We start from the raw sequence: 120,812 nt of genomic DNA, 5'->3' as shown, positions 1-120,812 counted from the left end.
GTGTAATAAAAGTATGTAATAAGAGTCAGAAACCTAAAAAAGCGTCAATAAGGTGAATCTTCAGAGGTAAGACTAACTTCTACATTAGTAAACATGGGCAAACAACTAAAATATTTCTCTTAATCCAGTCCTGGGGGGTGATGTCTACAAACCACTTGAGGCATACCTCAGAAAAGTCATAAAAATTGTCTATGGTGGTCATGACTACAGCCTGCTGACAGCTTTCCCTCTGCTCTACCACTGCATCTGCGTTCCATCCCAAGCCTCATTGTGGTGAGTCGGTCCAACATTGTTCTGTTGGTGACATCACATCCAGCACGCCACCCAACTACACCAACTGCACCATCCAGTTTTGGAATCCTCTGCCCGGTCCATTGGGGGCCTCTCCACATCACTGACTCCTACGGGTTTAACCAGTGGTCTGTCATCCCTTTCAGGTCGGGAAAGGGAGGGGACGAGCAAGCGCCCCCCCCTCCTGAACTATACCAGACCGCATCCCCTCAACATGGGGGAATGGGTATTTTGGGATGAGGGGGCTGTGCCCCAACCCCAAAGCACCTTGCCCCCATGTTGCTAGGGACAAGGGCATCTTCCCAACAACCCTGGATGGTGGTTGTGGGGGTCTGTGGACAGGGGGCTTATCGGAATCCCCGGATCCCTCCCCCCATGAGTATTGGGCACATTGTACTCCAATGTGTCTTCTTTCTCCAGTAGCGATGTCTTCTTCCTCCAGTAGTTTCTTTACCCTCCGGTGCAGTCTTCTCCCCCTGGTGCCATCTTCTCCTTGAGCTGTCTTCTCCTTGTGCTTTCTTCTCCTTGAGCTGTCTTCTTCCTCGTCGCCGCTTACCCACTAAAGACAAAAAAAGCCGAACTTCCTCCATTGTGTTGTCTCCCGGTGTCTGCCTTTTCTTATATAGCCATGGGGCGTGGCCATCCGATGATGTCACCTAGAGAACCCGCCACTTGTGACTCACTCGTACCCACCCCTTCCTGACCTGCTGGGCTGCATGCTCGGATAAGGGTCTGGCATGGGGGGTCCCCTCCGAAACCATACTAGACCTGAAGGGCCTAGTATGGACCTGGGGGGGGGGGGCCCACACCTGTTTTTTTGCACATTTTTTTTTTTCGCTGGAAATTTTTTTTTTTTACAGCTGATGACTCATCGTTTGTTAAGGACGCGGCGGCTGGCTTCCCAGCCCGCTTCTTAGCAACCAGCTATATACAGTGTTTAAATGAAAAAATAAAAACCACAAAACACATCAAAAATCACATTACAAACACAACACACAACACTTACATTTCTGGTGCGATTCCATTGAAGTTTATTACACTTAAAATGCGAAACAAAAGTCCCTGACACTTTCCAAAAACCCACCAGCTGCAAAACGCATAGATGTGAATGTGTACCATAAGAAACCATGTTAAATAGACTGTCGCTGCGTTTCTGTAAACTGCAAAATGTATAGGTGTGAACCTAGGTTTAAGGAAACGTAACTAATCAGCAGAAAGGAGAATGTACATTGGTGGGCTTGGACACCAAAACACATGTAAATAAGAGTGAGAGGAGATAATAACTAGAAAGGTGCCTTAGCAGTAGGCAAAGGGTACACAGAGAGATGAGCAGCAAAAGACCAAGCAGCAATTGACCATCAGACAACAGAAATTCTAGACCTAGAAGTACAGAGAAATCTTTCAATATAGTTTTAGAGATCAGGAAGGCTAAATGGTTTGCCTTGTTGGAAATTTCCCCTTACTTTCTGTCAGTGTAAAAATGTTATCACTGGACATTGGTGAAATTTTCCCAATGGGCCACAGACAGCAATAAAACCCAACAGGATACCATGGTATTTTCTTTTGGTATGTGTTTGGCACACTATTTGTGAGACTTATTGGCACCAACAAAATGTATACCCAAAACACCAGGTTATCACACCAAAAAGTAATTAAACACAACCCGAACTCTAGGCAGATATAAAAAGGCATGCATGAATGAAGCTCTATAATTGTTAATATATCTTTACATGTATTAAATGCAGGCACTGTAAGTAGCTGAATTTGAACCGATATCAGCTTCTTGCAGTCGCTTACAGCAGGGCTGGAGTGTGAGAGGAAAAAGCAGTTTAAGGAGCCAAACAGTTCACGTGCTGAGAAGTAGGGTGATGATAATGGGGAAAAAAGCAGAGTGACAAAGGGATAAGCTCATCACTGTGCTGCTTCTCTTTTCACTGTCCAGTCAAAGCCTGTTGCAGGTCCAGGATAATCTGAGCTCAGAAGAAGTGGGATGAATGAGGTTGCCCGTAAGGCTGAGGACATTTAGAAGCAGAAAAAAATTGCAAGGGCAATTTCTACCCTGAAGCTGAATACTGCAGTAACAGTTGTTACTTCATCAATTATAGTTTCATCTTGTTATCTTTGTTAAATTCTAAACCCCCATATCACTAAAATTACACTATATTACCAAAAATATTGGGACGCCTTCCTTTACATGCACATGAACTTTATTGGCTTCCCAGTCTTAGTCCGTAGTATTAAGTTGGCCCATCCTTTGCAGCTTTAACAGCTTTAACTCTTCTGGGAAGGCTGTCCACAAGGTTTAGGAGTGTGTCTATGGGAATGTTTGACCATTCTTCCAGAAGCCCATTTGCGAGATAAGGCACTGATGTTGGACGAGAAGGCCTTGCTCGCAGTCTCCGTGCTGATTCATCCCTATGGTGTTTGTTCGGGTTGAAGTCAGGACTAGTTAAGTTCCTCCACCCCAAACTCGGTCATCCATGTCTTAATGGACCTTGCTTTGTGCACTGGTGCTCAGTCATGTTGAAACAGGAAGGGGCCATCCCCAAACTGTTCCCACAAAGTTAGGAGCATAACACTGTTGAAAATGTCTTGATATGTTGTTGCCTTAAGTGTTCCCTTTACTGGAACTAAAGGGCCAAGCCCAACCCCTGAAAAACAACCCCACACCAAAATCCCCCTCCACCAAATGATTTACACCAGTGCACAAAGCAAGGTCCATAAAGACACGGATGAGCTAGTTTAGGGTGAAGGAACTTCACTGGCCTGCACAGAGTCCTGACCTCAGCCAGATAGAACACCTTTGGGATGAATTAGAGCAGAAACTGCAAGCCAGGCGTTCTCTTTCACATCAGTGCCTGACCTCACAAAGGTGCTTCTGGAATAATGGTCAAACATTCCCATAGACACTCCTAAACCTTGTGGACAGCCTTCTCAGAAGAGTTGAAGCTATCATAGCTGCAAAGAGTGGGCCAACTCAGTATTGAACCCAGAGAATAAAGGCCTGTACACATGATAAGAAAACTGAAAGTAAAATTTCATCCGACGAACGATCTTCCAATTTTCGGATTGTTAGTATGGTGCTTTCAACGGCGATTATGAATTTTCGGATGACAAAAGCTGAATGTGCAGGCTATAAAACTTTTATCGTACATGAACACAATGTCCGATTTTTGTTTAATTAGTACAGTTTTCATCCGAAAAAAATCATAAGAGCAAGACTACGCATGCTCGGAAACGAAAGAATACATACAAAACAATTCAACACATGACATCACTTCTGAAGTTGAATTTTCTCGTACGAGAATTTTCATATGAAAGTAACCTCTTCACTCTCGATATGAGACTAACATGCAACAAAAATCTGATCGTGTGTACGAGGCTTAAGACTGGGATGCTGTTAAAGTTCATGTATGTGGAAAGGCAGGCGTCCCAATACTTTTAATATATTGTATATAATTGATTTTATCCCTAGAGCAAAATATTCTCTACACCCAAAACTCTAATGCACTGACAACTTCTGATGCATAAAAATAGGTCCAAAAGGCACAAAAAATATGAACAGCAAGAAAAGATCACCCGGGAAAGTTCACAGACATAATAACCTCTCACCAACAGTAAATTCCTTACTTTGGGTGGGTTCCTTAAAGTTGCAAGGAGTCCAAAGCTGTGGTTTCAGATTCTGGCAGATGCTAAGTTGTAATATACGTACATCAGTTTCTTTTATCTAAGATTTCAGTGGCATCATTTATTGTTGCTTCTCACTTCTCCAGATGCAATTTTCATAACAAAAAAAAACAAAGCAGAATTTTTATAATAAGTGAAAACCTATATTAGCTGTGACAGGTTGAGAAATATTGGCACTAGACCTTTAAAACTTAGATATGGCTTAGATCAGGGGTGTCAAAATCAATTTCATTGCGGGCCGCATCAGCATTATGGTCGCCCTCAGAGGGCCGGTTGTATCTGTAGCCCCCCACTATCAGAAATCAGGAGCCCTCCCACCCTCCCTTACATCACAGTGCATCCCCTTTACCATGTGCTGCTGCTGGGAAGAAGCTGGAGGCAGAGCTGGGAAGCAGCAACTACAGAGTCTGGAGGAGGGCTGGAGTCAGCTGAATGCTGAGACCAGTGGAGACGAAGAGGAGGGGGTGCTGCGGCTGCACAAAGAGGCGCAGGATCTGTAGGAGGAGTTGTGTCCTCCTCTCTGCTGCCAACTGCTGAGTTGGGGAGGGGAATGGTCCTCTCTGCAGCTGCAGGGGGAAGCACAGGATCTGGCAGAGGAGTTCTGTCCCCTCTGCTGAGACAAGGTGGGGGCAGACATGAAGGAGATGCAGCAGCTGCAGGAGATGTGCAAGGGCCACATAAAATGGCCTGGAGGGCCGGGTTCGGCCCACGGGCCTTGTGTTTGACACCTGTGGCCTAGATAATTTTGAATTATCTTCTGCATAGCTTGAGGTCATTGTGACGTCCAGAACAGTAAAAAAAAAAAAAAAAGGAAAAGTTCTTGTATTTTGTTAATGTCTTTCTGTCTCACAATGTCAGTACCTTAATTCAGGGAAAAGCTCTTCAGTATATCAACATCCTTAGCAGATCATTATTATGTTGCAGTTATGTTAAGCTTTACAAGGAGTATTAGGATAATAAATCTCATGTCTTTTATGACCTTTTATCCCTCAGCCTTATTTGGTAAAAATCAATTCGAACATCTGTAGTTAAAAAGCGACTATTTTTAGGATTCCCTATCAAGCAATTCTAAAAAGAAAGAACCAATTTCTGAGGATCTGCCAAGATTTAACTGGATCCGATCTCTCCCTTCATAATATAGACTATGTTTTATTATTTCACACGCTCTGTTAAAATAACCATGTTGCCAGTTTATTTATTCATCAATGTAAATGGTTTCAAACCGACTCTCCTGTGTTTTATATCCATGTCTCAAGCAGCATTAAAAGCTAGGCTGGCATGGCACAGAGTGAGACCTCTCTATGTTAAATACCATTAAATAGTATACATTTACTTGCAGGGTAAAAGCTATATGCTGTCTAGCTTAAACATTGTGACCATCCCAGAAAAAGAATGGAATATTGGAATATGTTCCCATGGAAATATTTTTCTCTGTTTACGGGAATGCTTACCATCAGTTGCCATGATTTCTTACATTTTCCATGCCTTTCATTTGTTGCGGATTTAAAATAATATAAGTGTTTCTGTAAATGTTCCCTAACCCCTTTCTAGCTGGAGACCTAAACAGACCAGAAACTGAGCTAATTTAACCCAATTAAACTATAATCAGTAAGAATGCGTTATTGAATACTTAAAATTGTCTTGTCTTAGATGAGTACTGTGAAACGCTTTCAACAGTAAATATTCTTATACACAACAAATACTGCATTCTACATGGGATCCAAAGCAGTTCTTGTATGACCCAAAATAGACTTTAATCGTGTTTGTCAGGCATCAGAAATAGTCCAATTCCCAAATACAGAGCTCTCAAAGTATATGTATAACTTTTTTTTTCTGTTTTAAAAAGTAAGGGGAAAAGTTAGAACCTCTGGCAGTTTTTTTTTATTGCTGTCTGTGACCCCACAAGAGAGATTTATTCTCACAAGTGGTCCTGGTGACCCATGATTCACAGAAGGTGATGGGAAATCCAACATTTTTGAGTTGTCACAGGAATAGGAGGGGAAGGGAAATCCTCCAATGATGAAACTTGTTCTGGTGGCAATTGGCCAAAAGGACATATCATCTCGCTTTGAAGGGATCTTATCTTACTTCCTACAGTGTCTATGGGGCAGGGAATTAGGACAAATCTCCCAGACAGCAAAAAAAAAAAAAAAACGGAAAGGGGTCTTAGACCCCGTTCACACTGGGGCGATGCTACTTCCCGGGGCGACCTGTGAAGTCGCGGTGAAGTCCGGCACGGACTTCATATCATTGAAGTCTATGCAGCTCGCTCCGGGTTGCCCCAAAGAAGCTCCGGACCCTTTTTCTAAGTCGGAGCGACTTGTGTCGCTCCTATTAGAACGGGTCCACAGCTTCTCTGTGTCGCCTGACAGGTCGCCCCAGTGTGAACGGGCTCTTAACCATTCCCTCAAAAGAAAGTTTTGACTTTACACTGAATTTCAATAAATATTGAGCCAAAGGGTTAGTGAAGCATCTGCTAAGTGTTTCAAGAAATGGGGATCCGAGCATAGGTAAGCAGACATTCACATTATGGCCCTTGGTCCTGTCTTTGACTTTTTCTGATCAAATCTGACTCATGTACAAGAATAACATTTTCTCTGAAAACACTGTTTTTCAAGTCTGTAAAAAGTCATAACTCCAATGTTAGATGACAACATTTCACAAGAAAAAAAAATAAAACACACACACACTGACACCAAGAACAAAAATCCTTTGATATAAATTAATACAAGACCTGCCCATCAATTTAAAAAAAAGTTTACTTATTAAATTGAGTTCCTAGCCTAAACACACCCCAACCCCCCCCCCCCCGTCCTCTTCCTTTATTACCTATATTTCTCAATTGACCAGCAAGGCTACCCATTTCAGTACTAGGCCAACAGTGATGGAAAGGGGCAGGGAAAGGATCACAACATGACTAAAGGCCTGTACACACAATACGAAAATCGGAAGTGAAATTTCATCCGACGAACGATCTGCCAATTTTCAGATCGTTAGCATAGTGCTTTTGACAGCCGATTTTCGAACGACAAAAACTGGATGTGCAGGCTATAAAATTTTTATCGTATGTCAACACCACGTCCGATTTTCGTTTAATTAGTACAGTTTTTGTCCAAAAAAAATCGTAAGAGCAAGACTAGGCATGCTCAGACACGAAAGAACACATACAAAACAATTCAACACATGACATCACTTCTGAAGTTGAATTCTGTCATACGGGAATTTTCGTATGAAAGTAATCTCTTCACTTTCGATATGAGACTTGCATGCAACAAAAAACGGACGAAAGATCGTTCGATAATCTGATCGTGTGTACGAGGCTTAAGAAAGCAAGTGCTTATGAGAGCCCCCGGGAGTTCTGAAGACTTTGGGAATCTACAATGAGAAAAAAAACATGAATTTGGCCCCCTAGTAGTGCCTGTTGCGTGCTGACACAGCTGAATGTTTTGCATAGAACTACAAGGAGGCCATGCCTTTAAAATTTCCTTATGGAGTTTACCCTACATTTAAATTGGACCTCTACTTCAACATTAGGAGTGGCAAAATCAATAGTTTGGTACATTCTGAGGAAAGAAGAAGGCACTGGTGAGCTCAGCACCATAAAAAGGCCTGGACATCCACAGAAGACAACAGTGGTGAATGATCACAGGATCCTCTCTATGGTAAATTGTGAAAGTCTACAATCAAGAGACTTAACAAGAGCAAATACAGAGGGTTCACCACAAGGTGCAAACCATTCATAAGCCTGAAGAATAGAAAAGCAAGGTAAGATTTTGCCAAAAAACATCTAAATAAGCCAGACCAGTTTTGAGAAAGCATTCTTTGAACGGATGAAACTAAGATTAATCTGTACCAGAATAATGGGAAGAAAAAAGTATGGCGAAAGCTTGGAACAGCTCATGATCCAAAGCACACAACGTCATCTGTAAAACCTGATGTAGGCAATGTGATGGCATGGGCATGCATAGCTTCCAGTGGCACTGAGTCATTGGTGTTTATTGATGATGTGACAGAAGACAGAAGCAGTAGTGTTTGGAGATATACTGTCAGCCCAGATTCAGCCAGATGCAGCAAAGTTAATTGGACGGCGCTTCAAAGTACAAATGGAAAATGATCCAAAACACACTGCAAAAACAAACCAAGAGCTTTTGAAGAAAAAGAAGTGGAATATTCTGCAATGACTGAGTCAATCACCTGATCTCAATCCAATTGAGCATGCATTTCACTTGCTGAAAGCAAAACTAAATACCCACAAAGAACAACTGGAAGCAGCTGCAGTTAGAGCCTGGAAAAGCATCATAAAGGAGGAAACCCATTTTTTGGTAATGTTCATGGGTTCTAGACTTTAGGCAGTCATTGGCAGTAAAGGATTCTTAACAAAATATTAAAAATGAACATTTTATTTATCATTATATTCATCTGTCCAAATATATTTGAGCCCCCGAAAATGGGGGGACTGTGTATAAAAAATGGTTGCAGTTCCTAAAATTTGTACTTGATATTTATGTTCAACCCCTTGAATTAAAGCTGATTGTTTCATTTTAATTTTATTCTGGTGGCATACAAAGCCAAAGGTATGAAAATTGTGCCTGTGTCGATATATATATGGACCTAACTGTAAAACTAGCCTGTTGCTAGCTCACAAACAAATAAAAAAATAAAAAAAAAAAGCTTAGGTACTTAAAGTATAAATAAAGACAAAACCTTTCTTTTTAGTTTTGGGCAGAGAGGAGATGAATTAGAACACATATTGGGATTGTATTGCTGTCTGTTCCTCCATTAGAGAGATTTACTCTATTTGTCCTCTATTATCAAAGAAAATAAAATGAAATAAAATCCCACATTTTGGGTTGTCCTCAAAAAAGTAATAGAGGGGAAATCTTCCAATGGGGATACTTGTTCCGGTGACCTGGAAAGCCCCAAGAGATTCCCTTAATTTAAAGGGATTTCCTTTTACTTCTTGTTTTGGCTATGGGACATCAAGGAAAAGGACATCTCCCCAGTGGGACAAAGATGGCGAAAAAAAACAACTAACGGGGGTTTTGCCTACAGTTCTACTTTAACCGCTTCCATACAGAGCAGTTAGACACCCTTCCTGCCCAGACCAATTTTCAGCTTTCAGCACTCTCACACTTTGAATGACAATTGCTCAGTCATGCTACACTATAACCAAACAAAATTTTTATCATTTTTTTCACACAAATAGAGCTTTCTTTTGGTGGTATTTGATCACAACTGGGGTTTTTTTTTTTTTCGTGATATATGCAAAAAAAGAGCAAAAATTTTGAAAAAAAACCACTTTTTTTTAGTTTCAATTATGAAATTTTGCAAAAAATAAATTTTTCTTCATACATTTGGGCCAAAATGTTTACTGCTACATGTCTCTGGTAAAATTAACCCAAATTAGTGTATATTATTTAGTCTGTGTGAAAGTTATTGAGTCTAGAAGCTATGGTACCAATTACTGAAAATTGATCACACCAGATGTACTGACTGCCTATCTCCTTTCTTGAGGCCCTGAAATGTCAGGACAGTACAAATACCGACCAAATGACCCCTTTTTGTAAAGTAGACAGTCCAAGGTATTTAGTAAGAGGCATGGTGAGTTTTTTGAAGTTGTAATTTTTTCCCACAATTCTTGGGAAAATGAAGAAAAATTTTTTTTTCTTTTTTTTTCCCACAAAGTTGTCAATTTATAAGCTATTTCTAACACATAGCATGTACACAGCAAAAATTACACCCAAAAATACATTCTGCTACTCCTTCCGAGTATGGCGATACCACATGTGTGAGACTTTTACACAGCCTGGCCACAAAAAGAGACTCCACGTCCAAGAAGCACATTCAGGCGTTCTAGGAGCATAAATACACATAAAACTTTCTTACTACCTATCACACTTTTCAAGGCCCTAGAGCACCAATACAATGGAAAAGTCCACAAAATGACCCCATTTTGGAAAGCAAACACTCCAACGTATATTCTATGAGGCATTATGGGTCGTTTGAACATATCATTTTTTTCCACAGGTTTTTGGAAAATGTGGGAAAAAAATGAAAACTTTTTTTTTTTACACAAAGTTGTCAACTTATAGGATATTCCTAACACATAGCATGTACACAGCAAAAATGACACCCCAAAATACATTCTTCCACTCCTCCTGAGTATGGCAATACCACATGTGTGAGACTTTTTCACAGCCTAGCCATATAGAGGGGCCTAACATCCAAGGAGCATCATCATGCATCCTAGCCACTTGCCTAGGCCTATTTTTGACATTTGGTGTTTACAAGCTAAAATCAGTTGTTTTGCTAGAAAACTGCTTAGAACCCCCAAACATTATATATTTTTTTTTAGCAGAGACCCTAGAGAATAAAATGGAGATTATTGCACTATTTTTTATCACACCGTATTTGCGTAGCGGTCTTCCAAACGCAATTTTTTTGGAAAAAATTCACTTTTTTTAATTTAAAAATAATAAACCAGTAAAGTTAGCCCAATTTTTTTCCATAATGTGAAAGATAATGTTACGCCGAGTAAATAGATACCCAACATGTCATGTTTCAAAATTGCGCACGCTCACGGAATGGTGACAAACTTTGGTACTTAAAAATCCCCATAGGCGACAATTTAAAAATTTCTACAGGTTGCCATCTTTGAGTTACAGAGGAGGTCTAGGGCTCAAATTATTCCCCTTGCTCTAACGATCGCGGCGATACCTCACATGTGTGGTTTGAACACCGTTTACATATGTGGGCGGGGTTTCTGTATGCATTCGCTTCTGCGCGCGAGCTAACGGGGACAGGGCGCTTTAATTTTTTTTTTTTTTTTTTTTACTGTTTATTTTATTTATTATTTTTTTTTTTTACACCGTTTAAAAAAAAAAAAAAAAATTGATCATTTTTATTTCTATTAAAAGAAATGTAAATATTCCTCGTAATAGAAATAGGCACGACAGGACCTCTTTTTTGTGAGATCTGGGGTCAAAAAGTCCTCAGATCTCACAAGTACACTAAAAGATAGAAAAAAAAAAAATAATAATAATTATAATATAAAATGAAAAAAAAAAAAAAAAAGGACCTTTAAACCGGTTGCTAGGCAACAACATTTTCCGTAGCTCCGGTCCTCCAAGACCATAGAGTCAAGTGAGGGCAAGCTTGCCCTCACTCGACATCCTGTCTGTGAGGATTCGGGACCGGATCGTTTTCCCCGCTGCCGGCGGGTCCGGTAAGCGGGGAAAGGGACCGGAACGCGTCGGGAGGGGGGGGCGCCTCTTCCGCCATCCCGGAAGGGTGATCCCACGGCGAATCCGCCGCTGGGACCACCCTTATCGGAAAGCCAACCGTCCACCGTTTAAAAAAATACCAGGGTTATGGCAGCTATCTGCTACCATAACACCGGTATTTAGGTTTAAACGGACGACGTATATAAACCTTTTTGGACTTGGACATGGTGGCTGTATGAAGGGTGACAGGTACTCGGGTACTTTGTTGGGCAGGTGACAGGTACTCTGGTACTGATGAGCAGGTGGCAGGTACTCGGGTACTCCGATAGGCAGGTGACAGGTACTCGGGTACTCTGATGGGCAGGTGACAGGCAGGTGATAGGTACTGATGAGTAGTACTCACTGACTGATAGGTGATAGGTGATACTGTACTGATGGGTACTGATGATCAGTACTGATACGTGATAGGTACTGATGAGTACTGATGAGTAGTGATGGGTACTGATGAGCAGGCGGCAAGTACTTGGGTACTTCAGGCGTCAGGTACTCTGATGAGCAGGTGGAAGGTACTCGGGTACTCTGATGGGTAGGTGACAGGTACTCAGGTACTCTGATGACGGGTACTCCGTTGACAGGTACTCAAAGTACCCGAGTACCTGTCATCAGAGTACCCGAGTACCTGTCATCAGAGTACCCGAGTACCCGTCATCAGAGTACCCGAGTACCCGTCATCAGAGTACCCGAGTACCTGTCATCAGAGTACCCGAGTACCCGTCATCAGAGTACCCGAGTACCTGTCATCAGAGTACCCGAGTACCTGTCAGAGTACCCGAGTACCCGTCATCAGAGTACCCGAGTACCCGTCATCAGAGTACTCGAGTACCTGTCATCAGAGTAACCGAGTACCTGTCATCAGAGTACCCGAGTACCCGTCATCAGAGTACCCGAGTACCTGTCATCAGAGTACCCGAGTACCCGTCATCAGAGTACCCGAGTACCCGTCAGAGTACCCGAGTACCTGTCATCAGAGTATCCGTCATCAGAGTACCCGAGTACCTGTCATCAGAGTACCCGAATACCTGTCACCAGCCCATCAGAGTACCCGAGTACCTGTCATCTGAGTACCTGATGACAGGTACTCGGGTACTTTGATGGGCTAGTGACAGGTGCTCTTTATTGGGGGGGGGGCAATCAGTGTGTTTGGGGTGCACTGTACTTGGTAACTAGCTGTTACCACAATCTCCTCCTCACACAGGATCAGTGTGTGAGGAGGAGAACACGGTGACAGCTAGTTACCGTGTTCTCTGTTGACATTTGTGACCGGCTGTGATTGGACACAGCCGGTCACGTGGTAAAGAGCCAATTTCATTGGCTCTTTACCTAGATCGGGGATCGACTCTGTCCGAGGGACGAGCCTCGTCCCCGATCGCTGCTCTGCGCGCCCCCGGGGGCGCGCATTGCAGAGAGAACGAGCGGCTCGTGCTGGAGCCGCTCATGTGATCGGCTGTGATTGACACAGCCGATCACGTGGTAAACAGCCAATTTCTATTGGCTGTTTACCTTGATCAGTGATGGGCTATGTCCGAGGGACGAGCCTCATCCCTGATCGCGCCGCTGCGCGCCGCCGGGGGCGCGCAGTAGCAGCTAGAACGGGCCGACGTCATATGACGGCGGCCCGGATCTAGACAACCACTTTGCCGACGTCATTTTACATGACTCGGTAAGGAAGTGGTTAAAAGATGCCTAGTTACCTGTCAACTTTATTCTTCACACTCTTCAAAGCTACAGCCACCACTGTTATGTGACACTTCCGTGTCTGTCAAATAACTGGAAATTATGGATGAACCTTCTGCACATTGCTATACACCCATTCCAGCAAACTATGCAAAGAAAAACAGGGATTTTTAGTTCACAAATATTGCAATACATGTATAAACTGGCTAACTGTGTCAAGGTAATCCCTCTTATGTCCAGTCCTACACTGCTCTGCCACTGCAAATGCTATGGTGGACAACATGCCAACCTGGGGCATGCAGACACAAAGGGGGGGGGAGCTACTGGGTTCAGGTCTAGTCACTGACTTGCATTACAACAGAGGCAAGATATACCTGGGCTCAGATCCCAATAGCTTGTACATGTATTTAAACTTTCAGGTGCTAAAGGGGTGTGACCACATATTAACACTACAAATTCTGGATGAACCCTCTGCCCACTGCTATACAGGTATTGGTATTTGAGCACAGGTATATGTTTTCTCTGTTGCCACACAGGTCATTGACAAGATCTGAACCTAGTAGCTTTCCACCACTTTGTGTCTCTATGCCCCATGATGGCATGATGTCCACTGTCACATTTGCAGTGGCAGAGCAGTGTAGGATTGGCCGTAAGAGGGATTACTTTGACGTAGTTGGCCAGCTTAAACATGTATTGTAATATATGTGAACTAAAAATCCCTGTTTTTCATTGCATAGTTTGCTGGAAAGGGTGGATAGCAGTGTGCAGAGGGTTCATCTAGAATTTGTTGTGTGACCATATGGTCACACCACTTTAGTGCCTGAGTTTAAATACATGTACAAGCTTTTGGGCTTTGAACACAGGTATATCTTGTCTCTGTCAAATAACTGGTTCACATCATGCACTGTAGTTCTGCACATCTAGGAAAAGGTATTCAACACAGCCATGTCCCATTCCAGTTTTGGCTGCAGTTCTGCAAGAGAGCAAAGTTTGGGGTCTATGCCTGTAGGACAAATAAAAAATGTATTGTGGTTGATTTACAACAGTCTAGGTTCACTTTGCAAGGGAAGTTTCATTTTGCAAAGGAATGTTTTTTTTCCCAGTGAATGAGATGAATCTCAGTTGACTTCCATTATCCAATCATGTGTAAACAAAGTGCTGTTTTTTCCAGTTTCCATACACAAAATGTTGGTGTTCCTTGCAAAGTTATACTTCATCACAGTCATTAAGCAACTTTGCTTGCAAAGTGACCAGTTGACTTGCCTTGCCTTTAGTAAATCAACCCCGCTGTCTTCTTTACAGGGTGCCTTTGTGATTTTGGAGAAGTAGCAACAAGATTGCTTCAGAAGACATTGGGATAGATAATCAAAAGAAATAAAAAAAACTGCAATACTAATTTATCTTCTTAGGGAAAATTCTGTGTTTTTCAATGTTGCCTTTCCAGTATTTGTGATGATATAGGCACCTGGCTATATGATCTCGGTTGACAGGCAGGAAAAGCAAATCTGGGCTCTTGTTCTTCATTTCAGCAGCAATCACATCATTAAAGTTTTTTTCATCTTAATACTGTAAATTCTAGCTACCACAGCCCAGTCATTCTCAATCCACCTCATCTACTGCAGCTTTTCTTCCTGGTCCAACAAGAGACTTTGACAGAAACGGGAGCCATCGCCTCTAAATCAGTAAGAAGAGATCAGGGGGCGGAGCCGAACAGAGCTGTGTGTGTCAATGGGCACACTCAGCCCGACTCAGGAGCATGCCCAGAAAAGGAGTTCCAGGGCGACTCTGTGCAAAACCATTGCACAGAGCAGGCAAGTATAACATGTTTGTTATTTTAAACAAAACAATAAAAATACCTTCACAAACACTTGAGTAAGCCCCCGTCCACACTAAGGCGACCTGGTCGCCTCACAGGTCGCCGTAGGTCGCCTTCCATAGGGAAGCTGCGAACCCGTTCTAATTGGAGCGACACAAGTCGCTCCGACTTAGAAAAAGGGTCCGGAGCTTCTTTGGGGCGACCCGGAGCGACCGTCATAGACTTCAATGTTATGAAGTCCGTGCCGGCCGCTCCGAGGTCGCCCCCCCAAGTCGGATCGCCCCAGTGTGAACGGGGCCTATAGGTCCAATTTAATAATCCAAAAAAATTGTTAATTCATTATTTTTTTTAATTATTTTATTCATAAACTTTTCTAATTATGGTAAAAACTGCATCTGATGACTCTTAGCTCTTCCAATTTTATATAATGGAAATGTAACTGCTCAACGGCACCTCAATAGTAAAAAAATATAAATAACATACCTAACACGCCGGCTCCGTGAATCTGAGAAACATCATACATTCAAGCTTACTGATGCCATCAGTTATGTTAGCAGACAAGCTTGTAACAAAGAAAATACTTCTAATTTGTCAGTTCTATTTGTTATTTAATCCTATGTGTTGTCTCTTGAGTTAGAGAAGTGTTTGAAGTTGTATCTTGTATCTCACCTCACCCGTACTTCTTATCCTTTAGTAAAAACTGTCCTCTTTATAACCCATGATCTTATACCACATTCAGTAATCCTCTAACTGCTCAATACCGTGCTTTATTCAAATAGCTCTTATATGCTTAGAGCACCTGAAAATGTGGGGAAAATGCACAATGGCATCTATTCTGTTGAAGCAATCCAATACTAACAAGAGAATAGTAATGTACAGGTAAAGCAAAGTTTTACTTTGGAGGAAAAGTTTTGTGGATCACAGCACCTTATTTTGTTCTGATGTTTTACGAGCCCTGGGGATGTGTCTGAGCTCAACGGGGCTGTCATCTATGCCAAAACCAAGCAGAACAAACATTGGAAGTGGGCCAGCAACAATCATGCTCGCAGCCACCTCCTTCCCCTCCTTTCCTAGCTGTTCCTTTACACAATGCTGTATCTTCCTCCCTCAGATCCCTTAAATCATACCTCCCTCAAATCTCATTCAGAGCTCCTGGCAACTGAAGGACAGCATGTCTGGTGGCAAATACATAGATGAAGAGGTAGGAGTGCTCAGAGTGGTCTCTTTCTTCTAGCTCAGGCAGTAAGCTCATATAGTAATATACTTTGTAAAACGTTAAGAATCTATATTTAATACATGTGTACCTGCAACATGTTAAAAAGTACAGTGGGTCACGTGATGAGATGATTTACAGACTGTCAAAGTAGAAGCGAGAGATAGAGGAATTCTAAGGGACACTACCCTGTGCAAACCATTTTGAGCTGATAGCCTTGACATGGGCATGTTAACTCCTTAAAAATATGTTTATGCAATAAAATGTTTGCTCTGGGGGGGGGGGGGGGGTGAGTAGAGAATGGAATGTAACTTGGCTTCCCTAGCAAAGGATTTATTCTTCATGAGCTCTGTTTGGCACTCCTGTGCTTGCTGATGTGTAGTCGAAAAAGGGAGTTTAGGAAATGGCATTTGTTTTGCACAGGTGTGTTCATACCCACATGGTGAGGTCACTTCTGTTTTCCGTAAAATGCACATCTAGCCTAACCTCAGGATTCTTTGAATAGGAGAATTGTAAGTGAAGCTTCCACAGAAAGTCAAAATTACAGACTTGTGCTGGAAAAGCTGTTCTGCACTGCAAAACCTTCAAAGTGCATTTTTGAAGAATCCTGTGTTGCCTCTCCCTTTTCCACACGGAGAAAATTTGACTAATGCGAGTCGTTTCATAGTATGCAGACACAAATTGAAATAATACTGCTGAGCTGCAATAAAATTATAAACCGGCTTTTTTATACAATTACTAATTCATTTACTGGCTTTTAATAATGTAGATGTGCTAAATTACAGTATTACGATAATTGGGCTGCACACTTAGGATTCCTTGTGAATGCTCATAGCAAGTTGGCCATAAATGGCTAGTTGAGGGGATAACTAACAAGAAAAAAAAAAGCTTGGTGCAAGCAAAGTCTGAGGTTTTTCACAATGTTCAAACATATTTTGCTTATTCTCCAAAAATAAAAAAAAGAGTATGATCCTTTAATTGTGCATATATTCGAGACAAATCTCTATCAAGTTCTGATGCAAAGTAGAGGTTTTTAAGGTTGGGCGGGTCTATAACATATTTTTGAAGTAAATAAGAGGGATCATTAGTTGTACCTTATATATCGTTAGTTGTATCTTGTAACAGACCGATTCATTTTTATTACAGTGTATGCAAAGTTTTATTGGTATTTGATTATATTTATATAAGGTCTAAATCCCAACCATGGCACTACCTGCCTGGGGTTTGCATGTTCTCCCTGTGCCTGCATAAGTTTCCTCTAATGAGTTTTCCTCTGAATTGGTATTTGATTATATTTATATAAGGTTTGAATCCCAACCATGGAACTACCTGCCTGGGTTTGCATGTTCTCTCTGTGCCTGCATGAGTTTCCTCTAATGAGTTTTCCTCTGAATTGGTATTTGATTATATTTATATAAGGTCTAGATCCCAACCATGGCACTACCTGCCTGGGGTTTGCATGTTCTCCCTGTGCCTGCATGGGTTTCCTCTAATGAGTTTTCCTCTGAATTGGTATTTGATTATATTTTCACATACGGTTTGAATCCTAACCATGGCATTACCTGCCTGGGGTTTGCATGTTCTCCCTGTGCCTGCATAAGTTTCCACTAATGAGTTTTCCTCTGAATTGGTATTTGATTATATTTATATAAGGTTTGAATCCCAACTATGGAACTACCTGCCTGGGTTTGCATGTTCTCTCTGTGCCTGCATGAGTTTCCTCTAATGAGTTTTCCTCTGAATTGGTATTTGATTATATTTATATAAGGTTTGAATCCCAACCATGGCACTACCTGCCTGGAGTTTGCATGTTCTCCTTGTGCCTGCATGAGTTTCCTCTAAGTACTTTGGTTTCCTCCTACACTCTGAGGCCTGGTTCACACCTATGCAGGTTGCCGTTTGCATACTCCAGGTGCATTTTGCACTTTTCAATACACGTTTTTGATCCATTGAAGCCTATGGAACCAAAAACCAGAAAAAAGTCCCTGACCCTTTCCATAAAATGCACAGAGGTAAACGTGAACCATAGGAAACCATGTTAAATGGACTGTAGTGTGTTTCTGCAAAACTGAAAACGCACTAAAAAATGCATAGGTATGAAGCAGGTCTTAAGACATGCTGGTAGGTTTATTGGCTCCTGTCTAAATTGGCCCTAGTATGTATATGAAGGAATGTGAGTTAGAGACCTTAATTGTAAGGTCTTTGAGGGTAGGGACTGATGTGATTGTACAATATATATATATATATATATATATATATATATATATATATACACGTTAAACACTGCATAAATTGACATCGCTATATAAGTACCTGTAATCAATAAAGATAAATAAAAAATAAGACTTCTTAAGTGGGATAACAAAGGAAATCATTCCAAAGACAAATTTATTAATACAATATTTTAAACAGTAATAGGCCATATACCAATTATAATTATGGCATTTATGAGTTTAAAGTAGTCAGTTTAGAAAACTGTGAATCCAGATTGGTTGCTCTGGGTTGCTAAATTTTAACATTGTTTTTTTCCTTATTAAAGTCTAGCATGTAACCATAGACAACCTAACGACTGATCATGTGTGACCTTTCTGTGTCAGGCATTGGTATCGCTTATCAATAGGTGCTGAACATAGATCTAGAGCTTTATTGGTAACACAAGGCTTGGCCTAACCTATGGTAGGATGGATACCAGTTATTTTTATGGGTGTGTATACATTTTTCTGATTGGTTAACTTTTTAATTGGTAGTTCCCATGCTATGTCTCATAAAATTCCAGATGCTAGTATGCTAGTGAGTTTGTGGTCTTCATGCAGGGCTTGTTCCAACATTGTAAATCCTATATCATATTTCTCAACACCACAGTACTATGAATGAATTCTTATTATGCTGTTTTGTGATCCTGAGCTAGCTATGTTAGTTTGGATGAATTCTAATGATAGTTATTGCATTTTTAATATAAAAATAAGGATGATATAGCTTTTATGTTACATCACGCAGAGTTCAAGTTAAACACTGCCTGCATTATCATTTACAGAGGGCATTTAACCTAAACTATGAGTTAGAAAGATGCCCATCACATTTCTATGGGCTAAAAAGGCAGAGAAACAAATATGCATTTTAATAGATACCCATAATAATATTTTATTGATATTGAGTTGGCTTCTTCCTTCTGTTTCGAAATTCATACATGCTATATCTATATAACTCAATAGTTATATAGATGCTATAATAATAATATAATAATATATAATATATAATAATAATATAATGCTATAAAACATAGCATAGCATAAAACTAAACTCTAGATAATCGGTTGCCCAATTGAATTACATGTAGGAGAACTGTTTAGCTTACTAAAAACATTGTGCAGCCAGTTTTATGGGCACTACTGCCAGATCCTTAGGCCACACTCCAACAATAGAAGCACAGCTGGGTCGGGGATACAGGTCAAAACACACCCAGCAGAGCCCAACTGACTCTTAGGAGATATGAGTTGATTTACTAAAGGAAAATAGGAGGCTCACTTTGTAAGGCAATTTTCTTTTAGCTTAGTAAATTGGGTGAAACTTTACTTTTTAAAAATAATCTGATCACATGCAAAGAAAATAAAAAAACAGTATCTTTGCTTGCAAACGATTGGATGACGACCATCACCAGAGTTTCTTTTCACTCACTATACTAAGAGAAAATTCCCTTACAAAGGGAACAGCTTTATTGTCTTTAGTAAATCAAACCTTAATTGGTCTTCCCTTTCCTAGTCTCAGTGTTGCAATACAGAAAACTACAGTGGGCTAATATCAAGAAATATATAAATACTTAAAGTAGTTACACTGAAAAAGATTCACCTGAAATAATTTGCTTTTTATAGCTGCCTGAATCCCATCTTTGAAGTGACCCTGTTATTACTTAAAAATATCCTAAAACTTGCATACCTGGAAAAAAAGCTGCGAATACCTTTCTGGCTGAATACAGTAGTGACGTAAAAGGTGGAAGGAGGAATCAGTGAGGTGCGGCTACCCGGGGAGATTGACACTCCCAGAAGTGTCGGTTTCCAAACAGACTTCAGCTGAGGTTTCTTGCAAAAGGAGTGTTCTGGCAGAGTGGACAGCAGGAAAGGTAAGTAGTCACCATCTTATTTTTCGGGTAAGCCTCTTTGGGGACGTCTCATGCATACCTTCATTATTCCTTCACTCCAACAGTCCCCAGGGTCATCTTTGGGGATGTTTTTAGTTAGTGACATGGTCACTGTAACATAAAATGTAAGTCTCGAGCATACCTTCATTATTCCTTCACTCCAACAGTCCCCAGGGTCAGTATAACAATATCTTCACACTAACATTAAAGTACTTAGAGATCACTGGAATCTTCTAAAATAGAGGTCCCCCAACCCCTGGGCTACGGACAGGTACCGGTCCATGGCCTGTTAGGAACCAGGCTGCACAGCAAGAATTCACATGGGAACGGAGAGCTGCCAGAGCCGACAGCGGTAGGGTCTGTGTGGTGCGGGATTCAGCTCACCACAAATCTGGTCCCTAGTGTGTTTGGGACTGCAGTTCTAAAAACACTTAGTAAACAACGGGCTATGGATTAGGTGTTCCTAGAAGACCTGATTACTGATTACCAATGAACTGGGTGACCCAGTACATGTTTTAGAATCTGACTGAAGTGTATGTTTAATTATACATTTTTCGATTAATGCACCAGCATCAACATAAATGTAATATTTGCAGAGGAATACCCAATAACCAAGTACTTTTCAGGACAATGTCCTTTAACACAACGGCCAGCCCTGAACCTACTTGAAGTCTACCAAGTGACAACTTGATCATCCACTGTTATGTGCTAAATATTGTTCACCTTCCTATTGGAATGAGTTTCTTGAATAATATAGGCCACTGCCATCTTCCTACAAGGAAAAGAGTTTCATGAGAAATAACAATGTATACTGTTCAGTTGCTTTGGGAGTCAGGTCAGTTTTTATTGTTTCTTGTTGTTCTTCCTTTCTCACTTTTCCACTGTGAATAGCTTTCCTGCACATGAGGAAATGTATTACACCATATTTTGATGGAATTTTTTGTTCATATCACTAAAGAGTTACAGTGGTCTAAAAAAAAAAAAAATTCACAGGTTCTCGATTAAAGCAGTATTACACTAAAAAGAACAAAAACATTATTATTTGTTTTAGGATTTTTTCTTTATTTTCACCTTTTGAACCTACCAGATAGTCTCTTACTTTTTTACTTCCTTTAACAACCTAAACTGTTTAGCAAAAGTGGCAGTTAGAGGACTGAGGCAAACCCTTTAACGCTGACAGGGGAGCAATTATCAGCTACTATTTTTCCCATAAGGAAAACAACTATTGATATAATTGCTTAAAGTTGAACTCCAGGGACAAAAGCTGTCATTGAAATCTATTCCTAAATAGCTATAAAGGATAAATATAAAATCAAGGTGTAAAATACACCTTGTGTGCCCAAAATATATATTATCAAGTAAAAATAGCATTGACCTCAGCACTGCCCTGTACATTGCCTGTGGAGCTACCCTCTCTCTAGAATGGCAATGGTGCTGCCTATGGGTGTCTCCATTGCTCTTTCAGTGGACTGGAGACACCCTAAGAAAATAAGTATGTTACTGGCTGGATAACCTGGCTGGATAAAGGGGAAAGGGGAAAAAATAAAAAATAAAACAAATGCAACCAATTTTCAACTCCTAAGGGTCCTTTCACACCTGTCCGTTACGCCGACGGACTCCGTTCTGCTCAGCGGGGGATTGATCCGCCGATCCCCGCTGAGCAGGCGGATGACAGCTCCGTCTCCGCTCTTTGTGCAGAGACGGAGCTGTCAGATCCCTGCTGTCCTCTATGGGGGAATCAGATGAGAATGGACCGCCTGTCCGTTCTCATCCGATCCCATCCGATCCGATCTGCCAGACGGATGGAAAATAGGGTTTCCATCCGTCCGGATTTGGCGGACAGGATCAGATCGGATGGCAGTGGGTGTCAGTGGAGATGTCTCCGCTGACATCCGCTGCCCCATAGGGATGCATAGGGCATCCGATCAGGTCCGTCTGAAAAACTGACAGGCGGATCTGATCGGACCGTATGTGTGAAAGGGGCCTAAGGCCCCTTTCACACTTGCCGCTCCGTCGGCGGACTCCGTTTATTCTCAGCAGGGGATCGATCTGCCGATCCCCCGCTGAGCAGGAGGATGGCAGCTCTGTCTCCGCGCTGTGTGCGAAGAGAGAGCTGTCAGGTCCCACTGTTCTCTATGAGGGAATCGGATAAAAACGGACCGCCTGTCTGTTCTCATCCACTGACATCCGATGCCCCATAGAGATGCATGGGGCATCCGTTCAGATCCGCCTGAAAAACTGACAGGCGGATCTGAACAGTCCGCACGTGTGAAAGAGGCCTAAGGCTGTCTCTAATGAGAAGCCATTGAGATCTGTTTTAATTGTAAAGGAGTGGGACACTAACGAAACAGCAGCTCAATTCTGCCAAAGCCTGAAAGCCTCCACCAGGAGCCAACCAGGTGGCCAATTAAGTCAGTTTGCTCCAGTTCCCAGCAGAAAACAGATTACCTTATGTGGTGTGAGTCTCTTACCAGTCCCAGGGCATCCTCTTCAAGGTCTCTGGGCACATGCTCTGATTCCGTAAAAGTCCAGTTCAAGTCAGACAGGGTTAGAGGTTGCTGATGATCTCTAACTTTCAATCCTGCTGAGATAGTGTCATAATTGTCAGAAAGAATGAAAAACCCATAAGAATGAAAATCCAAAAGAACAAAAACACAAAAATCCGAAAGAACGAAAAACGATTCAACCTACGAGTTTAACGAATCGATTACATCCGGATAATTAAATTTTTGTATTTTCGTTCTTTCCGACTATTCATTATCGCTGAATATAAAGAAATAATTGATGAATGCATTCGTATTTGTATTTCTTTTGGATATATTCGGATTAATTCCATTTTTGGATGGGCAGTGTTAGTGTGTTATCTCTGGCCAATGAGCTTATCCCTTATTACCTTGTGTGTTTTTCTGTGTCAGACTGCATTCCATCCAGAGTCTGGACAGGATGTGGTGGGCTGGTCACACTGTTCTGTTGGATTTGTTGATTACGAATACAACCACCAATGTCCGAATAATCAAAAGGTCAGAGCCCAAAGTAACAAATGTCATATCTAAACGAATGGAACGTAACAAATACGAATGCATCCGAAGTACCTGAAGTGACGAATGCTGCATCTAAACAAATGGAACTGAATGAATACGAATGCATCCGAAGTTCTGAATTACCTGAAGTAACGAATGCTGCATCTAAACTAATCGAACGGAACGAATATGAATGCATCCGAAGTTCTGAATTACTTAAAGTAACGAATGCCACATCTAAACAAATGGAATGGAGTAAATACGAATCCATCCGAAGTTCAGAATTACCTGAAGTAACGAATGGTGCATCTAAATGAATGGAACGGAATGAATACGAATGCATCTGAAGTTCCGAATTACCTGAAGTAACGAATGCTGCATCTAAATGAATGGAACGGAATGAATACAAATGCATCCGAAGTTCCGAATTACCTGAAGTAATGAATGCCACATCTAAATGAATGGAACGGAATGAATACTAATGCATCCGAAGTTCCGAATTACCTGAAGTAACGAATGCTGCATCTAAATGAATGGAACGGAATGAATACAAATGCATCCGAAGTTCCGAATTACCTGAAGTAACGAATGCCGCATCTAAACGAATGGAATGTAATAAATACGAATCCATCTGAAGTTCAGAATTACCTGAAGTAATGAATGCCACATCTAAATGAATGGAACGGAATGAATACTAATGCATCCGAAGTTCCGAATTACCTGAAGTAACGAATGCCACATCTAAATGAATGGAACGGAATGAATACGAATGCATCCGAAGTTACGAATTACCTGAAGTAACGAATGTCGCATCTAAACAAATTGAACATAACAAATACGAATGCATCTGAAGTTACAAATTGCCTAAAGTAATGAAGGCCCTATCTAAACGTATGGAACGTAGTGAATATGAATGCATCTGGAGTTATGAATTGCCTGAAGTAATGAAGGCCATATCTAATCAAATTGAACATAGCGAATACAAATGCATCTGAAGTTACGAATTACCTGAAGTAATGAATGCCCTATCTAAACGAATGGAACGGAACAAAGTAACGAATGCTGCATCTACACATATGGAATTAATACAAATGCATCTGAAGTTACGAATGATCCAAAGTAACGAATGCCGATCATAAGGCATGATCCGTTAAACGAAAAAAAGAAACTACACAAAACTAATTTTTCAACTTTTTTTGCTTCAGAGACCATCCTCTCTCCTTTCCTCTCACCAGGCCGCAGTGCACACTTCTCTTTGCTCTGTTACATCAGCCAATCACTGTTCTTCAGACTCAGCAAAGATGGCCACCCCCTGCACTGGAGGCACTCCATAGATGATAATTGCAAAGCGGTCTCCTTAAAGATGGCTGTTGCCCTTCTGCATTTAAGAATTCAGTTTAACCCAGTCCACAATGCAGAAGGATAATACAGCAGCAACAAAAGGATGAAGTTCCACAGCAGATATCAGCTACAGTCCCGGTTATACCGCTTTATTGATGTTTAAATAGATTTTATTTTTCCAATGTAAAAAGTCATTACAAATTACAGTAGGAATGTGAGAATGTTAGTTATAGCAATAGTGTAAGTCTACCTCACCTAACTTACAAAATGGCTGTATTGTTTCCAATAAACTGTTATGACCTAGGACCGGACTTCCAATATTTCCATAGAATGAAGAGAATTATTAAACAAAGGTTAGCCTTGTGTCTTATGGAAAACCAACAGCTGTCACTGGAATCTATATGATACATTTCATAAAGTTTGGCGCATAAGACACATAAATAAAGGCAAGTGAAAAGTACATGCAGTCTTCTGTGATAACTATATATTTATGTCATTTGGTTATTGGCAGGGTGTAGGTTTATGAAAACTGAAGTAAGGAAACGTGCTGTCCTAGACATAAGTAATGTAAAAGTAGAGCTTGTCTGTACAACTACTTGTCCGGTTCAGGGCTGTAAAGATGTAACCTAACAGTTATTGGAAACATAACTTCTTTTTACACTGTGCATTGTTGTGAAGAGAGCAATGCTATAAGCTAACCCAAAGTAAGCAGTCACAATTCAGCTTTCAATGGTTTGACTACAGTGTACTGCTGGGAAGTATATATATATATATATATATATATATATATACAGTACAGTAAAAGTATATGACTGGTATCCTTAGAAATGACCTTTTCTTTTTAAAATGGTTGTAAAGACAGAATTTTTTTTACCTTCATGCATTCTGTGTATGAAGGTAAAAAACCCTCTGAGTGCAGCCCCCTTATACTTACCAGAGCCCCATCTCAATCCAGCAATGTCCACGAGAGCCAAGGCTCTCTCAGCTCTCTCACTCCTCATTGGCTTAGAGACAGCGGTGGGAGCCATTCGTTTCTGCTGCTTTCACACACAGCCAATGAAGAGGGAGCTGGGGCGTGGATGAGCCGTGCTCTGTGTGTCTTATGGACAAATGGGGCTGACTTGGGAGTGAGCATGCAAAAGTGCCCCTATAGCAAGCAGCATGCTATGGAGGCAGGGGGAGGAGTCAGGAGTGCCAGCGGGGGACTCTAGATAAGTAGGATCGGGCTGTTCTGTGCAATACCATTGCAAAGAGCAGGTAATTAAAACGTGTTTGTTATATTACATTTTTTAAAAAATGAAGGTTTAGTATCACTTTAATCTGCAGTGCTCTAGTTTTTTTTTCTGTAAAATTCAATGCAATATGACAACCTGGAGGAATTCTATATACAGTTGGTGTTCGGTACATCCCTGGAAATGTTATGTTTTTTTTTTTTTCTAATATATAAGTCACATTGTAGGCATCTTCTGCAATAACAATTTCATATTTAATGAGATACTCCGAAAAGAGTTATTCATTTCTAAAGCGTTTGAGACCCTGCAATTTTTTCTCATTAGATCCCTGCAGGGTCATCAGCTAATCAAAAATATAAAAAGGCAGTCCCATTCAGATTAACTCTGCACATTGACACAGACGAGGTAGCAATCAACAGCAACGTTTATATAAGTCCTTGTAATGTACATTCATCACCTAGATGGGAGTGTTTTTTTCTCAACAAAAGTTGAGTTAAACTTTATATCTAATGAGTGCATTGGTTTTCTTTTTTTAGACTTTTTTCCCTTCTTTTTTTATCTTTTGATCCTGCCGGTAGCAAACTTCATGTCTTAGGGCTTTTCACAGAGATGTTGAAAAAAGTTGGTTGGGTCATAATTTTACCTCTTCCTGAACACCTATCACTCAAAATTATTAAAGTGGTTATAAAGTCAAAAGTTTATTTTTCATCTTTATTCATTCTATGCATTAAGGTAAAAATCTTTCAATAGCCCTCCCCCCTTTCCCCGATTCAGCCCTGTGCTTCCCTCTCCCATCTCTCACAGACTTGGCTGAGAACAGTGAGAGCCATTGGCTCCTGCTGCTGTCAATCAAATCCTGTGGGGAGGGTTTTGGGGATGGGCCTGAGCCACGCTGTGTATGTCAATAAACGCATAAAGCTCAGCTCACGATCAAGCCCGCAGGTGGGACACCATAGGAAACAGCTTCCTATGGATGCACACGGAGAAGAAAAGCCAGAGGGGGATCCCAGAAGATGAGGATTAGGGCCACTCTGTGCATTACCCTTTCACAGAGCAGGTAAGTATAACACCTTTTTTTATTGTTGGAAAATAAACAATGAGACTTTACAACCGCTTTAAAATAGGAGCGTATGGAGGTATACACATTGCAGTGTTAGTGTTAGGGCGTCGGCCACACATCCAGTCACTGTCCAAAGCTTGCAGACTCCACAACATCTCCAAGATACGCCCCTTCCTAACCAATTATACCACCAAGCTTCTAATCCACTCCCTGGTTATCTGTCGTCTCGATTACTGCAACTCCCTTCTCATTGGCTTACCTTTAACAAGTCGATCCCCCCTTCAGTCCATCATGAAAGCTGCTGCCAGGCTCACCTTGCAAACGGCTCTGTGTCTGCTACCCCTCTTTGTCAATCCCTCCATTGGCTGCCACTCAACCAACAAATTAAATTCAAGTTACTAACCATAACTTACAAAGCCATCCATAACTTGGCGCACAGCTACATCACTAACCTGGTCCCAAATACCAACCAACTCGTTCTCTTGGTACCTCCCAGGACCTCCTGCTCTCTAGCTCCCTTGTAACCTCTTCCCTTGCTTGCCTCCAGGACTTCTCCCGAGCCTCTCCCATCCTCTGGAATGCTCTACCCCAATCCATCCAACTATCTCCTACTTTGTCCACTTTCAGACGATTCCTGAAAACACATCTCTTCAGAGAAACCTTTCTGGCAACCACCTAACAAATGTACTTTTATTTTCTCCATTAGCCCATCTCCCTACAGTTATTACCTCTTCTATCTCTTGACCCTCCCTCTTAGATTGTAAGCTCTAACAAGCTGTTTCCTACTGTAATTAAGTGTATTGTACTTGTACTGTCTAGCCTCAAGTTGTAAAGCGATGCGTCTGCGCTATATAAATCCTATATAATAATATTAATAATAAATACACAGTAAACTCATCTATGGTGTTAACAGGGCTTTAACAGTGCGGTGCCCCAGCAATCATTTCCCCTTTTAGCCTTGTAAAAAATAAAACCAAACATCTCACAGTGCATTTGCGGAGCATCGCCTGATGTTTGTGCATCCAAAAATGCTCATTAATAATATAGCTGAGTTAATGCTTGTAATGGAACAGGGCACCCCTGTACTGGGTACCTCCATTGACAGATGCTCCTAGTGCTTCCCGAGGAGCTCCAAGCACTCCACCAGACACCGTAATCACTTCAGACCCCACGAACCGCCGCAGCTTGGTTAGGGTCTTGCAGTCTCCTACCCACCCTGGACCTCCGACAAGGCTCCAGGTTCCTGTGGGTGAACTTCTCTTTCCCCAGAGAGTGCAGCAGAACAAGCTCTTACAAGAGCTCAGTGATTATCCAAGGGAGAATGGAAGACCATAGCAATCCCTTGCAGCAGATTCCCCCAATAAGAGACAGGACTCTAGATTGAGGGTGAAGGAACTCTAGAACAACTTTATTGAACAAGACATATATACAGTTTTCACCCACAAGGTTACCACCCTGATGGACCTTGTTGAAGACTGAACATAATATTCACCATCCAATAGGAACAGAGTTTTACACTCTCATACAGTGTACAAAATATACAATGTGGGACAATCCCCCCTCCCCCTTAGCAACCAATCCACATATCTTTATACATCCCATAATACGTTTCTCTTAAGGCAGACAGACAGAACAATGGGAGGCTATTAACACTTAACAATGAGACAGGGCAATCCACATTCCCTCCCAAACACAACAAAATGAAAATCTTTCTGACATTGAAAGATATGTCATATACACAGCATTTACGAATTACAGATTTCATGGCAAATGGGAATACATCTTAATATTTCTATATGGAGATATTGCTGGCAAATATGAAGCAATCCAAACCATTACTTATCTGTCTTTAAATTCCATCGACGGTGAATACTGTCAAAATGCTCTTTAAAGGCTGCTTTAGTATTCAAGGGTGTCTCCACTCTGGATGGAGGAGCAATGGAGACACCTTTGGACAGAAGCATTGTCAGTCTGAGAGGATAGTAGTGTTAGAAACACCACCAGATTTACTGTAAATGGACTTGACTAACACATGAGAGTCGAACTCCAGCTAACATTTATTAACCACTAGCCGACCGCTCACATTGCTGCTACTGCAAGAGAGCGGCTCGGCTGGGTCCAGCGACATAGACCTACGTCGCTGGATTCCTCCCTCTCTCCCTCGCTCCCGCTGTATTCAGTCGGGCCAGGGGAGGAGAGGCGGTGATCACCGCCGCTCGTCCCCGATCGTCGGGCGGATCTCCTCTGTGACAGGCAGGGACAGATCACAGGATTCAGCATAGCTGAACCTGTGATCTGTGTCTATGTCACACAACCCCCTCCCGCCACACACGTCAGTAAGCATGAGGCACACATTTAACCCCATGATCACCAACAGGGTTAACCCCTTCCCTGTCAGTGTCATTATTACAGTAACAGTGCATATTTATAGCACTGATTACTGTAGTAATGTCACTGGTCCCCCCAAAAGTGTCAAAAATGTCAGTTAGGGGTCCGATCTGTCCACCGCAATGTCGCAATCCCGCAAAAAAATCGCAGATCGCCGCAATTACTAAGGACATACCGCGCAATTGTCCGTTAAAATAATGCAGTGCCGAATTACAAAATATGGCCTGGTCAGGAAGGGGGTAAAATCTTCCGGTCTTAAAGTGGTTAAAAATACGCTCATTGAGAAATTTTTTGTCGAAGACATGTAGCTGAATACATTTTGGCCTAAATATATGACAAAAATTGAATATATTGGATATTTTTTAACTGTCAAAGTAGAAAATGTCAATTATTTCTCAAAATTTTCTCTCTTTTTTTATTAATATTGCAAAAAATGAAAAGCGCAGAAGTGATCAAATACCACCAAAAGAAAACTCTGTTTGTGGGAAAAAAATGACGTAAATTTCGTTTGGGTACAGGGTTGCATGACTGCACAATTGTCAGTTAAAGTCGCGCAGTGCCAAGTTGAAAAAAGTGGCCTGGACGTTAAGCAGGAAAATCCTCCGGGGCTAAAGTTGTTAATAAGTTACTGCAACTGTTTGGGATAAAGGCTTTACATAGATAAATGAAAGCTGACATTTGTAAGCACCCCTGCCAGTGCTAAATAGTTTTTCTTAACCCTTTATTACTTTTGCCGGACTGCCTGGTCTGTTAAAGGAAGTTGAAAAATACTGGCCGGATCAACAGATGAGAATACAGGTCCACATGTAATCAGCTATGATACCAGCCATTTGATAGCTTGACAATCCAAGCAACAGTGAATGCTACAAATTTAGAAAACACTTCATTTGATGGATTTAGTTCCACTGTAAATATTCCTAGTTGCCAAAGGACATTACTGACATCCCTTAACTATTTCACTCTGACTTCTAGAGTCTGGCCTTGTGGTTGGTAACCGGTAACACAATGCATTACTGTGTGTATGTTCATTTATGGCTCCATGCATAATGAGCTCATTGTACTTACAGCCAGGGACCTTCCTCTGTTCTGGCACCAGGGACCCCAATAAGTCGCTATGCCTCTCTAGCCATGAAGTAGGTGTTGGCTTCCTGCAATTCTTTTCCAGTGTCAGGCTGAGCCTTTATCTAGGACTGTGCCAGAGAGGGTGGCTGCCACTGCAGAATAGCATTGTCTGCCAAATGCTGCATACTTGTGAAGACACGAAGAGGGGATTTTAATGCCTGCAAAATAATAGCACTTTTGTAAGAAAAACTAGCACAGAAATATTTGTTTTAATACTAACGAACACAAATGACTTATTATCCAAGCTAAAACTTGTTTCAATATACTGCTGGATATTTATAAAAACAGCTTTACTATGTTGAAAGCATATTCCTTTGCTTTGCCGTATATTATTTTTAGAACAGATTTTCAGGTCATTTATCATTCGTCTTAAAGTAATCCGGTCAGTCATTATAACGTTTTAAGTGTAGATATTCTGCCTAGGAGCATGTGTGCCTCTCTGATACTAGGTTCAGCTGGATTCTAAGGCATCAGCTTACCGGACTTTGGTTAACGACTTGCCGACTGCCCACCGCAGATATACTGTGGCATGCTGGCTCGGCTGCGCAAATCGCCATACCTGTATGGTGATCCGCGGGAGCGATCCTGGGGGCGCCCTCATATGCCAGTGGGAAAGCTGATTCACGGGGCAATCATTGCCGCCGGGCACCCACGATCACTCCCCGTGGAGAGAGAACGACGGTCTGCTGTTGTTCTCTCAGGAATCAATACAGAGCGCCTGTGTTCCTCCTATTTAGGATCACAGGTCTCTGTGTTGATTCCACAAGCCCGATCTGTCTGTCGCAATGTCGCAGTCCTGCTAAAAATTGCTGATCGCCGCCATTACTAGTAAAAAATAAATTAAATAAAAAAAATTTACACAAATCTTTCCCCTAGTTTGTAGACATGATAACTTTTGAGCAAGCCAATCAAAACACGCTTATTGGGATTTTTATTACCAAAAATAGGTAGCAGAATACAAATTGGCCTAAATTGATGAAAAAATTAGATTTTTACATTTTTTTATTGGGTATGTTATATAGCAGAAAGTGAAAAATATTGTTTTTTTTTTTTTTTTTTTTTCAGAATTGTCGCTGTTTTTTTGTTTATAGCGCTAAAAAATAAAAATCACACAGGTGATCAAATAGGATCAAAAGAAAGCTCTATTCGTGGGACATCAATTTTATTTGGGTACAGCACCATACGACCGCGCAATTGTCCAGTAATGCAGTGGCAAATCACAAAAAATGGCCTCATCATTAAGAGGGAAAGTCTTCCGGTCCAGAAGTTTAAAAGGCTAATTCCACCTTTAAGACCATTTCATGGCACATCCATATTTAGGGTGTAACATTAAACATGGAAACATTCCTTAACCCCCTACCCATAAACTGATCCCCCCTCCCCTTATCGGAATAGTGTTGTTCTTCTCCCTGCAGCATTCTATTTTTAATTTTTCACAGCTGTGTCATCCATTCACATGGATCTGTGCATAAAAGACTACAAGTCCCATCTGCCACCGCCACAGAGGAACTGATAGCTCTCAATGGGGGACGTGTGTAGTGACTTCATTGCACTTCTGGGCTATGAATTAATTCCTCTAATTCAATAACTGAAGGTCCATACATCAGTACAGACCTGGGGAATAGTCTGCAGGAGCCTGTGCATTGTACCTGAGATCCAATCCTTTGCTGGCTTCAATGCAAAGAAATAGAAAAACAAATGCACATTTTTCTTTTTCATTTAATATCTTTTTACAAAAAGTATAATAAGCCTTTAAACCTTGTCTTGTGAGCTTATGTTTTTTGTTCTAAGGCACCCCATCATTTACCTTTAGAAGTTTACATATGATTGCTTTGATTCAATCTTTAAAATCTAAGGCCTGTCTAAAGGGCAGATACATCAAGTTGCCTGATATTGCTTTATTTACCAGGGCATGACTCATTTGATGTCTGGCATTAAACCCTTGACCAATGAGAGTGTGCCTATTGACTACTAAATGGGGTGTAGGTAACTATGAGTATGGAAAGGAGTAATGGGTAGTGAGTACACCAGACCAGTGTTTCTCTACATTATTTCAGTCGTGGCATCCATGAAAAGTATGAAAAATCCCAAGACACCCTAGTTTAAAATGTAAAAAAAAGTAATCCTCATACCCTGTGGATGTCACCTCTAGAGAGGGCGGCACTTTGTATATGAAGGAGTGCGTAGGGTTGAAGGGGGGCAGTATGTAAATGAAGGGCATGTAGGGTTAAAGGGGGGCAGTATGTGCAGGATAGGGGTGTAGTATTAAAGAAGGGCAGTGTGTACAAGAAGGGGTGTGTAGCATTAAGGCAGTTAAAGGGGGACAATGTGTATAGGAAGGTGTGCGTAGGGTTGAAGGGGGGCAGTGTGTATATGAAGGGGGGTGTGGGTTAAAGGGGGGCAGTGTGTGCAGGAAGGGGGTGTAGCATTAAAGAAGGGCAGTGTGTGCAGGAAGGGGGGGAGGGGCAGTGTGTACAAGAAGGGGTGTGTAGCGTTAAAAGAAGGTAGTGTGTATATGAAGGGGTGTGAAGAGGGTTAAAGGGGGCAGTGTGTATATGAAGGGGGTGTAGGGTTAAAGGGGAGCAGTGTGTATATGAAGGGGGTGTAGGGTTAAAGGGGGGCAGTGTGTATAGGAAGGGGGTGTAGGGTTAAAGGGGGGCAGTGTGTATATGAAGGGGGTGTAGGGTTAAAGAGGGGCAGTATTTGCAGGAAGGGGGTGTAGCATTAAAGAAGGGCAGTGTGTGCAAGAAGGGGGAGGGGCAGTGTGTACAAGAAGGGGTGTGTAGCATTAAAGGAAGGTAGTGTGTATAGGGTGTGAAGGGTTAAAGGGGGGCAGTGTGTTTATAAAGGGAGGTGTAGGGTTAAAGGGGGGCAGTGTGTGCAGCAAGGGGGTGTAGGATTAAAGGGGGCAGTGTATACAGGAAGGGGAGTGTAGGGTTAAAAGGGGGGGTCATTTTGTACAGGAAGGGGGCAATGTGTACATTTTTTTTAGGGAGGGGTGCAAGCATCTGGTCTTGCCTAGGGTGCCAAATAGTCTAGCACCGGCCCTGCCCCCTTCGCACTAGAGGTTCCCCCGTCATATATAAGGTCCCCCGTTGACATCAGAGTCTCCCCTATACACCAGGGCCTCCAGATCATATCAGAGTCACCCCTTCACATCAGAGGCCCCCATCAAATCGAAGCCTCCCCTATACATCAGAGCCTTCCCATTAAATCAGAGTCCCCCAATCACCACAGATTATTCCCATCATATCAGAGTTCCTCATCACTGAGCTCTCCAATCACATATCTCCCCCACCCCCCCAGTCAAACAGCCCCCTCCCTTATCACAGAGCCACCCACTCATACAGCCCCCACCATCGCGGAATCCATTGGTTGTTATGATGCTGAAGGTAAACCCATCTGCACCATGGCAACTCTAAATGAGGGCAACCTGAGTCCTGTGTCCAAGTCACTCCAAGGGGAACCCAGACATGACACCCACACTGCACCAAACTCATCAGCATACTTAGAAGAGCAACATTTTATCTCAGCCATACAGTGCCAAATTATCTATTGGTTGACCCATTTAGAATGAACTATTCAAATATGGCGTCACTGCATGCACAACATTATAGGGATGTCATGTCTACTTACAAAAAAGGGAACTGCCAATGTATAATGTGACATTGGGAGGGGGTCGAGGGTAATATATACATTTTTCTAGTGTATAGATTCTTAACTCACACATTTGTATTTTTGTGATAGAAATGAAATACTATATTTATATGGGCTCATGAAATGTTATATAGGAGGATTATTTCTAAAATTAGAACTCTTTTGACCAAAATCAAAGGATCTTCTGAACACAGTCCTAATTGAGTCATTTATTATAGACTGTGTGCTGAGGCCTGAGGAGCTTTCAAGTATCAAAGAAAATTCCTGCATTTTTTTCCCAAATAATTGAAAACAAGTATCAGCCTATATTTTCAGTGTGATGTCTTTTACTGTATATTTTATGTAAGATATATACTGTGTATCATCATAAAGTCCATTTGACTAACACAGTACAAAAGTGAGCTTTTACATGTTCAAATTCAACCTTTTAGGCTCAATTCACACCTTTGCATGTTGCTTTTGAGCATTTCTGTAGTGCTCTTTGCTGTGTTTTCCACATTTGTTTATCGCGATTTGCATTTTTTTATGCTTTTTTGGGGGGAAAATGTGTTGTTGGGGCAGATTTAAAAATGCAAATCGTGGCAAAATTGCGGTAAAAACGAAATACTTGCGTTTTGGATGCGATTCCATTGAAGTTTATTACATGCAAAACGCTGCATTTTGCAGGATAAAAAGTTCCCGACCCTTTCCAAAAATGCAGAGGCACAAAAATGCATTGATGTGTACGTGTTCTATAGGTACCCATGTTAAAAAAATGAAATGCATTTCTGCAAAAAAGCATGAAAAAAACGCATTAGTGTGAATGGAGCCTAAGATTACGTAATACTGTCCTTAAAATGTTATGAATTCTGTATATAAATGCAAAGGAAGTACTACGGGATAGAAATGTTTTTCAACTAAGCAGTGTTGAGGTGATTGTAGGTTCACTTTCAAACTGACTTTTATCCAAATTCCAGTTTATTGATTTTACATAGACCTGCCAACATGCATTGTAGATTTTATCTACATGATCCTTCATTCACAAGGCTGGAATGACTCTTTAGTATTCTCTCCTATTCATCCAACCTAAGGTCTGGTTCACACCTATGCAGGTTGTTTTTTTTTTTGGTTTGGAACCAAAAACCAGAAAAAAGTCCCTGGCCCTTACCGTAAAATGCACAGATGTGAACATGACCCATAGGAAACCATGTTAAATGGACTGTAGGGTGTTTCTGCAAAACTGAAAATGCACTAAGATATTCATAGGTGTGAACCAGGCCTTACAGTATTTATTGCACAGTCTGAGGATGCTTTACTATTATTATTATTATATAGGATTTATATAGCGCCGACAGTTTACGCAGCGCTTTACAACTTGAGGGTAGACAGTACAAATACAATACACTTTAATACAGTAGGAATCAGAGGGCCCTGCTCGATAGAGCTTACAATCTATATTGTTTTCAGAACTTGGTGCAGATTTCAGAGTGTGACTGACAATGTTACATTCCTCATAACATTACCAAGTGGATAGGAGCTTGATGAGAGTAAACAGACATGCTGATATTTTGCAGAAAGCTTGGAAATAACTTCCCAACATTCTTGAAATTACATATTAAAAAAAAAATAAACTTCGACAGGTCACCAGTTAGGCCTCAATCTCCTAACAATAAAATAAACATTTCCCAGTAAACTATGTGTTATTATTCTTACTCCAGCACTTGCATTTCACAGCTTTCCATGTTGCTGGTTTCTGCTTTCTCAGTGCAGCTTTCCTAAACAGTAGAAAAGGAGTTTACAGTAGACTTTACAGTAAAAAAGGAGTTAAAGGAGAAGTACAGCCAAAGTTCGTTCTGCACTCCTGTGACCCATTTTCAGCAAACAGCAGGCTAAAGGCCGCTGTCGGCTGACGTCACAGAGCCGGTCCAGGCTGGGGCAAGATGGCGACAATATGGTCAGGATATGGTCCATAACCCTGGACAATATGGTAAGGATATGGTCCACAACCCTGGACAATATGGTCAGGATATGGTCCACAACCCTGGACAATATGGTAAGGATATGGTCCACAGCCCTGGGCAATATGGTAAAGATATGGTCCACAGCCCTGGACAATATGGTAAAGATATGGTCCACAACCCTGGACAATATGGTAAGGATATGGTCCACAGCCCTGGAAATATGGTAAGGATATGGTCCACAACCCTGGAAATATGGTAAGGATATGGTCCACAGCCCTGGAAATATGGTAAGGATATGGTCCACAACCCTGGAAATATGGTAAGGATATGGTCCACAGCCCTGGAAATATGGTAAGGATATGGTCCACAACCCTGGAAATATGGTAAGGATATGGTCCACAACCCTGGAAATATGGTAAGAATATGGTCCACAACCCTGGACAATATGGTCAGGATATGGACCACAGCCCTGGACAATATGGTAAAGACATGGTCCACAACCCTGGACAATATGGTCAGGACATGGACCACAGCCCTGGACAATATGGTAAGAATATGGTCCACAACCCTGGACAATATGGTCAGGATATGGACCACAGCCCTGGACAATATGGTAAGAATATGGTCCACAACCCTGGACAATATGGTAAGGATATGGTCCACAACCCTGGACAATATGGTCAGGATATGGACCACAGCCCTGGACAATATGGTAAGGATATGGTCCACAACCCTGGACAATATGGTCAGGATATGGACCACAGCCCTGGACAATATGGTAAGGATATGGTCCACAACCCTGGACAATATGGTCAGGATATGGACCACAGCCCTGGACAATATGGTAAAGACATGGTCCACAACCCTGGACAATATGGTAAAAATATGGTCCACAACCCTGGACTGGCACCTGGCTAGGCCTCTTAGCGAGCCGCTAAGAGCCTGAGCCAGCTGCCCCTGCCCCCTCCACAGCCCAGCACTCCAGTGACAGTGGGGGGGGGGGGGGAGCAGAGGGCCGTTGACTGACACTTACTCTCTGCTCACGAAGCTCTGAGAACTGAGCAATCAGCTGTGTTTGATTGCTTGGTTCTCAGTTTTAGAGCCGATGTGGGAAAGATGCTGCATCCACCTAGGTAAGTATGATTTAAAAAAACAAAAAAAAAAAAACAAACTTCTCTTTTAATAGTGGACCGTGCAGTGTCCAGTCAGACTGTAATGGCTGTGTGTTTTTATTGATGCACATGGTGTAGAGCAGGGATCCTCAAACTACAGCCCTCCAGCCATTGCAGAACTACACATCCCATGAAACATTGACATGCCCAGACATGACTAGGCATGATGGGAATTGTAGTTCCCGAGCAACTGGAGGGCCATAGTTTGAAGACCCCTGATGTAGGGAGATACAACTCTTTCCCTATGAATGGCTCCATAGGATGCTGCAAGCAAACGCCACCCTGAAACAGGAAACAAGGGGCAGCGGTCAGGGAACATGAGCAATAAACTGGACTATAGGCAAGGATTAAAGGATGAAAACGATGCATACTCAGTCGCCTCTCACACCCATTCATCCCCTATGGATAAGAGTAATGTTTACATTTCTGCTATGTTTATTCAGCAATACCTTTGTCATTACTAAAGATAGCAAAGTAATACATATGCGTTTTTTTTAACCTTTTGCCACCCGCCCACGATATACTGCGTATGAGCAGCCATACGTCACTGCCTGCTTCCGGGTTTACAGTAAGTGTCGGTTCACACTGGGGGCGACACGACTCTGTACTACTTCAGGGGCGACTTGTGCATTCCCATGCACCACGACTTCGGAGCGACTTGCATGGACTTCACATAATTGAAGTCTATGCAAGTCGCTCCGAGGTCGCCCAAAGAAGTACAGGACCCTTTTTCTAAGTCGGAGTGACTTGTGTCGCTCCTATTAGAACGGGTCCTGTAGTGGTCAATGGACCGCGAGGGAGCGCGACTTGACCGGCTCTAAATCGCATGTTTGTCTGTGATTGTACACAGTGGGACTCAGTCAGAAAATCTGAGCCAATGATTCATGACCGGGACCTGTTGATCGGTTGTGTGCAATCACAGTCCAGAGCCCTGTGTTGACAATCTACACAGAGCTTTGTACAGAGGAAACAAAGCAGGAATAAGAGACAAAGAGACATTTAGTAAAAATCAGCACACATTATACTTGTTAAGCACACATGTAACCCCTTGATTACCCTAGATGTTAACCTCTTCCCAGCCAGTGTCATTAGTACAGTGACAGTGTATAATATTAGCACTGATCACTGTATAAGTGTCACTGGTGATGTCAGTGGCAATTAGTCAGTTCGCCCCCCCCCTCCCCAAGCATCAGTTAGAATCAGATTGTCCGCCACACTATTGCAGTCCTAATATAAGTCACTGATCACTGCCATTACTAGTATAAAAAAAAATTACAATATATAAATATATATATATAATAGTTTGTAGACGCTATAACATTTATGCAAACCAATCAGTATATACTTATTGGGATTTTTTTTACTAAAGACATGCCGCCGAATACATTTTGGCCAGAATTTATGAAGAAATGTTAATTATTTATATTGGATGTGTTTTATAGCAGAAAGTAAAAAATGTTTTTTTTCAAAAATTTTTTTTTTTTTTATTTATATTACAAAAAATAAAAACCCCAGTGGTGATCAAATACCAAAAAAAGAATGCTCCACCTAAGTGAAAAAAATTATATAAATTTTGTTTGGGCACAGCGTGGCATGACCGCACAATTTCCAGTTAAATTAGCGCAGTGCTAAATAGCGAAAAAAAAAGGAGGCTGGTCATGAAGGGGGTAAAACCTTAAAAAGGCTTTCTTTTCATGCAACAATTATTATTTTTTTTTTTTTTGCAAACCTAAACAAAAATACTAAACAAACTAAGCAAAATGCACTTTTTCTTTTTTTGAGCGGTATTAGTTTATAAAGAAATAGTGTTACTGCACATAAAATTCTGTAATATATTCTGTAAATGATTCTGTAATTTGTCCTGTTTAAAATGACATTATAATTTTGCTTCTGGTACAAAGCATTGCAGAATTATTTTACAAATCAAATAAAGTATTTCTTGTTTTCAATTTTGAGCTTTTTTAATAGGAAATGTGTAAATATATGTTAAATATGTAAAAATATTAAAACTATATATAGTTTCGTTAATAACATAGAAACAAACAAAATAATCAGTTAAAGAGAGGAGACGAAATTGTGGTACACATGGGCTGACTATCGGGCAGTGTCGGTGGGTTCAATAGAAACTGTCCGACATTCGGCTTGTGTGTACGGCAGCCGGTCCAACAGAAGCCGGCCGAACGTCTGACTTCTGTCCAAGGGGCATGATCGAAAAAGGTGTGCCGGCATCCGATCAGCTCTCTCATGGCTGAGAGCTCTTACCAGTGTGCTCTGGCAGGGGGGGGGGGGGCACTTTTGGTCTTTTGATGGCTAGAGCTGCCGCCTTCTTCTCTGAGTATACAATAATGCTGGCTTTGGTTAATAACAGCCTACAATTACGGTACACTTGGAGGGGGATCCCAGAAGCAGGGCAGAGAGCCTGGACATGCTACACATGCCCTTTTTTGGGCATGTCTAGCATGCTCCAAGGCTGAAACTAGTTAAAACAACAAATAAAAGTGGCTAAAAACTGAGAATTGAATATACATTTAAAGTAAACTCATTGGCTCACCTTGAGTTCCCAGATCCATGATGCATGAACTTTCAGCTCCTTTCTTATTTGCTTGCTTTACCTTTTAGTTGCTAGCTATCCCAAATTTTCGTCACTCTATTATTCAGATATCAACCACAAACTTTTTTCCCTGCTACATAGTTACATAGTAGGTGAGGTTGAATAAAGACAATAGTCCATCCAGTTCAACCTGTGTAGGTGTGCGTGGCTGTAATCATCTCACATACCCCTGAATGTTCTGATCCTTGAGATGTACGTCTAATAGTCTTTTGGAAGCCACCATACTACCCGCAGAAACCACCTCTTGTGGTAGAGAATTCCACAATCTTGTAGCCCTAACAGTAAAGAACCCCCCACGTTGCCTGAGGTTAAAACGCTTCTCCTGTAATCGCATTGTATGCCCCCGAGTCCTCATGCAATCCCTTCGACTGAACAGCTTTTTTTCTAAGCTGAGATCCCCATTGAGATATTTAAAAATTGCTATCATGTCCCCCCTCAGGCGTCTCTTCTCCAGGGAGAATAAATCAAGCGATTGCAGACGCTCTTCATAATCAAGGTCCTCCAATCCCCTAATCAGTTTAGTTGCCCTTCTCTGGACTCTCTCCAGCTCCAACACATCCCTCCTGAGGACTGGCGACCAGAACTGGACAGAATACTCCAGATGCGGTCGGACCAGAGTTTTAGCTTCTTTCTGCTACCATTGAGTTTGGAGACCAATAGAAAATGTGTGGGTTGGAGGAAGCAGGCCAAATAACAGTCATAAAAGTTTTTGGATTTTATGGATACCTGGTTTTTATGAAGACAGGTAAGCATGAAAGCAGGTACTTAGACATGCTTCATCCATGGCAGCATTTCTCTTCCTTTTTTTCATTAATGGCACCCTTTAAAATTATAAATAAATAAATGATGCTGGGCTATTATAATCAACTCTATGTTGAATTGTGCCACCAATCACAAGAGCTATTTATCATACCTATTCACTGCTTTCTTGTGATAATAAATTCCACATGTGCTATACACAGGTGCAGACATGAAAATATAAGTGTGTTGAACAATTGTAAGTGTTAAAAGACAAAAGTGCCCATAAATAAAAATTGATTTGGAGAAAGACTATCACACAGACTAGGTGTGGTCCGATATCCCTCAAACCTGACCCTGGTTCTTTACCGGCTGTCGGTGGGCTGTCATCTGGTGGTGGTCTTGCCCCATTGTTTGGAGATAATAACAATTAAATATGGACTGTTGATGTAAATGTACAAGTTTGCTTCCTGGAAGAAGCAGACTTCTGCGAAACATGTTGAACCACATCTACGAACATCATTGTCTACATACATAATGGCGCAGTCTTATCTGCGAATGTGATTTTAATGTATTGATGTTTTATAGAATATTTGGAACATAATAAATTTTGAAATTTTATACAAAATTCTTGGTTATATATGCTCACCTCAATGACGTCGTCACTCCTTGAAACGTCCTCTTACTTCTAGCGATATAATCTCTATATACTGTGGAATAATGTTTGAATTGGGATGTGGGAGTGTAAGACGCCTCTAGAGTTGGTAGAAACCCTATTATACTGTATCCCATAAATAAAAGTCTTTTATAAACTCGCATAAATAATGAAAAACTTTCTCAAGTGAAAACTTCCATTTTGTGTTAAGGTGTAATTCCACCACCAACTCTTATGGGTACGCTCTCATCTTATCTTATTGGCCTCTATAACAAATGTTAATATCCACATATCTCTTTTAGAGCCTGGGTAGGGCTGTCACATCACCAATGTTTCCAGATAGTATCAAGCATCAGAATTCACACCCCTCCCCCTTTTCACATTAACGTCTTGGTCCCCCCTCCACCACCCTTTCACATCAAAGTCCTACCTTCCAATCTTTACTATAGCAAGAATGTGGCAGAATGGCTGCAGCTGGGAGCTGGAACAGGTTTAAATGAAGGCAGATCTTCCCTCCACTTCTATATGCTGGGGCTGTCCTGAATTATTAGAATTATGCATTTCCATGGTACTGGTGTCTGGCCCGCCTTCAACATGGAATTGCAGGAAAAATATGGGAAGCAGCATGGCACCCCTGACAACCCTTGATGGCACACCAGGGTGCCAGGCTGAGAAACACTGGTCTATGGTACTAGGACCTCATAAGGGCTCATGCACACACAATACTGCAACTCTAGGATCTTCATGGCACTTTTTTTTGCATGTATGTCCCCAATCTCTTGAACGGGTTGTGTTCAGCAATGTTATCACCTGCCGAAAGCAGTATGCCATCTAATTTTTGTCGCAGCAGGTGTTCAGGGTGGTGGAGGTTGATAAAATCTTGGCTCAACCACCTGCTTTTATTATCACTGGTCATTGAGTCCTTAGACAAAAAGAAAAAGATATAGCTTATAGTGATTCTAAATGCAAAATGCATTTTCTGCATTAAAGAAAAAACCCTTCGTGTGTGTGACTTGCTCTCCCAGGATAGAGCAGCTTCTCAAACACAAACTCTCCTCAGCTGAAGTCCTCCTCCACCAATTTTCCATAAACCTAGCTATCGGTCACTGTGCATGTGGGACTGAGATACGTCTGTCACAAGGATTCAGATACATACTTAAGAAGCTATGGGCAGCTGTAGTTAAACTATTATAACATACGAATACTTGCATATTAGTCTCTGCTTCTGGTCTGGGTGAAAAACTGCAGCTAATGTGTGTAGAAGATCATATAGCTCAGTTCCTCCCTCTCTCTCCAATTCCTTCCTCTGGTGGTTTCTGACCTAGCTAGCAGGGAAGTACCTGTCTATACCCAACTAATTCTGTTGTAACAAACAACAGCTATTTACGAATACAGGCTGTAGGGGCAGCAGATCCTTACACTAGGTTTTGTTTTATTAGAGAGAAGGGTGCCATTGGTAACTTCTCATTCTCATGCTTCGCGTTCTTTTGATCCCTCAATTTCTGTAAGAACAACTATACAGATAAGGACTGACTTTACCCTGACCCTCCTGACTGCATGAGTATTAAAAATCAAGGACTAACAAAGTACTGAAGTCAATGATTCTGCGCAAGAGCCAGGCAACCAGCATTTTAAGGAGGTCAGCAGTAGCAGCCCCCACAGGTTTACTTTGAATTCGGTGAATAGCAGCATTGTACTTTTGCATAGAAAACATTTTTTAATCTGTGTACTGCAGAGGATGTGATAACTTCTATAGGGCTCATTCACAGGGGGAATTCAGAAGTGAAAGCAATTGTACTGGATACGTTTTTTTTCTAAAATAATAAACATGTTATACTTACCTGCTCTGTGCAATATCATTGCACAGAGCAGCCCCGAACCTCCTCTTCTGGCTTCCCCCGCTGGCGCTCTCAGCTCCTCCGCTTCTGCAAGTGCCCCCATAGCATACCTAAAGGCAAATTTAATTTTTTAGTTTAGGATGGAGTGAAGAGGTATTAGAACACCTATCAGGTTTTTACATTACTGTCTGGGTCTTTATTAGGAAGATTCACTCCTTTATGGTTCCTGTTTACCATTATCACAAAGAGTGAAAGTAAAAGTAAGTCCCAAATAACAGATTGTCACCAGAGCAGGGATAAAGTGAAAATCCTACATAGAGGGTACTAGTTCTGGTAAGAACCAGAGATTCTATTATTTTGGAGGGATTTCCTCCCACTTCCTGTTTTGGCTGTAGGACAGGAAGTGAAAGTAAATCTCTCCAATGGGATACAGATGGTAAAATAAAAGGGTAAAAAACTGACAGGGGGTATAACCCTCCTTTACTCTAGGTATGGCAATTTTACATAGTTACCTTGCTCCAGCTTAGATCAAGCTAAGTATGTTTGTGCCATACCTCTAAGATCCTTGCAGAGGTTATGAATCACTGGAGTAGACACTGCACCTGCTGCTACAATGATGTGCATTAGCTTCAATGCCCTGCTGCTTAATGAACACAGGAGGTCCCTCACTTTGTACAAGCACCATTATCAGAACATTTTCCATTCTCTCAGTAAATGCAAAGTGATCTCTAATGAATTGGAGATTGTGACATCACCCGCCTGCTTCTCCACCAATGCTTTGCATTGATTGAGAAAATGCAAAGCATTCTCTGAATGGCACCCATGCCAAGCAAGGGACCTTCCTTATTCACAATGCAAAAGAGCAGCAGCCCGGCATGGGACATGGAAGCTAACAGCAATCACTATAGTAGCTGTGCCTTCTACAGTTTTTCCAGCTTCCCCAGGGATCCCACAGGTATGACACATACTATATATATTTACATTGGTCCAAGCTGGATCAATGCAACCAAATTACTGCCAGATCTGGAACTCAGCTCTAAAAGATAAGTTCACCTTTCAGAACATGTTATATGTTCCACCTGTTTTTAGTGTGTAACATGCAACCTGTTCCAGCTCCTGCAGCCTCTCCCCCAGCTCCCTGCCTCAGTATGACAGCGGGAGGTGGATCTTCTCCCCGCACCCGCTGTCAGAATTCACAAACAGAGTGGACATGCAGGACTCCGCACACATGGCCACATTGATTACAATTACCATTAGCTACCACAGCTGACAGCTTGTAGTTCTGAATGGACTGAGAGGGCACTGATGAGCCCTGCAGCTTGTAAACAGTCAGCCTGTATTGCCCGTACGCATATGTAAGTTCTGCATGCATATGTAAATGGTGTTCAAGCCACACATGTTAGGTATCACCATGAACGTCAGAGCGAGAGACCTCCTGTCCTGTGTAACTCTAAACTGGTAACCTGTGAAGGTTTATAAAGTGTCACCTATGGAGTTTTTTAGGTACTACAATTTGGCACTGTTCAACAGGCGTATGCAATTTTAAAGCGTAACATATTAGGTATCTAATTACTTGGTATTGTTGTTCTATTAAAAAAAGGGAGGAAAAGAGCTTTAACTTCCAGATAACGAAAGGTTTCTTCACAGTAAGAGCTTTGAAAATATGGAATAGACTCCCTCAAGAGCTGGTTCTGGCCAGCTCAGTAGATTGCTTTAACCACCTCCCACCCGGCCACTGTACGTATAAGGCCGGGTGGGAGTCTCGTCCTTCTGATCGGACGTTCCCAAACGTCAAACGTCCCGCAGAAGGAGCAAGATCGTGCCGCCACGGGCATGCGCAGCGGCGCGATCTCGATGTGCCTGTGTCCCTCGGACACAGAGCAACAAGTTTTGGCAGGAGGGCCCTGTGATTGGCCCTCCTGATCACATGACGGCTGTGTCCAATCACAGCCGTCATGTAATGTAAATACAGCCGTTGTAACGGCTTCGATCTCTTCTTCTCCTCACACAGATCCTGTCAGTGAGGAGAAGAAGACGATCTGTACTGCAGCCAGGGGGATCAGTGAGTTTTTCTAATTACTCACTGATCACAGGGGGGGTCTGTGCTGGTAATCAGAAAATTGATTACCAGTGCAGCCCTGGGGGGGGGGGGGGGGTGCCACTAGAGCCACCAGGGATGCCCACCCATGACCACCAGGGATGCCCACTATGGCTACCAGTGATGGCAATCTAGGCTCAGAGAGCCTGCCAGTGGTGCCCTCCCTATCAGTGCTGCCCACCAATGCCATCTATCAGTGCTGCCCACTAGTGCCCACTATTGCCATCTATCAGTGCCGCCCACCAGTGCCCATTATTGCCCACCAGTGCTGCCTATCAGTGCCCATCAGTGCCACCTATCAGTGCCGATCAGTGCCGCCTATCAGTGCCCATCAGTGCCGCCGATCAGTGCCCATCAGCGCTGCCTATCAGTGCCCATCAGCGCTGCATATCAGTGCTAACTATCAGTGCCACATATCAGCGCCCATCAGTGCTGCATATCAGTGCTACCTATCAGTGCCCATCAGTGCTGCATATCAGTGCCACCCCATCAGTGCCTCCTCATCAGTGCCTGTCAGTGCAGGAAAAAACGTATTTATTTACAAAATTTTATAACATAAACAAAAAAACTTTTTTTTTTTTTTTCAAACTTTTCGGGCTTTTTTTATTTGTGCACCAAAAAAGAAAAAACCTTGCGGTGATCAAATACCACCAAAAGAAAGCTCTGTTTGTGGGGAAAATGACACAAATTTGGTTTAGGTACAGTGTTGCATGACCGCGCAATTGTCATTCAAAATGCAACAGCGCTAAAAGCTGAAAATTGGTCTGGGAAGGAAGGGGGTTTAAGTGCCTGGTATTGAGGTGGTTAAAAAAGGTCTGAATCCTTTCCTAAATGTACATAATATAACTGCCTCTGGGGGGGTCAGGAAGGAATTTTTTCCCCTGCTGGAGCTTTTGCTTTGCTGGGGATTTTTGCTTTCCTCTGGATCTAGGGTGGGTATAGGATTGTGTATATGGGATTGTATGATTTTTTTTATTCCTCCACCTTTATTGGTTGAACGAGATGGACTTGTGTCTTTTTCCAACCAGACTAGGTAAAAAAAATGCAAAACCCACTATTATATTTTCTAGTGCCTCTGCCTAAAAAATATGTTTGGGGGTTTCTGAGTAATTTTCTATTTTTCTATTTAAATTTCCTATTTATTTAAAAAAAAAAAGAAAGATGATTTTTACATGTAGGAGAGAAATGTCAGATTTGACAGGTAGGGGAGAAGTAGTGATGAAAGCTGTGAAAGTACAGAAGCAGGGTGTAATGTCACTTTAACTATTCCATACTTTATTGAAAACCAAAAAAAAGTTGTGACTTCAGACTTTTGCACAAGTGTGGGCATGGAACGTATCATTGTATATGAGAGGAGCTGTGACGATGAAGTGTAGAGCGATGTGAGTGTACAGAGTGCATGTGATGATGAGATATGAGCGCTGACAACGTGGAGGACAGCAGAGGTCTCCTCCGATCGGGTGTGGTCCTGGAAAGTCCTAGCTATCCATGGCCCCGGGCTGGGTGTGACAGGGATTGCCTGTCCGGGAGGGGGGGATGAGGAATCCCCGAGGAATGAGGAATATTCCCGATGTGATGACCCCTGCTGGAGAGAAGAGTGATCTGGTACAGAGGGGTGTGGTGTGGTGCATGGCTCCTCTTATAAACCAAGCCTTACTTGTACACTGCTAGACAACTTTCTTCTGCTCCATCTGACAGCTCTGCACTGCTCTGCCCATCTATGGTCACACACTGCTAAAAATCTGCCTTTTCCCTTCTCTTCTTCTCCACTCCTCTGCACCCCAGGGTGTGCTCTACACGACCCCCATCATCCGAGATCAAGGCAACATCTACAAACCCAACAACAGAACCATGGCAGATGACAGCGACAAGACAGCTCATGATGTCCTCACCAAGGAGATCGACCTGGTCAACAGGGACCCCAAACACCTCAATGACGATGTGGTCAAGGTGAGCTGGGGAGGAGGAGGAGGAGGGAGGAGGGGACATGGTGACAGCACCTGGGAACAACTGTCATCAGGTGATGGGGAATGGCACTCACTGCTCTGCATCAGGACTTACCTTTATTTATGTATTATTATTTCTACTATAAATATTATTTTCTATTATTATTATTATTTATTTATAGGCATTTATTATTTTTATGTATTCATTTCTTTTTTTTTATCTCTATTCTGTTTATTCATTTCTATGCATTTATTAACTCTATTCTTTTTATTATTTCTATGGATTTATTTTTATTTATTTATCACTATTCTGTTTATTATTGCTATACATTTTTATTTATCTCTATTCTGTTTATTATTTATATGGATTTATTTTTATTTATCTTTATTCTGTTTATTAATTTCTATGGATTTATTTCTATTTATTTATCTCTATTCTGTTTATCATTTCTATGCATTTATTAACTCTATTCTTTTTATTATTTCTATGGATTTTTTTTTATTTATTTATCACTATTCTGTTTATTATTGCTATACATTTTTATTTATCTCTATTCTGTTTATTATTTATATGGATTTATTTTTATTTATCTTTATTCTGTTTATTATTTCTATGCATTTATTTCTATTTATTTATCTCTATTCTGTTTATCATTTCTATGCATTTATTAACTCTATTCTTTTTATTATTTCTATGGATTTATTTTTATTTATTTATCACTATTCTGTTTATTATTGCTATACATTTTTATTTATCTCTATTCTGTTTATTATTTATATGGATTTATTTTTATTTATCTTTATTCTGTTTATTATTTCTATGCATTTATTTTTATTTATTTATCTCTATTCTGTTTATTATTTATATGGATTTATTTTTATTTATCTTTATTCTTTTTATTATTTCTATGCATTTATTTTTATTTATTTATCACTATTCTGTTTATTATTTATATGGATTTATTTTTATTTCTTTATTCTGTTTATTACTTCTACATATTTATTTTTATTTATTTATCTCTATTCTGTTTAATATTTCTATGGATTTATTTTTATTTATTTATCTCTATTCTGTTTATTACTTCTACATATTTATTTTTATTTATTTATCTCTATTCTGTTTATTATTTTTATGCATTTATTTATATCCTATGTATTCATTTCTATTTATTTATCTCTTTCCTGTTTATTCATTTCTATGTATTTATTTCTAGTCTATGTATTAATTTCTATTTATTTATCTCTATCCTGATTATTCATTTCTATGCATTTATTTTTATTCTATGTATGTATTTATTTCTAGTGTTTGCTGCTGAACTTTTAAATGTTAGAATGCCTTGCATAGGAAAATGACCTGCTAATATAAATAATGTGTACGCCCAGATCTAAAGCTCGACCATACGTGTTACAATCTGATTGTACAGTCTCTGTACAATCAACTAAGATTTACCAAAACATGAGTACCTGTAATAAATAAATAATTAAAAAAAAACTATATAATATAAGGACCTACCTAATTAACCAATTTATATCCAATCAGGCAGACCCTTGCACTACAGAGTTGTTGGTAGGTCTAAAAAAAAAAAAAAAAAGATGGTACAATCAGATTGTAACATGTGTGGTGAGCTTAAAGGTTGATGCGCACAAAGAGTTCATAGGCATTTTTTATGCTTTGTGTAGATTGTCCGCCGCTTTACCATGTGCCCAGGAGCTCCACGTGCCCGTGTACAGCCTGCTGCAAAAGTGAATGGCTATACTTTTTAAGTGTCAGTGCTTCTTGTCATCCATGTTTACCTGTGTATGCACATCTAATGTATTTCCTGAGCATGAAATGTTTGTGCTTGGGAAATACGTCAGACGTGTATACATAGCTGAACACAGATGCAAAGAAGCATTGGCATTTACAGGGGTATGGCCTCGTACAGCCATTTGGTAGTATGGTAGGTTGTATGTCTGTCTTTGTGCATGAACCCTAAGGCCCCTTTCACACAGGCGGACCGTTCAGATCCGCCTGTCAGTTTTTTTGGCGGAACTGAACGGACGCCCCATACATCTCTATGGGGCATCGGATGTCAGCATCCGATCCGTCAAATCCTATTTTCCATCCGTCCAGCGGATGGGATCGGATGAGAACGGACAGACGGTCCGTTCTCATCCTATTCCCCCATAGAGAACAGTGGGGACCTGACAGCTCTGTCTCCGCACACAGCGCAGAGACAGAGCTGCCATCCGCCTACTCAGCGGGGGATCCGCCAAGAAAAGCAGAGTCCGCCTGAAGGACTCCCTGTGTGAAAGGGGCCTAAAGCCGGATACACACTATACAACTTTTGTTGCTAGATTTCCTTTAGATTTACCTTCGACTATGTAGTGGAAGGGCCTGCCTAATTGCATACAAATTTAAAGTGTTTAGGTTTGGCCTCCTATTATATGTTTTTGATAAATCTAAAGGAAAAAATCTGAAGAAAATTGTATAGTGTGTATCCAGTTTAAGGCTGGACATATATTATACATATTTCTTGTACCATTTTCCCTCAGATTGCCCAAAACCATATAATATGAGGTCAAATGTTTCAATTTGTATGCAATCAGGCAGGCCCATGCACTACACAGTTGAAGGTACATCTAAAGGAAATGAAATAAGAGAATTGTATAATGTATGGTCTGTTATAAGGTTACCATACACTAGAGACAATATGATTGTACAATCTCATAGATCAAACATCAATTATATAGTGCATTGGCATGCAAACTTTGTTAGTGACTGAGAAAATCATTTAGGCTTGTGCTCACTTTACAAAGTTTTAGGAGATTGTATGATAAGGCCAGCTTTAGAGAGATCAGTAGAGTTGTATAACTGTCATAGAGGACATGCTGGATACGACGTCTAGTAAAATATAATCACTTTTCTCCTGTCTGTCCCTTATTTGGATGGACTGTTTCTCTTTTGGAACTAAATCCCCCTGTCCTGTCTTTGATCTGATGTATAGATCTCAGAGTGTCCTGCACAATAATCATACTGCCTCTATAATATTGTGAGTGTTACTTTGAAAACTGGTATAAAAAAGTAAAAAAATCACTTGTGGACATAAGCAGGAATTTTTGGCATATTCTTCTGGCCTGTGTAACTGGAGGCGAGGCCGGGGTGTGTCCTTTGCTTACATACTTTGTGATACAAGGGGATCCTCTTTCCCATTTTAGGGCTCATTCACATCATATCCATTGAACTACATTGATCTGCATAGATCACTGCAAGGACACATGGGGTTTGCTTTACTAAAACTGCAGAGTGCAAATTCTGGTGTAGCTCTGCATAGAAACCAATCAGCTTCCAGGTTTTTTTAGTCAAAGATTAATTGAACAAGCTGAAGTTAGAAGCTGATTGGCTACCATGCACGGCTGCACCTGATTTTGCACTCTCCAGTATATCACCCCCATAGAAAATAATGTTTTTCTATGTGCCCTCCTCAAACTATAATGTTGTGTCGCAGTGTGTTGGGTAGAAATGTAGTGCAGCACAACATACTGCATGTCACTGCAGCATGTTGCAACCTGCTGCGGTCCCTAGAGTTGAATGAAGTGTCATTTTGTGACCCTTTGTAATAATTAAAAAAAAAAAGAAAACATTAACCGTGTTGGGACTTATTTAGAAGGACTTGTTCACACTAGCGCTACCCCTCACCGCCCCTACACAACTCATTTTTGAAGGGCTTATTCACACTAATGCAACCGCTCAAGGTCCCTACACAATTACCTTTCTTAGGGTTCATTCATTCCAGCGTTACCCCTCTCCATCCCTACACAACACACATTCTTAGGGCCTATTTTTACCAGTGTTACCCCTAACCGCCCCTACACAACTCGTTTTCGAAGAGGTTATTCACACTAGTGCAACCCCTCAAGGTCCCTACACAATTAACTTTCTTAGGGTTCATTCATTCCAGCGTTACCCCTCTCCATCCCTACACAACACACATTCTTAGGGCCTATTTTTACCAGTGTTACCCCTAACCGCCCCTACACAACTCGTTTTCGAAGAGGTTATTCACACTAGTGCAACCCCTCAAGGTCCCTACACAATTAACTTTCTTAGGGCTCATTAAGACCAGCATTACCCTCACCATCCATACGCAACACACTTTCTTAGGGCTTATTCTTTCCAGCGTTACCCCTCACCATCCCTACACAATGCACTTTCTTAGGTTTCGATCACACCAGATTACCCCTCATCACCCCTACACAACACACTTTCTTAGGGCTCATTCACACTAGCATTTCCCCTCACCATCCCTACACAACACACTTTCTTAGGGCTTATTTACACCAGCATTACCCCCCACCATCCCTACACAACACACTTTCTTAGGGCTTATTAACACCAGCATTACCCCCCACCATTCCTACACAACACACTTTCCTAGGGCTTATTTACACCAGCATTACACCCCACCATCCCCACACAACACACTTTATTAGGGCTTATTAACACCAGCATAACCCCTCACCATCCCCACACAACACTCTTTCTTAGGGCTCATTCACACCAGCATTACCCCTCACCATCCCCACACAACACTCTTTCTTAGGGCTCATTCACACCAGCATAACCCCTGACCACCCCTACAAAACACACTTTCTTAGGGCTTATTAACACCAGCATAACCCCTCATCATCCCCACACAACACTCTTTCTTAGGGCTCATTCACACCAGCATTACCCCTCACCATCCCCACACAACACTCTTTCTTAGGGCTCATTCACACCAGCATAACCCCTGACCACCCCTACAAAACACACTTTCTTAGGGCTTATTAACACCAGCATAACCCCTCATCATCCCCACACAACACTCTTTCTTAGGGCTCATTCACACCAGCATTACCCCTCACCATCCCCACACAACACACTTTCTTAGGGCTTATTTACACCAGCATTACCCCCCACCATCCCCACACAACGCACTTTCTTAGGGCTTATTAACACCAGCATTACCCCCCACCATCCCCACACAACACACTTTCTTAGGGCTTATTAACACCAGCATTACCCCTCACCAACCCCACACAACACACTTTCTTAGGGCTTATTTACACCAGCATTACCCCTCACCACCCCTACAAAACACACTTTCATAGGGCCTATTCACACCAGAGTTACCCCTCCCCACCCCCACAATACGCACTTTCTTAGGTCTTATTCACACACGCATTATCCCTCACCACCCCTACAAAACACACTTTCTAAAGGCTCATTCACACCAGTATTACCATTCACCACCCCTACAAAACACATTCACACCACCCAGCATGCTAAAATATGTACCTTGTAAAGGCATGGTGCAATGCACAATACACCACAGCGCGCAGTCATTTTGGTGAGCCCTTATAAAGTTGCGAGTATGTCATCACGATTATGTAAAGAACACTCCGCCCCTACACAATTCATGTAAGCGCACATATTTTATCGCATGAGCTAGTGTCAAGAGGCCTTAGAAAGTTGGGGGGTACATCATCATGATTATGTGAAGAAGACACAACATAGACATTTTAGCAAGCAAATTGTTGTGAATGAGCTCCTATAAAATGCATTGTATATGGACTTTGAGGGGCATTGCTGCTGTGAATGAGCCCTTGGAAAGCGGGAGGGTATGTCATTATGTAAAAAAAGACATTGCCCTTCACCGTCCTTACATAACACAAACCAGCGTGCAGACTTTTTGGTGAACCCTTAGAAAGTTGGGGGGTAGGTCAGCATGATTGTGTAAAGCAGACATCACCCTTCACAACGCACACAAGTGCTCACATTTTAGCATGTGAGCTGGTTTAAATGAGCGATTAGAATGTGCATTGTGTAGGGGGCAGTAAGGAGCGGTGCTGGTGTGAACGAACCCTTAGAAATTTTGGGGGTACATCATCCTGATTATGTGATGAAGACACCACCACACACGATGCACATCAGCGCCCATAAATTTTAGCATGCGGATTGGTTTGACCCAGCCCCTAGAAAGTACATTGTGTAGGGCTATGAAGGGCTGTGCTGGTGTGAACAAGCTCTTAGAAATCTGGGGGGGTCATCATGATTAGGTGATGGTGTAACACTGCGACAGGTTTCCACAGAAGTATCAAATAAGCTTTTCAAATGTATTCAGCTTTTAGAGGGATAGGCCTGGGGTTCCTATTTTTGCTTTAACTTGGAAAGTCATCCTGAAGATGCTCCAGGTGAAAGCTCCTCTTTTTCTTTTTTTTTTTAATGTTTCCTCTAACAAATGTTCTTTGTTAGGAAGCGCGAGTTCAGTAACACTCCCAAATCACCACAATGTAAAGGAAGGCATTGTTCCTCCCACTGCACTTGAAGGTTATGGGGCTGGGTTACAGAAACACTAGCTAAAAAAATTACAGCAAAAGAGTTACCCAATACAACCAATTAGAATGATTCTCCTAAAATAATGCAGGGGAAAACTACTCTAGGATTTTATGGGCCGAATTGTTGTAAATCAGCCCCACAGTGTAGATCATAGATGTTTGTCTAGATGCATTATTGTATCAGCCCTTCTGCAAAGCTGGTACAGATACCAAAGGTGCTATACTGACAGTTTAGACCATGGCAGTTGCTAACTTTCCCAATCAGAAATGTTACATTTTGGCCAAAGATTCAATGACGAATAAATACATATGCCAACTTCTAATAGTAAAGGCCACATTCTCACAGGTAACAAGTGGCAGTACAAATAGGTCCCAACCGCTTACCAACAAGTGGACATGGTGGCCACTCAAGTCTGTTTACATTGCTGCAGACATGATTCTTCAGTTCATGGTGTAGCAATTCTAACTACCTGTAGGTTTTACCAGGCATTCTGCTTGCTAAAAGTGCCAATTCATGGCAGTGTGATGGCAGTATGCAGTTGCAGCTTGGCATTTCAATATAAAATCCCCAATGGGATTGTCATTTAAAAAAATGTATTCAGGTTTAGCAGCATCTCCTTCTGAACATCTGCAAACTGCCACCCAGCCATCTCTAATAGGCAGTCCACTGGGAATTGCTCTACAGCAGGTGTATGAATTAAAATGTACGGAGGTCCGGTCAAGACAATTTTCTTACAGCAGAGGCCTGAATCGCATGTTTGTGAGATGATGCAGATCCTTCAAATCACAGCCCTCATCCTCCTATATCACAATCATTATCCTCAGTCCCCCCCCCCCCTTTACATCACTGTCCTCCACTTCACATCACAGTTTACCCTTTACAGCAGTGTCTTTAGGCCCCCTTCACAGCAGTGTCCTCAGCCCCCCATGACAGAAGTGTTCTCAGCCCCCCATTCACAGTAGTGTCCTCAGCCCCCCCTTTACAGTAGTGTTCTCAGCCCCCCATGACAGAAGTGTTCTCAGCCCCCCATGACAGAAGTGTTCTCAGACCCCCATTCACAGTAGTGTCCTCAGCCCCCCCTTTACAGTAGTGTTCTCAGCCCCCCATTCACAGTTGTGTCCTCAGCCCCCCTTTACAATAGTGTTCTCAGCCCCCCTTCACAGTTGTGTCCTCAGCCCCCATTTATAGTAGTGTTCTCAGTCCCTCTTCAGTTTTGTCCTTAGCTTCCCTTCACAGTAGTGTTCTGAGCTCCCTTCACAGCAGTGTTCTCAGCCCCCTTCACAGTAGTGTTTTCAGCCCTCTTTCACAATAACATCAACCCCCCCCCCCCCCACAGTAGTGTCCTCTCCCCTCCTTCACATCACCTTCCCACAATAGTGTCGTTTTTTTGCCCCTTCACATCACAACCCCCCCCCCACCCAAAAACACACACACACTATTGTCCTCCCCTGCCCCTTCACATACCCCTCACAGTAATGTCTCCTTTGCCCCTCCACAGTGTCCATCTTTGTCCTTTTCACACCCCCTCCATCACAGTAATGTCCTACTTTGCCCCTCCTCCCTCCACAGTAGCTCCTTCTTTGTCTCCTCCAAACCCCCTTCCCACAGTAGTGTCCTCCTTTGCCCCCTTCACACCAACATCCGCAGGAGTGTTCCTTCTTGTTCACTCACCCTCCCCCCCCCCCACAGGAGTGTCCTGCTTTTGCCCATCTACACCCACCCCCCACATTTGTGTCCTTCTTTGACCCTTTCAAACCCCCCCCCACACTGCACTAATTTCCTCCTGTGCTCCCTTCACACCCTCTACTGTAGTGTCCCTTTTTTCAAACCCCCCCCCCCCATAGTAGTGCCCTCCTTTACCCCTTCATAACCGCCCACAGTAGTGTCCTAATTCAGCCCCCCCCCCCACAGTAGTGTCCTACATTGTCCTTTCAGCCCCCCCCCCCACTGTAGTGTGCTCCTTTGCCCCCTACAACCCCCTCATAGTAGTATCCTCCTTTGTCCCCTTTGCACTCCTTCCCACAGTAGTGTCCTCCTTTGCCCCCTTCACACCAACATCCACAGGAGTGTCCCTTCTTGCCCACTCACCCTCCCCCCCCTACAGTAGTGTCCTCCTTTACCCATTTGCACCCCCCCTACATTTGTATCCTTCTTTGACCCCTTCACACCCCCCCCCCCTGCACTAATTTCCTCCTGTGCTCCCTTCACACCCCCCTACTGTAGTGTCCCTTTTTTCCCACTTCAAACACCCCCCCCCCCATAGCATGGGGGGGGGGGTCAAAACCTGATGGGGATTGGCAGACACTAATTCCCTATCAGGTCTGCTTTTCTTGTGTTTGACAGCAGGCAGTGGCCGAATCATTACCTGCTCATGGCTAAAGAATCCACCCACTGCCTAATGTCAATTGCAAGGTGAGAGTGGACCTGAATCAGAAGTAGTGTCTCAGCTTCCTCATCAGGCTCCGCCCATTGCAGCCTCACTGGTTGCTAGGAGGCTGTCAGCTGTGAAACTGGCAACATCCATAGCAACCAGAGACAGGGAGGGGTTAGCAGCAGCATATATGTCTTTCATCTGTCCACCAAGTTAGAGTAGGACTTAATTACCTCCCTTTTCATTATCTATTAACTGGAGGCAATTATTTTTTGAATTTGGTGCATTAATACGCCACTTTGGAAAGGTGTCACTATAAGGAACTACTCATCTGCCATATTTATCAGTAAAGTTACCGAAACAGGCGGTAAGGATTTTTAAATCTGGCCATTTAAAGAGCCATAGATCCAGAAAACTGTCCGTATCGCTTCAGTAAATTCCTCTGTGTATGTTAACCTTAGTGCCAGTTCACACTGCAGCGGCGCGACTTCGGCGCGACTTGCACGGACTTCACAAAATGAATTTCTATGCAAGTCGCTGCAGGTCGCCCTGAAGTAGTACAGGACCCTTTTTCTAAGTCGGAGCGACTTGTGTCACTTCTATTAGAACGGTTCCTGTACCGAACAATGGGAGCGCGACGGACCGCGACTTGTCAGGCTGACAAGTGGCGGTCCAAGTCGGATCAGTGTGAACTGGCACTCTTTTTTTTTATCTACTACCTTTTTATCTGTTTGCCGGTTCACACTGAGGCAATCCGACTTCGAGGGGCGACCTGTGAAGTCTCAGTGCACAGCGTGCACCGTGACTTTGGCGAGACTTGCAGGGACTTCACATAATGGAAGTCAATGCAAGTCACTCCCAGGTCGCCCCAAAGTAGTACAGGACCCTTTTTCTAAGTCGGAGCGACTTGTGTCGCTCCTATTAGAAAACATCCTTTGAAAATGTTTTGTTATTTCTAATAAAAAAAACTGTTGATCCTGCCACAAATCTAGTGAGCTTCTAACCTCTTGTGCATTCTGCCTTCACGGCACTAAATTATCGAGCAGTATTATCAGTCCAGACCACTTCACCTCTGTTAACTACAGGACCCCCCCCCCCCCCCCCCATCCCCGCCTCCGTCCCCGTTCTTTTCCCCATGTTATGGAGGAAGGAAAAGATGTTTTATGATCCATATCAGGAGCAGCCTATGGTGACAACACTGCTCATCCATAAATAAAGTACATTGAGTGTTGTCACCCTTGGACAGAAACCGGTAATTGCCCTCAGCTCTTATATAGCTGATAACAGAGGGATTTTTTTTATTTTCAAGTAAAAATAAAGAAAAAAAAATATCCGAAAAAAATAAAAGGAAAGCTAGCACATCTAAGGTCTGCAAAGCTGCAATGTATGACATGTTTGTTCTTGGTTTAGATACAGATTTTAGGAAAGATATACAATGTATCACACTGCCTGCCTCTTGTTATCCAGTCTTTATAGAAGTACAAAGTCTCTTTGCCTCTTTTTGATCCATTAGCGCTCTTCCTTTTCCTGCATAGCTGCGTCCTGCCCTCTGGATCTCCCTCATTCACACCTCATCATCTGTTCCTGTCTCCAGTGTTTATCCCTTCTTTTTGCTGAACGTTAATCTTTTCTCTCTGTTCTGACATTTTCTCCTCAACCTTTATACAAGCCGTCTCTGCTGTGTGTCACTTCCAGATCATTTAGACACATAAATTATAACATGTTACCATGCTATCAAACAGCTCAGTGTTCAACCTCATGAGTATTCAGACAAGGGAAGGTGCCATCAGGTCACCTACCTAGAACTGACACCACTAGCTAAATACATTCCTTACATGGCACCATTACAGTCATGCATCTTCATGGTCCACAGAGGAACCCAACTGCACCCTCCACCCCCCAGTCCTCCTCCCCTCCATGCATTTTTTGCTTTGTGTGTGTATATTGTGTAAAAACTTTATTTAAAAAAGGTCTTCATGTGGGTCAATTGACGTCACATGGGATGTCATCTTTCACTTTGCCCCTTCGGTGGTCCTCAGTAATGCGCCTCTGATGTAATGACACCATGCCATGGTAACACCCCTCAGGGGCAGTTCCATTAAACCTTGTACTCCAGGAATTACTTTGAGTGACATTAAGTTAAAGTTTAGTCAGAAAATAAAGTCCTGCTAGATAACTTCAGGCTGGCCCATTTTGCAGGCATAGCTATGTAAAGCAATAAAAATAAGTGCCTATATTGTTTAAAATCCAGTAACACATTGTCTCACCCTGACTGCACATACTCAGTTGCCCTCCCATGTTAGGCATTTTTAGGCAATCTGCTGACAACCTTAAAATGGAATGAAACCTTTCTATCCTTTACAGCCAAAGAAGCTGCTTCTGTTTGATCTGCAGCTGCCATGGTGCTGCTCATGTGATCAGTTATTACACTGGCCATTTGATGGTTTTACAATTTGGTTTAAGACACAATCAAATGTGACAGTTATGCCTTGTTTCCACTGAGCGGTTTGGTACGGTACGCTAATTTGAGTGTTTCCATTATGAAAGTGGCCCATACAACCAAACCAAACCGCACCATTCCTGGTCCTGCTTCAGATGTAGGGCCATAGGAAATGGTACGGTACGGTTAGGGCGGAGCTACTGGTGTCACACGATAGATTCCACTGATTGGCGGACAGGAAAACTTCAATGCTCACGTCAAATGAAAGAGCAAAACAAACACCTCATTTGGTGTAAACCCCGCATAGTCCCTGGTGGCCCGACTTGCAGTGGAAACGCTCACCTGAATAGACCGGACCATTCTAACCCTTTCACACTGTACCGACCCGAACCGTTCCGCTCAGTGGAAACGAGGCACTAGCAATCCCAGCATTCCAGAAATGTAACTGTTTTTTGAAACCGTTAAATCAATAGGTCCTGCTTTATAATTTACTGCTGTTCAGGGGCTCTGGGCTTCAGCAAAATGGCCACCTCCAGCAAGAAGAAACAGGATTAATGCTGGAGGCATGTATGTTACTGGCTAACGAACATTATTAAGTTGTTATGGGTAAAGTTCCGCTTGCAAGTTCATTCCTGGAATCCTGTGATTGCTAACTATCACATTTGCTTGTTTTCCCCAACCAAACTGTCAAACCATCAAAGGCACAGTGTCATAGCTGTTCACATGTGCGACACCGTGGCAGTTGCAGATCAAACAGAAGCAGCTTCCTTTGCTGTAAAGGACAGGAGGGTTGAAGGCTGTCAACAGATCAGCCTCTACTAACCCGGTGGTGCCTAAATATGCCTACAAATTAAGAACAACTGAGCATGTGCAGAGCAGGGTGAAACAATGTATTACTGTATTTTTACCAGTATAGGCACTTTTTAATCTTTTATAAAGCTATACCTGCAAAAGGGGCCAGCCTGAAGTGATCTAGCAGGACTTAAAGTGATTGTAAACGATCATCTTGTAAAACAATCCATTCAGTTTAAAATAGAAATGAAAGGCAAACCATTTGTGTATAGATATTAAAAAACATTATCAATAATTTTTTTCCCCTTTTTTATAAGTGATCACATTCCCTCTGTCCCCTCTGTTCTCAGCTGCATAAAAGAACGGGGGAGGAGTAGAAACTGAGCTTCCCAGTGAATGGCTGTGCAGGGGAGGCCTGTCAGAACAAGTCTGATCATTGTAGGACAGCAGGCTGAGTTCCCAGCACAGCTAGAAAACTGACCACATTGTGCTTTCCTACTTAGTGTGGTCAGTTTTTAATAGGAAAGCAGAGGGACTGGCGGGAACACCAGGGATTTCACACAAAGGAAGCAATACAAAGAGAACAGGATATGTTGTCATACAAGTACATGATACAGCAGGCACATATCAGGAATATTAAATGTTGGGGTAACAAACACTGACTAAAGTTCCACTTTTTTAAGAACTGTCACTTAATTGTTGAATGGTCTGCAGTGGCATCTCTGGGAAGGAAGTGAGTTGAGCAACATTTTATTTATTTATTTTTTTTTTAATGCTGGACAATTTATTTTAAAAAGTTTTAAATAACTGTTTCAGGTAGGATTTAAGTCCAAATTTTTGGCTGAATTCAGACCTGAAACAGACCAGAAGATGCACAGGACTCCTGTGGACTTTGCTCCAGAGCTGCTCCATAGATATGTGAACCGACTCCATAGAGAGCCGGTCACAATCTCCTGACATGCGAATTGGATGCACATCCAATTCGCAATAGTGAACCCAGCGTAAAGGAGTAGTCACTTATATCGACATATATAATAACAATTGGAATCCTCAGCCTTTAATCAACAAAAAAATACCCAATACTTATCATTAAAAGGGATGTATAGGATTCTTTTTTTTTTAGAGTTATACTTACCTAGGTGGATGCAGCATCTGTAAGATGCGGTATCTGTCCCTCTGCACCTCTACACTGAGAACCGAGCGATCAGTGGTGTTTGATCGCTTGGTTCTGACAGCTCCCCGAGGAGAGAGCTGCTGACTGTCAGTCACCGCTCTCTGCTCTGCCTCCTCTTTGCTCATTGGAGCACTGGGTGGTGGATGGGCGGGAAGTGGCCCCTGGGAGGCTGAGCCAGGTGTCAGTCCAGGTACCTGGCAGATCCCGACTCCATGGCTATGATGACGTGGTGCCTGAACTGACTTCGGTGACGTCAGCAGAGAGCGGACTTCAACCCACTCTCTGCTGAAAATGGGTCACAGGAGTGAAGAATGAACTACACTCCTGTGATCCAAAGGAGAAGTACAGCCAAACAAGCTTTAACTTCAGCTAAAATACATAAATACCTCATGATGGAGAGCTGGCCTGAATGTGGTACAGTATTTGTTTCCCATTATATAATATATATCTAACTTTGTAAACCAACAGCAATGTGGTCCTAATTATCTTTATATTCTTGCTGCCATAACTATAATTATACATTATGAGATCTTTTGGCATTCTCAATACCAAGCTCCCATTCTCAGGATTTTAACACTCGTCTTGTGTAATGCTCCTAAGCAAGTTTTCCCAATATGTTCTTCTTTTCATTTGCAATATGGTAGCCAATATGTTAACTGTTCAATAGTCACTAGTCATTATTTACTATACATAATCTTTGTATTATTTTATTTTATTTTAAAGTGTGTGTGTGTAAAGACAATACATTTGTAGGGTTGGATAGAGCAGGGAAGGGTTACAAGCTGTTTTTGCTGCCTTTGTCCCCAGTTTGGTTGACCATTGTCACAGCGGCAGAAGAGAAATTGAAATCTGTGAGTTGTCATTAGAGCAAAAGGGAAAGCTAAATTTTCCTGTGGGGATACCAGTTCCAGTGACAACCATCTAAATGGGGAATCCCCTTGTTTTGTAGAGAATTCCTCTCACTTCCTGCTGCGTCTCAGGGACAGGAAGTGAAAGAAAAACTCCACAACAGAACCCAGACAACCAAAAATGAAACCGACAGTGGGTTGAACCTCCCGCTACACTATCCAATGCCTAAAAAGGTTTTTTGTAACTTTAACATTAAAAAAAAAAAAAGAGATTGACTGGCCCCATGTACGCATATATATATATATATATATATATATATATATATATATATATATATATATATCACATATTGAGATCATTTACTGAAAGCTGTTTCCTGTACTGTGTGTATTACAAAAATATTGCAGTTGGAGTTATTGCACTTGGAGGTTGAGAGTTCCCCCTAGTGGCAATTCTGCAAATTGTTATAAAAATACCATATCAAATATACTATGTTAGATGCCTGCCTTTACACGTACATGAGCTTTAATGGCATCCCAGTCTTGGTCATTAGGGTTTAATATTGATTTGGCCCAACCTTTGCAGCTATAACAGCTTCAACTCTTCTGGGAAGGCTGTTCACAAGGTTTAGGAGGGTGTATATGGGAGTGTTTGACCATTCTTCCAGAAGCGCATTCGTGAGGTCAGGCACTGCTCGCAGTCTCCACTCAAATTCACCCCAAAGGGGTTCTATCGAGTTGTGGTCAGGACTCTGTGTAGGCAAGTCAAGTTCCTCCACCCCATACTCAATCATTCATGTCTTTATGGACCTTGTGTGTGCACTGGTGCGGAGTCATGTTAGAACAGGAAGGGCTATCCCCAAACTGTTCCCACAAAGTTGGGAGCATGAAGTTGTCCAAATTGTCTTGGTATGCTGGCACCTTAAGAGTTCCCTTCACTGGAACTAAGGGGCCAAGCCCAACCCCTGAAAAACAGCCCCACACCATAATCCCCTGTCCACCAAATAATTTGGACCAGTACACACAGAAAGGTCCATAAAGACATGGATGAGCGAGTTTGGGGTGGAGGAATTTGACTGGCCTACACAGAGTCCTGACCTCAACCCGATAGAACACCTTTGGGATGAATTCGAGCGGAGACTGCGAGCCAGGCCTTCTGTCCAACATCAGTGCCTGACCTCACAAATGCGCTTCTGGAAGAATGGTCAAATCTTCCCATAGACACACTTCTAAACCTTGTGGACAACCTTCCCAGAAGAGTTGAAGCTGTTATAGCTGCAAAGGGGCACGGTCAACTTAATATTGAACCCTATAGATGAGGAATCCTCAAACTACGGCCCTCCAGCTGTTGCAGAGCTACACATCCCATGAGGCAGAGGCGTAACTAGAACCTTCAGGGCCCCGTGCAAGAAACCAGGAAGGGCCCCCTGGACCCCCCTGGACCCCTGGCGCCCTGGGGCCCTTTACTCTAGTTGCGGGGCCCTTTTTTACGGTCCCGGTTATTACAGTCCCGCAGCGGGACCCTTTCACAAGTTCTGCAGTGGGCCCCCTTCCTGCCATCTTGGGGCCTCCCCACGGTGGTGGAATGCCAGGGTCCTGTCGCAAGTGTGACCTTTGCGATCCTGGAAGTTCACCCACTAGTGTCAGTAGTTTTTTTCTTTGGTATTTTAATTATTTGTATTTTTATTTTTATCATTTTATTTAATTTTTTTACAATGTCACTGACTATGACTCTGTCCATTCAGAAAAGGAAGGAGCTGTTAAATTACATATTTACCGACCCCTTCCTGGTTCTCTATTGTGACACATCCCCTGCAGCAGCTGGCAGGAGAGGGAAGGGAGCATTCTGAAGGGGGGGGGGGGGCAGCAGAGAAGGGGGGGGGACCAGGGAAGCACACAGGGGCCCAGAGACAGCAGAACACAAGTATACTGGATAGGAGAAGTGGTGGGGGGCAGCGTACAGAGGAACCAATCTCCTCCATTTTCCTCCTGCAGCTACAGAAGGAAAAAGGAGGACAGTGATTTCTCTACATGCTGCCCCTGTCGCCCCTCCTATTCAGGTCTACATGGGAGCCACATGGGCCCCCTTGAGCATGGGGCCCGGTTGCGATTGCAACCCCTGCAACCCCTGTAGTTACGCCCCTGCCATGAGGCATTGTAAAAGTCTGACATTCAAAGACATGACTAGGCATGATGGGAATTGTAGTTCCTGAAAAAATGGAGGGCCATAGTTCGAAGACCCCTGCTATAGACTAAGACTGGGATGCCATTAAAGTTCATGTGAGTGTAAAGAAATGCATCCCAATACTCATGAGAATACAGTGGGCAAGCCTGTAAAACTATGAAAAGTAAACAAAATAATAATTTACCTAGTTAAGCAATGCTATAATAACTAATACATGTGTGCTATAATAAAATGTACTGTAGCATGTGTGTGTGTTTTAGTTTTGGATATCTTATGGAAGGGTTAGAACCTCTGTTGAGTTTTCGTATTTTTTCTGTATCCCCATTGTGGAGTTTTCATTTCACTTCCTGTCCATGTGACAACCTGCCACACCCTGACACTCATCATATCACTATGACTGACACAGAGGGAAAATCTTCCTGGCTGGACCAGAGACAGGAATAAAAATCTGACAGTGTTTATTACTTTTATCTACTCTATTGCTGTCTATATCTGTGTTAGAGAGATTTCACCCCCCCCTATACAAACCTAACCAGGATTTTACCCTTTCCCCTCTCTATCCTGAATAAATAAAATGCCTTTGGCTTGGGGTGGCCTTTATATTGTCAAACTAGTTTATGACTATATGACAGCCATATTCTCCTTTTCCCGTTCCATTGGTCTGCTCTCTACTACTACTTATTTTCCATTACACATCCTAGGAAATGTGTTGGTCGGAAAGGAATGAGTTTGTGGGTTGCTCGTTACTCATTTAGAGTGTATTCGCTCGGAGCGGCCTTGCCACAAAAAATAAAAAACAACCCTTTAATCACATTTCTCACACATTTCACTGAACATTTTGAACAGTTTATGTGAATAATATGTACGGTATATGTAATAATAAGTCAATAATCATTCAATCTATTTCCCCCCCCCCCCCCAAGGCTAAGAATTGTTGTTCTCGTCCTATATCAATGTACGAATGATAAGACTTTAATGGGGCCATTTGTCTTCTATATTGTTTGCAGAACATGTGTGTAATACATAAAGTTCTATTAACTATTAATATTATATTATTATTATTATAGTTCTATTAATTATTAATATTCTATTAGTTAAAGTTCTATTAACAGAATAAAGAGATTCCATTTTTAAATATTGATCACATGTTCTCTATGGGCACTAAAGCCAGTCAGCCCTGATTTAATGCACTGTATTTGCACTTTAACTACTTCTGGATCGGAAGATTTACCCCCTTAATGACCAGGCCATTTTTTGTGATACAGCACTGCGTTACTTTACCGGCAATTGTGCGGTCGTGTGACGCTGTACCCCAATAAAATTGATGTCTTTTTTTCCCCACAAATAGAGCTTTCTTTTGGTGGTATTTGATCACCTCCGCAATATTTATTTTTTTTGCGCTATAAAAAAACAGTGACAATTCTGGGAAAAAAAAAATAACATTTTTTTTTACTTTCTGCTATGCTATAAAACATTCCCAATAAAAAATATTTACAAATCAAATGTTTCTATCATTTAAGGCCAATATGTATTCTGCTACATATTTTCGGTAAAAAAAAAAAAATCCCAATAAGTTTATATTGATTGGTTTTCACAAAAGTTATCGAGTCTACAAACTAGGGGAAAGATTTACGTCATTTTTATTTATTTATTTATTTTTAATAGTAATGGTGGCAATCAGCGATTTTTTAGCGGGTCTGCGACATTGCGGTAGACAGATCGGACCCTTGACTGACATTTTTGACACTTTTGGGGGAACCAGTGACATTACTACAGTAATCAGTGCTATAAATATCCACTGTTACTGTAATAATGATACTTGCAGGGAAGGGGTGATCAAAGGGTTAAATGTGTCCCTAGGAGGTGCTTTCTAACTGTGTGGGGGAAGGGCTTGCTGAATGAACACAGAGGATCCCTGTGTTTATTACTGACAGAACAGCAGTCTGCCATGTTTATAATGGCAGACCGTCGTTCTGTCTCCACGGGGAGCGATCGCGTGTGCCTGGTGGCAATTTCTGCCGGACTCGCTGATTGGCTCCCTCTGTAGCTAATGGGCGCGTGCGTGTCCCCAGTAGCGGTCCTGCGAAATGACGTACAGTTACGTTGTTTCGTGGGACAGAGCCAACTTGCCGCAGTATATATACTGCTGGTGGTCAGCAAGTGGTTAACCACTTAAGGTCAGTCCTATTATAGCAGTTTTACTATGGCACCTCTGCGCAGGATTGTATATATTTACATGACCCAACATACCTGGGTAGGGGGGCGTGCATGCGCGCCACCGGTGGCTCACTCCCACTGTAATTATACACAGATGGAGCCAATTGGTGGGTACCGCCGACTCGCACCCACTGATCTTTAGGCAGATCGCCGATTAAATTTGTGGGGATAAACTCCATCTCTTCCCCTAGTTAAAGCACCTCCCACAGTGTACTAAAACATTGGCTAGGCACACAATTAACCCTTTGATCACCCCTAATGCTAATCCCTTCCCAGCCAGTGTCATTAGTACAGTGACAGTGCATATTTTTAGCACTGATCACTGTCACTGGTCCCCAAAAAGTTTCAATTAGTGTCCGCTGCAATAACCCGGTCCTGCTATAAGTCGTTCATCGCTGCCATTACTACCAAAAAAAAAGAATATCCCATAGTTTATAGACGTTATAACTTTTGCATAAACCAATCAATATATGCCTTTTTGGAATTTTTAAAAGAAAATATGTAGCAAAATACCATTGGCCTACATTTATGAAGAAATGTTATTTTCATTTTTCATTGGATAGGGGGTATATTGTATATTTTTTCTTCAAAATTATCGACTTTTTTTGTTTATAGCGCAAAAAATAAAAAGCGCAAAGGTGATCAAATACCACCAAAAGAAAGCTCTATTTGTGGGAAAAAAAGGACATGCACTTTATTTGGGTACAGCACAATTGTCAGTTAAAGTAACGCAGTGCCGTTTCACAAAAAGATGGCCTGGTCATGAAGGGGGTAAATCTTCCAGAGGTCAAGTAATTGAAAAGGCTAGGTAGAATTCTAGGATAAAGTAATTCATCTTAAAATGCCCTCTCCTAACACATATGCTAACTAATGTTTTTAAGAAATATCTGTATGCGTACCTATTTTCAGGTCACTCTGGTCCAGTAACGTGATCTGGATCCTCTGTGTTAGCCAAAGGTGGCACCGACATGGGCCATAGTAGGCCTATGAGTGACATCACCACTCTCAGGTATTGGCAGCCATTGTTGAGCGCTCCCTCCTCCATATTTATACAGATCTTCCTTACACAGGTTAGACAGAATAGGTTATTGGTGTGAAGGCGCCTGGTTAAAATCTGTCATTTACCTGCTGCCCCTTTAATTGTATAATTACAATGACTAAAATAGATAAAATGGCGCTGGTATAAATAGATATTCTTACTAGGTTGGGTAATATTTGCAATAGATAATAAAGTGCGGGTTCTAATGTGAAAATAATGCTGTAAATGTTCAAAATAAAGTGCTAGCTCTTGTGTGCAAAATCACTATGAATATTTGCTATAAAGTGAAGTGCTAGTAGAAAACGTGTATTTGTCTCAATACTATACAGTGCAATCAATAGAATGATGAATATAGCTCCTTGAGAGCCGGTTCACATTTGTGCGGCTGCGGCGTTCGCATGTAATGTCGGAGCGCACTGCTCCTTCATTACATGCGATCGGCTGTGCGGTGCGAGTTTAGCCATACACTTTGTATGGCTAAATTCGCACCGCACCCGCAGCAAACACACACAGGACTCTTTTTGGCAGCCGCATCAGGATCGGATCGCACAGCGGTTCACACTTGTGCGATCCGATCCTGTGCGAACTGCAAGATCGCACTGCGATATGCAATCAAACTGGGGGTGTCGTTAAGCCCCGGTTCAAACTTATGCGATGCGGGAAGGCTGCGAATCCGCAGCCTGCTCCCGCATCGCAAACGCACCCCCGGCAGTTCACACTGCCATATGCGATACGCAGGGGGTGTCAATGTAATCCTAACGACACCCCCAGTTTGATCGCATATCGCAGTGCGATCTTGCAGTTCGCACAGGATCGGATCGCACAAGTGTGAACCGCTGTGCGATCCGATCCTGATGCGGCTGCCAAAAAGGGTCCTGTGCGTGTTTGCTGCGGGTGCGGTGCGAATTTAGCCATACAAAGTGTATGGCTAAACTCGCACCGCACAGCCGATCGCATGTAATGAAGGAGTAGTGCGCTCCGACATTACATGTGATCGCCGCAGCCGCACAAATGTGAACCGGCTCTAAGATTTCATTGACACCCCCAGCGAATCGCATATGGCAGTGTGAACTGCCGGGGGTGCGTTTGCGATGCGGGAACAGGCTGCGGATTCGCAGCCTTCCCGCATCGCATAAGTGTGAACCGGGGCTGAAAACAGTGCAATAAACATAATTATAATTATAAAATATAAATAAAATTTCTCTAGCTGCTTGACAATTGTGATACACTTATTGTATCTTCAAAAGTCCCAATACAATAAATATAAAAATAAAAACAATGCTCTGTGAATAAATAAGTTGGCAAAATAAAATATAATAGTGCTTCAATAGTAAACTGTGATCCAAAAAGTTCATGCAAATGGTGTAGGAGTTAATTTCCTATAGATCAGGTGCTCCAGTGAGTAAGGGTGATAATCAATGCCTCTTACCAGATATTAATAGGTCACACAGACCTCAAACGCCTGTGATCCTATTATTTGGATGGATCAGACCATTAGGACTCCTTCATTCCACATTATTTATTTGTATGGTTTCCAAAAAATGTTTTAAAGATGATAGGAAAATAGAATCCTCCTTCTCCTCACTCCTCCATGTATTATCTCTTGTGGATAAGTATTATGCCCATATGCAGGGAGACAAATGTGAAGCCAAAAAATAGTGTAATACTGTATTTATTGTGCAATTAAATAAATCATAAAAATTGGCTGCTTACATATTGTTGTGCCCACCTGGCACAGGACAATGCACATTGGTTAGTAATAGGATCGGGGGCGCAGGATCTGCAGTCTCCTAATGCTCACCGATCTGCTTTCCTTGTTTCCCTTGTAGCGTGGCAGCGGTCCGGGCGTGCGTTCCAATGCAGTGTGGAGGTGGCGTTGCTCTTACTCTAGACTTCCGGGTTTAGCAGGGACCACAACGCATTTCGCTTATACTAGCGTCATCAGGCAGATGCCTGGGAGTGATGTAATCGCGCCTCCGGCTAATCAGATGGCCGGAGGAAGCGAACAAGGAAGCAGAACGGCTGCACGTGTCGGCCATCCTGTCACTGAGCCGGCGGCACTGCGAGGGCTTTGTTTTAACCACTTGCCGACCAGTCACGTTGACTGTACTGCGGCAAAGTGGTTCGTTATCGACCTACATCACCAGACATCCCCCTCTCTCCCGCTATTCAGTCACAGCGGGAGTCGGGCCAGGGGAGGAGAGGCGGTGATCACCGCCGCTCTTCCCACGATCGTCGGGGATCGAGTGTGGAGATCCGCCCGCTTGTGTAAACAAAGCGGGCGGATCTCCTAGGTGACAGGCAGGGTCAGATTGCAGGGTTCAGCATAGCTAAACCTGCGATCTGTCCCTGTGTCACTCAGTCACCTCCTCCCACACACGGTAGTAAGCACCAGGCATACATTAACCCCTCCCTCTCCAATAAATATTAACCCCTTCCCTGCCAGTGTCATTTTTACAGTAACAGTGCATATTTATAGCACTGATTACTGTAGTAATGTCACTGGTACCCCCAAAAGTGTCAAAAATGTCAGTCAAGGGTCCAATCTGTCCGCCGCAATGTCCAGTCCCGCAAAAAAAATTGCAGATTGCCGCCATTACTCGTTAAAAAAAAACGACAGAAATATTTCCCTTAGTTAGTAAACGCAATAACTTTTGCGCAAACCAATCAAAATACGCTTATTGCGATTTTTTTTTTACCAAACATAAGTAGCAGAAAACAAATTGGCCTAAAATGATAAAAAATTTTGATTTTTACATTTTTTTGGGGGGGAATTTCATATATAAAAAATTTGAAAAATATTGTTATTTTTTCAAAATTGTCTCTCTTTTTTTGTTTATAGCGCAAAAAGTAAAAATCGCACAGGTGACCAAATACCACCAAAAGAAAGCTCTATTTGTGGGGAAAAAAGAACATTAATTTGGGTACAGCATTGCACGACCGCGCAATTGTCCGTTAAAATAACGCAGTGCCGAATCGCAAAATATGGCCTGGTCAGGAATGGGGTAAAACCTTCCGGTCATAAAGCGGTTAAAAATACGCTCATTGAGAATTTTTTTGTCAAAGACATGTAGCTAAATACATTTTGGCCTAAATATATGACAAAAATTGAATATATTGGATATTTTTTAACTGTCAAAGTAGAAAAATATTGTTATTTTTTTCAAAATTGTCGCATTTTTTTATTAATGTCGCAAAAAATGAAAATCGCACAGGTGATCAAATACCACCAAAAGAAAGCTCTGTTTGTGGGAAAAAAAGGACGTAAATTTTGTTTGGGTATGGCGTTGCATGACCGCGCAATTGTAAGTTAAAGTCGCACAGCGCCGAATCGCAAAAAGTGGCCTAGACGTAAGACAGCAAAATCCGCCGGTGGTAAAGTGGTTAAGGTAAGTATTTCATAATGAGCTAGTATGCGATGCATACTAGCTCATTATGCCTTTGTCTTTACAGGTTTTTTTGTTTCTAATTTATTTTATGAGGGTTTCCTTACTCTTTAACGTTTGGTGTCCTACGTGTATTTTTGCTGCTGCTTTATGTAAAACTATTCGAATATTTTAGAATTGGTTTCCTCAAGACTGTCCATGATTTTGGAGGGTGCCTTGAGATTGTCCATAGTTTTAAAGGATGCCTTGACTGAAAAAAGGTTGAGAAACATTGCTGTAAATAGCTGTTTTTCCTGTATAGCGGTTAAAAGGCTAATGCATACCATTTAAAGCAACTGTCACAAGTCTTTGGAAAGTGAATATATATGAATCTACTGTGAAAGTTAAACTATTGATTTTGTCCATGGAATCTGACATGTAACCGAGTGATGAAAACTTTCCATGGAAGAAGGTGGACACATCTGTATGGTTACAAGAAGTTCTAGGTAGCAAGCACTGGTCTCCTCTCGGGTTATTAACAACTATTACACCATGATGCCGGCCGTGCTTGAAGTAGAACAAATTTCACAGGCAAACATTAACTGCAGAAAAGTTTGTCCTCCTCATTAGACACATTCTTTCCAAACGAGCTGCTGCACAAGTGTGACATTGGGTAAAAATATTTGCTAAATAAGTAAACAGGCCTGTGCCTGGGACAATGGATCCTAGATTCTGTATTGTCAGCTTCCCACTCTGTAGTTAAATTCCACATCTCCCAAATTACCAGCTAAAAGTCACTGGAGCAGCCTGAGCAAGCATGCAAACTAAGCAAAAAGAGACTTATTTTCTCCTATTTTAATGTTCATATTTTATGTATAGTTGGCATGCTTTCCTATAAACGTTGGCAAAATAATAAGAATTGTTATATTTATACACAATTTGGTGGGCAATAATTATCGCTGTTCTAGCAGTGACAGCACATCTCTGTTCTCACAACTGTCAGTGTAACTAAGCCCCGAAGAGGGAATTATTATTTAGGAAGGAATAATTAATGTTTTTGTTTTTTAATTTTGCAGTGAGAGAATTTAGCTCTTCTTTTCTGGGTAACAGTATTTGGATTTCTCATTTTTCCAAACTACTGTCCCACTGGTCCTCAGTGACTCTGACTAACGGTCCTTTATAAATCTGATGAGGACCAATACTTCAGTGTATATGAATGAGATCTACGTACATAAAATGGGTGAATTCCTCTCCTGACTTTCTCCTGGGTGGTAGGCAAAAGAATTGGGGATGATTACTGTACTAAGGTGTTTTTGGAAAATCTTTTAACTAATGTTAATCATTAATACAATGTACTTTTAACAGTGACCTATTTGATACACATATATATATATATATATAGATAGATAGATAGATAGATAGATAGATAGATAGATAGATAGATAGATAGATAGATAGATAGATAGATAGATAGATAGATAGATAGATAGATAGATAGATAGATAGATAGATAGATAGATAGATAGATAGATAGATAGATAGATAGATAGATAGATATAGATAGATAGAGAAAGATAGATAGATAGATAGATAGATAGATAGATAGATAGATAGATAGATAGATAGATAGATAGATAGATAGATAGATAGATAGATAGATAGATAGATAGATAGATAGATAGATATAGATAGATAGATAGATAGATAGATAGATAGATAGATAGATAGATAGATAGATAGATAGATAGATAGATAGATAGATATAGATAGATATCTATAGATAGATAAATATTTATCTATATATATACACATATATATATATATATATATATATATATATATATATATATATATATATATGTATATAGATAAATATATATATAAAAGTGAGTACACCCCTCACATTTTTGTAAACATTTTATTATATCTTTTCATGTGACAACACTGAAGAAATGACACTTTGCTACAATGTAAAGTAGTGAATGTACAGCTTGTATAACAGTGTAAATTTGCTGTCCCCTCAAAATAACTCAACACACAGCCATTAATGTCTAAACCGCTGGCAACAAAAGTGAGTACACCCCTAACTGAAACTGTCCAAGTTGTGGCCCAATTAGCCATTTTCCCTCCCCAGTGTCATGTGACCCATTAGTATTACAAGGTCTCAGGAGTGAATGGGGAGCAGGTTTGTTAAATTTGGTGTTATCGCTCTCACTCGCTCATACTGGTCACTGGAAGTTCAACATGGCACCTCATGGTAAAGAACTCTCTGAGGATCTGAAAAAAAGAATTGTTGCTCTACATAAAGATGGCTTAGTCTATAAGAAGATTGGCAAGACCCTGAAACTGAACTGCAGTATGGTGGCCAAGACTATAGAGCAGTTTAACAGGACAGGTTCCACTCAGAACAGGCCCCGCCATGGTTGACCAAAGAAGTTAAGTGCACGCGCTCAGCGTCATATCCAAAGGTTGTCTTTGGGAAATAGACGAATGAGTGCTGCCAGTATTGCTACAGAAGTTGAAGTGGTGGGAGGTCAGCCTGTCAATGCTCAGACCATACGCCGCTTACTGCATACAATTTGTCTGCATGGCTGTTGTCCAAGAAGGAAGACTCTTCTAAAGATGATGCACAAGAAAGCCTGCAACCAGTTTGCTGAAGACAAACAGACTAGGAAGATTAATTACTGGAACCATGTCCTGTGGTCTGATGAGACCAAGATACTCATATTTGGTTCAGATGGTGTCAAGCATATCTGGTGGCAACCAGGTGAGAAGTACAAAGACAAGTGTGACTTGCCTACAGTCAAGCATGGTGGTGGGAGTGTCATGGTCTGGGGCTGCATGAGTGCTGCCGGCACTGGGGAGCTACAATTCATTGAGGGAACCATGAATTCCAGCATGTACTGTGACATACTGAAGCAGAGCATGATCCCCTCCCTTCGGAGACTGGGCCGCAGGGCAGTAATGCAACATGATAATGACCCCAAACACAGCTCCAAGACGACTACTGCCTTGCTAAAGAAGCTGAGGGTAAAGGGGATGGACTGGCCAAGCATGTCTCCAGACCTAAACCCTATTGAGCATCTGTGGGGCATCCTCAAAGGGAAGGTGAAGAAGCACAAGGTCTCTAACATCCACCAGCTCCGTGATGTCATCATTGAGGAGTGGAAGAGGACTCCAGTGGCAACATGTGAAGCTCTGGTGAACTCCATGCTCAAGAGGGTTAAGGCAGTGCTGGAAAATAATGGTGGCCACACAAAATATTGACACTTTGGGCCCAATTTGGACATTTCCACTTAGGGGTGTACTCACTTTTGTTGCCAGCAGTTTAGACATTAATGGCTGTGTGTTGAGTTATTTTGAGGGGACAGCAAATTTACACTGTTATACAGGCTGTACACTCACTACTTTACATTGTTTATAGCGCAAAAAATAAAAATGGCACAGGTGATTAAATACCCCCAAAAGAAAGCTCTGTTTGTGGGAAAAAAGGACGGCAATTTCATTTGGGTACAGCGTCGCACGACCGCGCAATTGTCCGTTAAAGTCACGCAGTGCCGAATTGCAAAATAGGCCCTGGTCTTTGAGCAGGAAAATCCTCCGGGGCTTAAGTGGTTAGGAAAATGATCAGAAGCTGATCATTGTAAGCACCCTTTCAGTGGTAAATGGTTTGTCTCAACCCTCAGGAGTCTTCAAACTATGGCCCTCCAGTTGTTCAGGAACTACAATTCCCATCATGCCTAGTCATGTCTGAGAGTGCCAGAATTTTACAATGGCTCATGGGATCTGTAGTTCTGCAACAGCTGGAGGGACGTAGTTTGAGGATCCCTGCTCTAACTGCTACATTTGTATGACAGCTTGCTCTGTTGAAAAACAAAAGACTTATTGGCCAAATCAGCAGGTGAAAATAAAAGAAAGAAAGCCTAAAAAAGAAAACGAATGCAGCTATCACATATAAGTACGGGCAGTGGCGTAGCGTGGGTTGTCAGCGCCCGGGGCAAGGTAAGTAATTTGCGCCCCCTACTAGACCACTACACTGACACCTACACTGACCTAGCTGATCACTAAACAGACCTACCTTATTCCTACACTGACCTACCTGATTACTATACTGACACCTACACAGACCTACCTGACCACTACACAAACCTACCTGACCACTACACAGACACCTACACTGACTTACCTTATTCCTGCACTAACCAACCTGATCACTACACTGACCTACCAAATTTCTATACTGACACCTACACTGACCTACCTGACCACTACACAGACCTACCTGAGCACTACACAGACCTACCTGATTCTTACACTGACCTACCTGACCACTACACAAACCTACCTGACCACTACACGGACACCTACACTGACTTACCTTATTCCTGCACTAACCAACCTGATCACTACACTGACCTACCAAATTTCTATACTGACACCTACACTGACCTACCTGACCACTACACAGACCTACCTGAGCACTACACAGACCTATCTGACCACTACACAAACCTACCTGACCACTACACGGACACCTACACTGACTTACCTTATTCCTGCACTAACCAACCTGATCACTACACTGACCTACCAAATTTCTATACTGACACCTACACTGACCTACCTGACCACTACACAGACCTACCTGACCACTACACAGACCTACCTGATTCTTACACTGACCTACCTGACCACTACACAAACCTACCTGACAATTACACTGACCACTACAGAGACCTACCTGATTCCTACACTAAGGATGGCTGAGCAGACTCCTAAATGGCAGCATGACACTGCGCCCCCCCAAATTTTGCGCCCGGTGCGGCTGGCCCCCCCAGCACCCCCCACGCTACGCCACTGAGTACGGGTAAGCTGCAATTTAATAAATGTGTGCTTTTCGGTGTATTATCACTTTTATTACCACATTTCTCTAGCGCTTCTCTGCACCATTTGAGTAAAGGAACACTAATTGCATAGGATACGCTGAGTCCTTTACAAAGACTTACCCAAACCCACACAATCATAAGATAAAGGCCCTCTCCTCATTCTCAGGCGACAAGTACAGAATACCTTTCCCGGAGAATGATGTCTTCCACTTTGCAGCATGGGACATTCTTTCAGTATGATCTGGAAATTCCTATAACCAGGCTGCAAGCATACAGAATAGAACTTCTTAAGCTCCAAAATCAGAAAGGACATGGCTACAAATCATTGCCTGCCATATGAAACATAATTCACTCGGGTGTGATTTCTATAGATTAGTCCGTGTTCATATGTAAGTGAAACAAGTAGCTCTTTCACATATGTCAGCATGTGTCTTAGCTATAGTTTTCCTTGAAGATGACTCATTTGCTATTTTGAATCACTTACACCTACTTCTTCCAATTTTCTGCAGAGCTTCAGTTGTATGAGCAGACTTTTCCCAAACAACTGTTAGGCAGCTGCAGGCAAATGTACTGGGATCTGTTCTTACTTGGAATCAAGAGGCAAAGCAATGGCCAGAACAAAACTCACTATAGAAATAATACCATCCGTTTATGGGAAACATCTAATGAAAAACAGTTTTATCCTAAGAATGTCAGTTTTACATTCGTTCCCAAATAGAATTCTGCAACGATTGACTTTACAAGGGAAAACCTGGTCTTCAAAGGAGAAGGACTTGCTTGTTTTAATTAAAGACAGACAATTAAGCTGATAAATGAAATAGAATGTTTATTCAAAAGGATCTAACTGAAAATGAAAAATTCTTTTGGAATGGACACAGTTCTAGTTGGTTCTGCTATTAACAAGGGGAGCAAAATTAGAAAATTCACCGTCTTCACCCATTCGGCTGCATCAGATGACGGCAGTCTGTTGGGTTGATTTACCAAAGTAACCTTGCAAGGGACTTTTCCTTGGCTTAAACACTCGCCCACCAGCCACCGCAGTTACAGGCAGGTTCCTGTGAATTTCTGTACCTGTACGGCATTCCGCGGGAGCGATCCTGGGGGCCCCGCGTGCATGCCCACTCGCCGCGTGCATGCCCACAGTCCACGGGGCCGACAGCCGCAATTGCTGCTGGGCACCCGTGATCACTCCCCAGGGAGACAGAACGTCGGTCTGCCATTATAAACACAGCAGACCGCCGTTCAGTCAGCAATCAACACAGAGCTCCTGTGTTCTTTCTATTTAGGAACACAGGTCTCTGTATTGATTTCACAAGCCCCCCCCCACACACCTTAGGCTCACACTTAACCCTTTGATTGCCCCTGAGTTAACCCCTTCCCTGCAAGTGTCATTATTACAGTAACAGCGTATATATTTTTAGCACTGATTACTGTAGTAATGTCACTGGTCCCCCCAAAAGTGTAAAAAATGTCAATTAGGGGTCCGATCTGTCCGCCGCATTGTCGCAGTCCTGCTAAAAACTGCTGGTCACCGCCATTACTAGTAAAAAAATAAATAAATAAATAAAAATTACATAAATCTTTCCGCTAGTTTGTAGATGCGATAACTTGTGCGCAAACCAATCAAAATACGCTTATTGGGATTTTTTTTTTATCAAAAAATATGTAGCAGAATACAAATTGGCCTAAAATGATGAAAAATGTGATTTGATTTTTACATTTTTTTTTTTTTGGGGAATGTTATATAGCAGAAAGTGAAAAATATTGTTTTTTTTTTTATCAGAATTGTTGCACTTTTTTATTTATAGCGCAAAAAATAGAAATTGCAGAGGTGATCAAATACAACCAAAAGAAAGCTCTATTTGTGGGGAGAAAAAGGACATCAATTTTATTTAGGTACAGCGTTGCACAACCACGCAATTGTCCGTTAAAGTAACGCAGTGCCGAATCGCAAAAAATGGCCTGATCATTAAGGGGGAAAGTCTTCCAGTCCAGAAGTGGTTAAATTGGAGCACCACCCAAAAGGGGAAGGTCCGCTTTAAGTACTCCTCTCCTCTCTCCTGCCACTTCTGCCATGTCTTTTTGTTAGGGGGGGGAGAGTAGTGACGGCTCTGGTGACCATATGCTGGATTGGGATAAGTGAGTAACTGTTTATTAAAAGTCAGCAGCTATACTTTTTGTAGCTGCTGACTTTTAACAAACATAGAAATGACCAGATCTCCTCTTTAATGAATGTGATGAAAATTCACTTTGCAAAGAAAACCCAATAATGTGCAAGGAAAATTAAAAAAAAAAAAAAATAGGATTTATGCATGCGCATGATTGAAAGATAGAAGTTAGCACAGCGTAAAGTGTTACTGAACCCAGCACCCTGCATTCACTATACTGGTCTCCTGCAGTACACAGAACACGGAAATGCAATTATTTATTATTTATAGTAAATATAAACTGCTACATACTTTTTCTTATCAGCAGTATATAGCAGTCTTGTAACTTCTATCAGTGTCCGGCCAAGCACTGGTTAAATCTTAAAGGAGGAGTCTTCATTCTCCTCTGACTGTCCTATGAGACTGCAGGAACCCTGACCCTCTGTCTGGACAGTGCTGATTGGCCCTGTGGTGATCACATGCACCCTTCCAAAAAAAAAGCCCTCTAGCAATACACACCAAACTGAGCATGTTCAGAGTACCACCAAGGCTCTGTTCTATCATGAGATGGATTGGGGACAGGAAAAGAGGGAGGATCAGAGAAGACAGGATCAAACAGCCTTTTTACACAATGTAGAGGATTAACCCCTGAGGTTCCCCAGTGAGCATGCTTAACTGCATATACAGACTAATTTTCCTGTTGTAGGTTTGGTAACACTTTAACCTCATTCACTAATCTGTAAAGTAAGTGAAAATCCTTTTGCAAAGCGAACATGCTTGGCTCATTTAGTAAATCATCCACATTGTATATGTTAAACATTTCTAAAACTGAAATTTGTCTGGGTTTTGTTACACATATATGGATGTAATGTTCTCATACATATTTTTGGTTGTTTGATGACTGCGGATGATAAGAGCAGTCTGTAATGTAGCTATGGTTGTTATAGCAACAAACTGCCTAATCTAATCTCATCACTAGTATGTAATAGCATACCTCATATGGGTAATGTTATATATTGAGACTACTTCCAGTAGGGCTTGAGTCTTTCACTAGGTATGGTCAATACATGAAGGAATTTTATCATTTTTTTTATGTCATAAGGACATTTACAAAATACAAATCAGAGACGGTGGAATTTGTATAAGAAATTTACTGTTTTTATACACATTTCTTTTTCTCAATAAAAATCGTTCAGAATTTGTATAAGAAATTGTTAAATTGTTAACCATATACCTTATCAAGTACCCTGGATTTAAAACTGTCTTGAACTAGGAAATTCTTGAAAATATCCAGTTTTGTAACCATCAGAAAAGCATTTTATGTGTTTAAACATATTGTAAATATTCTGAGATGTAACTGATAATAACTTCTCTCCTATGACTTTAGAGCAGATTAATACCCTTAAAAATATTTCCTATTATTTTAATACCTTGCCAGTACGAAGTGGGTAAAAGTGTAAAACCTACTTGCTCTTGTAATCTAGATAGGTAAAGTTGTTGGGGTAAAAAAGCTCACATGTTCCAATTTAGGAACAAAATACTCCTCGTTGCTCTCTGAGCAATATGTAATCTTATGGCCATGTGTGTATTTGCAAAACATTCATCTACAGATTGGCCTAGTGAAACTTTGCCCACATATGGCATGCACTTGCTAACAACATTCACCCATAATAGGGTGAATATGTACCCTAGCAAAAGCCACACCTTGCAAATGTTCATCAAATGCAGTAAACTGCCAAAGCAGGTTTAACTAACCATAGTGCTCTCCATAGTGACGGATAGAGTAAGGGAGGGTTATAACCCCTGTCAGATTTTTTTTCCACTATCTGTGTCCCATTGCCGAGACTTCCCTTCACTTCCTGTCCCATAGCCAAACAGGAAGAGGGAGGAAATCCCTGCAAATCAGGGAATTTTTTAGGGACCCCCAGGTCACCAGAATTAGTGTCTCCATTGGAAGATTTCCTCTCTATTATTTTCTGGGGACAACCCAAAATTTGGGACTTTCTTTTACTTTCATTTTCAATGATAATGATAAAAAGGACAAATGGAGAGGGTGAATCTCCATAACCTCTTGCCGATCACCTGCCACAGATATACCGCAGCAAGGTGGCTCAGCTGGGCGAATCGCCATACCCATACATCGCTCCTCAGGAGTGATCATGAGGGGGGAAGCTGATCTGTGGGGCCGGCGACCGCGATTGCCGCCGGGCACCCACAATCAACCCCGGGGAGACAGAACAGCGGTCTGCCATTATAAATGCAGCAGACACATGTTCTTGCAGCAATCAACACAGGGCTCCTGTGTTCTTCCTATTTAGGAACACAAGATACAAAAAGAAGAAGGCTGCCCTGGAACTTTAAATGAGGTGGACACATAGGGGCTAATAGATGTATAGTAACAATAAGTTTATTAAAAATAGAACAAATCGTCATGTGTGGCCACATGCACATCAAAGAGTAAAACATAACTACATTTGCATATACATGCTTGCAGGTATAGTAGGAAACAATGCATGATGAAACTGAGGCATCTTGAAACTCAACGCGTTTCGTGATGACATATCTCACTTCTTCAGGAGTGGATGCTATGGGCGGGTCTAAAGAGTACATAAAATATCATTGTCAAGTATACAAATATATATCATAATGTCTAATAGATTATATATCAGGACTAAGTGCCATTTTGTTCATTTCGGCTCATTATACCTGTAAGTATGTAACCTTAGTATAGGGTCCTTTATGAGTCTATATACTATCTTAGACATTATGATATAAATTTGTATACTTGACATTGATACTTTATGTACTCTTTAGATCCGCCCATAGCATCCACTCCTGAAGAAGGACCTTTTTATACTGTTTGTATTTAGGAATACAGGTCCCTGTGCTCATTCTATAAGCCCATCCCCTTCACAGTTCGAAAACACCCCCTATTCATACAATTAACCCTTTGATTGCCCCTGGTGTTAACCCTTTCCCTGCCAGTGTCATTAGTACAGTAACAGTGCATATTTTCAGCACTGATTACTGTAGTATTGTCACTGTTCCCCCCAAACTGTAAAAAATGTCAGTTAGGTGTCCGATCTGTCCGCCGCAATGTCACAGTCCCACTAAAAATCGCTGATCGCCGCCATTACTAGTAAAAAAAAAATAATAATAATTTAATAAAATTGACATAAATCTTCCCCCTAGTTTGTAGACACAATAACTTTTTGCAAACCAATCAATATACCCTTTTTGGATTTATTTTAACCAAAAATATGTGGCAGAAAACATATTGGCGTAAATTGATGAAAAATTTTGATTTTTACATTTTTTTTATTGGGAATGTTATATAGCAGAAAGTGAAAAATATTGTTTTTTTTTTTTTTTTTTTCAAACATGGGCCTGTGATCTGAAAATGTGGTGTTTCTGTTGGGTATACACCTTAGTGTTTACGATTGTTTTACTTCTACAGATTGGTAGAATTTATTACTTTTCTATTATTAAATGGCATTCAGTGTGCTTTCCTATAATTGTTTTGTAATGTTGCTAAGAAAAAGGTTATTTATGACAACATTAGAGGAATTTCATCTGCTGATAAACTTTTAATCTAGAATAGAAAGGAAGAACATTCCATAACAGCTTAAGGTGAATGTGTTCCTTTCCCCCATGCAGAATGATAAGAAATGAATTTGGCACTTCAGAGATCACAGACAATATTTCAGCAGGATGGGAGGACTGTCAGTAACTGCCTAATCTAGTATAGCAATAAATAACCCAGTGTGTCATGAGAATATTAGAATCATGCATTTCTCTCCAGCATGTTGGCATGTATGTATAACACATCTACAGATACATAGAGCCATGTTAACTAAATATCAGTTACATATATTCTGTGTTCCAATGTAAAAAGTTCATATGAAAACTCAAGTTAAAGTGGAGCTTCAACCAAAGGGGAAGTTCCGCTTTGAGTCCCCTTCCCTCGCCTTCTCTGTGTGTCATTTTTTTGGGGGGAGTGGGTACCTGGTTTTGACCCACTCCCACTTCAGCTTGGATCGCCTAGTTCTCCAATCCCCCTCCCTCCTCGCAGCCTTCTGGGACATTCCACAGGTCCCAGAAGACTGCTGGACAATTGACAAAGCGCAGCATGACTTGTGGATGCACAGTGTGCAGCATGGCTTGTGGATGCACAGTCTGCAGCATGGCTTGTGGATTTACAGTGCACAGCATGGCTTGTGGATGTACAGTGCGCAGCATGACTTGTGGATGCACAGTGTGCAGCATGGCTTGTGGATGCACAGTGCGCAGCATGGCTTGTGGATGCACAGTGTGCAGCATGGCTTGTGGATGCACAGTGTGCAGCATGGCTTGTGGATTTACAGTGCGCAGCATGGCTTGTGGATGCACAGTGTGCAGCATGACTTGTGGATGTACAGTGCGCAGCATGACTTGTGGATGCACAGTGTGCAGCATGGCTTGTGGATGTACAGTGCGCAGCATGACTTGTGGATGCACAGTGTGCAGCATGGCTTGTGGATGCACAGTGTGCAGCATGGCTTGTGGATGTACAGTGCGCAGCATGGCTTGTGGATGCACAGTGTGCAGCATGGCTTGTGGATGCACAGTGCGCAGCATGACTTGTGGATGCACAGTGTGCAGCATGGCTTGTGGATTTACAGTGCACAGCATGACTTGTGGATACACAGTGTGTAGCATGACTTGTGAATGCACAGTGTGTAGCATGACCTGTGGATGCACAGTGTGCAGCCAGCTGTGAAGCCGCAAGCAGCACAGCTGGCTGTCCACAGCTAGAATGCCAGCATCAGGAACCCCAAGGCTAGTGAAGAACTGGCCCGGGTGAGAACAGCGCAGAATCCCTGGACTGGTAAGGGTTCTGTCATTAAAAGCCAGCAGCTACAGTATTTGTAGCTGCTTACTTTGATTGTTGTTTTTTTTTTTTTTTCCATAGTAAAGAACCTCTTTAATTTCCCAGTTTATCCTCGACAAACTGATAGATACAGACCTGTATTAAATAGCCTAAGAAATTAATGGCTATATGCCTGCTGGTGAGATTTCCCAACATTTCCTGTTCCATAGATTGGTGTCATTCAAATCCTGGGGGAGCATGGCATTGTCAGCCATATTCCTCCAGGGTAAAAGATTGCCCTTTAACAGAGAATAGTGGTAGAAAAGTATCTACATTGTACAAGGAAGAGCCAAAGTTTTCTTATGGTTAAAATTGGAGCACAAAATTTGGGCATATTTTCCTGCCCAAGAGTCATAGGTGCTGTGTACAGCCACCCAAAGAAAGGAATGGCTGTAGGTGGGTATACGCCGTTACTTTCCTTTAGGCGGATGCATACAGATGTACAGTGAGGGAAAAAAGTATGATCCCCTGCTGATTTTGCCTGTTTGCCCACTGACAAAGAAATTATCAGTCTACAATTTTAATACCAGGTTTATTTTAACAGTGAGACAACAACAAAAATATCCAGAAAAACGCATTTCAAAAAAAGTTATACAATAATTGGCATTTTAAGCACCTCCGAACCGCCTGCCGCAGTTATACATCTGCACTTTGACGTTAAATACCGTGGTTATGGCAGCAGAAAGCTATGGAGATTTTTAAGTACCAATGTTTGTTGCCATTCCACGAGCGTGCGCAATTTTGAAGCCTGACATGTTGGGTACCTGTTTAGCGTAACATTATCTTTCACATATAAAAAAATTGGGCTAACTTAATTATTTAGTTTTTTTTAAATGCAGTGAAATTTATTTTTTCCAAAAAAATTGCGTTTGAAAGACCGCTGCGCAAATACTGTGTGATAAAAAATATTGCAACAACCACCATTTCATTCTCCAGAGTCTTTGCTAAAAATATATATATAATGTTTGGGGGTTCTAAGTAATTTTCTTGCAAAAAATACTGATTTTAACTTGTAAACAGCAAGTGTCAGGAATAGGTTTGGTCCTTAAGTGGTTAATGAGTGATCCCCTATCAATCAGCAAGATTTCTGGCTCCCAGGTGTCTTCCATACAGGTAACGAGCTGAGATTAGGAGCACTCTCTGACGTTCCGTTCACATACTGGCATATCAAATCATAGGCAGAATCGCTTCTGAATCATTGCAAATCGTGGGACACCCCTGCGATTCCCATGACTTGCAATGGCACCCCAAACATGGTGCGATTTTGCCATGATTGTCGCCTGACAAATCGCAGTAAAATCGCGCAAACAGAATCGCAAGATGCTTGTCGTTCCAAAGAAGTTGTTGTACTTTTTTAGGTGACAGGCGCCTTGTGATTCTGTTTGATGAAAGATCACTCTGCAAAGAAATCCCAATCATTTTGCAAGAAAAATTTTAAAAAACTTTATTTTTTTTGCTTGAACATAAGTAGATGATTAACCGCTTAAAGACCGCCCCGCCGCAGTTATAATGCGGCAGGCAGCCGCTCCTGTGTGAATTGCCGTAGGTATACGTCAGTCGCACGCCTGCAGCTAGGGGGTGAGTGTGCGCCGCTCCCGCCTCCATTCGTCAGCGGGGATCCCGATGCACAGGGCAGGCGGCTATGATTGCCGTCTGACACCCATGATTGTTCCCCGCTGAGAGAGAAGGACGGGCAGCTGTTGTAAACACAGCTGACTGTTCTTCTCCCTGGAATGATCATAGAGCCCCTGTGATCCTTCTATATAGGAACACAGGTCTCTGTGATCATTTCACAAGCCACGCCCCCCCACAGTTAGAAACACGCCCCTAGGTACACATTTAACCCCTTGATCACTTACTGTGTTAACCCCTTCCCTGTAAGTGTTATTATTACAGTTTCGCATAGTCTTTAATGACCAGGGTTGCCTTAAATTTCTTCACAAGTTCTGAGTGATTAGAAAAACAGAGAGTGAAATTTCTGGGTTGTTCTGTACACAAAGTACAGTTCTCATGATTGCAATGAAGTATAATTAGATTTTTTGGCATTTGGTTGCGGGCTGCAGATTCAAATGGAAAAATCTTTTTTTTTTTTTTCAATCTTACTTTAAAAAAAATGAATGCAATGTAGCATTTAAATATATAGATTTTAGAGTGGTTTCCTTTAAGTTGCATTGCATAGCTTAGTAGATACAGTCCAAAAGTGTTCTAGGAGATGTTGGCATATGCAAGCAAAGGGAATGCAAGTTAAACAAACACTTTTGTTTTATACTGGTGGCCAGCTACATCCCAGTGTTTGGCTGTTAAAAGTAAGCCCTCTGATTTGCGTACACTAGCTGACAAAGACGTGAATGTCTAGCATAAACTATATCCTAATTTGGAGGGAAAGAATTTTTTTCCATATTAATTTTGATCCAGTTCTCCTTTGAGTGTTTTGTTAACATGACATTTACAATCAAGTCTTTAAATCTATTACAGAACACAATCCTAGATGTATTTTGGGGGTTTGAACTGGGGCACTAAAATGAAATTAAAAAAATGAGAAGTGTGCTACAGAAATTTATGGAAGTATGGTGACACTGACAACTTATATTATAGATACTTTTTAAGGATATTAACAAATAGTATCTTTGATAAAGTACATACCTGCTTCTGTCCTATGGATATTGAAATAAGACATTTCAGTGAACTTGCAAAGATTCTTTGTTTGAGATGAGCTGCCTGTATTGTGATGACATGATTAGCCCAGTGTTTTTAGTAAGAAACAATGCACCTCCAACAACCCTCTAGACCAGGAGTCTCCAAGCTTTCCAAAGAAAGACTTTAGGGGGGCTGGACTGTGGCCGGTGGGAGTAAAGAATGCCCGATCTTTGGTATTAAGGGGAGAAAGAGTTGGTGCCAGTGGGGGTAGCAGTGTCCAATTGATGGTTTCAATGGCCAGGAATAATGCCTCAAGGGCCAGATAAAGGCAAGCAAAGAGCTGCATTCAGCCCCAGGGCCACAGTTTGGAGACCACTGCTCCAGACAATCAAGACAGGCCTTTCAGGGTAAACCAGCAAAAGATGAAAACGTTTGTTGTAATAACATTTCAGAGATAATGCAGGAAACATTCTGAAATTCGACCTAAAGTGTATTTCCACTTTTGCAGTCAAACTTGAGAAAACCCCACTGTTTTTTGTAGAAAACATAGTGAAGCATAAATTGCTATCGTGGCACCACATTCCAAGAGAAGTACAATACAAAAAAAGGAAAAGGGGACTTTAAAGGTTGCCACTTTTAACGCCAGGTAAAGGAAGTGAGTAATCGAGAAGATTAAAAAAAATACAAACGTTTATTCACAATACAAATTCCATAAAATTGATATAATTGATATAAAAACCACAAGCAGTTGTTAGGTGTGTAGCCTGTATTCCCCAATGGGATTAGAGTGTAATGGACTTATAAAGACCTAGCCCATGTACAGCATAAACATAATCAAGAAAAGGTATAACAACAACAATTTTCCATAAATGTATTAGGCTATATCACAAAGTGCTGGTCTTGAGCTGTATTCTCTACGCATTTCGCCAACCATTGGCAGAAGATCCAGCAAATCAGAAGCACAAAACTCCCAGTCCAATTGGTCAGGTCCAAGTCAGCCTAGTGAATGGGGCAGCAAAACCAGGGCTGATGCAGTTGATAGGAGAGCCCTCAAAGGCAGTCCATAGCTTGAAAAGGTAAAATTCCTTGAAAGTGACTGGTCCAGATTTGTTGACTGGTCCATTGTTATGTGTTCCCATTCTCACAGCATACCTAATTTTTTTTTAATATCTCATATCTTTTAGATGTTTCTTGGGAGAAGCTGTCATTGCAGACTGTAAATATTTCAATACAAGTTCAGAGTGCTTCTGTACTAATAGAAAGGCTTAGGGCAGGCTAAGTTTTCTGATTAACATGCAATGGAGAAACTGGGCTTCTAAATCTTTAGTCCTATATTAGGACACTGTTCAAATCTAGTTTACAACCAATAATGAGATTTGCCAGCACAGTGCAGACAGGGTTAATTATGGCAAAGTTACCCATCTTCTCCATAAATAAAGAGAGCTAAGTAGAACTTTTCAGTGCTGAAGTTATCAGAAAAGAATGTCTAAAGTGGAAAGCAGCAATTTTTTAAAGTTATATGCTATATGAATGAGAACATATAACAAATATAAGGTAGATGTTAACCAAGTTTGGCTGTAAAAGTAGAAATACATTTTAAGCTCAATGCAGAATTTTAGGAGAGAATTTTAGTCGTTAGCAGAAACATAATGAAGTTCCATACCATATTTGCCAGATTTTCGGACCTTCACAGCTTACTAATGTCCACAGTGACCTAACGCTCCATCTCCATGGATGTCACAATTAGTTGGTGTTTCTAGATTATTCTCCAATCTATTTTACGTGGTAAAAGGAAAAACAAAGCAAACTAGCAAATCTTTGGGAGGTACCAAAGGACCTTATTGCCATAATTCAAGGAGCAGCGGAGTTTTACATAATCAGAAGCATTAACCTCCCTGGCGGTATGATTATGTCTGGAATTACATACCAAAAGCGGTACAATTCTTTTCATGGAAATTTGGCGTTATGTATTATAGGCCTACAATTCTTAGTAATTACTGACTTAAACCTGACCAAAACAAGACTCTAGTAGACATCCCAGATGTGATAAATTTGAAACACAAACGCATGAATTATAATCGAATCAATAATATTATTTTATTATTTAATATATAATATATATAATAAAATTATATTATTGATTAGATTATAATTCATGCATTATATATTATATATAGATATATGTGTGTGTGTGTATATATATATATATATATATACACACACACATATATATATATATATATATAATATATATATATATATATATATATATGTGTGTGTGTGTATATATATATCTACCGGTGTATATATATATATATATATGCATATATATATATATATATATATATATATATATATATATATATATATGCATATATATATATATATATATATATGCATGCATATATATATATATATATATATGCATATATATATATATATATATATATATATATATATAATATAAAGTGTGTTTTGTGTAACGTTTTTTTTTTTTTTTTTGAATTTCCCTCCCTAGTTCCGCTCCCATGCAGCATTGCTGCTGCAGGGAACGGAACTAGGAAGTGATCGTACCGACGGAGGGACGGAGGAGCGGCGGGACTCTCGGCTGGCGGTCGCAGCAATGAGAGATCATCGCTGGATCGCCAGGATAAGGTAAGAGAAGCTCCGCTGTGCTCTCTGCAATCCACCCCGAGTGTGACTCGGGGTTACCGCTCCTGATATGAAAAACCAACCCCGAGTCACGCTCGGGATTACCGCTAAGGTGGTTAAAAAAAAACCCTCACATAATAGAAAGGGGGAATTCTAGATAAATAAAATGTTCTTACATATATTATTTCATATGTATAGCTAACATAGAATGAAGTCAAACTTGAGTTGAGTTCTCTTTCAATACATATTATGAAGTGATATTAAGGTAGTCTGACAGTTTTCCCAGGCCCTGGTATTTATTTTGGGATTCAGGCCAGATATGTGAGTGGGAAGTTCTGGAAAAGGGAGAGTCAGGACAAATTGCTAACCCATGACTATGAGTAGACTTTTACTAATATCCCACAGATAGGAAAGAACATCTATTTTATAATTTAACAGTAAATAGGAGGTTTTATGACTTACTAAACTTTATCAGCATTCCCCTTTGAATGGGCTTTCTATGGTGTCATAAATTATTGGAATATCTTTTTTTGATAAATATTTGAAAACTCCCCATGAAAGCAAATTGAGGTTGAACTTCTTTAACTTTTTTTTTTTGCAAACTGACAAATTTACCAAAAAGATTTCTTACACTATTCTGGCATTGCGCCCTAGCATATGTCTGAAACAAGGTTTTTACCTACCTGGGGATATTTAAAAAGATGCACATTGGGTCTTAAGTTAACCACTATTTTGAAGAGTAATTCCTGACATTGGGTGAGAGCAACCAGAGAGTCACTAATGCCATCAACTACAAACTTCAAAATGCTGAAATTCAAAACTTAATGCAAATGACCTAAATATGAGTCCTTTTCAAGCTACAGCTTCAGATTTCACAGACCACCTCAGACTTAGAAGAAAAAGCAGACGTTTTAGGGTCCATCCATACCTTTAACTCATACACCTCAGTGAATAAAAAAACACCTGCCTTTATCTAGTCAACACAGCGAACCACAACACTCTTCTGCGTTTCCTGGTGCACCATTGTGAAGGTGCATTTTTTTTATTTTTTATTACTGTATATGTGTATTGGAGAGCCAATTTGAATTAAATGGCAACTTTCTGCAATGCACATTACCCTGCACATTACCATGCATTTTGATACCATTCGCCCAAGTTTGTTCTCTATCCCTTTTTCAAGACAGGCTTGTATCTGATTGGTGCCTGTGAGAAATCCCTTGGTCCTGGCCCTTTTTAGATCAGTGGCAGCAAGGAGCCAACTGGAATTTTGCATCCAAAGCAGGCATGTTCCCAGATTACCAGGTTGCCACTAGAAGAAAGTGGTGCCTGGATAAGAAAAAAAAACAAAAAACAAATACTGGACAGGTGGGGTATACTTACCAGGTGGGGTACTGTACAGGTGGGGTATAGTTACCAGGTGGGGTACTGGACAGGTGGGGTATACTTACCAGGTGGGGTACTGTACAGGTGGGGTATACTTACCAGGTGGGGTACTGGACAGGTGGGGTAGGCATTGATTTCACATTTGACTGAAGCATAGGTCTGAGATGTGATTATCAAATAGAGGAAACATTTAGCTTCATTACTTCTGACAGTGTATCTTCATTGAACATGGTATATAAGGCTGTTATAGTCTGGTTTTAGGTAAGGTACTACTCAAGAGATGTCATCTACTTTTAGCTATAGTAGTGACCCAAGAATTCACTTACAAGCTTTGGTAATAATATATGAATAATGAAGTTACATACTTTAGACATTGCTTCAGATTGTTAAGGCATATATAATTCAGCCAGGGTCCCTAGATGCAGGTACCGATCACCTACTGAGAGGTAACATCAGCTAAAACTGCAAGAAACAAGTGGCCTGAAAGTTAATTCGGATTCACAGATCATAAATACATTTTAGAACTAAAAAATTCTGATTCTGGACGGATTTTGGCCTGTAATTTGCACAAAAAGCATGGACACCATGATATCTCTTCACCACCTTTGACCTGTTTATTTTAAAGCTCAACAACACAGCAAAATGTCTTGGTTTGCATAATAAAATTAAAATTCATGATCATGTTCCAGCTGAGTGTTTATTTTTTTATCTTTATATTACATCCCCAGAAGAAAGAACACACATAGTCCACACCATATTTAATATCTGATTAAAATTAGATAATAGAACTACAAAGTCCTCAGGTCTGTAAATATATACACAATGGGGTGGAAGGCTAAATTCTAAGGCCTGTGCTTGAGATTTTGTTTCATGAATAGCCAGTAATTGTTCTGAAAAAGACAAACAATGAACTTCCTCCTGGTACGATTGCTTAAAATGCTGTTCTTCTTCCACAGCCATTACAGTTTTGTGGCAAAGTTCCATTATTTAGTTTGTGGAGTCTAAGTTTTTTGATGTCCAGTGACAGAGGTTGGTAACTTTATTGATAAGATAATTTACTAAAATAGGTCATCATAAACTATTAGTTTACCTTGAAGCACAAGTAGATGTCGTTATCAAAATTTACAAAAATCAACAATGCCCATTTCTCTATAAATAATAGTTAAAGTGTAGTATTTCTAGATGACACTGAGGAACACCATGTAAGTATCCCTCAAGTCAGCTTGTTGCACTCTACTGTATGTGTATGGTGTAACTTCATCACCCCACCAAAAATAGCTTTTTTTCCCCAAATGGTTCTGTCAAGTTTAAAGTATATCTAAATCCAAATTTGTTTTTCACTTTTTATAGAGTAGGAGAGGGTTAGAACCCCAGTCAGCATTAGCCTGTTTACTGTGCGGGAGCATTGCTTAGTGAATAAGGTGAAGCTCTGCTGACTTCCATGAGTCATTTATGTACAAGCAAAAGTTTCATTTAAAAAAAAAAAAAAAATCCTTGCACACGATTGGGTATTCTTTGCAAACTGAATTTTCACCGCATTTAGTAAGCTATAGAAAAATCCCTTGCAAAGTGAACAGCTTATTTGCCTTTAGTAAATCCACCCCATTGTCTCATTGCAGAGATTTCCCTTCATGTCCTGTTGACAGTGGATAGCTTTTAAATGTAAGATATTCCCACTATTCCTATTTTAGAGGCAACTCACAATTTTGAATTTACCCTTACTTTCATTCTTTGTTAGCATTGGTGATCAGGACAGTTAGAGAGAGTGAATCTCCCTGATGGGAACAAAGACAGTAGTAAAAACCTGACGGTGGTTCTCACCACTCCATTCAAAATATGTACATTATTATATTTTATGATGATATGCATTACCAAACACACTAGTATTCATTTTCTATGGGAGCAGAATATTGATTTAGCTAAGTCAAGTTGGGTTTATGTCATAGGAATTTCTATTTTCTTATATTAACTTACACAGGTTGGGTATTTGATGTAGGCATGGGTTCACTAAATGAAATTTCTACAGCCTTAGTAAAGCAACCCCACTGAGGTAATGCAACTGGAATTATTTGAATCTGCATACAGCTGGAATGAATCCTGCCCATGAACAGCTTGTTCATTCCTTATAGTTCTTTGTCTTATCCATTTTCCCATCTTGGAACAAAGGTACTAACATGGATGTGTTTATCCTAGTCTAACTAAGAGACTCTTCAAATCCTCTAATTTCCCCTATCCTGTAGTCACGAGATATTGAACATTTATACTATACAAATGCCATTTTGCAGGGCAAGGTATTTTGTTAATGCACTGGATGTTCAATGGCATCCAGATCCACCATTTTATTTAGTCAATTACTCTTACATTTCACTGATAACTTTGTTACTAAATATTTTACATGCATGACTAAATTGAATGGACACTCTGCTAAACCATGTACATGTAAATAAAAGTTTTTATTTATTTTGGAATTAACTTTCTCAATTCCATTAACTGGATATTAAAATGCAGATAGCATGTCGGAGGGTTCGGCATGTTTGAATGTTATTAGGCTTTTTAATAAATTGAAATATGTAAAGGTTTCTTACTAATAAAACATCAGTAGCAATTCCGAGGAATAATTCATCTAAGAATTCCTTTGATGTCATTCCCAGGAAATGACAGCTCCCTTACCCAATATAACAGCTTGTTTTATATTGCTCACCCACTCTATCAAACTTAAATAATTTTTACTGAGATGCCTTGTATTGCTGATGGGCAAAATGTGCCGTCTTATTCTGATTACATATGAGTTACTACCTATGCTGATTGAGGTGAGGCCCTTAGACCATCTTCGTTAACTAACTGAAGGATACTCATTTCGGTAAATCATCATGAAAAATATTATCAAACTAAGGATTTGATGGGAGGAAAATATATATGTAAATTCTGAAGCAGTCTATCTGAGATGTAACTTTAAAATTGGATAGAAAGTCATTTGCAAGCGAAAAGTAGTTCCCACGTGTGCTACCGGGTTATTTGCAATTCTATTTGCTATACAGATTTACTTATTTAATATCAGATGAGTCTAACTTTTGTAGATGATTATGGCAATGCCATTTTTAATGATTTCCTGCAGTATAATTTTGAAATGCAATTCTGTAACCTTTGAAATAGTCATCAGCGAAGAAAATAATGTGAAAGTGTAAGAACACAATATGAAGAGTTTGGAAGTGTTATCATTATCAACTAAATTGTATTTGCTAAGGTGTTGCGAAAAAAAAGTTAAATTGTTAATCACCAATAACAAAGAAAGGGCAGTTATACTTATTGTAAATGTTGTGTTTCCTAAAAATGTATGGTGTTCTATAGGTGTGTGTATGTATTTGTGTTTGTGTAGAGTCTCAGACTGACCAACTTGTAAGAATATCACAGTATGAAGGTACATAATTATCCTTCATCTTCCCCTTTTTGTTACCTTGGTGAGTTTACAATGTTTGTTTATTATATTTCCAATAGTTCCATGAAGACCTACACAACATTTCTTAGTCACCTTTCAATATTTCTTACCAGGGGACTCCAAAGTTCTAAAGAAAGGGCCAGTTTACTGTCCTTCAGACATTAGAGGGGCCGAACTGTGCCCAGTGGGAATAAACATTCCTGATCTTTGGTATTAGGGGGGAAATAGTTGGTGTCATTTGGAGGAATAGTGGCCCATTTTTATTGTCAGTGGATGGAATTATGCCCCATCATTGGTGTAAGAGGAAGGAATAGCCCCCTATTTTTGTTGTCAGTGGCAGGAATTATGCCCTATTGTTGGTGTCAGTGGCAGGAATATTTCCTAAAGGGTCAGATAAAGGTAAGCAAAGGCCCCCGGGGCCACCGTTTGGAGACCACTGTTTTATACAAGAAATAGTTCACTGCACGTGGGTTGTCAGTTGATGTCATTCCTAGAGAAAAGAATACGAACAATAGAAGTGTTTGATACTCATACTAAACAGTTGGATAACATCAGGCTTGAACTTCTATACCATACAGTACAAGCTTAAGACAAGAAGCTTCCAATGAACAGAAACTCTTTCAGCTGTTCAGTTGTGACCAGTTGGATCTAAAACATCCTGCCTGAAAGACCACAGGTTGTTTGAGAACTTTAACAGTTTATGCAATAAAGCTAAGGTCCCCTAACATCAGTACTTGATCCCATAAATGCTTTGTTTGCTGAATGAGTAAGCATTCCCACAAACACTCTAAAAAAACACTTCCAGAAGAGTTAAGGCCACAAATAGTGGGGAAAACTTCATATTATTGCACATGGAATAGGATGTCCAACAAGTTTGTACAGATAGGATGACCAGGTATACTTTTCTGTACTGAGTACAGATAAAATAGATAAGTAGAGCAAAATGAATGCTCGTGTTAAAGCTTGTTCCTTGGAAATTCATGTATTGTAATAGTAATACCCCCATGTGTTTTTCCTCCAAATGATAAAATAAATAACATTACTATGGATGTATATGCAATAGTCCCTGCCTTAGTAAAATTGGTTTCACATTTTGTTTTCTTTGTTTTTTTTTTAGATTGACTTTGAAGATGTGATAGCTGAACCTGAGGGGACCCATAGTTTTGATGGGATTTGGAAAGCAAGCTTCACTACATTCACTGTGACTAAATACTGGTTCTACCGCTTACTGTCTGCAATCTTTGGAATACCATTGTCACTTGTTTGGGGCATTTATTTTGCCATCCTTTCATTCCTGCACATCTGGGCTGTAGTTCCATGCATAAAAAGCTACTTGATTGAAATTCAGTGCATTAGCCGAGTCTACTCCATCTGCATCCACACATTCTGTGACCCATTGTTTGAAGCCATTGGCAAGGTGTTCAGCTTTATTCGAATTACTGTACGCAAAGAAGTATAGGTGACAACCAAACAGAGTTTTATGTCAGAAATGTGTCAATATTTTATGAGCACTGACACGGGATCAGTAACTAGAGTATGTATCCTGGGGCAAAATCTTTACCCTTTTAGAAGATTTTAGTATAAAGGAGTGTTTGTTTTGTGATAAAAATACATTTTTTTTCTGATACCAGCTACATGCCATTTTGTCGTCTCTTTGTGAAATACTGTATTTTTGCTTTTCTATCCACAAATTGCTTACAGGTATAATTAAAAGAATGCAAGCAATAGGTGGGCAGGTATCTGATTAACAATAAGCTGATGAAGATTGTATTATTTGGTTCATTTCTCAAGCTGATGGAGTTCTGTAAAAGAATGTTTAATTAATAGACTACAGCTGAGAGAGTTCAAATTTTTTATTTCCAAAAGCAAGAAATGCAAACATACTTAGAGATGCTTGCAGTTTTGTAAAATGTATATAAATGTATTTAACGGAAGCTCTGTAGCTCAGTTTAATGGAGAAGCTTGATTATTTCTATGCCTACTGTAATTGCAAGAGTTTTCAGTAAATAGCAGATGTGTAAATGTAACCACTTATCACAAACATTTTTTTGAACATTTCATGGATTCTATTGAAGGTCTCTTCTTTTTGTCAAAACATTGTTCTTACTATATTGTTTTAATGGACATTAGCAAATGGTGTTTATTAAAGCTTACGTTTTGAAAAATACAAACACGCTATTTCATTAATGAAGGACATAAGTGCCAAAGACAAGTTGCATGAGGCTAATTAATAAACAGTTCTTTGGTTCTAGATGTCCTTCTGTAATATAGCATGAACATTAGCTGCTTAATTTACTAATAGGCCTAATCGGTTTCAGATCTGAATTCGTAATAAATCACTGCCACTAACCTTTTCTGAAAGAGACAATCCCTGGAATTCATAAAGACTGGCGCATGTGACTGGCGCTGAAAGTGGTGCAGTATTTGCCAAATTTATGTACCTGTCTAGAACTTGTACTTGACTTTGGCACATACTGCGCTCACTTTTAGAATGTATGTTAGACACTTTGGCCTCTTTCACACAGGCGTCCCGTATGTCCGTATATCACCCCATCTGTTTGCGGGTTATATACAGACATAATGCATGTCAATGGGATTGCGGATGTCAGCAGATGACCATCCGCTGACATCCGATTTGCGTCCTTTCAGTTCTGTTCCGTTTTTTGGAACTGAACAGAGCTCTATTTTTCTTCCGTTTGAAAAACGGAAAGGACGCAAAATCGGATGTCAGCGGTGTCATCCGCTGACATCCGCAATCCCATAGACATACATTATGTCCGTATATCATCCGCAAACCGATGGGATGATATGCGGACATATGGACCGGATGACACAAGTGTCATCCGTGTCCGTAAAAAAAAATTGCAATACAGTCCGCTCCGTGTGAAAGAGGCCTTTTGCAAAATCTTTCAGTGCCAGTTTTTCTCTGAACACCAAGAGAGAGTTGATCTTAATTGGCTCAACTTTCATAGAATACGAACTGTGGGTATATTATTTTGAGTTTGGCATATTCATTGCACCACAGTGTAAAAGTGGCATACTTTAGAACTACCTGAATTTGATGCATGTGTTGTTGTCAGAACCAAAAGTGTCACATAGGCTTCATAAATTTGGCACAATACATTAAAAAGAGAGATTAACATCAGAAAAGTGGCGCAGCAGCTTTATTGCATTTCCCCCGATGTCCAAACGTATATTGTTTGTTAATGGTTCCCTTTGTGTTTTTTTCTTTCTTTCTTTCTTTTCTTGAAAAATGTTATATGATTTTAAAAATATGTATGTTTTACTAGAAAGATCAGACACTGTAAAGCATTCAGCTAAAATTATTCTGAATACTATATGATTGCTCAACTGGTCCTATGTTGATTAGTTTGCTTAGTTTAGAGACAACTTTTTGTGTATGTGGCTAAATTTAATTTTAAATATAAATCTCTAATTTGTCTACTTTTGTCTTGCTCAGATGTATCTTGATACTTTAGATATATCCTGTTTTTATTAAACAATATATATATATATATATATATATATATATATATATATATATATATATATATATATTTGTGCATGTTTCTCACACTATAAAATAAAATATGTATATGCCACTGCTTTTAATAATACCAGAATGCCAAGAATTTATAAAGTATCCAAGTATAATATGCTTCTGACAAATTACAAAAGTATAATCAATGTGCTTTTTTGAAGCTGGTAATCAGTGGCCTAGCTATATGGGTAAGGGTCTGAGTTGAACCAGTAGATCAAATTACCCCCAAATATGGATCCAACAACCCAACTATGTCACAACCCTCTCTACCTTTGCATGTTCACAAAATCATATACTGCAGAATGCCCAGCAGGTGAGGTGTCATAAAATCATTCTTCATTCACAGCATAGTTGTGCAGAAAGCCTGCCAAGTGTAAGGTACTCCCCTATGCACCCTCTATGCATGACCATGCTGCTTCTTTGTACACCTCTCCTGTACAGAATTATTTTCATAAAATATTGCCAATGGGTACTCTTAAGTAGCAGTAAAAAATGTGATCTGTATAGATGCACTGCTTGTATTAAAAACATTACATCATAGTTGGGCTTTAATATACATATAATATAATTTAGATAATATATTCCTGTAATCAAATAGCTTTTTGAGGATTAGCTATAGCCAAATGACATTAAAAGAGCGTTCCAAGTTAATTTCCTTGTACCATTATTGTCTCGAAACTCCTATGTGCAGTAACACAGACAAATCTCCTCATACCTCATCGTCTACTTAGAATTGTGATTTCACTAGGGCTGGAAAATGTAATTTAGGACCTCACCTGAAGCATTTAAAATTTCATCTAAAGCATTGCCTCCTGGTAAAATCAGGTATTATACTGTGACCATAAAAAGCAGAGAGCTTCTGTGCTCCTAGTGAGACCTCAGTCCTCAAACACAGCAAACAGCGGTGAGAAAGAGTGTCTCTGTGTAGGACTTTAGCATAGGATATATTTGTTGCTTCACAGTTGGGATCTAAGTAGATAAGGGATTTTTGTCTTAGTAAAACTACCATTAAAGAGAATCTGTCATAAAGCAATATACCTGTCTCTGATAACTCTTTTGGAAGCAGTTATCTCCCAATGCACGGGTAGTTTGTGCTCATGCAGGTTTTTCTTTAGCATTTTTGTCTGTACATGATCTCTTTGACGTTTTCACTGGTTATACTAGTATGGTTTAGAAGAAACTCAAAATTGCATTCAGCCAAACTTTGACATCATAGTTAAACTTTTTTGGCTGTATTTATTGATGAAACATCTATAGACTTGAAGTGATTGCTGCCTAATCAGTCTGATAACTGCCAGATCAAGAAATGATCATCTGTCAATGATTGCTCTACAATCTCAGTAAAGATTTATTGGAAGGGTGCTGAGACTTCAAAACATATCAATGCAATCAATCCAAAGGAAACTCTGGCTTTGGTCAGGTGGCTGGCAAACAACATGGTTTGCCTAAATGGGTATCCAGCTGTTTTATGTGATTTGATTGAATTGTGAACAATTAAAAATACTATGGACTTTCATTTTTTGGTTTTGGTGTTCAATTCTATATATTTTTCCAGCAATCTCTGTAGTCACCCTCTGGCCAACCTTTCAAATAAAATTATTGTCCAAAATAAATTTTTGGTGATTACTGCTGTTATCTCAAGGAAAGGTTAATGTCTGCTCAGTGCATAAACAGTCACACATTTATCAGAGGTAATTGTGCATGTTTATGGAACAGCTGCTCTGTGAAACAACTGTGGGTTTAATTTCAAATGATCACATACCAGTAAATACTATGTCAAGAAAAAGTAGTGGAAATCCGTGAAAAAAAAGTTGTATACATCTTACACACGTTTACAATAAGATATAAATAAAGATCAGCAAGAAAGCATTTAAAATGTGCCTTTTAATCACATATTAACTTTTCTGTATGTTTAATAAATATAAAAGACTTTACATTTTATTCGTTTTTATATGGATCTTTGCCAACTCTGAACGCAGTATTATGTGAATTTAAACTGTGACATCATAATTTTTTATTTTTAAAAAAATATTCCTGGCAAAATTGGAATAAGGCTAAATTACAGATTAAATGACATTAAAATAACTTTTTGTATTTTGTATATAAGAAAGCTTTTTTTCTTCTATCAAAAGAGTTCTTTAAGGGATCAAACATAATGGGGATGTTTTACTAAAGGTTTCTATGCCAAAAAAATCCGCTCTACATCTAACTGCCAGTCAAAAAATGCTTGTTGTGTTTTACTGTTAACCTGTACATCTGTGGACACCGGTCTTAGAAACTTTATATAAACTATCAAAATAAAACGGATGTGCTTTGCAAAATTTCTTTGTAATGTACTCTTAATTTTTTTTTTATTCAGTGTAATAAACATGCAGACTCAATTGATTAAAACATACCAAAATTGTATAACTCATATTGCATGTAACCTACAAACTAAAGATGTGCACAATAAAAGGATCAACGCGTTTCAGTGTACATTATTTGATAAATGTGTGGAAACTTGCCGTGGTTTAATTAAAGAAATGTTTTTGTTCCTGAGGGATATGAGCTCTTCAATAATTCACAGTGTACACAGACAAGTACCTGATGGTCATGTTGTGATTGGTTGGTGAGTTATGTTAACAAAAGGTTTAGATTTAATAACCTTCCAAGTTCTTCCAAAGTGTTAAGTGCAAGGCAAAGCATGGAACTGATTCTACTTTTATGGAAATGTGTTCTCACTGTAATTCACTTAGTTGAGAAGTCATAATAATATGTTCAGCTCTGATAAAACCATATCTGAAAATAAACTGATGGGACTCTTAAAATCATAAAGGCCTTAACCTAAGTAAAAAAAATACCTAACAAACCTGCACATTGGGTTTTAGGTAGTTGTGGTGTACAAGACCCATAATGTTTGACTCTTTCAAGTCTTTATACACGATCTGGCTTTCAACATTTTGTGTAATCATAATGAAAGTTGATTTCAGATTGCTTACAAACATTTACTGTACACTCATTAAATAGAGGAATAGTAGTTGCTGGGGATTAACTAAAAGATCAGGGTAAACCCTTTGTCAGTAGAAATGTTAAACTAAATCAGAGAGAAGCTTTTCTTAGGTAGGACTTTCATATTTAATTAAAAGTTGAAAATAGAGTAAAGGTTTACTTAAATTCATGAATAGAATACAGACAGAATTAGGATTACTGTCTACTAAAAAAATATATAAATATATTTTAAGGTTGTGATAAGATTTATGTAGAGTATAGATTTGGTATAGCCATTTAGCTATTTTTAGGAAATTTTAGGAAGAATTTGTAAGACTTCCCCCAATTGGTCAGGTTTACAGGTATCCAGATTTCTTTCCCACAACGGATGTGCCTTGCAATGGTAAGCAGTGGTGGCAAATCACCAGGGTTCTTAAGTGTGCTACAGCACCACCGACATCCTCTTATACTCCCTCATAGAACCCTCATCCTTTTTTTCAATGCCAGTGTTGAGGGGGTGGGCATATTGGGTAACAGCTCATGACCCCTATCTGCAGAGTGGCAGCAGGTGGTGAGTGTTGGAAATCAGATCGATCCAGTACCTGGTGGAGTCTATGAGCCACACCCCCACACTATGAAGCAGTACTCCTCACATGCAGCTGTACAGAATGGCCAGGTGCAGCCGAAGCTGCACAGTGTTGTCTGTAGTCTTCCTGCTGGACTTTAAGTGCAGAGCATCAGAAACCAGATCTCTCCAAAAGAGGACATGTCATGGCTCATGCTATCTATCTTGTTCATACCTTGTGATAGCAATAAAGTTGATCGGACCTCACGTGTGAGATATCGCCGCAAACGTCAGAGTGAGAGCAAAAATTCTAGTTCCAGATCTCTTGTGTAACTCTATACTGGTAAAGACTTTTAAAATGTCACCTATGGAAAATGTAATGTCCCATAGTTTATCGCCATTCCACGGGCAAGCACTTTTTTTAACATGTGACATGTTAGGTATCTATTTACTCACCACAACATCATCTTTTATATGTTACCAAAAAATTGGTATTATATTGTGTTTCTGTGCACTAAAATTCATTAAAAATTATTTGTTCCTAAAAATCTGCATTTTAAAAATGGCTGAGCAAGTATTGTGTAATATATATATATATATATATATATATATATATATATATATATCTATATAGATATATATATATATATATATATAATACATATATATAATGTTGGGGGTTCTTAATAATTTTCTATAAAAAAACTTTAATTTTTACATGTATGTAAGAAAAGCCAGAATTGGCCAGAGCAGGAGGTGGTTAATTAAATAGACATGCCATTAGGTTAGGTTCATACATATGAGGGTTAAGAACTTTTGCATAATCACATTGGTACCACACCCCAAGACAAAACGCGCTGCTGTTTAGCACAGATGCGTAGGGGTATCAGTAATCGCATGCTGCCACAGCACTATACAGTTCGGTGCGGCTGACCTGTTGGTGCACTTTTTGAAAAAGGGTTTGGGCCCTGTGATTCCCACAGGTACAGCAGCTCATTCACATGAATGGGCTGCTGTGCTTGCGCAAACGCACCTGCACAAAATGCAGGGGTGTGAAACTAGGCTAATTATCCCTGTCACTGCTTTTAAAACCTTGAATGTCATTTTATTTATCCAAGATGAATAGATACAACATTCACATGAAGAAAATTTTCACTGCCTTTGATAGTTTTTTTTTTTTTTGTTTTTTTTTTGCCCATTATTAGTATTAGGAATAATTCATAGTTAAAATATCCTTTGCCTTAAGGTTTATTTCTGTCGGTGTTACTCTCACTGGTGACACAGTAATTAGGGCATATTTTGTGGGTATAAGGACAATTAAAAATGTATGTGATGTTTACAGCAAATAAGCTTAGATTCTATTTATGCCACTTTGGCCACTGACCACCACATTGTAGGCATGCGCTACACAGGCCACTATGTTTACTCACTGTGACACACTTTATTTTTAATTTTGTGTGAATGATTACTATATAACATTTTTTTGTATGACAAAGACTTTTTCATTATATTATGTCTGATTTTATTATAATTTGGAATTCAGAAGGACCTGGGGGTAAGGTACCAAAAATGTATATAGTAAGCATAGGTAATATTGATATATGGTGAAGAGGCCCCCACAGAACCCACTATCAATGACATGAGGCCAACGGTCATATTTCATACAAGTTTTATTATTACAACACAGAACAATATTAAGTATATGTCAGAGAACCAATGATTATTAGAGAATTCTTTCAGTTATTGACACTGAAAAGCTAGACTTCAGATTTAACTATAACAATTCAACATATACATTTCTCCTTTACCACTTTAACCGGTTGCCGACTGCGCACAGTATATTTACTGCAGCAGTCAGCCCCGGCCAGGCAGAGTGACGTAGGTCTACGTCGCTCACCTGTCACTGCTATTAGAGCCAATAGCGTGCGAGCGCGCTCCCGCTGAGGCGCGTGCCCGCCTCGGCTCGTTCAGGGAGGAGTGCGGGCGTGTGACCGGTGGACCCGATGTCCGCCGGTCACTCGCCGATCGTCGGTACAGCGGGAGAAAGGCAGAGCGGCTTATGTAAACAAGCCGCCTGTCATTCTCCCCTGTGTAAAAATGGAGATGAGACGGTTCTACTATGTAGAACCGTTGATCTTTGTTTTTACACCAATAGCATTGTCCCACTACAGTTAGAATCACGCCCCTAGGACACACTTAACCCCTCCCTGTCCAATACAGTTAACCCCTTCCCTGCCAGTGTCATTTTTGCAGTAACAGTGCATATATATAGCACTGATTATTGCAGTAATGTCACTGGTACCCCCAAAAGTGTCAAAAATGTCAGTCAAGGGTCCGATCTGTCCGCCGCAATGTCGCAGTACCGCAAAAAAATCGCAGATCGCCGCCATTACTCGTTAAAAAAAAAAACACCAAAAATGACAAAAATCTTTCCCTTTGTTAGTAAACGCGATAACTTTTGCGCAAACCAATAAAAATACGCTTTTTGCGATTTTTTTTTACCAAACATATGTAGCATAAAACAATTTGGCTGAAAATGTTAAAAAATTTTGATTTTTACATTTTTAGGGGGGGAATTTCATATAAAAAAAAGTGAAAAATATTGTTATTTTTGCAAAAATTACGCTCTTTTTTCGTTTATAGCGCATGATCAAAATATTGCACAGGTGATCAAATACCACCAAAAGAAAGCTCTGTTTGTTGGAAAAAAAGGACGTGAAATTCGTTTAGGTACAGCGGCGCATGACCGCGCAATTGTCCGTTAAAGTCACGCAGTAAAAAATCGCAAAAAACCCCCTGGTCAGGAAGGGGGTAAAATCTTCCGGGGCTTAAGTGGTTAAAGTAGTATGTTAAAGTAGTATTGTGACAAAACAAAATCTGCCCCTTACCACTTTTTAATTGTGTGTCTGTTTGCAATAAACCATCTGTCTTATTTCTAAATGTTTTTCCAATCTTTGCAAATCCGCCTCAGTTTTCGGATTGCAGGACCAGAGATTGCAAATACACAAAACAAAACCCTTTATTGTATAGTTTTCTAAATGAAGGGAAGCTTGGTATGTTTAGAATGGGATTTCTGCTTTAAGGTGCAGTTTTTCTCCCCCTCTATTCTTCCTTTTTTTAAACATATTTGCTTGGGATGGTGCCACAATATTGATCCAACTAATATAACGCTCGGTTCACGTACTAATCTACTACTGTATGAAGCTTGGTATGCACCAATGTGTTTTATTAATGTCCCCACTATACATTCCCTAGAATTTAAAAAAATGTCTGCCCCACGTATTGCTTGAATATTTATTTAAACTATCTTTATTTTTTCTAATTACCAGTACTTTATAATTTATTCCATATCCTTGCCATATTTCATCCTGTCGTTTGATTTATTTCTTAATTATTTTTAATATTGTCAATGCATAAATTTATAATCCAGGAAAAAGGCAAAATGAGCAGCCAGTCACAGTGTGTGTTATTTGGTAATGTTTATAACACTGCATAAGAGTAATGAATAGTATTTGTTAGGGAGGTGCCAGTGTAGGCAGCCCAGCTCTACTTCTCAGAAACATTCTATAGCTCTTAAAAAGTAATGCATGTATCTGCCAAAAAAAAGCCCAATAAAATGTTTGTTCCTTTTATATAAAACAAACTGAAAGATTGAGCCCAGACTCCGGAGAAGAACAAGTAATGTGGAAGGACTGGATTCAAACAAAATCTCTAAGACAATCTTTGTGAAGCAGAACTTGGCTTTGTTACTAGAGAGTCTAAGAAGTCTCTAATCATCAAGGGTAATGTTACCCAGAGGCATAAAGGAATCTTTATAGCACAGACCATAATTGGAAAATCCATCTATTTTGGAACAGGATGAAGCTATAATAAAAGGTTTTAGAAAAAAAAATGTATAAAACCAAGCTAGAAATAAACTAAAAAGTCATTTCAAAGGTGAGCAAAAAAAAAAAAAAAAAGTATATGTAATATGTGCTTTAAATGTTTTTCTCTGATTAATGTGGCGCTTCTTGAATAAGTAATTGAGAATGGCGGTGTTAAAGCTAAAATCTCAGAAATAGATAAGCAGTCTGATAGATAGATAGATAGATACTAACCACCTCTATTTTTATAGTTGTACCTGTACTTTACTGTTACAGCTGTTGTGCATGCTTAAAGGGTAACTCCACTTTTGGGGAAAAAAAAAATAGCAATTTAAAAAAAATAAATAAATAAATACAATTGCGACTCAAGTCATATTGTAATTGAATGTTATTAAAAACTACCATTCCTTTTCAATCTGCAGCTCTGTAATTTTATGTAAAATGCAATGCAATATGATAACCCAGAGGCCTTCTGTACACAGAGTGTATACAGAACGCCCCCCAGAAACATCATTTCCTGCTTGTTTGGTTGGCTCATGGATTTTCCCAGAAGTCTGCACTAATATACAAGTCAGATTTACGGCATCCCCTGCAACAAAAAATGGCATTTTTGGTGATATACTCCCAATGTGAAATCATGCCTAAAGAGATGCAGACCCTGCAATTTTCCTCATTAGAGCCCTGCAGGTGCAGCACCTGATTTATATTTATGAAACCACTCCCATTAGATACACCTTCCACATGCCCAGATAGCAAGGATAACTTGCCACAAATTTATGGCAGTGTTGAATTGTAAATCTGTTAATGTGCTGACATTTTCCCTGGTAACTTGTATACTTGCAGAACACTTAGTTCTAGTTGACACGTTTCCAATTTGTAGTAAATTTGCATGGCAAGTCTCTAGCAAGAGCAAAGTTGCAGTGGTGAGTCTACAGCAAGAGCTCTGCAAGTCTACAGCATGAAAATTCAGCCACAGTGACCCCTGTGGTGGGATGACTATTGCACAAAATATCTGAACCATAACTTGCAGCAGACTTGCAGAAAGTTTGCAAAGAAAGTGGATTTGGAGTCATGCAATGCGGACTTGCTGCAATTGTGGAACACATTTGTAAAGCCTGGCAAGTCTAGCAATAGCTTAGCAAGTCATTTTCAAGCATGCAGCACAATTGCTTGCTATCTGGTAGGGGCACCAACAAACACACAGAGAATTCTTCAGAATAACAAAAGGCAGGAATCTGCAAAAAAGGTTGTTAAAATCCTTGTAACGTACAGAGATCACCCAGAGGGGAATGTTTTTTTCCCTAACAAAAGTGGAGTTACTCTTTAAATATAACTGTGCAAGTATGTAGGAATCATAAAAAGGGTTGCCATACACTAAATGAATTTTGATTGGTCCCCAACACTCTCCCACCTGATATCCTTCAATTTAAAAATCCAGGAGCCAGATGAAAGATTATTAACTGAACAATGGCTGGGTCCAATCATATGCAGCTGCTGCTTCGGTATTCTCACAAACACTGGTACCAGCTGTCACAATACAACCGCTGCAGCGGGAAATTCATCCATCTGTGCTGCATGATGTGGATGCAGAAATCTGTTAGATATTTTTTTTCATCCTACAGGCTGGGTGTAGGGCTAGCTTTAGAAATTTTGCATTTGTTAATCAGTAGGGATGATCAAACTTTTGAAAAGTTTGGTTCGACCAGAACACCCGAACTTCCCGAAAGTTCGGGTCCGGATTCCAGAACCCCATTGAAATCAATGGGACCCAAAATTCGGTAATCAAAAAATACCATTTTGAAGCCCTAAAACCCAATAAATGCCCCTAAAAGGTGTCTAGGGTTCTGGGTCATGCCCCAGGGACTATTAATCACACAAAAAAAAGTTCTTAAAAATTTGTCGTTTTTGATAGAGAGCCAATTATTGAAAAAATTATTGAAAAAAAAAAAAGAGATTTCTTTGGATTTAGTGTTTGGGGGGTCTAAAAAGTGTACCTGTGAAGATTCAGCTCTGTAGCATGTCCAGAACCAGTTTCAGCTCTGTAGCATGTCCAGAACCAGAAAAAAAAGATTGTTTGTCTTAGAACTGCAGTAGAGCAGGCATATGGCGGAACCCTATGCCTTCAAATAAGCTTTATTATAGGCTTACTTGTAGGTAAAAATCACAAAACAGACTTTACTACTGTTTTGAGGCATTCCAAGAAAAGTCAGAAATAATAACTTGGGGACTACACAGACTTAAAAATGTGTGAGACTACAACTTTCATGTAATGTAAATTATAAAAGTGAACCCATTTAGACACGGGCTCAAATCTGGGTGCTCTTGCACAGACACAATAGACACAGTAGGGGTTGATTTACTAAAACTGGAGAGTGCAAAGTCTGGTGTAGCTGTGCATAGCAACCAAGCAGCTTCCAAGTTTTTGTGTCAAGACTTAATTAAACAAGCCGAAGTTAGAAGCTACGCTGCACAGCTGCACCAGATTTTGCACTCCCCAGTAATAGTAAATCAACCCCACAGTGTCGCTGCAATTTACTCACAATGCTGTCAAATTTGTGGCACTTCTAAGAATGATGAAAATATAGACATGCACAATAGGTTGTTATAGGTTTTGGCCAGGCGCTGGTGTTGTTTTTTCCCTCTTTTTCTTTTGAGGTAATGAGGATGTGCCATATTTTTGGTGCTCACAACAGTGGCCACTTTCTTTATCTTCCGCTGTCATCGTCTGCCACTATTGTAAAATCCATTTTCAATGATGGTGTCTGCATATGCCTTCTTATGCCCATGCCATTTTTTTTTTCAGAGTGGGTAAAAAATGCAGAGAGGGGGAATGTGGGAAACATATACTGACTAGAAAGGCAATTGAAGATTTGTATATTACTTTGTAACAAGAGTAAGATTTTTAAGGTCTAAACTTAACCATTCTTGAGGTCAAACAGAACTGCTAATGAGATTACCCAGAAACAGTCTACAGCAAGCACACAGTATAACAAAAGGCTGCACGCAAGCACATACCAAGAAAAAGTCATTTACACAGTCATCTTCATAGCCAGAGACACAATATCATAAAACTATATAGAATGCCAAGCAATGAGTGCACCAGTGACTACTGAGTGACCTCAGCATTCACTCATTCACATAACTGACCAATGTCAATGGAACAGCCCCAAACTGCTAAATAATAAAAAAAAAAGAGGGGATGGGGGATGGAGGCAGACTGCACAGCCCCTGAAAATCGCATAAGTATCGAGCACAACTAGCAAAATGTACAAAGTGTCTGATAGTTACTCTGCCAGAGACTTAGTCAGACATGAAAGGGGAGGGGAAAGGCAGTGTCAGGAAGCACAGAATATGAAGTATAGCAAGTAAAGCACACACACATAGCCAGCCAACAGAGAGGAGGGGCACTTAATGGTTGGCACAGAGACAAAAATGAGTTAGTGTTGTTGCCTACACGTCTGAAGTCTCAATAGAAAATAAATAATGTTGAATATTTTGTCTGAGCTTCCCAAACTCACTCATCCATGTCCTTATGGACCTTGCTTTGTGCACTGGTCCAAATCATTTGGTGAAGGGATGATTATGGTGTGGGGTTGTTTTTCGGGGGATGGGCTTGGCCCCTTAGTTCCAGTGAAGGGAAACCCTAAGACGTCATCATACCAAGACATTTTGCACAATTTCATGCTTCCAACTTTGTGGGATCAAACAGCATTTCTATGCCATTTTTTTTTCTGTAATTTTGAAAGTGTCAATGATGGAAATAAAATCTAACTTTTGTTGACATATTATAAGAATGTCTAATCTTTAATTTGATGCCTTTTGGAGATTTTTCAATCTTTCCTTGGCTTCTTTATGCACATTAATACAAATTTTTACCTGGTGTGCGCAAACTTTCGATCACCACTGTAAGATAATTGCATTTCCATGTTCTGTGTACTGTGCGAGACCAGGTATAGTGAATGTAGGGTACTGGGTTTAGATATATTTAAAAGCGAAATTCTAGTCAAAATTGAAAAAATTTGGCCATGAATAGTATGTTAAATATATAAACCAAAAGAGGGAACAGAGGGGGTTGGAGGCACCGACAGAAAGAGTTTAGGGTTTAATGGATGTTGGGATTTTTAATCTCGGTAAAAGTACACTTATTGATAATGGGGAAGGGGGAATTTGTTTTAAATCATGGCCCTAAATTTGCCCCTGAAAAACCCCTAAGTAAATTTGGGGCATTTATAGATGTGCAAAAGTACATTAGAAAGATTAATATCAAAAGATATCTTCTTTTGAAACCCCCCCAGAGTGAATAATATTATAAATAATGAAGTGAGACACTCAGGTTTGTTACATAGTTACATAGTAGTTAAGGTTGAATAAAGACAACAGTCCAACCAGTTCAACCTGTGTAGGTGTGTGTGTCAGTAACTATATTAATTTCCCATATCCCTGAATATTGTGTTCTTTGAGATGCACATCTAAGAGTCTTTTAAAAGTATTGATACTCCCTGCTGATACCACCAATTGTGGAAGAGAGTTCCACATTCTTGCCGCCCTAACAGTGAAAAACCCCCTACGTAGCTAAAATTGCTTCTCCTCTAATCTCATTGTATGGCCACGTGTCCTCTTACACTCTCTTAGACTAACTAGTTTATTTCCAATGCTAGGATCGCCTTTGAGGTATTTGTAAATTGCTATCATGTCCCCTCTCAGGCGTCTTTTCTCCAGGGAGAATAAGTGAAGTGCCGATAATTGCTCCTCGCATTTAAGGTCTTCCAATCCCCTAATTAGTTTAGTTGCCCTTCTTTGGACTCTCTTCAGTTCCAGCATGTCCCTTCTGAGGATCAGTGACCAGAACTGGACAGAGTACTCCAGATGTGGCCGGACCAGAGTTTTATAAAGTGGCAGGATTATAGATTTATCTCTGGAATATATCCCCTTCTTTATGCATGCTAATATTCTGCCGACTTTGGCAGATGCAGCTTGACATTGCATGCTGTTGCTTAGTCTATCTTCCACTAGGACCCCCAGATCTTTCTCCATCCTTGATTCCCCCAGAGGTTCCCCCCCAGTGAGTAGTTTGCATTCATGTTTTTAGCCCCCAAGTGCATGTGCATTACCTTACATTTCTCCACATTAAACCTCATTTGCCATGTTGTTGCCCACTCTGTTATTTTGTTCAGGTCATTCTGTAAGATTTCTATGTTATGATGTGAAGTTATTGCCCTGCCTATTTTTGTGTCAACTGCGAAAACTGTAATTTAACTAATAATCCCGTCCTCTATATTATTTATGAAGAAATTTAACAGAATTGGTCCCAGAACAGAGCCTTGGGGTACCCCACTTACCACTCCAGACCAGTGTGAGTACACGTTATTTATCACCACTCTTTGGACATGCCCCTGTAACCAGTTTTCTATCCAAGAACAAATCTTGTGGTCAATGCCTGCAGTTCTTAGATTGCAGATTAAAAGTTTACAGGGAACTGTATTGAATGCCTTCGCAAAATCCAGATACACCACTTTAACAGGCCTCCCCCTGTCTAGTTTGTTGTTCACCTCCTCGTAGAATGTTAACAGATCGGTCTGGCAAGAATGTCCCCTTATAAACCCATGCTGATTACTACTAATGATACTGTTGTCCTCAGCAAATTCTTGGATATAGTCCTTTATCATCCCCTCCAATTAGTTAACCCGACTGATTTCCTTGAGTACTCTCGGGTGTAAGCCATCTGGTCCTGGTGATTTATTTGTGTTAATCTTATCAAGTCTTTCCTTGATTCCAGCCTCTGTTAGCCACAGCGGTACATCCTGTGATGTGCTGCTAACAGTACTGTCCTGGTCACTATACCCCTCCTTTTCTGGTGTAAAAACTGAGAAGAAATCATTTAGTACAGTTTGTCTAATGCTTCCCTCTTTAACCCACCGGGTATTGTGGCTCCATCCATCTCAGTGTTTAAAGATTTGGTGTTGAAAGACATCGAAAAGCTAAGGATTAAAAAAGATAGAAATAAACTTAAGTGTAAAGAAGGCTTAGAATCAGAGAGGATATTATTGTCCGCCCTGCCGATAAAGGTGGTGAGATTGTTGTTTTAGATAAATCCGCTTACGCATGGTGAAATTAACAGAATTCTTTCTTATTCAGACACCTATGTACCTCTTTGCAACAATCCCACCACTAAGTGCAAAAAAGAATTGACCAAAGTTATCAATTGAGAGTTTAATGATAAAATACTTACCAAAAAGGAGAGATCCTTTTTGATACCAACAGCATCTAGGGTGGCGGTTATCTATTATCTTCCCAAGGACCACAAAAAATTAGTGGGCTGGATTCTGTGACCTCCTTGATTGGGAAGTACATAGATAAATACCTACAACCCCTGGTGTCTCAGACCCCTTCATTTCTAAAGGATTCGACAGATCATAACTAGGGTTGAGCGGACACCTAGATGTCCGTGTTCGACGGGTTCGGCCGAACTTTAAAAAAAAGTCCGGGTCCGTGTCCCGGACTTTTACCGAACTTTTCCCGGACACCGAACCCCATTGAAGTCAATGGGGACCCGAACTTTAAGGCACTAAAATGGCTCTAAAACACCAAAGGAAAGGGCTAGAGTGCTGCAAATGGCAGCAAAACGTAATTAAGAGCATGGCAAGTGCTCTGCAAACAAATGTGGATAGGGAAATAACTTAAAACAACAAAAAAAAACAGAAAAATAAAACAATGTTCTTCTTCATCTCTGAAGGACGAGGCCCATATGGAGTAGGAGGGAGGTTGAGGTGGTGGTGGATGTGGCGGTGACATAGGCGTGCGCACAGGGTGTGCTGGGTGTGCCTGGGCACACCCTAATCACCTAGGGCACATAGCATTGCCAGTGAGGAGATGGGAAAGATCTCCCTGGGACCTGCTCTGCTCTATTTCTCCTTGCCTACAGGTACATGGCCCCGATACATTACTCTCCCTGCTGGCAAACACATGCATGTGTATTTCAACTTTGGGGTGCACACCTTAATGCAATAGGCTGCGCACACCTATGGGCGGTGTAGGTGGAAGCGGCGGTGGAGGAGGACCAGGGCCGGATTAACAGCATCATGGGCTTGGTGCTGAGGATTTTGAAGGGCCTTAAGGGCCGTGCCTTGCCATGCACCCAGAGGAGGAAGGGTGCAGCCATGCATGCCTAATTCAACATGGGATGCTGTCTCTGAAGCCCATAAACACATCCATGCATCGCCAACTGTCCCTCCTTGTCCGGCCTTCACGCTGTGTGGGGAGGTTCTGAGGGTGCTGCCTGGGGAAGCGAGCATAGAAGCCAGACTTCTGTGTTTACAAGTGACAGAAGAGCGGTAACAGTGAATATGGCCAACCCGGGGCCTATATAAAAGGTAGGGGCCTGGAGCTGCAGCTCCAATAGCCCCTACATTAATCTGGCCCTGAGGAGGAGGACGAGGTAGCCAACACTGCTTCTTTTCAAAAATTTTAAATGAGGGTACACCCCAAAAGAGTGAGAAAGAGCAAAAATGGAACAATGGGTGGGTAAGGTCGGTATCCATTGCTATTCTGCATAAGGTACGGAAAAGTCCCGTGGGATCCATGCCTGGTTCATTTTAATGAACGTGAGCTTGTCCACATTGTCTCTGGACAGGCGGCTGCGCTTGTCTGTTATAACGCCCCCAGCCGTGCTAAATACCCGTTCAGATAATACACTGGCTGCAGGGCACGCCAGCACCTCCAAGGCGTAAAGGGCAAGCTCAAGCCATGTGCCCAATTTGGAGACCCAGAAGTTGAAGGGGGCAGACCCGTCATTCACTACATGTAGGCGTGTGCACACATACTGCTCCATCATGTTGGTAAAATGCTGCCTCCTGCTAAGACGTTCCATCTGAGCTGCTGGTGCTGCTGTTTGTTGTGGCGTGCTGACAAAGCTTTTCCACATTTCGGCCATGCTAACCCTGCCTTCTGAGGTGCTGGCGGTGCCCTGGTTGCGTTGGCGACCTCCTCCTCCTCCTCCTCTGCCTTGTGCTTCCACTGTGGCCCCGCTGTCAGATGGGAATGCCAGCAGCATGGCGTCTACCAGCGTGCGCTTGTACTCGCGCATCTTGCGATCGCGCTCCAGTGAGTGAATTAAGGACGGTACGTTGTCCTTGTAACGGGGATCCAGCAGCGTGGCCACCCAGTAATCAGCACAAGTTAGAATGTGGGCAACTCGGCGGTCGTTGTGGAGACACTGCAGCATGTAATCGCTCATGTGTGCCAGGCTGCCCAGAGGCAACGAAAGGCTGTCCTCTGTGGGAGGTGTATCGTCCGTGTCCTCTGTATCCCCCCAGCCACGCACCAGTGATGGCCATGAGCTGGCCTGGGTGCCACCCTGCTGTGAACATGGTTCCATCTCCTCCTCCAGCTCCTCCTCCTCCTCATCCTCCTCATCCTCCAGAACTGTGCCCCTGCTGGACAATTGCGTCCCTGGCGTTTGCGTGTGCAGGAACCCACCCACGGAGCCCCTTGCGAATGACTGCCCTGAAAGCCTTGGAAATGTTACCTCTTCATCCTCCTCCTCCTCCTCATCCTGTGCCACATCCTCTTCCATCATCGCCCGAATTGTTTTTTCAAGGAGGCATAGAAGTGGGATAGTTAAGCTGAGAACGGCGTCATTGCCACTGGCCATGTTGGTGGAGTACTCAAAACAGCGCAACAAGGCACACAGGTCTCGCATGGAGGCCCAGTTAAATTAAATAGCGGAATAGAAAATATGATCCAAAAAAAGTGTATGTATATCACACGTACACAACCACACTGGGCCCCAATTACTATTGTTTGTACCCCTAAAAGGCTAGATGAGGAGTAGGGGGAGTATGGAACAGGCAGCACCCTCAAACCTTCAGAAGTATGAGATGAACCCCAACAACTTGGAAAGGTGGATCTCTCTCACACGTACCAACACAGACTATCCCCCAATTTAACTGATCCCCAAAGGTTTTTGATTAAATAGCGGAATAGAAAATATGATCCAAAAAAAGTGTATGTATATCACACGTACACAACCACACTAGGCCCCAATTACTATTGTTTGTACCCCTAAAAGGCTAGGAGTAGGGGGAGTATGGAACAGGCAGCACCCTCAAACCTTCAGAAGTATGAGATGAACCCCAACAACTTGGAAAGGTGGATCTCTCTCACACGTACCAACACAGACTATCCCCCAATTTAACTGATCCCCAAAGGTTTTTGATTAAATAGCGGAATAGAAAATATGATCCAAAAAAAGTGTATGTATATCACACGTACACAACCACACTAGGCCCCAATTACTATTGTTTGTACCCCTAAAAGGCTAGATGAGGAGTAGGGGGGGTATGGAACAGGCAGCACCCTCAAATCTTCAGAAGTATGAGATGAACCCCAAAAACTTGGAAAGGTGGATCTCTCTCACACGTACCAACACAGACTATCCCCCAATTTAACTGATCCCCAAAGGTTTTTGATTAAATAGCGGAATAGAAAATATGATCCAAAAAAAGTGTATGTATATCACACGTACACAACCACACTAGGCCCCAATTACTATTGTTTGTACCCCTAAAAGGCTAGATGAGGAGTAGGGGGGGTATGGAACAGGCAGCACCCTCAAATCTTCAGAAGTATGAGATGAACCCCAAAAACTTGGAAAGGTGGATCTCTCTCACACGTACCAACACAGACTATCCCCCAATTTAACTGATCCCCAAAGGTTTTTGATTAAATAGCGGAATAGAAAATATGATCCAAAAAAAGTGTATGTATATCACACGTACACAACCACACTAGGCCCCAATTACTATTGTTTGTACCCCTAAAAGGCTAGGAGTAGGGGGAGTATGGAACAGGCAGCACCCTCAAACCTTCAGAAGTATGAGATGAACCCCAACAACTTGGAAAGGTGGATCTCTCTCACACGTACCAACACAGACTATCCCCCAATTTAACTGATCCCCAAAGGTTTTTGATTAAATAGCGGAATAGAAAATATGATCCAAAAAAAGTGTATGTATATCACACGTACACAACCACACTAGGCCCCAATTACTATTGTTTGTACCCCTAAAAGGCTAGATGAGGAGTAGGGGGGGTATGGAACAGGCAGCACCCTCAAATCTTCAGAAGTATGAGATGAACCCCAAAAACTTGGAAAGGTGGATCTCTCTCACACGTACCAACACAGACTATCCCCCAATTTAACTGATCCCCAAAGGTTTTTGATTAAATAGCGGAATAGAAAATATGATCCAAAAAAAGTGTATGTATATCACACGTACACAACCACACTAGGCCCCAATTACTATTGTTTGTACCCCTAAAAGGCTAGATGAGGAGTAGGGGGAGTATGGAACAGGCAGCACCCTCAAACCTTCAGAAGTATGAGATGAACCCCAACAACTTGGAAAGGTGGATCTCTCTCACACGTACCAACACAGACTATCCCCCAATTTAACTGATCCCCAAAGGTTTTTGATTAAATAGCGGAATAGAAAATATGATCCAAAAAAAGTGTATGTATATCACACGTACACAACCACACTAGGCCCCAATTACTATTGTTTGTACCCCTAAAAGGCTAGATGAGGAGTAGGGGGGGTATGGAACAGGCAGCACCCTCAAACCTTCAGAAGTATGAGATGAACCCCAACAACTTGGAAAGGTGGATCTCTCTCACACGTACCAACACAGACTATCCCCCAATTTAACTGATCCCCAAAGGTTTTTGATTAAATAGCGGAATAGAAAATATGATCCAAAAAAAGTGTATGTATATCACACGTACACAACCACACTAGGCCCCAATTACTATTGTTTGTACCCCTAAAAGGCTAGATGAGGAGTAGGGGGGGTATGGAACAGGCAGCACCCTCAAACCTTCAGAAGTATGAGATGAACCCCAACAACTTGGAAAGGTGGATCTCTCTCACACGTACCAACACAGACTATCCCCCAATTTAACTGATCCCCAAAGGTTTTTGATTAAATAGCGGAATAGAAAATATGATCCAAAAAAAGTGTATGTATATCACACGTACACAACCACACTAGGCCCCAATTACTATTGTTTGTACCCCTAAAAGGCTAGGAGTAGGGGGAGTATGGAACAGGCAGCACCCTCAAACCTTCAGAAGTATGAGATGAACCCCAACAACTTGGAAAGGTGGATCTCTCTCACACGTACCAACACAGACTATCCCCCAATTTAACTGATCCCCAAAGGTTTTTGATTAAATAGCGGAATAGAAAATATGATCCAAAAAAAGTGTATGTATATCACACGTACACAACCACACTAGGCCCCAATTACTATTGTTTGTACCCCTAAAAGGCTAGATGAGGAGTAGGGGGGGTATGGAACAGGCAGCACCCTCAAATCTTCAGAAGTATGAGATGAACCCCAAAAACTTGGAAAGGTGGATCTCTCTCACACGTACCAACACAGACTATCCCCCAATTTAACTGATCCCCAAAGGTTTTTGATTAAATAGCGGAATAGAAAATATGATCCAAAAAAAGTGTATGTATATCACACGTACACAACCACACTAGGCCCCAATTACTATTGTTTGTACCCCTAAAAGGCTAGATGAGGAGTAGGGGGGGTATGGAACAGGCAGCACCCTCAAACCTTCAGAAGTATGAGATGAACCCCAACAACTTGGAAAGGTGGATCTCTCTCACACGTACCAACACAGACTATCCCCCAATTTAACTGATCCCCAAAGGTTTTTGATTAAATAGCGGAATAGAAAATATGATCCAAAAAAAGTGTATGTATATCACACGTACACAACCACACTAGGCCCCAATTACTATTGTTTGTACCCCTAAAAGGCTAGGAGTAGGGGGAGTATGGAACAGGCAGCACCCTCAAACCTTCAGAAGTATGAGATGAACCCCAACAACTTGGAAAGGTGGATCTCTCTCACACGTACCAACACAGACTATCCCCCAATTTAACTGATCCCCAAAGGTTTTTGATTAAATAGCGGAATAGAAAATATGATCCAAAAAAAGTGTATGTATATCACACGTACACAACCACACTAGGCCCCAATTACTATTGTTTGTACCCCTAAAAGGCTAGATGAGGAGTAGGGGGAGTATGGAACAGGCAGCACCCTCAAATCTTCAGAAGTATGAGATTGTGTTCACTGTACCCCACAAAGATTGAGTTCACTGCACCCCACAATGATTGTGTTCACTGCACCCCACAAAGATTGTGTTCACTGCACCTCACAAAGATTGTGTTCACTGTACCCCCCAAAGATTGTGTTCACTGCACCCCACAAAGATTCTGTTCACTGTACCCCACAAAGATTGTGTTCACTGCACCCTAAAAGGATGTTGTTCACTGCACCCCACAAAGATTGTGTTCACTGCACCCTAAAAGGATGTTGTTCACTGCACCCCAAAAAGATTGTGTTCACTGTACCCCCCCAAAGATTGTGTTCACTGCACCCCACAAAGATTGTGTTCACTGCACCCCAAAAAGATTGTGTTCACTGTACCCCCCAAAGATTGTGTTCACTGCACCCCAAAAAGATTGTGTTCACTGTACCCCCCAAAGATTGTGTTCACTGCACCCCACAAAGATTCTGTTCACTGTACCCCACAAAGATTGTGTTCACTGCACCCCAAAAAGATTGTGTTCACTTCACCCCACAAAGATTCTGTTCACTGCACCCCACAAAGGATTTTGTTCACTGCACCCCAAAAAGATTGTGTTCACTGCACCCCAAAAAGGATTTTGATCACTGCACCCCAAAAAGGATGTTGTTCACTGCACCCCAAAAATGATTTTGTTCACTCCACCCCAAAAAGATTGTGTTCACTGCACCCCACAAAGATTGTGTTCACTGCACCCCAAAAAGATTGTGTTCACTGTACCCCCCAAAGATTGTGTTCACTGCACCCCACAAAGATTCTGTTCACTGTACCCCACAAAGATTGTGTTCACTGCACCCCAAAAAGATTGTGTTCACTGCACCCCAAAAAGGATGTTGTTCACTGCACCCCAAAAAGGATGTTGTTCACTCCACCCCAAAAAGATTGTGTTCACTGCACCCCACAAAGATTGTGTTCACTGCACCCCAAAAAGATTGTGTTCACTGCACCCCAAAAATGATTTTGTTCACTGCACCCCAAAAAGGATTTTGTTCACTGCACCCCAAAAAGGATGTTGTTCACTCCACCCCAAAAAGATTGTGTTCACTGCACCCCAAAAAGATTGTGTTCACTGCACCCCACAAAGGATTTTGTTCACTGCACCCCAAAAAGATTGTGTTCACTGCACCCCAAAAAGGATGTTGTTCACTGCACCCCAAAAAGGATTTTGTTCACTGCACCCCAAAAAGATTGTGTTCACTGCACCCCACAAAGGATTTTGTTCACTGCACCCCACAAAGATTGTGTTCACTGCACACCAAAAAGGATTGTGTTCACTGCACCCCAAAAAGATTTTGTTCACTGCACCCCAAAAAGATTGTGTTCACTGCAGCCCAAAAAGATTGTGTTCACTGCAGCCCAAAAAGATTGTGTTCACTGCAGCCCAAAAAGATTGTGTTCACTGCAGCCCAAAAAGATTGTGTTCACTGCAGCTCACACACAGAAAAATGGATGTGGATCACTGACACCTGCCTATCTCCAATCCCACACCACACAGCAATATCGATTGTAGTTTGTAGAACACAGTTTCCCTAAAATTCAGCAGACTCTGTCCCTAACAGGATTGAGAAGAGATCGTAGATCAGGATTGAGTGCAGATTCACCCCACCCCCCACACAGCAATATCGATTGTAGTTTGTAGAAGACACTGACCCTATAATTCAGCAGACTCTATCCCTAAAATGCCTACAACTCGCCCTGCCTAAACACTCCGACCTGTCCCTCAATTCTATCCGGACACAAATGGTTTTTTCCTGCCTATCTTTCCCTAATCAGCAGCCAGCACATTGATGTGTGCTCTGTCCCTTAGCTAAGCAGCAGAATGACGCTGCTGCGGCGGCTGCCTCGAACTTATAAAGACTTGGTCACATGCTTCAGACGGCCAATCACAGCTACTAAGACATTTGCAGGCATGGCTGGGATGGCTTAAGGCACACCAGTTAAACGATTGTTGATTGGCTGTTGAAAGCCCGCCATGAAAAGAGCGCCAAAGCATGCAAAACCCGGAAATAAAACGACCGAACACGGATTTTTACCCGAACATACAGTAAAGTGTCCGTGTCCGTGTTCGGGTAAAAAAAATCCAATTATTCGGTACGAACACGAATAATACAGTCCGTGTTCGCTCAACACTAATCATAACAGATATATTGGTCAAGGGAGTTGTCATCACCCCTCATGGCAATGATCGGTGCCTAAGAGCCAATTAATTTGCCTTAGGCAGAATTGAATCATCAAGGACGACTTTCTGGAACAAACCAATATGTTAAAATCAAGGTTTGTAGATAAAGGCTATAGAGGTGAGGAATTGGACAAGATTATCTCTGATGTTGGAAATATGGATAGGGCTGCCATCCTAGGTGGTGATGGAAGGACAAAAACCATTGGGAAAGATCACAATTTTTGGTTTGTCACCACATATTCCCATCAATATTATGATATTAAAAAAATCATGTCTAGACATTGGGAAATATTAAAAACCTTCTGGACTCCCCACAGGTCGTCATTCAGAGGTATACCACCTCTAAAACTCTATGTGGCACCAAACATCTTGGATGCCCCTAATAGAGTTTATTTTTCTTCAACATTTAAAAGGATTTTTTCCATGTTCGAAATATGCTATATGCCATTTAAATAAGGTTCAGGACAGAAAGATTAGCCAATTTAAATCATTGTTTACCTCCAGATCTTATGATATCAATACGTTTATTACGTGCACTTCCCTAACTGTTTTATACATGTTATTTGTCCCTGCAGCCTACAATATATAGGCCGTACTACTAGAGCAATGAATGTGAGGATCAAGGAGCATGTAGCTAACATTAGGAAGGGTTTTCCCAAACATAGTGTTTCTAAACACTATTTGGAGTGCTTCATGGCTATAGAAAGGTTCACACCACATTGGAGGGGTAGCTTTGTGAGACGTGAGATTTTTAGGATGGAGACTCACTAAATTTATGATCTAAAATGTTATATTCCCTTTGGGCTCAACGTAGATTGGGATGTGAATTGTTTTATTATTAATAGCTGATTACTCTGTTTTCTTGAGACTATTAATTAATAATAGCGGATTACTCAGTTTTTCTGAGATTATTAATGACTATCATTAGTCCTTTTATTTCTTTTTATTGCCTCTGTTTGGATTTTTACATTTGTACCTGTTAGAGTTGTGTACCTTTATTTTTATCTTCCTACTCTATTGCTTAAGTTTTGTCATGTAAATTGTGTGTAGCTATAATTTTGACCATTAGGGGGATGCATTTGCACTTGCTGATTTTTAGTATTTAGGCAATACAGTTTGTAATAGGACTCTAACTGCTTATATATGGTGTGCACCCGCTTATTTGGAGCCAGTGGGTTGTAATTCCTTAAGATTAGTAGTTCTAGATTATTTCAGCCTGGTGTTAATGCATATTGTCCCCTGTGTGATCTATATCCGGTTAGTGGAGCATATGAGGGCCATTTTGGTTCTCGCTATTGACTTCCGTTTTTTTCTTGCTGTCTACTTCTGGCCGCTGGAACACATTGACGAATATAAATACATTCCAGCCGCCAACTTCCGGCTAACATAAGTTCTGTTTTTTATTCACATATAGGCGTGCTTGTGTCAGTAGGCCACGCCTCTGACAATGTCCTATTGGATGAAATGCGTTAGCCAGGTCCCTGAAGACACAAGCATGCTATTAAGCAATGGCATTTCATTTTATACTTATTGATGCTCGTTTTTATCTACTTTTGTAGGTATTATTAAAATAAAATATTTTGCGATCCCATACGGGCTTCACTATGTGCTGTTTCATTCCTCGTTTCTTGGTGGCATCATCCCTATCCTTGGGATTTCGAGCATAGTTGATCTGCATTGAACTGGAGTTTTGTATGGGGAGAAGTGATTGATGCAAGTCTTTTCATTGATGGTCATGGGTTTGAGTCATTTACCTGATGATTGATGTTGTCACTTCATCAGCAGTTCCTGATATTTGCCTGCTCTCACTTTTCTTTGGTAAGGAGATTGGATTAACACAGTGGTGGGGTGTGGTGTGCTGTAATTTCACACTGAAGCTGGTGCAGGGATCTCATCTCTTCCTTTCATCATTCTATATGGACTACTTTGTTTTTTGCTTTTAGCGCTGCATATGGACATTTTATGTATTACAATTTTTTGCTATATTTTGATTCATCATTGCCATCATATCATTTTAGCGTGGATATCTCCATTTATTTATTTGTAAAATATGTTTAACTTTGATGTTATTAATTTTTAGGTTTGCTGATCGTCTAGCTTAAAAAGGCTAATCTGAGCCAGTTAATCAGCTGCTTCCTGTTCTTTACCGACAACAGTTTGCCTGCTAAGCTGATTTTGGCAGCTCTCAGGCACTTCCTGAAAAGGTTGTTGGACTCTGTGTGGGAAATCAAGCCTAGCTTTCAGTAAACTTACCCCTGTCCTGCCCAGCAACGCCCAGCACTGCCCCCGTCCCTACCAGCCTTCTGCAGACTGTGAAGCAGCTCCTCTCTTCCAAGCCTCATTTTGGCTTAGAGCTGAGAGAGTGTAGTCATTGTAAGGCTGTAATGCTCACTGCAGTGTATACACCATGTCATGAAGGCACTAGTCATAGTACAGATGAAGCCTCAAGACATACACAGTTGTACAGGCGCAGATGTGCAGTTTCCCATTTGCCTGGAGATTCCCGTTTGTGAATGTACGAACACATGTGCACGCCCGTCGCTAATGTTGGCGCCAATGGCACTATTTAATTGGAGAAGTTCAATTATCCAGTGCTGCCTGACCTACAGCTATTACCCGTGCTGTTGTATCTGTTCCTGTGCTGACTTCTGTTATTGACCTGGCTTGCCCTGACCTTGCTTAAATACTACCTGCCCTGACCTTGGCCTGTCTCTGGATTTGCTCTGTCTTCTGCTCATCTGCCTCTGCTCATTCTATGTTGCTGACTTCTGTGTGTATCCTGACCATTCTCTGCCTGCCGTTTGTGCCTGTATCTGACAGTCTGTTGCTGACCTGGCTCGTCTGACCTTACATTCAGTTATCCTGCTCTGCATGCTACCTGGTTCTTGCTTGCCCAGCACCTGCTACCTGCCAGCTGCATGTCAAGCACCAGCTGCCTGCTGTTTTCCCAACCTGTGGTCTGCTGTCTCTGCTGCCATCTTCCTGTTTCAGCGATATGACCCATCTCTGGCGTGGCACCTGCTACCCACTGCCACAGCTGACAGACATCTTACAGGTTCTCATACCTCGCCACCCTCTCATGGCCACCGTTACAACATCAGTGGCCCCAGACTCGGGGCTGTACGAGAGGTCTCCCTCTACACGTCAGGCTCTGCCACAAGGTACGTGACACACCAACACATGAAACACACTGCAATGTATACACCAATACTACAATGTTGGATCATGTGGAGTTCTCTGCTTGTTAAGTGTTACACTCACACTACTATGTTGAATTATGTGGAGTTCTCTGCTTGTCATGTGTTACACTCACACTACAATGTTAGATCATGTGGAGTTCTTAGCTTGTCATGCATTACACTCACACTACAATGTTGGATCATGTGGAGTTCTCTGCTTTTCATGTGTTACACTCACACTACAAGGTGGTATCATGTGGCGTTATTGTATAGTGATCATTGTAGACAGTGAGCTGAGATCCCAGTGCACTTCCAGCTACACTGACAGTTCCCCTTGCCTTCAGAGCCCTTCTCCTGTGGTAGTCTTGATTCAGAGCACTGCACAGCTATACTGTATATGTGCACTGGACCTCCAAACCCTCCTGTGTTAATGGTTCTTTTTTTATTTCTTAATTTTCTCATGAATGAAGATGCACAATGCATCCTTACTGATGAGAAGCACTTAGCAGAACCCTTTGATCAGCTCCTCCCATCCTGTATACATCCACTGGCTACACAGGAACATGTCACTTCCTGGAAGTGATGTCA

General features: G+C 41.0%; 1 protein-coding gene across 1 annotated transcript; it reads left to right on the top strand.

Moving 5' to 3' along the window:
• The first annotated feature begins 15,827 nt into the window (after window positions 1–15,827).
• On the top strand, window positions 15,828–93,917 carry CAV1 (caveolin 1). The gene is made up of 3 exons (XM_082252861.1): window positions 15,828–15,952; window positions 46,757–46,921; window positions 92,877–93,917. Exons 1-3 carry the CDS (start codon window positions 15,923–15,925, stop codon window positions 93,216–93,218), a joined length of 537 nt encoding a protein of 178 aa, XP_082108987.1. The 5' UTR covers window positions 15,828–15,922; the 3' UTR covers window positions 93,219–93,917.
• Window positions 93,918–120,812: the final 26,895 nt, after the last annotated feature.

This window comes from Pelophylax lessonae, assembly GCF_965119305.1.
Source record: "Pelophylax lessonae genome assembly, chromosome: 4".
Lineage (NCBI taxonomy): Eukaryota > Metazoa > Chordata > Amphibia > Anura > Ranidae > Pelophylax > Pelophylax lessonae.
The sequence above is the reverse complement of the archived record's forward strand: the minus strand, read 5'-3'. Positions and strand labels throughout refer to the sequence as shown.

What these genes read in the sequence shown, in the direction of transcription:
- CAV1 (XM_082252861.1), top strand. Translation starts at nt 15,923, where the DNA reads ATGTCTGGTGGCAAATACATAGATGAAGAG. An exon ending in GCAAATACATAGATGAAGAG is followed by an intron (nt 15,953 to 46,756) that starts GTAGGAGTGCTC and finishes TCTGCACCCCAG; the next exon opens with GGTGTGCTCTACACGACCCC. An exon ending in TCAATGACGATGTGGTCAAG is followed by an intron (nt 46,922 to 92,876) that starts GTGAGCTGGGGA and finishes TTTTTTTTTTAG; the next exon opens with ATTGACTTTGAAGATGTGAT.